This window comes from Argentina silus (genome assembly GCF_951799395.1).
Source record: "Argentina silus genome assembly, chromosome: 6".
NCBI classification, from domain to species: domain Eukaryota; kingdom Metazoa; phylum Chordata; class Actinopteri; order Argentiniformes; family Argentinidae; genus Argentina; species Argentina silus.
The window spans coordinates 12,880,317-12,998,955 of NC_139660.1; the positions used below are offsets into that span (position 1 = coordinate 12,880,317).

The 118,639-nt window shown below is 40.1% G+C and overlaps 12 protein-coding genes across 15 annotated transcripts; 6 read left to right on the forward strand and 6 right to left on the reverse strand.

Annotated features, from left to right (window-relative positions):
• Positions 1-2,400: 2,400 nt before the first annotated feature.
• Positions 2,401-6,799, reverse strand: arrdc2 (arrestin domain containing 2). The gene is made up of 8 exons (XM_083671981.1): positions 6,402-6,799; positions 5,603-5,672; positions 5,271-5,418; positions 5,052-5,154; positions 4,688-4,944; positions 4,341-4,503; positions 4,067-4,221; positions 2,401-3,932 (listed from the first exon to the last, which is right to left on the reverse strand). The coding sequence occupies exons 1-8, from the start codon at positions 6,673-6,675 to the stop codon at positions 3,879-3,881; spliced, it is 1,224 nt and encodes a 407-aa protein (XP_083528107.1). The 5' UTR covers positions 6,676-6,799; the 3' UTR covers positions 2,401-3,878.
• A 1,418-nt stretch (positions 6,800-8,217) lies between these two features.
• On the reverse strand, positions 8,218-13,140 carry LOC310805811 (stabilizer of axonemal microtubules 5; the record flags this gene model as incomplete). Its single annotated transcript, XM_083671617.1, has 8 exons — positions 8,218-8,358; positions 8,998-9,086; positions 9,450-9,639; positions 10,177-10,295; positions 10,632-10,732; positions 10,880-10,974; positions 11,598-11,704; positions 12,606-13,140. The coding sequence occupies 8 exons, from the start codon at positions 13,138-13,140 to the stop codon at positions 8,218-8,220; spliced, it is 1,377 nt and encodes a 458-aa protein (XP_083527743.1).
• Positions 13,141-14,394: 1,254 nt separating this feature from the next.
• On the forward strand, positions 14,395-15,846 carry LOC310805600 (ubiquitin-ribosomal protein eL40 fusion protein). Its single transcript, XM_083671354.1, has 5 exons — positions 14,395-14,420; positions 14,865-14,976; positions 15,148-15,234; positions 15,354-15,456; positions 15,657-15,846. Exons 2-5 carry the CDS (start codon positions 14,874-14,876, stop codon positions 15,748-15,750), a joined length of 387 nt encoding a protein of 128 aa, XP_083527480.1. The 5' UTR covers positions 14,395-14,420; positions 14,865-14,873; the 3' UTR covers positions 15,751-15,846.
• A 953-nt stretch (positions 15,847-16,799) lies between these two features.
• Positions 16,800-38,594, reverse strand: LOC310806472 (homer protein homolog 3-like). The gene is made up of 10 exons (XM_083672576.1): positions 38,548-38,594; positions 37,438-37,487; positions 31,076-31,232; positions 30,029-30,160; positions 29,666-29,773; positions 24,553-24,710; positions 22,810-22,966; positions 20,229-20,339; positions 19,275-19,355; positions 16,800-19,138 (listed from the first exon to the last, which is right to left on the reverse strand). Exons 2-10 carry the CDS (start codon positions 37,458-37,460, stop codon positions 18,953-18,955), a joined length of 1,113 nt encoding a protein of 370 aa, XP_083528702.1. The 5' UTR covers positions 37,461-37,487; positions 38,548-38,594; the 3' UTR covers positions 16,800-18,952.
• Positions 38,595-41,491: 2,897 nt separating this feature from the next.
• On the forward strand, positions 41,492-46,951 carry ddx49 (DEAD (Asp-Glu-Ala-Asp) box polypeptide 49). The gene is made up of 13 exons (XM_083671635.1): positions 41,492-41,729; positions 41,950-42,073; positions 42,278-42,363; positions 42,452-42,573; positions 42,724-42,911; positions 43,124-43,264; positions 43,724-43,799; positions 44,400-44,476; positions 44,597-44,694; positions 44,782-44,856; positions 45,383-45,471; positions 45,604-45,675; positions 46,648-46,951. Exons 1-13 carry the CDS (start codon positions 41,615-41,617, stop codon positions 46,819-46,821), a joined length of 1,437 nt encoding a protein of 478 aa, XP_083527761.1. The 5' UTR covers positions 41,492-41,614; the 3' UTR covers positions 46,822-46,951.
• A 3,049-nt stretch (positions 46,952-50,000) lies between these two features.
• On the reverse strand, positions 50,001-62,415 carry LOC310805823 (regulator of nonsense transcripts 1). 4 transcript variants are annotated; one of them, XM_083671634.1, is made up of 24 exons: positions 62,060-62,415; positions 61,377-61,519; positions 61,048-61,137; positions 60,790-60,957; positions 59,985-60,165; positions 58,768-58,929; positions 58,270-58,354; positions 57,933-58,031; positions 56,691-56,799; positions 56,406-56,565; positions 56,059-56,177; positions 55,803-55,967; positions 55,311-55,425; positions 54,952-55,095; positions 54,470-54,683; positions 54,157-54,274; positions 53,758-53,914; positions 53,478-53,620; positions 52,852-53,026; positions 52,504-52,585; positions 51,277-51,438; positions 50,703-50,926; positions 50,258-50,380; positions 50,001-50,142 (listed from the first exon to the last, which is right to left on the reverse strand). In XM_083671634.1, the coding sequence occupies exons 1-23, from the start codon at positions 62,228-62,230 to the stop codon at positions 50,261-50,263; spliced, it is 3,306 nt and encodes a 1,101-aa protein (XP_083527760.1). In that variant the 5' UTR covers positions 62,231-62,415; the 3' UTR covers positions 50,001-50,142; positions 50,258-50,260. The 4 variants fall into 4 exon arrangements, with proteins under 4 accessions (XP_083527760.1, XP_083527758.1, XP_083527759.1 ...); XM_083671632.1 differs by having other exon boundaries at positions 56,691-56,814; XM_083671633.1 differs by having other exon boundaries at positions 58,267-58,354.
• A 1,905-nt stretch (positions 62,416-64,320) lies between these two features.
• LOC310806432 (pyroglutamyl-peptidase 1-like) lies at positions 64,321-68,613 on the reverse strand. Its single transcript, XM_083672526.1, has 5 exons — positions 68,492-68,613; positions 67,482-67,534; positions 66,346-66,462; positions 65,990-66,222; positions 64,321-65,739 (listed from the first exon to the last, which is right to left on the reverse strand). The coding sequence occupies exons 1-5, from the start codon at positions 68,523-68,525 to the stop codon at positions 65,547-65,549; spliced, it is 630 nt and encodes a 209-aa protein (XP_083528652.1). The 5' UTR covers positions 68,526-68,613; the 3' UTR covers positions 64,321-65,546.
• A 143-nt stretch (positions 68,614-68,756) lies between these two features.
• lsm4 (LSM4 homolog, U6 small nuclear RNA and mRNA degradation associated) lies at positions 68,757-71,943 on the forward strand. The gene is made up of 5 exons (XM_083671088.1): positions 68,757-68,881; positions 69,373-69,414; positions 70,195-70,293; positions 70,500-70,683; positions 70,947-71,943. The coding sequence occupies exons 1-5, from the start codon at positions 68,879-68,881 to the stop codon at positions 71,051-71,053; spliced, it is 435 nt and encodes a 144-aa protein (XP_083527214.1). The 5' UTR covers positions 68,757-68,878; the 3' UTR covers positions 71,054-71,943.
• A 7,139-nt stretch (positions 71,944-79,082) lies between these two features.
• LOC310806476 (transcription factor JunD-like) lies at positions 79,083-80,645 on the forward strand. Its single transcript, XM_083672581.1, has one exon. The coding sequence runs from the start codon at positions 79,334-79,336 to the stop codon at positions 80,150-80,152; it is 819 nt and encodes a 272-aa protein (XP_083528707.1). The 5' UTR covers positions 79,083-79,333; the 3' UTR covers positions 80,153-80,645.
• A 4,868-nt stretch (positions 80,646-85,513) lies between these two features.
• Positions 85,514-90,280, reverse strand: rab3ab (RAB3A, member RAS oncogene family, b; the record flags this gene model as incomplete). Its single annotated transcript, XM_083671181.1, has 4 exons — positions 85,514-85,938; positions 86,211-86,335; positions 86,862-86,980; positions 90,056-90,280. 4 exons carry the CDS (start codon positions 90,278-90,280, stop codon positions 85,748-85,750), a joined length of 660 nt encoding a protein of 219 aa, XP_083527307.1. The 3' UTR covers positions 85,514-85,747.
• Positions 90,281-101,417: 11,137 nt separating this feature from the next.
• On the forward strand, positions 101,418-105,863 carry mpv17l2 (MPV17 mitochondrial inner membrane protein like 2). The gene is made up of 5 exons (XM_083672594.1): positions 101,418-101,930; positions 102,193-102,354; positions 103,230-103,306; positions 103,506-103,634; positions 104,603-105,863. Exons 1-5 carry the CDS (start codon positions 101,744-101,746, stop codon positions 104,705-104,707), a joined length of 660 nt encoding a protein of 219 aa, XP_083528720.1. The 5' UTR covers positions 101,418-101,743; the 3' UTR covers positions 104,708-105,863.
• Positions 105,864-107,327: 1,464 nt separating this feature from the next.
• Positions 107,328-109,934, forward strand: cist1 (colon, intestine and stomach enriched 1). Its single transcript, XM_083671069.1, has 4 exons — positions 107,328-107,403; positions 108,148-108,492; positions 108,717-108,880; positions 109,370-109,934. The coding sequence occupies exons 1-4, from the start codon at positions 107,337-107,339 to the stop codon at positions 109,412-109,414; spliced, it is 621 nt and encodes a 206-aa protein (XP_083527195.1). The 5' UTR covers positions 107,328-107,336; the 3' UTR covers positions 109,415-109,934.
• The last annotated feature ends 8,705 nt before the right edge of the window (positions 109,935-118,639 follow it).

Here is a 118,639-nt window from a genome sequence, read left to right on the forward strand (position 1 = left end):
TCAGGAGACAAATGTTTGGCGGCATATCATTCTGAGATGTTGTTGTGATGATTTGGACAGGAGCCAATTTGGATTACGAAAGTTAAAAATAAAAACAGGACAAGCAACTTCCTCCCGGCAACCTTGACAGCCTTGCTGGGAGACGTCTCCCCTGGACTACGTGCCAGTCTGCTAAGCCTCCTGATTGTGCCTGCTGGCTTCCTGTTACATTCAAAGTGTATAGAGAGAGCAGGGGGGAGCAATAATAGCTTGACAACATTTACATTTTTCAACGCTTCTTTTTTGCAACACAATGACAAACTGGATGTCCAGGGATAATATTGGGGAGTTCATTCATTCTTAACCGCAGACAGTGGATGTGCTATACAGTGTTTGACATGTTTATGCATTCATGTGTTGCTATTATAACTTTCATATGGGAAAAGAAGGCCTCATCTGACCTAATACAAAAGGGGCCTTTTGCCCATTAGCTATGGGCCCAATCTGAGCCTGCTAGGAAAAAGCATCCTCTCTTATCAGTAAGAACATCATCTGTTCCTCTGACATCAACCCCAAGACAGACATACACCACAAAGAGATTTGGCCTAACACTGTCACTCACTTCTTGATACTTCCCTATTCTTTTAAACTCCCCACTTCAAATCACAGCCTCCCTTGCAAAAACATGTTCTTGTCTTCTTTGCTTATTTTCATGTCTCGTGCACATTAGTCAGAGGCACGAGATGGCCTTATATGCCACTCCTTCTGTAATTCAACGCCTGTTTTTTATAGGATGCTTTCTATGGTAGATATACAAGAGTATCCATCTTGATATTAGTTCATCTTGAGCTGTGGACCTAGCCAAATGGTAGCACGTTAGCTGGTTTGGGTATCATACCGGACCCAACAAGGTCACCTGAGTTATGATGTGCCAGATGATGAGGTGGCTCAAGCCGAGCCTGAGGGGTGCTGTTAGCGGCAGGAACCTTGACCATGAGGTTGGGCCAGTCTGTCTGCTATACTGTTATCAGCCAAGGTGTTATGCTATACAATGTCTGGACAGCATATCTGGTCAGCAGTAGTTCTGATACACAACATGATCACGCAGCTAACACACAACTATGACTAACCAACAGCCGTAAAACAAAACCAGTCAACACCAAAAGAAGAAATCTCAGGTCTGAGTCAGTCTTTACAGTAAGTCAGTAAATATCCCCTTATTTTGTTCTGTTAAACACCCAATACAGATGACTTTATTGTGTTGAGAATTAGTCAACATAAAAAACACAAGGCAGGCTTGTTTCCTACGATCATTCCCCAAAATTACACCGGGAGGAATTTGCATCGCAACAGACATGGTTCAGGAGAGAGAATCCCCCTGCTCTTCACACACCGGGCACACAGACACTCAGTAAGGGATGGAGTCAATGCATTTGTTTGCTGTACGTGCCATGAAACCACCTTACAATTTGTAACTACACAAAATGTGCAATTTGTTGCTACACTGTATGTGGCATGCCACCACCTCACCTGTCAGGACCTGCCTTAAGGTTTTGTGAGGCATTAAGGGCCGGTTTCACAGACCTAAGCCTAGTCTTGGACTAATTCACACTTTCAATGCCAAATTGCCACTGAGGTCTGTGAAATCAGCCCTAAATGTTCTATTTTGGTAATTTCTTGCTGATGTTGGTGATTTGAACCTATACAGTATGACAACTCTTATGAATGTGTAATCTGTTATGGTTGAATGGCATAAATTGTGATTGTCAAATCATACCACTCTTACTACACATAGTAGGACTAATGGCAGTTAAGGAACTTACTGCACAGTATAATGTAAACACCACACAGCCACCTCCAAAAAGTCGATACAAACTTTTTTGGTCTAAAGGCCATTATTAAAACAACAAGTGCGTATAATATTGATGAATTGTAAGGTAAAGTATTGACAGACAGCATCTTCCACACTGAGAACCATTCACTTATTATTCAGGTATACTATACAGTATGTGAAGCTGTATATAACACATGGGCATTTACATACTCGGTAGTAGTAAAAATATATTTTTAAATAGTTTTGAGAATTCAGATGCACATTTATCCTGTACTTGTATGTTCAAAATATTTTTGCAAGACTCAAAGTTCTGTAAGATTATCTGGCAAAGACTGCCAGAATAGTCAGAAAAGCAAAATCATGCATTTGTACAATGTAAAAATACACACCACTACCACTTCACAGATTGTAATTAATGTTTTCATGTGCTGACTCTGAGTAAGGGAAGTGTTATGCCTTGGGAAGTCCTCTATTTTTGAGTATACATTTAAATAGTTATACATGATGTATCATAACAATATTTGTCTTTCCAGATACATCATGATATCGCAGAAATTAGAACCATTCAGAAAGCACAAAGCCAAATGTCCATTTCATCTTTTGTTTTTTATTTGAAAAAAAATATTACAAAAACTGGCAAGTTCTGTGAATCAATAATGGCATTTGTATAAAATACATTAAGTTTCAAATGTGCATTGCGCACAACATCAAAGTTGCATTGCTGACCTGAAGTTGCTACTCTTTTGACTATTTGGAAATGAGGAAAGATCCTCGGTCATCATTTTTGGAATGTTCTTTTGTACACTTTAAAGTGGCATCTCCAACTTAAGGCTTAATGTAACACTGAGCAAATGTTCCATGGAGGTTCAGACTGCTCTAAAACATCAAGGCATAGCCAGGCATCTGGGTTAAATGCACAAACGATATGGCTCAGATATTTCCTCCTTCTCCTCTTATATAGCAGCTCCTAAAGCTAGCCTAATCATTTGAGCCTTCTGCAGCTTCAAACACAAACTTCTCATCCTTTTATCACTGTTATGAAGGGTCATAACAACCAGTGCCATCTGCCATTTTCTGAGACAAGATCATGTCCATTAACATTTGTGTGTACAACGTCTTTGTGCTGTAGGCCTTGCATTAACACACTACCAACTTTTCTCTTGAATTCATCCACATGCAAATAATTCAACTATTTTCCATCCATTAACTTTCAGAATACATTGAACATCTCCCCTCTACAGAGGACTGCTACTGCATCATAAAGTTTGATGCAAAATGTCATATAATTTGCAGATATTATAGGCTTATGGTTTTCCCTTTTGCATATTGTTACCCATATTGTACCTGTAGTAACATGTAACATTCACTAAATATCTAAACCTGCTGACTCGATTATTCGGCTTCCAACCATGACATCTCAGATATGCGTTTACTTGAATATCTACTTGACTAATAGTAGAAATAGTCATGGACCATGTCTGAGTCATAATACATAATGTAGGTTCTGACATCTATGTTACCAGGCAAGGGGGAGTTGGGTATTACAGATGACAGTTGCAGGTTTCTCTTCACACCGTACCAGCTGATAATTTGCGAGCTGATGAACACTGAACATATCACAACGCATTCTTTAAGGCTTAAATATCATCTGCAACTCCAACTCTCCCTCTTACAAACATCAAGTGATCCTTCCCCCAATATTTCCCAAACTTCTTAAAACGCAAACATTTCTTGTGTGGGAATCATTGATTGGGGGCATTGCGGCTCAGCATCCTCATGCGGAGCCTGAATCACTTGGGGAACAGGAACCATGGGAGAAGTTATTTCCTTTTGCTTGAACGTAACATGTCCCTCTTTCTTTTTAAAAGGACTTCCCCCCACATCAACAGGTCCTGTTAGCTCCTTCACCTCTTCCAACCTTTCAATGGCGCTCTAATCCCCCTCCACAACAGGAGCCACGTCTTGGGACTGGGTGCCAGTTTCGGAGAGAGTAATCCAGGAGAAGACAAATCTCTTGCTTCGTTTAAGTCAGGTCGTCGAGTGACGCTCAGGTGGGGCTCATGTTTCAACATGTCATGCAACGAGGTCTCATGTTGAGGGGTTGAGGGTTCGGGTCGACCTGTGGGCATGAGAGAAAAAAAGGTATAAGCTTAAAAAATAAAAGGTACAGTGGACCTTAGACTCAAGTATTTGATGAGAGATTTCAGTTTCAGCGCAATCCAACTGAGGGCAGGGCTGAGGATGCTAGCTCACCTCGCTGTACATTGGAGGAGGTCGGAAGCGGAACTCTTGGACAAAGGCCATGAGGGGGCGCTCCAGGATTCCACTAAGGTCCTCCTCGGGCCTATGGGCCATTAGATTCTGCTCAGCCTCCTCGTCAGACACCACAGCACTGTAGTCAGGAGGAGCTGTAAGAGATTAGACACATTAGTCATCCGTTTCTCCTTAGGTCACACATTTCCATAGGTCTCAGTATCGACGCCTGGATGACACCGCTGAGCCATGCTACAGTGAGACAGAGACTTACGCTCAGGCTGCTCGGGGATGGCCATGCGGAGCCACTCCAGGTTCACACTGTACTGGCTACTGACACTGGAAGTGCGACTGCCGAAGGGATGGAGGGGGATGGTGCCCATGACCAGGGGCAGCTCCAGGGAGAGCTTGGAGGTCCCAGGGACATCTACACATACCTGGAGGGATGGGGGGGAGAGGGCTTTTAAAATTACAGTAACACAGTCTTACTTAGGCACTAATATTTGACCTCTGCTTAGATTATCATGCAAAATATTCGTAATACTCATGAAAGTACATGTAATGAAGTGCTATTAATGCTTTAAGAGTGTATAGTGCATACTGACTGGAGAGTGGACTCACCCTGAGCATGTATTCAACTTTGATGATCCGGCACTGCAGAATTGAGGGCCCTACGGGTGGGATCTTAATGGCACGTCCATGCCATATCTCTCTGCGGCTGGCGCCCACCACATCCCCACACAGCGTGGCAACCACCGCCCGCTTCTGCTTCATGGTTCCCCGGGCAATGAATGTCTGTGTCTGCGTGATGTAGGCCTTGGGCACCACTGAGCGTGAGGTGGAGTTGTCAAACTCCGCAAAGACAGGAATCACCTCACCTGGAAGATAAAGAAGAGAGGCTGTGAGATTATGTATTTTCATAGTTATGTAGAGTAACAAGATCTTCAATTTAAAGGGTTCTTACGAATAAATGGTTGGTTCTTACCTGGTGTGTAACCTTTGCGATCGATCTTAGCAGTTATGGACACTTGTCCAAAGTTGCGGTACCACACCCGTGCCATCTTGTCTTTAGTGCCAGCCTGGGGGGCCTGAAATAAAACATGTTTAATGCATGAGTGACTTGGGATCTCAAGATATTGTATACTTGAAAGCCATACTACAGCCAGAATAGTGTACACATTATAGCCATTCTCTCTATGCTTACCAGTAAGGCTGGTGTGTTTATGTCAATGGGCTCGATGACTGTGAACTCCTTCTTGATCTTCTTCACTGTAGTCCAGGGCCGATGCAGCTTCACCTTCACCCAGTAGCGGATGCTTCCATGCTTGCCTTCAAATGATGTCACCAGTGTTCTGATTGACCAAAACACATTGACAGTTAGTTGAAACTCAGTTTCTCAGTAATACATGTAGGCAAAATAGGCCAATATCAATAGCTCCATGTTGTAAGTTTCACTTTAATTAACATGACAATACACACCCCTCTCACCCTCTAGCCCAGTAATCAAGACATTAGATTTGAAAAAAGGATACTTACTCTTCAGGCAACTGGAAACTGAATGGAAATGCATGTCTTCCAGCAGAAAGGATGGTTAGCTCTCCGTTATCTGAGGAAGAATGAATAGGACAAAAATTTATCATTTGATGAAAGTTGTAATTCATTCATTGCCTAATGAATTCATGATTTTGTTGTGTTTCAATGTACGAAGATAAGATAATACTTAAATTAATCACCACAGGGGAAATTAGATTGCACCAGCCTAATAGAAATATATATAGTCATATATATAAAATGACTGTACTAATAACCAATACAAATGAAAGAGAAACTATGGTCTATATTGCTATTATCAATGCAGTTTCCTTTGTCACCACAAATACAAGAGCACAATCACATGGCCTTCTCTGCTTGCACTAAGGGGTGGTTCCCTTTCATTGTGCTGAGAACGTTTTTGTCAAACAACAGAACCTAAAAATGGCTGTGGCATAAGCAGATTTCCTATAGTGTTTTTCTCACAATATGTCATATAGTTTGGGTCTGGCTTCAGATTTAGAGTAGGCCTACATAGTAATTTCTGTGCACAAAACTGTCAAATCCTTTGACAGGGTCAAGTGTTTTGTTTATAATAACTTTCTCCAAGTGAAATCAAATGAAAACTTCGATAACCTTAATTTGAGAAGACCCTGAGTTAACTTTTGCCTCGGATAAATTGGTGAAGTGAAAAAATATATATATTTTCCTCGAGTAAAAATTCATAGAGTACTTGTTTTTTCCAGTCGCAAAGCATGAAACGAGACCTGATGGTTTTCATTCACGAATGGAGTGAATGACTAACCTGCTTGCAGAAGCACTTCTCTCCGGTTGAGATATTCCACTTCGTCGCTGTAGTTTTGAGTGTAAGCAGTACTGGATCCTGCCGAACGAGACTCAGTCCAATGCACTTTAGCAAAACCTTCGGCGTGCAACTTCAACGACTCCACTTTGCTTTCCCTTGTAAGCTCCAAAACAACTTTCCCAGACACCACATCCCCACTGCTGAAGACGGGAGGGGAGTCGATTTCAGGAGAGTCAAAGACGATGTAAAACTTTTTCAATTTGTCGAAAATCATCTTGACACTTGTTAGTTCCAAAGTCGGTACTTCTCTAATAATTTTCTTGCTCCGTGTTCAAGTTGTGAAAGAACTCTGAGAGTTTCAGTAGTCTCTTGATATCCTTCTCGCAACACTTGCAAAACACAGCTGTAGGACTGAACACTGCCACAGCTCCTTTTGCACGATGTGAAAGGGGCGGGCGCTCCGAATTTGTTATGCAAGGCCCATGTTAATAAACATCTTCCCTGGGTGTGGATAGAGAACGGGGAAAACAGTGCCTGGTGATTGATGGTTACAGGTTCTTAGACGAAAACAGGCTTACTGAGCATGCCCCAGAACTACAAAGGTCCTCCTAGTAAAACTTTTTGAGTAACAAAATAGTTACACACTGTGCTATTGTGCAAAGGTATTTATTTCATTTTTTTGTTTTACTTTCTATACATTTGTTGCAGTGCATGCATCGGTTGTACCATAATGAAACTTTGTGTTAGACTTCGTTTCACTGTTTTTGACTGCATGGCAAACATTATGATGATGATGATGATGTTAAAGACAATAGTAGCCGTACAGTTCAATTATAACTTAAAAACCTATTTGCATACATGCATGTCACTTGAAACCCATTAAATGCATGCACAAGTGTATGCATATCTTTGGAACATTTTGTTAAAGTTCCCCTTGATTGCAATATCAGGGCTAAAATCGTGTCTCAAAAAACAAAGTTGTTTACTTCTTTGTTTCCTGAAAGTATGCGAGGGTGCAGCACCGCCTCCATGTGGTGTGCACGCGACACTTGCAACGCCCCAAATTGCTGTCTGCAATTACACCCTATTGGCCAAGGCTGCCCTTAGTCATGGAACAACCGCCGCCTGGTGGCAACGGTAGGCTACTGTCAAATTAACTTCAATAGGCCCTGACCTTCGACTTCTCCCTGTTCTGATGAGATGTTTTTTTAAATGAAAAATGAATAAATAACAATACAAGTTCACATTAGTCAGGATACAAAACACTGACCTATCTTGGTAAACTGCCAGTCTTTGGTGCATTCAGTCAGCTAGCATCCTCCTCTATGCAGTCCTATGGACAGATAGAGCCAGAGACTTTTTTTATTTAACTAGGAAAATCCCATTGCAAGGCATACATATGGCTTTGATATTTCTCACTCAAGCCTGGTCTGCAAACATCTGGGTCTTTTTTTTTTTTTTTATCTTAGTTTGATGAGATTAGTTTCTTCCACAGTTCCTCTACACACATGCAAATCACAGGGGTGACGTGACAGAGAGAGACACCAAAAGGTGCCCTGATTCCTTCATTTCAACATTTATTTTATCATGTGTGGATAGTAAATGCATAACAGTCAACATATGAGGCCAGCAGTTGCTCCATAGTGTCTAGGTAAGAACTGCTCCTTTAACCTAAGCCTACACACTTTAACAGAAAGATACTGTATCTGGTACAAAAGTCACATTTTGACACATTTCCCCAACATATCATGAAACACCTTCTAAATGATACTAAATGTTGTATTTATTGAGTTAGAATAAGACAACTGATATGTCTTTAAAAAGGCATGTGGCTGACATGTTGTCGAGGGGGGTTGTCCAAGCAGTTCCTGGAGAGAGGTTTCGGTCCAAAAGCCTCCTTATGGGATGTGCTGAAGTGTTGTTGATTGTAGGGAGCAGTAATGTGGCTGGCTTTGATCTATGGACAGGCAGGACAGACAGACAGACAGACAGACAGACAGACAGACAGACAGACAGACAGACAGACAGACAGACAGACAGACAGACAGACAGACAGACAGACAGACAGACAGACAGACAGACAGACAGACAGACAGACAGACAGACAGACAGACAGAGAAGCCTGATTGAGACAGGCTAGAGACAGACTTGCTGATGCGTGCACATGAAAGAGTCAAAGAGCTTGTGTGTACATTAACCGGTGTCTTAGTTTCAACTAGTTCTCTATACTGAGATGTCTGCATTATCTCAGTGCTGACAGAAGCAGCCCACATCTGAGAAGCATTTTAAAAAGAAGACATCTCATATGCTATGTGTGTTTAAATTAACATGGAAATGCTCTACTAATATGGATAGTGAAATGTTTTGCAAAAAAGCCCTCTATTCTGACTTCTGACTGAAGAATTGACATATGACACTCTAAGCTTGAGGGACAAAATGAAACTTTTTACATGTTGAATAACTTGCAACACTGCTTTCTGGTGTTCATTGACAGGCAATTAGAGAGATGCAATTGGCCTCCATTGATGTTGGTTTTCAATGGTACAGAACTTCTGTACACAAACCAACAATAATGCAGAGTGTGTAAATCCTCTACCTGGTGAAGCTGTCTTGGGCTAAGGTCCTGTCTCTTGCTGTTCAGTGGGAGGTAGTCCCTTTGAACTGTAGTCAAGGCTGTTCCAGGCTCTGAGAATCATAACAACGTCATAACGGAACACCTCCATGACCACAGTATGTTTGGAGCACACACAATTTTATATCTAATGGTTTTATTTGGTATCTGTATCTGCTCCAGATCTGTATGTGCTTTAGCCTACTCCAATGACTATCATTCGCATGCCAAAAATGTTAGCACATCTAGACCCAATCAATGTTAGCAAGGGATATGCAAGCAATGGAAGCAAGATTGAAGCAATGTTACATCACACCAAGAATCATGTCATACTCTGATTATGTTACAAGGAACATAGCAGTAGGATAATCTCAAGTCCATTGTAGGCTATGGACGAAAGATTATCTTAGTGCTACAAAGCTCTCTCTGTCTCTCACCTTGGCCAGCCAGCACATGGCCAGGCAGGTGGGTGAATGGTCTGGCTTGGTCCCGATCCCTCCTGGGGTAGTGCTCCTGGGCAGCCGTGTTGTAGAACAAGCCTCCCAGACTGGGTCTGCCCAGCTCCACGTTGCTCCTGGTCCTCATGTTGGCCCCACTCACGTGCACTGGCCGCTCCCTGTGGTTTCCCTGGTGGGAGGTGGGAAGGGGGCGGGGGGGTGTGGGGGGGGGGGGGGGGGGGTCCAAATAGGTTGGTAAGGGTATGGAAGTCCCAAAAAAGTAGGGTAAAAATGGCACCAAAACTGTTGGGCCACTGAAGGTATGACGCAAAAATATCACACACTTATTTTAAGTTCAAAAGACCATTGACCAGTATGGTTTCAACCAATATCTGTAATGTTTTGCATTATATTCTAGCTACATAGAATATAATAGGTAGGCTTGTGCAGCAAGAAACCCTAACCCTAACCTTAGCCCACAGAGGTTATGGCCATTTTCCTTTCTCTCTTTTATTTTCTTTCTCTCTATTGCCCTCTCTTTCTGCAACATTCTTGGAGGCTGGTGGAGGTAGCATGGAATGGAATGAGGAATGGTATCAAACACATTCCATTCCATGTATATTTGATACCATTCCTCCCCGTCTTCCAATTTCTGCCTCTACCAGCCTTCCCTGGTAGACTTTACTGAAATCCCATAGATAGGTCAATTCACAGGTTTCAGTTTCACCTCAGAAAAGAAAAAGCCGTTGGTGGTAGCCATCATACTCTCACGGTTATGTCCAAGATCAGTGTCCCCTCTGGGGACAGAGCTGAGGGTCTTTATCCTCTGTACCAGGAGCACTGGGGCTGGGGAACATGCCCATTAAAGGGAATTAGCCAAGCAGGAGAACTGGCACACTGGGGAGCATTTGGAAATTAAACAATACAGCATTCTATATGGGCTGCCTCAATTGCACTTGTTACAAATTGCAGTCTAATAAAAGCATGCTCAATCAAAATGTGTTTCACAAAGGTGTTGAAATATAGACCTATAAATAATTCAGTATTGCAATAAATAGCTTGTTAACTTAAGCTTGCCTTAAGGGATTGTCAGTCAGTTGTAGACCATAATATAGTACACAATTGAGCTTTTCTCAACAGATTCTGAGTATGTATGAATAACCTTGGTTTAGGCCTACACACCTGACTTAGCCTCACAAAACGCATCCGACATTGTAGTTGTCCATTTGTTTTCAGAGAAATCCCCAAGATTGACCTTCAAACGTTCCTTCACATTGACTGGACTGTGTCAATTAAATATTAGACAGATACAAATAACTGAATGTTATGATTTGGTCAAGGACTTCCTACTATGACAGGAAAATGTGGCATGTTTACAAGATGCTGAGGTGATCATTTTGACACACATACTGTAAAGTCGCATAACCTACCTATGGATGCCGGGGTGGCTGAAAGACACATCATGGGTGGTTTCTGTTTCCAGTACCTTCTTTGGGTCTCCCATGGTTACAGAGGAGTGGAAATGCTGTTACACAGCAGACAAAGAATAAACAAACAAATAACAAATAAGTGTACAGTAAACATGTCCCCCACAAATTATATTATTTCAAAACAGTCAATTGGCCTAAAGTTGCGCTCTGAGGTGCGCTCTCCTCTTTGCATGCTACTATGGCATTTAGCCGTCACAAGATGAATCGGTGTCACCTCGAAACTCCTACACAATCTCTATGGCAAGATGCATCTTTCACCATAGTTTTAGCAACATTGGGCCAATCAGTGTAATTTTGATAATGCTGCATCTGTATTGCACGACGCATCAATCACGCAAATTTCGTCAAAATTGTCCCAGTGGTGTGGGAGATAAAGCGTGTGACATATGAACGGACAGAGACCGATCCATAGTCCCCTCCTCTATTTCATCGTGGAGGACAACAAACAAAGACACTTTCAGTAAACACTGAGGCCAAAACACTTACATTTCGTCTAATTTCGACAGTGTCTTATCAAAGACCAGTTTAGGCCTTAATGGCAACAATCAACGTAGGAAAAAATCATACAGACCTATAATAACAGAAAACAAAAACATTTCAGAATACACACATGAATGTCAATGTGAATGTAAAATGGCCATAGTGGATACTAGGCTACCTTCTCCATGGGTTGAGAAGGGTTGCTCCACTGGCCTTGGTACACCTCGATGTGATGGGAGCCAAAGTGGTGAGCATCCCTGTCCCCTTTGATGGTGGGTTCTCCTCCTGACTCACATGAACATTGGCAACTTCACAATCTGACCTCAATATATTTCTCACAGGCAACTACATTTATGAAGAACAAGTGTACAGTAAACATGTTGTCCACCACAAATGATGTAGCGCCTCTCCATAAAGAGTGATGGGAGATGCCTGTGAATGAAGCAAGATGTTTATTCATAAACGTTTTACTCTTCCACAACGAACATTGCCTACTGCATTAGGCTACTAAATCTCCACTTTGCCCCTATTATGACCTATGTAATGATAAATTGCGTCACCTCAAAACTCTATAACAATCTATATGGCAAGACGCATCTTTCACCAGTTTCGTCAAAATGTGGCCAATACGTGTGATTTTGTAAATATAAATCTATTTGTATGGCAAGACGTATCATTCACCCAAATTCTATCCCAATTGTCCCAGTGGTGTCGGAGGTGTCATGTGACATCCGAAACGGACAGAATTTTGTGACATACGAACGGACAGAGACCGAATCATAGTCCCCTCCCCGATTTTATCGTGGGGGACAATAATCATTTGACCTAGAAACAAGATTCTCTCAGTGGTGTTTCGTGTAGCCTTGCAGTACTCTTAAAATTCCAAGGTTACACATTACAGTGAAAACAAAGCATCTGTTTTAAAGATTGTGGATGGTTCACTGAAGCGCACACCCTGGCAGAAAAGTTAATTCAAAACTAGTGTATGAGTTGTGAACCTGGTGAACCCCTCCTTCAGAGCTATTACTGTACATTTGACAACCTGAGACCACATGTGACTAGATAGATTGCCTAGATGTGCATGCGTAAATCAATATAATTTCACAAACCCAAAAGCTGAGAATGACATCAAAGATATGCACCACCATATGGGACTGTCATAAAGACATAACAAAGCCAAACTGACCTAGATGTTTGACCTTAGCTTTTACAATGGGAGAGACATTGTATGGAGTGAACATAGCCTTATGCGTGGTTTCTGGCAGCTTTTCCTCCTGCTGGTTCTTCTTGATGGCCATGACGGGTCGGATGAGGCCAGGGGCAGTGTGGGTTGAGGACAGGTGCTGGAAGCCATCCATCTGGGTGGTGAAGAAGTTGACAAGCCTGGGGTCCGTATGCATCTTGAAGTTGGTGCAAAGCTTGGTCCAAGCAGGGGTGCGACTGATCTCTATCCTGGGGTGGTAGGAGTAGGACTTGACTGCTTCCGTTAGATAATCTTTGATCCAGCCAAGGTCCTTGTGTTCAACCTGGGCAGGGGTAGGGCGAGGAATGGCGCCCCTCTTGGGAAAGGTGGCGTAGGAGGTGAAGTCCTTCTGGAAGGTGGTCTTAAAAGTCTGGTCAGGTCCATCGCTATTATCACTACTCCAAAATGGGATGTGTGAAGACCGGAGAAAGTCCTTTCCAGTGAGCGGAGCTTGAATTAGTGTGCTTACAGCAGCCATTGAGTAGCACCTTTCTTACTACTCTCTTTGTTGTGTCCCTGTTTACATTACTTTATCTCTGCTGTCAGGGCTAACAACCTCCCTTATTCAGATGTATGGAAAAAAGTGCCCACTGCAGTGGCCTCACCATGGAAACTGTGAGAACATGCAAAAGAGGGTGATGTCACAATGCTGTTGCCTATGACATGAAATATGAGCAAAACAAACCATCACCATGGAACAGTAGAATGGAACAGTAGCCTAACATCTCACAAACAAATGAAAACATATTTTAACATAGTACCTACTAAAGTACCACCTCCTATTTCCTATCAACCATTCAGTACGACAGAACACACATCCCCATTTTCACCCATTCAATTGATTCAAACCATTCCTATTCCATTTCTATTGTTCTGAACCATTAGGATTATTTGTGCTTTTGTGTGTGTTTGAGGTCAGTTGCAAAGGGAAAGCAATGTAATGTAAGGGAGACAATGAAAGTCACTTACCCATTCCATAGTCAAGAGCATCACTTGAATAGTTGTAGCAGACATGAGTCCCTGCCTCAAGTGTTTTTTATGTATAATTTAACAGGTTTGTGGATGACTTTACTATATCAATTTACATTCTCACATTGCACAGTATAGCAATGCAACACATGGCTTGTTGTTTTGAAACATTTGTCACCATGGTTCCAAAATATCTGGCATGGGGTTGCTTAGGCAGCTCCATAACTGCGTTGATATATAAACTATATTCTATCCTCATACATATGTTTTATTCAGGTGTGATACAGCTAATCAGAGATATGACATACAGAGATTATGGAATCAAGATCAAGAAATCAAGAAGTATTTGTAGCTGTACTGTGTGACAGCCATTGGGCAAAGATTGTTATTAGGAACATGTATGCACTGCTCACACCTGACAGGTAAGGTAGTGACCTCATAAGGGGAGTTATAGTCACGCAGTTGAACACTTACAACAGCAGATGGCAGTAAAATTAAATTACCTGCTAGCACCCGGTCAAAGTAAGTGGCTGGTTTTGAGTTGGCTGTGAATGGCTTTGAATTTACTGTGAATTATTCAGTGAGTGAAAAATTAAGAGTAATTTACTTGATACATTATAGGTTTATTTAATATGTTTGCCTAGATTCTAAACTTAAGTAGCATATGCCTACTTGGTTAGTTTCGTCTACTTTAAACGGCAATCTCCTTGCTGAGGCAGAGGAGGACGTGATGTAATATAACTTCCGCCTCTTTCAGCCCCTTTTCGTTTAGCCTCAGCTAACGGCCGGGTGGGTACACGTTTTTGTCCATAACATTTTCAGTGAAATCGTCTAAAATAGATATTTATAATGTCATAGAAACACTAGAGTCTGTCCGCTACCACATTGAGTACCATGAAACCTTTTGGATGTAACATTAGAGACGAGGAAAAACTAAATATGATAGTTGAAACACAAGTTCCAGCGCATGTGGCAGATCAAGAGCAGGCCTTGCTGAGTGAAGTGGTTTTAGCTAACTGATAGCCAGCTAGCTACAGCCACTGCTTGCTTGTAGTTGAGTGCCAATTTTGATATGTTTAAAGACAAAAACAATTTGCTGAAAGAAAAGATTAAATAGTATTGTAGCTAGTTATGTTAATACGCGCATGTCTCAGATCAACTTCCTTGTAACGTTATTCAATTCAATGCATGGTTAGCTGACTTGCTAGCTAATGTGTCAATTTCTCTTTACAGCCCGCAAAGATGCAGATCTTCGTGAAGACGTTGACGGGGAAGACTATCACCCTTGAGGTGGAGCCCAGTGACACTATTGAAAATGTCAAGGCAAAGATTCAGGATAAGGAAGGCAAGTTGGCAAGATATATTATTTTCAATGTCTATGACGTAGGAATGGAATCATAGCAGTAGTACACTTTAGAGTATGCCCTGTGGACTTTTCAGTTTAGAACTCATGAAGGCACGCAGTTGTCATGTCAGGAGTTAAATTTATATATCTAACATACTTTTTGTAATTTAGGCATTCCTCCTGATCAGCAGCGTCTGATCTTCGCTGGCAAACAGCTTGAGGATGGGCGCACACTGTCAGACTACAATATCCAGAAAGGTAAGGGAACACACTACAATCAAATTGTGTCTGTCATGGCAATGGTTGTGCTTGATGAACCCCATGAGAAATCTTTGCATGCTCTGCACTAACCTTCAACTGATGCTGTCCCCTGTCAGAGTCCACTCTGCATCTTGTGCTACGTCTGCGTGGAGGCATCATCGAGCCATCTCTGAGACAGCTTGCCCAGAAGTACAATTGTGACAAGATGATCTGCCGCAAGTAAGCAACTGAATACATTGACATTAGAGGAAATCGGAATGAGGACTGCCCTCATTACTATTTTTCAAAATTTGGAGGCCTTGTTTTTGTATTGTTAATTGTGATGGTATTGATTAACTGTCAGTCCCCTCAATTGCACTAAGTTCCAACATAGACACTCCAAATTGGACAGTTTTAATTGATCCTGTTTTATGTTGCAGGTGCTACGCACGTCTCCATCCTCGTGCTGTCAACTGCCGCAAGAAGAAGTGTGGACACACCAACAACCTGCGCCCCAAGAAGAAGCTGAAGTAAATGGTTGGATTGGTGCTTTCCGTGGGCGAGATTCAAAACTATTGTAATCTGTTCAATAAATGGTAAAAAAATAAAAAAGCCTTTGGCTGACATTGATTTTGTTTGTCCTAATGTGCCAGGTTATCAAAGCCATATTCTGTAAGAGGTGCATAATTCCACCAATGTGAGCCACTGTTAGTTTATGTAATCTGTACCAACAAAAATGGAGCAAGTGCATCCTATGCATTTTCACAGGCAAATCAGTCCTGACATCTTGGTTCTCAAGCAGTGACATTTCACATGAGCAGTTTTTAAAAACATAATTTAATGCTATACATTTGTTTACATGTCTCCTAGGCTGAGTAAATCATTAACAATGGATTGTAATAGACCCTAAATGTTTCCGGTTATGATAAGGTATGATGGTTGTGCTGGTACTTACAAGTTATGCTCATTCAAATCAATGGGGTATATTTCATAATTTGAAATTACTGCAAATCTTAGACTGGCTTTAAATCAGAGGGTAGGCCTCCACAGAATTGAACAATAAGTATGTTTTAATCAGCTCAGAGGGTCATAGAAAAGTTCAAATACTAAATGTATGTGAGGCACTTGAACTCAGACCCTGTCAACTCACTCTTCTATTCCAAGTCATGTGAGAAGGGAATATTTTCTTCATTCACCATATCCTGATGAAAGCACATTCAATGCAGTGAACAGGATTTTCGTAACAGGAATGGAAAAACGGGTTTGAGAGTATAAAACTAAATCGGACATGTTGCCCAAATTAAAAAGATTTATTACTGATAATCAAATATCCAGAAACCCAAACTATGGGGAACTAATGAGAAAATTAAATGTAACGCAACACATGAATTTTAAAGATGTATCCGAATGCAGTTGTTAATTGGTTACTCTATTTCACAAGATATTGCTGGTGACATTTGGAAGAGAGAACTGGCTAATTAAAGGATCATTCTTATTTTTTTTAAACTATATTAACCATTTCTCAGTAATGATAAGACCACCATTTTCACATTAGAAAGTTTTAATGATTAAGAACCGTATACAAATACTTGAACTTGACAGTTCCACAATATTGTCTGATCCCACACAACACGAGTCCTATATGAGTTCCTATGAAGAAAGATATGTAAAATCAGGCAAGTTTGTACAGTCCAGTGCTACTAAGGCCCTGTTGAAATACTTGAAAATGCCTTCAAGATGTTTTCACTCATCCAGTATGAAAGATATAGAAATCTTGCTCTCGTAAATTCAATTGATGATTACTTCAAGGAAAGACAGAAGGCTGTATTTTTTTTGTATAGGTATTTGAATTGACCTCTAATACTGACTTGGATTAGTTGAGAAAGCAAGTTGCTGAGGTATTTTAAGTATTAGTGGTTAGTTACTCAGATGTGTCACATAAGCCACATAGGGCTATTATAACACTACAGATCTTACACTATTTTTACTGAATTGTTACACAAGAATTCAAGACAACTGTAATTGCAAATATTTCCATGATCTAAAATGACTACCTGATAGAAGTGGAGTCCAGTTTCATACAGAATATGAGTGTGCTTCTTCCAGTCATGTGGTTAAGAAAAGTAAGTGCATCTTTGGTACTGCATTTGTATTTTGACTCCAGTTATATGCATGATCACCTTTAATGACACCAACTATGTCTTGCTCTTCTAAAGGCTGGAGATGGGCAGGTAAAATGTAAAACCGCAACATGGATCTGACCATACACACCCTCAAAACAAAGAGAATATAGACATGACATATACAATGGGTGGCACTTAAATATTATCCTCATGTCATTACTTGACAGTCCATCACACTGTTAGGTAGTACAAATACAATTTGATGTAATATAAATGTGATGCCAAAGGCAAATCATAACATTGTTAAACAGAAATGCATTTTTTTGTCAAAATGAGCAAGAATAGGCTTTGGTGATTACATTATCTAAAAAGTACTTGTCATTTATTCCTGCAAGGTATTGCTAATTCAACAATAATTGCACCTTATTTGCCTAGATCAGAAGCAAAGGGTCTCTATTTTCATTGGTGAAAGTTCAGACACCAATTTCGCTAGGCATTGACACGTTAAAAAATCGTACCTGTTCACTAATAATAATAATAATAATACTGCTTGTGCTTTTACTTCTATTCATTAAAGGTTGCACTAGGGCAGATTCCTTACTCAAGGTCCGCATGCGTAACTCAGACATTCACGTAAATTGATGTCAATGGGGAATTTGTGTGATGATTCGAGTTACGCATGTTGATCTCTAGTTAGGATTCCACCCATACGCACATTTCTTGGCAAGTCGCTGTGCTGAGCTCATGCAGTTTTTTTTTCATTATGTACCCTTAGTGATAAGTCTTCTGCAACTCAAGATGCACCTTCCTCTTGGAAAACTCATTGTTATGGCATCTGTTAGTGTAATACAATACAAAAAAATCATAAAAGTATTTGACAATTGATAAAATTAAGTAAACAATAATCTATGCGGTGCTGTTTGTAAAGTAGATTCATCCTTTTTGACAGGCCAGTTATCCCCAGATTTAAATAAATCTGACAAGATTAATTAATCTGTCCTCTTTTCTTGTAGATTTTATTTATTTATTTATTTATTTTAACCAGATTTATAAATCTAGTCAGATTTATACATATTGTTCAACTTTACAAATGGCACCTCATAATAATCAGGTTCCTACATTGTTGCGTAGGTCCGGATTTAATAAAAAAAATATGTTTTAAATTCAAGGTAACCTAGTCAGGTTGACCGAATCAAACAGAACATATACATGAACATGGTGTAAAGATTGGCTAAGTTCTCTTTGTGAGGTATGAATAAAAAAACAACACTGTAATGCTCTCACCCATCACCTACAAAACAATGATTGAACTGTCTTTTTTGTGTACCGCTGTGGAAGGTGAATCCAAGGTGTCACTCATTCACTGCAAAAATGTGCTTGAACTAACGTTGTTGCTCTGGGCAAGCTTCACTCCCTTTCTTGTCCATCCCCCTCAAAAATTCTTTCACTAGGTGCATCTCAATAGCGTAAGGTGACTTCCTGTCCTTGTCTCCTTTGCTTCATCTGCACTGACATTACCTTAGTGTTTTCAAAATCAGTTAAAGATTAAGGAAAGGAGACAAAGGGAGGAAGCCACTTAAAACAATTGAGATGCATCCCTTGTGTTGTGGAGGCTATTTGTCGATTAGCTGGGACAGGCTCTGTCGCAGGTCATTCAAGTCGTAGATCTTAATGTCCAGGATGTCGATGACCCGCTGGACCTCACTCTCAGTTTGCTCCTGCTCCTCCTGGGAGGAGGCCAGGCTCTGTTCAGCACTCTGGACCCGCTGCTCCAGTTCTGTGTTCCGCGTCTCCAGATCCTAAAACCGACGGATGAAAAAGGTCTAAGTGACATGGACGACTGCAAATCATGTATATTTCTGATGACTGATAGTCTGTATGATGATATATAGTTTTATCTCTGCATTTTATTTTTGCACACCCCTGGAACCGTACCTGAAGTCTCTTAACAGCTTCCTCTCTCTCCCTCTCCAACTCATGGAAATCAGATTTCTTGCTCTGTAGATTGTGGATTTCCTAAAAAGAACAAACATACCAGAGTAATATGTTCTTCAGGACACTCTATTCATACTATATTTATTATTTTCTCTTCTCTTTTCTCCAAAGAACATCTATTTATTTTAAAGAATATGCAGTGTAATCTCTTACACTGTAGCTGTAGTTTGTTTTGACTGAGTTTAGGACATTTTATGGGTAACCTTGATGTTACTGAAAATTGCTCTCAAGGGCTCAGGAGTGACCTTGTGAGTCACACCTGACTGAAGTGTTACTTGTTTAGGCTGTGAGCTGTGGAGATTTCAGATTCTTATAGTGAAGTGGGAGGATTTACATCTGAAGGACAGTATCCAATCCACTGTAGGCCCTGTATATAGATCACTGGATGTCACAGGAAGTTCAAACACCAGAGAGACAATAATTGGCCATTTCATTGGCAGTTGACTCTTTTGTAGACCTCTTTAAATGGAGGAATGAGAGAATGAATAAATATCACACTGTCATGAACAAACAGACCTATCTATCTCCATTCTAGATCCATTTATCTCCAGAATCCTTTGGGTTTTCACAATATTGCACAATCATGCTATGAATATACAGTAGAAGCAAGTTTGTCAAATATTCTCTCCAATCTACATGTAAAAGGTTGAGTGACAGTCATTTCATAATGTCAGGATTAAATCCATCTAATACAAATATACAGAAAGTAATTTCCTCTGAACTGAAGGTGCATTACACAGTATGCAAAATACCTCTTCAAGGGCATTCACTATTCAGGTAGGAAGTGCTCTGAAAACACAGCTGGGAAACAACCACTTTTTATTAAATTTTAGTCAAGATGCTGAGTTTACTGTAAAACTATCCCTGGTTGAATGACTGAACCCCTGGTCTTACCTCATCTTTAGCTTTAAGCAAGGCTTCCAGCTCCTCCAAGGATTGGTTCAACTCATCCCTGCCAGAGTCACTGGGACCAGGCCGCCCACTCTGAGCCTCCAGCTCTGCCACCTGCAAATACCCACAGCCAGGAACATTGGTTACAAAGTCAGATACATGAACACACTCACATGCACAAACACTCCTCTGTCACTCACCAAATATTAGAAACCCTCATTCACCCAATCAAAAAAAACAAACACTATATGATTAAATAATATAATACAGCACAATACTGATTGCAACAAAAAACTAACTATTCTAATTCCTTGGGTACACATAAAGCGGAGGTGGTTCGTGACCAGACACGTGTGATGAGTAACCTTGTCTGAAACGTGAAGAAATGTGTATGCTCACCAGGCTAATTCTTAGGTTTTAGCTTAAGAAATGTGTGCGTGGGAGGCCCGTGTTCGAACCCTGGTCGATCACACTTCTGCCGTGACCCAGAAAGTCAAAGGGGCTGAGTAATTTTTCTGGAGACTTGAAGACATGCGTTAGCTCCCTAAGCTAATGCTGAGGCTTTAGCTACAGTGCATTCGGAAAGTATTCAGACCCCTTAACTTTTTCCACATTTTGTTATGTTACAGCCTTATTCTAAAATGGATCTCTTATCAATCTACAGACAATACCATATGATATTTCAGTTTTTTATTTTTAATAAACTATCAAACATTTCTAAAAACCTGGTTTGGCTTTGTCATTATGGGGTATTATGTGTAGATTGATGAGGAAAAATGCAATCCGAATGCAATGTAAGTGAGCTTTCGCATTTCATTCACAAGGAACACCTGAGTTTGAATCTCAGTCAGTCAAACACACAAAAACTATAGATAAACAGTGGCTCATGCCTGATGGCCAACAATGAAAAACTGTTTTTAATGCCAAGTCTTAAAGGTGACTATCACCCATTGCAACCTTTTTTTAATTCCTGGAGGGATTTGACATTAAAGTATAGGGATTTAGACACTTTCACTTAACCTACTTTCATGTGTTCAGCATATAAATTGTGACTCATAATGTTTGGAATACCACGCTAATGTATTGAGTGACAGTTCTTTCAAGTGAGGACAAATCATTCACCCCTCTTCACTTAACAGCAAACAACAACATGGTTAAAATCTTAGAACAATAACAAAACAATGTGTTATTCAAACCTAACAAAAAATGTGCATAGAATTGTGCCCAGACGCCAGAATTATCATGTCTCCTTTTGTATCTCCTTCTCATCTTCAGAAGGAATTTCAAAGTGGTGCTTTAAGATTCCATGGCATGCTACCCATCCAGGCTTAGGAAAGCTGCTGTAGGGGATCAGGCACTCCCATATGACCCAACTTTATCCTATCAAATCCATACATGTATGTGACAGCCATCCCCCTAGGGATTCATGCAGCTACTGTATTGCTAGTGCAACTGCCCTTCTAACCGCCAAAAAGAGCAGACAACACAAACCAATTGGTGAGTTGAAGAAGCTCTAACCCCAAATGTAATAATGGAGCTTTTTAAATTCCAATTCCATGTCCAAGTTATCATGAAATTGACTGGGTGAAGGGTAGATTGGGGGGAAATGAACTGAAAAGGCTTGTAAAGCTATTGTTAGCAATAGCAGATAACTTACCAATTGTGTTCCTAAAACAGTGTGCTCACCCCATATGTGTAGAGGACTGTAGTTCATTTTGCAACTCTGCTATTGTCAGAAATGCAAGGCAAGATCTGAGAGACCAGTTCAGGGACCAGTGCCTCTCTGCAGTGTCAGAAATACCCCTAAAATAAACCACAAGAGCTCTTCAGTACAACGAAAAGTGTCTGGATCTTTGAGAGCCTGGAGAGGGGCTTATTTTGAACAGTGGCATGGAGAAAATCCTAGCCAATGGCTTTCCTGCTCTTTCTCTGGTGATTTGTCTTTTCCTTCCAAACTAGGGCAGGGGGGAAATATAGGGTGTCCTGTCCTGAAACTGCCTCCTGTCCCGCCAAGCCCTGGAGACATGGTCTACTTCCAACCACCTGGTTGAGAGAAGGGGAATAACCTTCGGTTGGATTGAGATGGATGATGTTCCCCTCAGTGCCTGGGAGCTAAAATAAGACTGTTGACAGCCATTTGTTGCAGTGGTACTTTAATCTGCCACATGAAAGAACCTCATTAAGCTTGACCAAGGGCACATTTCTCTTTTTCAAACCAAGTTAAATTTATGCAAAAGAATTTCACCCTCAAATGATCAAGGCATGTCAACAGTGATTTCCTTAGGAAAAAATATTGTATCAAACCAGCAGCATCTGCAGGTCTGAAAGTTCTCTCTTTAATAACAAACTCTATGAAGATTTTTTTTTTGTGTTTACTTAGATATAATGCATTCTTCAATAGTGAACCATTGGTCATGTTGCTGGCTGTTTTTAACTATATTCACCATCTGTGGTTCAAGGAGATGTCATCATATGTGTCCTCAGAATTATTAAATAATTATGTACAACCTTAAAACATTAATTCTTGAATGCAGACAGCCAGGATATCACTAATGGTCATTAACTACTGTATATCAGCTCTTACTTGATCTCGGAGTCTCTCTGTCTCCTCCTGATACTCGGCCAGCTGTTTCTTCCACTGGTCCACACTGGTGTTGGCCTCGTGCAGCGCTGCCACAAGTTTAGCATTGCTGTCCTGCAGGGTGAACAGCTCCGCTTCCAGGTTAATCTCGCATATTGACCTGGAGAAAAAACAATGAGATGTCATAAAACAATTGTCTCAAACCAGTCAGAAGACAATGTGCACCATTAGACCAATCACAAGCACCATTCTACAGAGGATCTTTGGATATTTTTCAAATAAGAGAAAGGCAATCAGTAAAGTACCCGTCCCACAAAAATATAAGAACACTAGAACTGACATGTCGGCTCTAAGTTCTAAGGTAAAATGCAACAACACCCTCCATACTGTATTAAACCACCTGTGTAAGACGACTATCACCATAGCAACAGGCACACACAAAAACATGAAAACCCTCATTATATGCAATAATAGGACCATCTTAAGAGGGGCAAATTAAATTGGATGTAATAAGTGTGTTTTTGTGTACTTGGGCAGGGTGGAGGGCAGGCTCTGTGCTATCCTCATTAATGACAATGTTTTTAACTACATATGACTCAGCCTCATACAGTCAGTGTCCACCTGTCAGTGGGTTCAAACCTCCCACTCACACAGCCTCCACAATAGGAGAATAAACTAGAGCTTTGGGCCATGACTTGATTTGGCTATTACATTTCCATGCAGGAATTAAATCAAACTTGCCATAGAAAAGTGTGTGCAGTGTCTTTGCTTACTAACTGATGATTACAGTCACACACTTCTTGAGTCTACCTAATAGTATTAGTTTTGTACACTATTCATTTTTGTTATTTAGTTTGACCATGGGAGAAGGAGCCACTGCGTAAATACCATTATGCAGGTTTGATTTAATTTAGCCCATAGCATATCTACAGAACATGACTTGTCTAATGGTTCACAGCACACTAATCTGCTCATCTCTTGTCATGCACTCACTTCTCTAATGTTGTGGTGAGTTAAATTGTGTTAGACAGTCGCCTGGTCACTTCATCCCATTGTATGACCACAAAAGTGAGCGCTGGATGCATCTGCTGTTCCGTTCACTTAGGCATTGTATCCTGTTCTTTAAAACGGTTGTACAGTACATTAGGCCTATCTGCCTATCTGTCGCATTTAAGCCTTTACTCGCTCTCAAGCCAGTGAACTTCGGTAAATTAGCGCGAGCGGTGCCCCAGAAATCAGGTGATGGGGAATGCACACATTCTGTCAGAAGACACTGTGCTTCGTGACTAGGCAACCCAACAGTTGCATGACAGACAGTGGGAGACAATAAAATGCCACACGAAATGTCACTTTGGTGTATGCTAATTTTGAGATTTAGACTTTTAGGTGAATAAAAGCTAGCAGCAAGTGATGTCACAGAATAGGATTCTTTATCTCTGGTCCTGGGGAAGTGCTACAGGCTTTTGTGCCAGCCCACTAACACTCCTATTTAAAAAAACAACTGTTCATTGTCTTGAGTCAGGACTACAATTAGTTGAATAAGGCATGTTAGTGTTGGGCTAGAACAAAAGCCTTCACAAGTTTCTCAGCAGGACCGGAGTTAGAGAATCATGTCACAGATAATAAACCCTGTAGAGAGAGAACAACTTTCATATTTTATTTGATTCCATCTATTCATTATGACATGGAAATTTGGAACATTTGAGTGTGTGTGAGTATTACTTGAGTACTATTCTATAATATTACCCTTCAGAGAGCATCTTTTTAATGCGTTCCTTCTCTGACGTCAGCTCCATGTCAGCGCTCTTGCTGCGGAACAGCTTGTCCTCCCCTGGGCCGTTGACAGTCAGCAGTGGTGGGGAGTGGCGGTCCTCTGATAGCTCCTGGATGACCACAAGGGACAGCTCAGAGACAGGACGGACATCAAATAAATGGGGCATCTTTCAACTCTGATCCAAGTCCTCTTACTTGACTGGAATCAAGGTGAACTTCACTACAATTATGCGTCATGTAGTTGGAGATCTGGAGAGCAACGGGGTGTGCAGGCTTTGGTACTAGCCCAGCACCAACACACCTGATTAGACTAATCAAGGTCCTGTTGAGCAGCTGATTAGTAGAATGGAATGTGTTAGAGCTGGGCTGGGACAAAAGCCTGCATACCCTGTAGTTCAAGTTCAGTTCAAACGAGGCATCAGGAAAATGTCTTTTTGAACAAACGGAAATTGTCAATGCAATAGCAGCAATGGCACAGAGATTCTTGTCTTGTCTTGACAAGTTGCTTCACTTGTTAGGAGAATTGCAAGACCATGAATACTGCAATGGGAATGGAGCAAAACCCTGTGTTTCTATTAAATTCTAATCATTTATTGTGATCTGAATGGGGGCGAGATGACTATGCCTTTCACAGAGCGTATTTCATTTGTCATAACTACTTGCCTGTGCAATGCATGACTGATTCAATGAAATGGTATTGTGAAAATGCTGTGACAGAAATCATACAGCTCATCCATAGAGTAACAAGACACCACAAGAACAATAATGCAGGCCTACTGTTTCTGTTTACTTGACACAGACAAATGGATGTAACCTAGCTGTTTTGCTAGCTCAAAAAGACAGCCTTAAGATAAAAACTGTGTTGCTATACATCCAGACCAGTGGAGGCTGGTGGAGGTAGAAATCGGAGGACAGTCTCATTGTAATGTATGGAATGAGGAATGGTATCAAACATTACACACATGAAACACACCTCGAGCCCGTCCTCCGATTTCTACTTCGACCAGCCTCCACTGATCCAGACGAATCATCAAAACAAAAGGGCAGGGAGCAGGAGCACAACTCTGTATGCCAACAGCAGTAATGTTCTTCCTCAGCTTCCATATCAGCGGCACAGGTTCACAAGTTGAACATCCAACCATGTGTAGAACACAGCTAGTAAACACATTACTTTGTGGAGCATGGAGAAGCATATGGTATTAATTTTAACATGTCAAAGTTAGCTACTATTCCACCTTTTATTTGCTTGCCAGTGTATACTGGAAGGCAGTTCTGTGTACATGAACAAAGCAGAGTTAACATGAGCACAGCTTTGTTGTTCTGCAGATTTCACATTTTGTAACAGAGGAGTTAAAGGCGATATGACTAACATAGACTATAGAACTGAGAGACAGGCTCAATTCTACTCTGTCTTACAGACATTCTTTGATGTCCCTTTTTTGTTGGCAAAAATGAGCTACAGCTAAATTGGACAGAGGTTTGTTAAACCACGATTCTCAACATAGGGAGTGGAAGTTCCAAAATCCAGCTCTCTAAAAAAACCACATCTCTTTTCTTCCCCCTCTGTGGCCAGATAGAAAACCAAACTTGAGCTTGACAAGCACAGAGTGCATCTCTGAAGCATTACACCCCTTGCACTCAGAAAAGTGTGTATTATTCATTCCTTCTCAGAGTCAGCCCATGTGTATTCCCCCAAGAAAGTTGTTCTATTTCTACAGCCCGGGCGCTTTCTTCCCATCCTTACAGTATGATATGGAGGATGCATTGATAATTTCTTTTTTTTAAAAAGAGTAATGCCAGCATTGAAAAGAGGAGTGTTAGGTCCAAAAGGAAAGAGCAAGAGAAATCAAAGCTAAGAAAGCTAAAACTCCACACCAAAGTCAATGGCTAGGGAGCACAGAAACCCTGAATTATTTATAATGTGGATCATGTTTAAGTTATAATGGGATTACACATTTCCAACATTTTCCCCCAGTCATTGACTAATGCATTCCAATTGGAGTGAGTAGGAATATAAGATAGTGATGCATCCCTTTAAAACCGACATACTGCGCATGTATATGCATGGCTAATTCAAGGAAATTCAAAAGAGACCTCTCATGTGGAATCTTTCCCTTTAAGTATTTGAGTATTTGCCCATACAGAGAGCCTGTTCCAAGATCTGCTCTTTTCCTACTATAACAGTGCAACCTCCCTGCACAATTTTCTCTTTTTCTCGAGTCTGAAACTGAAATACATTAAATAAGGGTTGTCTCACACACTTTACTGGACACTTTCAAAGTGAAAGAAAATTCTACAATAAGACCTGATTGCATACATTTTCACCCCCTTTGTTGGGGCACTGCTAAATTAGCTTAAATGTAAAAATGTCTTCAACAAAATCTGAAAATGCAAGGGGTTGAATACTTTCTCTGCACTATTGAGCAGAATGGCTCAGCTAACACTAGGGGGTATTCTAGGACAAGAGGTCCTGAACTCCCGATGCCCATAAACATGTTGTAGTGTAAGCCATGTGGAGATGGTAGGGATAATGCCTTTGGAATGAAGGTGTGGTGGGTTCTCCTACAGCAGAGGTGTAATACACATGGCACTTACTTGAGAAAGCTGGGAGAGGAGTAATCCCAGAACACATCAACCGCAGCGTGGCACACGGCACCCATATGGTGGGGAGAGAAAAGAGAATGAGTAAGAAGAGCGAGTGTATTGTCATGAAAACACAGCAGATCAAAAATATACAATCCATCAGCAATATTTCAGTGTTAAGGATGGTTTTCTGCCCTCAGTGCACTGAAGAAACAGAAGTAGTCAGTGTCATCACTTTAAGATACCATAAATGTAGCACAGAGGTATGACCCGGGGATTCAAACTTCATTAGATTATATTTTCTCTCTAGGTAGCTCTCAGAGTTACGGCAGCGCATCACCGCAGCCAAATTACATAAACGCTGTTTACTTATTTATCAATGACTTTGTCAGACCTGTGTTCCTGGCTTTATAGCTTTCCTATTCGTACACCCTTGGTTTCATGAGACCCTGAAACCACATTATTATGAATTGATAAGGCCTTGCATCAGAGGCATATTTAGGTCTCTGATGGATGCACATCGGTTTTATTTGTGACTTTTTAAACTTTGAGGTCATATCAAATATAGATGACTTGCACTGCCCTTATATGTGCCATGTATGGTACTTAATCACAGGGAAGATAGCAGCTCCTTTCAAGGTGAAGCTACACCCATATCACACCGTGGGTGCATCTCAGGAGTCTAAAGTGGCTCCTCCACTAATGCTCTCTGGTATAAATAAAACTGGGCGCTGAGCAACACAGGACCTTTAGGTTATTGTGTTGCACACCTTAGTGCAGCGGTAGTGACACCAATGAGTGGTACTGTACTGTACTGTACTGTACTCCTGGGGCCAGCTACACCGCTTGAGAGGAACAGGTGGGTTGTGCCCTTCCAAGCCATTATTGACCTGGGGTTATGTATGTAAGACAGGGCTGTTCAATTCCATCTCTCAATGGCCAAAGTACTGCTGGTTTTCTGGTCTCTGGTATTTCATTGATCAATTTATGTCATTGATTGGCCAGATATGAGACATATCGATATGACAGATATGAGACTCAGCATAAAATGGTATAATTTTTTCAACAGCCGCCTGCCTGCCTGCCTGCCTGCCTGCCTGCCTGCCTGCCTGCCTGCCAGCCAGCCAGCCAGCCAGCCAGCCAGCCAGCCATATCCAGGTGCTCTGTGTGTGTTAGGATGAGTGGTGTACTATCCAGATGGAGAGAGGAATGGGTCAGTCAACTGTACAAAGAAATGTTCTGCATGACAGCCAGTTTCCTTGGTGACCCCATGCAATGACATGACACATTCCCACAAGAGCCAAACAATTGTTTCTGCTTGGTGCCTTTCAGACACAGGGCCATAGTTAGTGGATTTGAAAAAATGTGATCCCAGCAAAATAAACCCAACAGTTAAATATAATACAGTTGACATGAAACAGTTTTATCTAGTAAAGATAACAATACAATACTTCCATGCACTATAAAATAAATCATAGAAATGTTATCAATATACAAACAATTGTTAATAGTGAATCATAAAACGTCATATCAACAAAAACAATGTCTTTAAAAAATGTCACTTGTTTATCTAAATGTGCTAAACAGCAAGATTATTATACAGTTACAAAGACTCAGGCAGGCAGCAGAACGGAGAACCACATCCCTGTGACTAGCTCCATTCTAAGAAAGAAATGACTGCCCTACTCTTGGTAGCCACTTGTGTTCAATGGCTTCTTGTTGGTGCTTTTGCTGCACACACAACCTCTCTGCCCTCATTCAAAGCATGATACAATAACCAAATTGTCCCAGCACTTATTAAACAATGGATTGCAATTACTTCGCAGAAATATCCATTAAAGTTAATTGGAAGAGAGATTGATTTAACAATAAGCTGTATAACAATGCGTTCCAAAATGCAATCAGTTTGCATTTACATTGTTTGCTTTCTGTATAAATTGCATGGCCCCATCGCAGACTCCTACACCATCTCAAGCTGCCATTATTGATACGACAAATGGTTTAAAAGTATTCGAAAAGTAAATGAGCCTTTGGGGGAGTGGGGAACTGTACTGCAGGGGGACTCATCTCTGACTTTCAATTTCACACTGTCCCTCAACTGACAATTCTATCCAGAAATCACCAATCGGCCATTTCAACAGTGCCCTGGCCTAGACAAGCCTTAAAAAACTGCTCCTTTTAGAGATTCCTCTCTCTCTCTCTCTCTCTCTCTGTATGTAGGCATTACAGTCACTTAATTTACCTTGAAACAAGCTTTTTTTAATTTCCCCATTTTTCATGCATGAAATCCTTTAACAACATTAACCAACTGGGAAAATAATAGAATGGTCAAACAGAGCATTCATCTAATCCCCATAGCATATTCCATGTGTTTAAAATAGATGTATGTATGGCCACATGCTCCTAAAGGTATCACTGTTAAGCCTTATGCTTATCTGTACTACCTCTCTCCCTCCCAGCTTAGCTCGCAGGGTAAAAGAGCAGCTGCAGTATCGTAACTCACCTGTGGGGCGGCAATGTTCAGTGCAGGGTTGGTCAATTCAAATTTCTCTTGGGATTTCTCGCGTGCAAGACGTGCTGCCTCCTTCACCTCTTTGAACTGGTCAGAAAACTACAGACAGAAAAGTGAGAAATGAATGCACTTTTGTACCCACACACTTCATACCATTCTGTGGCATTCATTTTTGGGTATTCTATGGTGTGAACTGTGTGCTCTATCAGGTTCTGAATATGTATAAAATGTTTTTTGTCTCATGTGTAACTCAAAAAGAATCCAGTTCAACCATTTGTTGTATGACAATAAAGTTTTCTGATTCTGCTAAAGTTGGTCCTCTGTGAACTTTCAGTAACACTGGCTGTGACTTACCTGCTGAAGCTGTTGCTCCGTGCCAAAGCCTAAGCCATACACAGTGTTGGCACGACTGTCAGCCCACTGGCCAAACTTCTGTGATGTTTTAGTGAAGGTCATGTTGGGTGTGATGGTGCTATTAATGATGGCCTGTGGTGACAAAGACATTTGATTAAAATGAGCAGTTTTAATGTAATCAGCAACAGCAAGCACCATAAGGCAACACCTTTCAAACATTACTGAATTATTATTTAGTTTTACAGGGGGGTTTACATGGAGCATACAGTTATAATGTGTTCATAATGCATTCATAGATTTGTATCAAGCATGTACGACTGCACTATAATGTATTAAATGATCTCATAGAGTTATTATCAGCCATTTTCCATCAGCTGAAAAAAAGCCTTATAGACAGACATCTTGTGATATATCATAAAGACATCATAAGGCATTGTACATGCCAATAATGAGTTATAACGCACTATACCAGTATGCTAGGTGTTATGCAGATTATCAGGTACTGATATAGAATTCACAATAAAAAAACATCACCGAGTCAGACAAAAAATGATATGTAATGTTCAAAATTGTATATCAAATATCAAATACTTCCTGTTTTTAACCTTTCACTTAGCGAGGGCATGAGACACGCTTTGAATTCTCATCATATAATCAAAGAAAGTTAAAAAAAACATCCACTTGCTCAAGTACATCTGATCATCTCAGCAAAAAGAGTAACAGTGTGGGTTTTAAACACTGCCATTGAGGGCACTATTTTATGTAGGACAGGGCAGGACTATAATGTTGCATCCTTTTCTTTGGGAAGCTCATTAGCAGAAAGCTGGCCAGCTCAACAATAATGAAAGACTAGCAGGAAGCAGGGGCACTGCTTACCCTTCACAACACTAGACACCAGCTAACTACCGCTCACAGACTTGACACAGGTCTTACTAATGGTGCTCGTCAACTGAGAGTCTGGTGTTCCATTACTCTTTGTGAACGACGAGGACAATGAAGATACTGTGAGAAGCAGAAACCAGTGGGAGTGTGTTTCTCAGCTCTCACCTTAGTGCCCCCGACACTGATGATGCGGTATACACTCCTGTTGGCATCGTAGAAAAAAGAGACAGTGACAGCATGCTTGCTGGCAGGGAGCCAGTTCCTCTTTGTGGCCGGGTCAATCTGGAAGACATGCGCTCTGGCACTGAAGATGGGCTGCTCCCTTAAGAGGCAAAACACAGGGGGGTGTTTAACATTGCTGCTTTGTTGTCACTCAGTCCCTTCAACAACAACAACAACAAGGAGAAATGAAGGACATAATATATATGTTTGGTTTTGGGTACATTAATCCATTGGTGCCACAAACTATGTTAGCCCTAAATTGGGAGAAGTTCTCAGATTCCTTTTTATTCCTGTAGATGGTTATCTCCGAAATGAGTGGACAGAGCAAACATACCATTCAGGATTTTGAAGGGCAAACTACCATACAATGGTTTGGAAAACAAGGCGATTATGACAAGAAAATAATCTGCAAAGGCCCTTACTGCTCAGATACTGTATTCCCATTTTCAAAATGTATGGTATTTTGTTTGTTTTTGTAAAGCCTGTGGATGTTGTAGTGGAATTAGGACATGCCATCTGTGAAATGAACCTATGTCTATGGATTATTAGTTTAGTTGGAGATTTCCTACAGCAACAAATAATGATATTTCTCTGAAGAAAAGAGAAAGTTAAAACGCCAGATACATCCATTAAAATTAGATGCTGGGGAGATTCAAATGCATTTAAGTGAACATAGTTACACAACTAATAGTGTTTATATCGTACAATATGTATGCAATGTACTGTTCTCACTGCTATTCAATTAGATATTGACATTAATTAGCACAGCATACAGTATGTAGCGTAAGGAATCTTTGTAATATGTACATTGCATACAGAATGATAGAACCCTTGCTAGTATTTGTTAAATGTCTACCTTCATCACACTTGCATGCAAACCAACCAGCACCACATGTGTTAAAGTTGGGCTTACTGTTCTCAAAAGATAATGAGGCTATACACCACAGCCAAAGCCATGGAGGTGGAACATAAATATTAGCATGATACAGAGTGTGCTCAGGGTGTGCAAAAACAAACATTAAACCAATAAACCTGTCATGATGAACTTTAGCTGGGGTGTAACTGTTATGGAAAATACATTGATAGAACTGTTTTCAGGTTATACACTTTCATATGACTGATACAACTTGTGTAAATACTGTGATTACATTTTCTCTTGCCACACCTCTAAAGTTCTATAGCCATTGTTCTGAGAACCACTGTATAATTTACCATATGAACAGCGGTGATTTCGGAGGGAGTGGTGAGGGAGCGCAGTAATGGGGGAACAGACATATCTTGCAGATAGGTGTGAAATGTTGAATGCCGATTGATCAGTAAGAAAGCGCCGATTGATCAGTAAGAGAGTCTCCCCATTGTTCATTCTCTCCCGCCCTCTCTCACGTAAACACAAGCCCATCAGCCGATAGCCTTGGCGGCACCTACCATTATGTTTAAACTGTATAAAAGACAACCCTGATAATCGTCTCTTCAGACTTGTGCTGAACGGACCCCCGGATCTACGCTGGGCTGCTGTTACGCTCTTGTCTCTTGTTTGCTAGCAATACATACCGGACTCAAATATTGTGGCTACTCAGGACTTGTTTCTTGATTCTTACCTCCGAAGAGCTGAAGTACAGAGTGGTAAATCCTAGCTGCATGGGGCCCCTTGCTCCCAGACTTACTGGAGCCATGCCACACAAGATATAGGAGTAGAGACCCCCCGGACGTTTATCTGACTCTATAAAGGGTCTAATCTGCCTACACTGTTAACCATGGTCACTACACAGCTCCTGGCATCAAGCTTCATAATCAGAGGTACCCCATGGGCTTGTCCCCAATGGACACATTTTGTACACTAATGGTTTCAAATATCGTACATAATCAGTTAAAAACGTTTGGAAGCTTTTTTTCTTCTAAGGCATTTGTAAAATGAAGGTCTCATCTCACTACATGTTCAGATATCTAAATGGTTCTGACAAAAATCCATTAAAATCTAATCAAAGATTACCAACAAACCAATCTGATTACAGTCAAGATTCCAAACCATATCTTATTCATTCCTGGCAAGAAGGAATGACTGTTTGACTGATCATCATCTGTCAAACTGTCAAAACATTGATTAATTCCCCAATGTCACACCTCACACCGTAATTGATGTTAGTGCAGTTGAGAAATGCCAACTGGACTTGAATCCTTCAGCTCATCATGTATCAGTCAAATTGCAGGTTAAGATGATACACATAGATTAACATGGATTAAATTCTGACTGAAGATTAGTCCAACAGCATTGATACACCACACAGTATGTATCCCATTAAAGAAGAGGTTCTGCAGGAGCCCAGCAGAGCTTGGTTTTAAAGAGGCCACGTCTCATGCTGTGACACTAGAGAAGCCTCTTGACTATTCTGTTGAGTGCCATGTGAGAGTGGGGAGAGAGAGAACAGGGCCTTGAGCCCTGGCTAGGAGGGAATGGGTAGGGAGCCTAAAGCAAGGCCTCGGCAGGGAAGGGCAAATAGCCGTGGAGCGAAGGAGGGGGAGGAAGGGTGACACACATTGAGGGACTGTGACTAGCCAGCTGGCACATTCAACCCTGCAGGGTCAAGGAAGACCCTGGGGGAAAAGAGAGAGCCAACCACACACTATACTGAACCCTGCACCCAACGCTCCTCCAACGTTCTACAACGCCCTACTGGCTTTCAAGCTGCCATCTCAAACCAACCTTACAGTGTTGTTGCATAGGTATCCTAGAGTTACGGATATGCAATGACATTCTGAATGCAACATCGCCCTTCTCTCCACGAGGTCTAAAATCAGGGGGTTGTCCGAAAAGATTATTGTAACTCTATTTAAGGTCATATTCATCGCACCTCCCCTCCCCCTCAACAGACGTTCATACACACAATACTAACCCATGCATGAAATGCATGACAAAACGGTATCGATATAATTAATTAATGAAAACCAATGTATAGCTACTGTACAGTATACAGTAGCTCCAGGTAACACATTACAGGAGACTGCTAGCATTGATGATATAGGGTATAGGCTGTGATATGAGAGAGGACAGTAAGGAGTTGGACTGGCTATCAAGTTGAGTGGGACTAGCTTGCACTAGCTAGCAGACAACTGGATAGGGGGCTACTGGAAAAGGCTGACATCACTACTTATCTATATTTCATCACCTTTCCCATTGTATATGCACGCCCATATCCTATAAATTCAGGGCAAAAATGAATTAAACATGGGTGTATTTTGAATTTTGCCACTAATTGTACCTGGTCTGTCATTTTATGGGAATCAGGGCGTTTTTAGGCAAATGGAGAAGGTCCAAAATGATTTAGGTTAAGCGCTGGCATTGGTCCAGACATCAGACCAGCCATCAGTTTTGAGCCAGTGGTTTTACCTCAAGAGCATCCAACAATGGAAGATCAAATTAGATTAATGGACAACCTTCTCATTGAAAATGAGGCAGGGATGACAGAGCATTGTGATTGAACTCTCCATCAATGACCTTAATCCACAGACCTACAATCTCCTGCTACAGAAACGTCCAGTTTAGAGGAATGCTCCCACTGTTAGTGAGCCTGTGCAAAAACCTTATTCTGTATGGTGCACCTGCACCTAATTTTGCACCTTCAATAATTGTGATGACATCAATTCCTTTTATTGAGCTTGTAATCAGATTAAAAGGTAGATTAAAATCATCAAATTGACCGGTCTTGCTAATCATGAAAAAAAGGTAGCGATCATATCATATAAGCATAAAATATCAGCCCGGTGTGTGGGTTCACCGAGAGTCATTGAGTGTCATCACTGGCTAATCCCTCTCAGTTGTCTCTTCATCTCATGCTTAAGCTCCCACAGTTAATTCTTCCCCAAAAGCCACTGATCTGTAAAATGGCCCCCTATGTGGATCAGCTGTCCTTTCCAGCTGCCTGAAGATACCATGACTTAGCTTTAGAAATGCTTCAAACTACCAATAGGGAAGCTCCCTCTATGGCTGCAATGGCTCAGAAATACTTGCCACCTTAGACATTGCTTGCTACTGTAGTTCAATTGATTTATACTATATCCCAGGTGGAAAGTAAACATATCTCTGCATGTAACAAAGGATCCATTTCCATATGAAAAATACATGACAGTCTTTGTACCAATAGTTTTGTGTTATACACAAAAGAATATCCTTGAAAAGATCTTATGAGCGGGACAATCAAGACACTAATTTCACTCATCATTTTGTACCACATATCCATGCAAGTGTAAGTGTTTCTTGTTTTTCTGGCAAAGCTCGGCCACCTGAGTTTGACCTTTGCCCTAAGGCAAAATAATTGTGCCATCCCTGCTGTGAGCATTAGGGGGATAATTCATAAGGGACTAATCTGAAATATTCCAAACATATGACTTTTCATAGAGAATATATACTATATATATATATAATACTATTTTATCCAAGGGAACTATTTTGACTGTATTGTGCTTCTCCTTTAAGGGGTTTCAATCCTTTGACCCCCGAGAGTCGAATAAGCCCAGCGTCTACATTCCTGAGCCAGCGAAAGTGTCCGGCCAAGTTCAGCAACATGACACTGCACAACTAAATACCAAAATAGCACAGTCATAACTAAACGCTAACTCATCGCTACTCAACTACAAGTCCACATTTCAGCATCTCAACTCAACATACTATATCCAATAGAGCTTGCATTTAGGGAAGGTAATTATCAGTCATCTTTGGGATATGATGTCATGCCAGGAAGTCACAGCAACTTTTACCAAAGATATTTTGGAGTAAGATGTGAACAACAGTAGGCATGTGTTAGACGTCGGTGCATGTGCACCGTCATGATATGCATCTAGGATTGAATAGTCTGTTTTGAAATTATCCCTGGTCCCGCTCTGCCCCGCTCTTGTCCTATTGACATCATATCCCAGAGTCTACCTTTAAAAAGACTTGATCAAATTCTTGCCAAAAACAATTATTGTTTATATTACATGAACAATTATTTTCTCTTGGGTTACTTCAGCATACTGGACTAGGCACACTGGGCACTTAATTCAAGGTCAGTACTCTTTAAGGTCAGTATCTGTCTGACAAATAAATTGAGGAAGAGCATAAATTCCATACCACTGAAATAGCCAGCAGCCATAATACCTTGAACCCTTTTTGCCTTGGTCAATCCTTGGATGGGGACTGCTGAAAGTGGTGTTGGGAGGGCCAGCAGAGGGGCATTCCTCTCTCTGGTCTAAGAGGACCGCAATGTCCCAGAGCAGTGATTGTGGCACTGGCCTGTGTAGGGTCCCATCCTTTTAATTGAGTTAAACCAAATATTGAGACTCTGGGGTGGTTTACTGGACACAGATTAATCCTAGTACTGCAATAAATCACACTTTCAATAGAAAATATCCATTGAAGACCCAATTTCGTCTAGGATTAGGTTTAATCTATGTCCGGGAAACCGGCCCCGTGGCTCTGTTCAGATGGCACTTATCACAACAGTAGGCATGTTACTATCATGGCCACCTAACTACTGTACCCCAGTTCCTAATTGGCATGATTCACTTCTGAGCTTTCGTGGCATCACCAAATGAGTGCTACACATTAGTAATGATGAAGTGAGTTCTCCTCCATACAATGTACAGTGTTTTGGGTGTCTAGAAAAGTACTATTGAAATAAATTATTGATTATTATTATTATTATTATTATTATTATTAATAATAATAATAATAATAATAATAGCAAATTTCCCTAAGACAGCCATTAAGAAGCTCCTTGTAAAAGCGGAATTCTCCTTGGCTAGTAGGTGGCTGCAAGTGAGACTACGGTACTTCATGGCATACTGTATACAGCAGATAAAGTAGACATTTCTTCCCACTCATTCCAAGCTTGAGCAATAAAGCACTTTACCCATAAAAAAACTCATCTTTTGTGAAAACTGGATTTGGCACACTGCTTCTGACACAATCTAAGAGTTGCCTGTAGATGCATGAAAGCTGCAGAGTCACCAGAGAAGGTTTATAGATGGTATGGTTGACATAGTATGATTAGCATTATGAGGACAAAGTCAGGAAAACCGCTGAATATGCAGTTAAGAATAACACCAAATCTGCAGATTCTGACATTCATCAAAAATCCAATGTGTACTTCAATACATCGGTGATCTAATCCCAATGTTTATCACCGGCATATAATATGATAATAGCATACTCTGGACATGACAAAATGGGGAACTGGGGGGATGACTTTTGTCGATGAGGGGCACATTTTTGTGGACAGGGCAAATGGATGATGAGCAATCACAACATGTACAGCATGTATCAATAATACCTTTCTCTGTGTAGTGGATACATTATTACTGCTCAGGGAAGGCTTCTTTGCTGTGTAGAAAAAGATAAGTGGTAAGAAGGTAAAAAGTGAAACTTTGTTTGACAAGAGGAACATTTCAAGGATGTTGAAGGTTTGTTTCAGAGCTAAATCCAACCACATGGGGTTACTTTTCTTTTCCAAAGTGGTGTGTTGCAGTCTGGGAATTTAATACTGCACATAGTTTCTTTGATGCAGGGGGCATCTTTAACCAGCAAGACTTGGCCTGGTTGGTCTGGTTGCATGTACACTAAAGCACACATTTGTCCCCAAAGGCTCCTTCTTAAATATAATTAGTTTACCTTGAGCAAAGCTTGATTGTCAAATTAAGTGGTACCTCCAAAAAGCATAAAGATTGGTACCAAGATAAACATGCAAATTAATCTGAAAAAGAAACAAGAGAATCAAGTTCTGAAATGGCTGGGGTTGTTTCACACTAACAGCATTATAATCACAACATAGCTTTCAATGTATGCAGACAGCACACTGTTCACTTTGTTTCTTTGTTTATATCTGTCTGTGCAGCCTATGCATGCAAGTGGACGTAACAGTGACACTGGTACAATGCATTGATAATTAAAGATGTACAATTTAACAATCAAGGTGAACTTGTCATTACTGCAGGCTGGGACATCATCATTTTCATATCAAGAATGGTGACATTGAAATGAGGTCAGGTTGTCTTTGCAGTTGCAGTTGCCTATGCAGATCAAACATATCATGGAAAACACTTTTTTCTTCGACATAACATCTATACTTCAACAGTGGAATTAAGTGTAAACAGTGTTTACATGAATGCAACAACAGTTTTGGACAAAGCCTTTATAGAAAGTAATTGAAGAAAATGGTGTTGGATCAATGCATGAATGTAATGTGGCCAATATTGGGGCGAGAGATTTTGGTCAAACATCACAGACCAAATTAGACCAGAAAGACCATATCAAAATACACCACAACGAGAGACATTACCGTAGCACTTTTGAACTCATCCAAAACTTCACTTTTTGTCCTTAAATTACGATTACAGTACAAGCGCAACTTGTCAGATTTGAGGATTCGGAAGGCAGCACTCACCCCATATTGTTCAAAAGATTTCGGTGTCCTTGTTAGGTATAAATTCCTGTTTTATCTCAAGATACAGCCAAATGTCTTTCCTTCCTTCGGTTCTCTTTCTTTCGTTTCCGAATGAATAATGGTTAACCAATCGCCTCGAATGTCAAATGTTTAAAAATTATGCATTACATTTATGAAGCACCGATATCTTTCAAAGGAAATTAATTCACTTGAGATCATATCAGTTCCCTATTGTAGTAGTTCTGTCCGTTACAATGTAGCTTTCCTTTGTCCGTAGCAAATCCCGTCTCTTTCGCTCTCTTTCTAATTTTCTAATTACACTTCACCTTTTTATTCAACCACCCTCAATGAATGTGAGGAAACTAAAGAAAAATCAACAAAGTGGTAATGTGTTCTACTCGTGACGACTGTCAGCTCACGGTAATGAAATCCATCTGCAATCTGCACTTTGTTGTTCCCTTTTGCTCTCTGCCTTCTGCCAATTCTGATCTGGTATCCCATTGAAGACGCCTTTCCCTGCTAAATTTGAATCCTCTCTAACACCACCTGCTGGTAACTATTTCGCCAATAGAATGACAATGTCTAACCCACTGTATGCCATTTGAAAATGTGAAATATAATATTGTAATAGCCTGCAGGCCGACTTGAAAGTACCCTTTCCGTAAGTAATGAGGTTTGATTGGAATGATGGCATTGGGATGCATTTCAAACGATTGCCTGAGATCAGACATGAATTAATTGGTGTACAACCACATATGCTGCTTGATCTATGCTTTTGCTGACCTCAGTACTATAATTCCAAAGTGAGGAAAATAACAGCTATTATTAACACGGCCAGAATATGTTTTTTTTCTTTCTTTAAAAATATATTGTACTGAGTGTAGCTAGTCTAGTCATTGAAAAAGTAAAATGTATCTAATGATGGATTTCATGTTTTATTTCCTTGATAATTTTGAATTTGTTTAATATAAAATAGATGATTTTAACTGCAATCACTTTCAATTGTGAAATGGAGGGTTCAAAATATGATTGAAAAATATAACATTTAATCTACTTAATTATATTTGTTGTGTATTGGTCTTGGAGTTAACTTCCCAAAGGGATGGCACAAAACATCAATATGTAGAAATACGTCAGAGGGGGACAACATATAAAGCAATGCAGAATGTAGAGCTTCTGTATTTTAGCTCATGTGCACTAATCATGTTGTGCACTGGCCTGTTACAGAGAAATATTCAGATGAGTGATTTTCTGTGCTGTGCAGAAGTCAGCGGGGAATACATCCATTTGTAACACAAAACTGCTCCATGTACAGTACAACAAAAATGAAACCTCACCTGGTCAAGGGCAATTTACAGGCGAGAAGGCTATATCTTTGTGCACTGCATGCATAATTCTCAGCCCTTACCGTAAAGACACAAATCATATGTGGCAGGCAGGCTGGATCATACAGAGACACTGATGGCTCCTTCAAAGAAATGTCTCTTGAGTCCAGCATCTCTGACCTGACCTCAATGTGCAATACAAGGCCACAAGCTGAAATAGTCCAGCAGCAATACTGTGCTGCTTCTATTGGAAAAATACATGGCAACCTCTTCATTCTGTATTACAGCTAGTGGAACATTATATAGTTTCATCGATTGCTGATGCTAAAGGTGGAAAAGATTCCATACATAATTGTACCATACTAAATAAAGGCTGTCAGTGAGAATATACTTGAATTGATACAGCTAAAGTAAAGGCACTGGATGAAAGTACACCATTGCAGGCAAATCAAACACTCATATATTGTCTCTTATAATGCCATTAAACGATTATACATTTTTAGTGCAAGCTCTACATTTAGAAAGATTCAGGAACTATGTGAGACATCACAGCACAATTTAAAAATATATGGCACTAGGAAATCAAGAGAGGGTGGTCTACTGAGAGAGGTGGGATTGGCTGACATCCATATAAATCTATATAAATTATGATAAAAAATATCATAGCATGTACACCAAGTATGTATTATTATTTTATTTTTTAACCATTAAAGGAATTGGGTAAAATACAAGACTATATCTCAGATAGACAGTATCTCATGACTATATAGAGAGGAAGAGCACTGGTGCATAGAGAAAACCAAACACCAAAAGATGAGATAAAAGGTTAAACATATTAATTTCAACAATGAAAAACTATAGTGCAAGTATAAAACAAACCACCCATAAACAAACATTGCTTGGTAGAATAACTTCTTAGAATTAAAAGAATGGCTCACCCAAGTGCAATCAATTCTGAAACACCTGTTCAAGCTACATAGAACATCAAAAAAGGAGTTTGAAATAATACACAATTCACCAAGAACTTTGTTTTATCCATTAAAGGGGCAATCTGGGATTCAAACAACAAAAAAGCAGTCACCCCGCAACCTTTTTGTTTGAACAACTGAGGAATATGGTTTGAGAAATGTAACCACTGTCAAATTGATGTACCAATTCCAGATTGCCCCTTTAAATTACATAATTGCATGTACTGCATGGTGGTTTAGTAGGCCTATCTCTATAACTTGTTGACACAAGAGCATCTAATGCTCTTTTATTATAGTCTACCCAAATCTGAGGCTGCACTGTACAACATCATTCTTGCACACAGCAATATACGTCAATTTCAAGATGTGTTTCCGCCCTGAGTCAATTTATGCACATGCTCAGGTGAATGGCCAATGAATAATGAATTAACATTTGTATTCAGAATTTCTGAAAACTGGTATTTTGATGCAATATCTGATATCTGAAAATAGTGATAGTTGGCCCTAAATAACAAGAAGCTGAAGATGTACAGTTAGCCTATATGGAAAACCTTATATTCAGGCATTTTGGTACAGTCAAGTCAAAGAATGGACCAGTCGCGTCATGTGTATGCGACAGACAGAGTGCTAGTTCAATGACGTCAACAAAAGGCATCAGTTATGAATCACCACGAGGACTCTCTTGTATTTCAGAGAATAATATAGACGATTTTTGGACATACACCACACAGTAAATTATATATTCAGTAACAGGAAACGTTAGTAAAACGTAAAATGTCGGATTTCTCCTCTCTCGGGCTGTCAGATTGGCTGATTCAACAATGTAAACAAATGGGGATCAGTAGACCAACTCCAGTCCAAGAAAACTGTATGCCACCAATTCTGGAAGGTAGGTAGCCAGCTAGCTCTTCTTGAACCCAATTTGTTGTGTAATGGATTTTACCCCATAGACTGTTGCTCAATATACGGCAAATTATTATTATTATTTTCTTTTTTTTTTATTTTTTTATATAAAGTGAAGGGGTCTGAATACTTTCCGAAGGCACTGTAGATTCACTACTGATGCCTTGGTCTTTGATGTGATATCATTTTGCCACTCTGTCCTCCAGGTCAGGATTGTATGGGCTGTGCCAAGACTGGCAGTGGAAAGACTGCTGCTTTTGTTCTACCAGTGCTTCAGAAATTGTCGGAGGACCCATATGGTATCTTCTGCTTGGTGCTCACACCTACAAGGTCAGTCAATCTCCAATCCTCACAGACAGCTAGCTAACTACTTGTGTCTGGTAAACAAATGGAAATCTAAAGTTGTTATATCTCAAGTCCCCCCCAGAGTTTGTTCACAAAAGCACAGTGACAACTTAATAAGTAAGCCATTCATAAAGTCTTCTATTTATAATTTGAACAACAAATGTATATGAACAGTAATTGTCTGTGCAGGGAATTGGCTTACCAGATAGCTGAACAGTTCAGAGTCCTGGGAAAACCAATGGGCTTGCGGGACTGCATCATTGTTGGTGGAATGGGTAATGTACACAAACACAGTTACTCCCATGTCATTCTTTCACTCATTTGTTCAACATGATCTAATGTTTTGGTAATGTTTTTTAACAGATATGATTGCACAGGCCTTGGAGCTATCGAATAAGCCCCACATTGTTGTAGCCACCCCAGGAAGACTAGCAGATCACATCCGGAGCTCCAACACCTTCAGCCTCAAGAAGATCCAGTTTCTTGTGAGTATTTTTCTGTGAAAAATGTGTATTTGAGGATTTCTCACCTCAATTCTTTTAGTGTCATTGTTATTTGCATGCATTCTAATGTATAAAAACAGTCTTCAAATGTAAATCAGTAGATTTTGAGCCGAATCAGTGTGTCTGTGTTAGATATTGGACGAGGCTGACCGGTTACTTGAGCAGGGCTGCACAGACTTCACCAAGGACCTGGAAGTGATCCTGGGGGCAGTGCCAGCCAAACGCCAGACACTGCTCTTCAGCGCCACCCTCACAGACACACTGCAGGAGCTAAAGACCATCGCCATGAACGAGCCCTTTTTCTGGGAGAGCAAGTCTGAGTAAGCAAACTGCTAATGATTACATTACATGGCACAGATTATGATACAGCGGCTGTCTCCGATTGCTCATACTGCCTACTGTTTGTACTGCATGTCATTTGGAGTCTGCTCTATGCAGTTAGTGACACATTTCAACACACTACATCTCATGCGTACTGAAAGATCATCATCTGTAGTTCAGGTTTGTGTGACACTTCTATTCTCTCTCTCAGGGTCCGCACTGTAGACGAGTTGGACCAAAGGTACATTCTAACACCAGAGAAGGTGAAAGATGCTTACCTAGTGCACCTGATCCAGAAGTTCCAAGATGAGCATGACGACTGGTCCATCATTATCTTCACCAACACCTGCAAGTAAGAACCCCTTCTAGGCCAAAGGCTTCTTCTTCTCCTAAAGGCTTAAGATAGAGCACTATTATGGCTTTGAGCTAGGTAGCGGTTATTCTTGGGCTCATTATTTACAAAATGTATACAACATTATAACCATATAATGTGAACGTACAAGCATTTATGTAAATAATAAACCCCAAAATGGCCGCTGCCTAGTTCTAGCCAGAGGCAACACGATAGGAGAGGGTGGCCTTCGGACTATTCACTCAAAAATGTGGACATTATGATGATGACAAAAGATTCATACAAACATTTAGCTGTGTCAGGAGATTTAGACCATCAGTATAAGGGATACAAATTAGTTACATGTCAAAGATATAACAGTTGTCACAGTTAGACATTGCAATAAATGCTTCTGACAAAATTAATTGGTATGACTTAAAATATTGAAATGCTTGACGATGCACTGCATTCTTCCGACAGGAGTTGCCAGATTCTCACAATGATGCTGCGTGAATTTAGATTCCCTACAATCTCCTTGCACTCAATGATGAAACAGGTAAACTTTTTATGGGGTAATAGCACTCAGTTTTCTCAAAGTAAAGTGCTACCAGCTAGAGTCATTGCTGGGTAAATAGGTGTAAGAAAATAAAAGGCCAGTTACAACTTCTGTGTTTAAGGAGTCTTTTACTTGTATATCAGGCAGCAGAGCAAGTTCATACTCTGGGTCCAGCTGTGTGGTATGAACCAAGAACTGAGTTTTACAGTTTGATCTACCACCCAGTCTGAAGCAGTAGACAAAGCATTAACATCTTCATGTCGTATCAACCAGTATGTTATTTGGTTTGATAGTTCTTGTCAAACTTAACTTTATCACAGGATGTTGTGAAAACCAGTTCCAAATGGTTGGCCTGATTAGCATGTCTCCTAATAGTCTAAATCTTACAATAGGACATGTTGTAACAATCTGTACCCTACATGATGACATTTGCCACGTGAATGTAATACTAAGTAGTTATGGAAATGTGTACAATTTACTAAAGTTAAAGCCCTGGAATTGCAAATCCTACTACTTAGCATATCTACACCATGAGGATTAGAGAGGCTGTATAAGGTCCCAGGAAGGAATTAAATTACATGGTTCTTATCTTTCTCCTAGAAACAACGTTTTGCCAACCTTGCAATGTTCAAGTCCAGTGTCTTCAAAATCTTAGTTGCAACTGATGTCGCTGCCAGGTAAAATGTTGACTTACCCGGTAATGGCTTCCTTGGACTTCAGTTTGAAAAATGACAGTCCAAAACTTACCCTTCAGTAACTATTTTCTAAAATGTGTGGTTTCATTTTAACATTGTCAGGGGTCTAGATATTCCAACGGTACAGGTTGTCATCAACCACAACACTCCAGGTCTTCCAAAGATCTATATCCACCGAGTAGGCAGAACTGCCAGAGCAGGTAATATTACATTTTGGGTTGTGTCTGTTATCACAGGCTACTATTGTATGCCAACAGTCTTAACCACTTTTCTTTGTTCCTCTGCAGGGAGGCATGGTGTCTCAATCACACTGGTGACACAGTACGACATCCACTTGGTCCATTCCATCGAGGGGCTTATCCGTTAGTATATATGTGTTTCCTACCATAATTACTTTTGAAGTTCATATTGGGAAGTGGTTCAGGATTCCTGGTAGCAATCACAGCTAACTCTACAGTGCACCAACAAGCACTTTAATTCAGTTATGCTAAACAGTATGGAATTAATTGCTGTATTAGCAATTGCTTGTGGTGGCTATCCATTGCCTGGTGTCATTTCTATGTGATGCTATTCCCTCAACTGATGTGTGAAATGTCATTAGCCCAGCTGGCTGGTTCACTGAACAATCTATGCTAGTTTTCATGCACATTTCCAAACGAAATAAATGCTGCACCTTCAGCCACAAAAGTCCTTAGGTAGTTTCAAAGAAATATAACTAACAGCTGGAGAAAAAAATTGAAAATTATAGACTGATTTGTTTGTTTTGAGGGTGAAACTCAGTCGAGACATGTGGCAGCATATTTTAGCCGGGCTACTTTTAATCTATCCCATGAGTGTTTAGGCTCGGAAAACTGTATCAATTTGGTATTGTTATTATTTCTTGTTTAGAAGCTAAGCTGAAGGAGTACCCTGTAGAGGAGAAAGAGGTTTTGAAGATCCTCACTCAAGTCAACGTGGCCAGACGGGAGTGTGAAATTGTATGAATACTTATTTCATTTATATGCAGATAATTCCCACTTGAACATGTGGTTGTTTAGCATATCCTTTGAAGATCTTATTTATATATTACAGCTGTGACATGAGTGTTTCTCACTATTCCTTGTTTGTAGAAACTAGAGGCAACAGACTTTGATGACAAAAAGGAGACCAATAAGAGAAAACAGATGATATTGGAGGGGAAAGTAAGTACAGCACATGATCCAAACTATAAAAATCACATGAAATCAAATTGTTATATTCTCTCAAGAGAGGCAGGAAGCAACACTCAGAGACTGCAAATTATTAATACAAATAAATTTATAAAAAAATAAAATAAAAAAAAAGCTTTTTTGTCAAAGTAATGGCAGTGATAGCAGCATGAGGTGAATAAAATGCTTCCCCTTGCATGGTTTTAGTGTGTGTGTGTGTATATATATATATATATATATATATATATATATATATATATATATATATATATATATATACCAGTCAAAAGTTTGGACACACCTTCTCATTCAATGTTTTTTCTTTATTTTTTTATTATTTTCTACATTGTAGATTAATATTGAAGACATCAAAGGAACACATATGGAATTATGTAGTAAACAAAAAAGTGTTAAACCAGAATGTTTTAGAATTTAGATTCTTCCAAGTAGCCACCTTTTGCTTTGATGACAGCTTTGCACACTCTTGGCATTCTATCAATTAGCTTCATGAGGTAGTCACCTGGAATGGTTTTCTTGTTTTGTTTTTGTTTGAGACCATCAGTTGTGTTATGCCGAGGTAGGGTTGCTACACAGTTCTCTACAGTGAATATACAGTGAATAGCCCTATTCGACTACTGTTCTAATCCATATTATGGCAAGAACTACTCAACTACGTAAAGAGAAACGACAGTCCATCATTACTTTAAGACATGAAGGTCTTCAGTATTAATCTACAATGTAGAAAGTAATAAAAATAAAGAAAAACCATTGAATGAGGTGTGTCCAAACGTTTTGTGTGTGAGTGTGTAAGTAAGTAAGTATGTATGTATAACGTAATGGGTTAGATTTATATTGCACTTTTTGTTTGGCTAATAATTATTAATTGGCTAAAGTAGAGGTAGTCGTGTAGCACCCAGGCTAGCTTTTCAGCTGAATTATGGCATTATTGTGATTCTCCTATCAAAGGACCCTGACCTGGAGCAGAAGAGAAAGGCTGAGCTTGAGAAGATTAGGAGTGAGAAGAAGAAATTCAAGAAGAGGATTCAAGAAACAATCCAGAAGAAGCAACAGGGGATGCTGAAAAAGAAAGTGATGAAGAAAAAACACATTCAGAAGAAAAAGTCAGAGAAGTCCACATAATACCATACTGTACATATATTAATCATGTATATATGAGCAAGTTGATACCTATTGTGCAATATTATGGTGTAAAATGTATAGCTTTGTGTACATTTACAAATAAATGACAATACAAATGTATTTTGCTCTTAAAAAAATCACTTGCTCAAATTGTGACATGGAAGCAACCTTTATTGATATTTTCAGTTTTACAAGAATTGAATCACGAGGTGAGTTTCTTGATTAATCTTCACGGCAAATAAGACACTCCTCATTCCTGGTGTGTTCACACCATACGGTAAAAAGATGTCAAATCCATGAGGTTTATACTTTCTTCATTGAAATATTCATTGGTTTATAGGGGGGTGCAATCAGAAAGTATGAGTGAAAAATGATTTAGTCCACAAAGATGAATATGCCAGTTATTAATTGATTCCTGCAGTATATGTTGTACTGGCATTTTACAATGCCCTCTTAAGCTAGACTCCCTAAGATTTGGCTCATTTCAGCATCTACAAATGTCTCTTGAATTAAAATATCTCTGTACATAAGGAGGGTAGCATTGCAAACTTATTTTCATATCTAATATATGACAGGATTGTACCAAAGAGCAGAGAAAGTTATGGAGTCTAGCTTAATCTGTAGTTTGCAGCTCTGTGGGGGCCACGTAACAGAGGTTCATGACAGCATGGCTACCATAATTCCTTTCAATGTAAGGACAATAATTTGCTGAAAGGAAATATAAAGGCTATGTTCACAGCAGGAAGTTGTGTCATACACAGTAAAACATGTTGGAGGATTGGTGAAAAGGGCTGAAATTAAATGTAAAACAAATTCATTGCACAGGAAAAAATGAAAACACAAAGAAAATCCACAATGTTGATCAAACACACTATTTGAGTAAGTTTCAACCATGCCTATTGTATTTGAAAGCATGATTGTCATACAATGTGTGTTTTGGGTTTGCTGAAATTAAGTGATGACCTAAGTAACAAAAACTAATGGGCCCCAGAAAAAAAAGGTGGTGGTATGCTAAAATGAATACATTCTGATGTGGTGCTCTAAGCATCCAAATAACAATTACTAAAACTGATAGACAAGAATAATTCCCCAAAAAACACTCATGGACAGTTGATTTGAGGACCAATTTAAAACTTGGGACAAAAGAAGTAGAAAAAAACATTCCATCCCAAATAGCTACAGAAACCATGTAGACTGGTAAAATACATGTTGCAGTCTATAAGCCTAAAGAAATAATGGCACAAACAGAAGCAAATCGTTCCACAGAGGGAAATAAGAAGTACTTAAGGGTTGATATCAATTACTTCACAATTCACAAAGGGGAGGGAAGAAAGCGTTGGGGGGGGTTGGGAGCCAAAGGAATCTGAAGCAAACATCTACAATGGATCAAACGACAGGAAAGCCTAAATTAAAAACATTTACAAAATAAAAGTTCACAAAAGTTCCCTTCTGGTTTGCCTGGTTTCCTCAAGAGAAGGAAGGTGGCTTACATTGGTCTGTCCTTTCAGAAACCATAAAAAAACGTACAATTTTGACTCAGGGTCCAATATTGAGAATAGCCCACTGGTTGCTGTAAGCAGTATTATCTGAGGTTGGTATATATGCTGGCATTGGTTGGTTTCACCTACATTCATATTTGTAAAAGCTTTAACACCTGCTTGCTCATAATTGAGGGTATAGGCACTGATTCAGATACTCTTTCAGATACATCCTTTCATGCGAGAAATCCCTTTTGATCACCTTGTATGAAATCAGTACCAGTGCTATTTTCACTGGTGTGAAATTATAGTTTCAAATACCTTGGGTTTCAAAACTAGCCTAAATACTACTAATGTAGCCAAATACGTTTCAGACCTGTAGAATGTGAATTCACTCCACAGATCAAATAAAAATAAGTCTGATTCTGGTATTCTATCCATGAAGGGCATATTCAATCCATACTGCATATCCTTCTCACAGCCACCTTCCTTTTCCACTCCTTACCTGTTCTGTATTTTACACACCTACCTCTGGCTCTAACTAATGACACAAAATCACATGTAGGCTATACAAGTTATATCCATTTTCCTTTCAGATCTCTCTTCACTTTAAGTGGGGATTTGCATCATGCACCTCCTCTCCTATCCTCTCCTCTCCCCCAGTAAAGCCTCCCTTCAAAGCAGTTGCCAATCTAAGCATACAAAGAGTTTAAAACGACAACAATTCTTAGCCCAATAGCACAATGGGCCATCTCACCATCACCCTTGCTTTCAAAAGATCAAAAAGCTTTTGCTGCAGCTTCAAAAAACATTGAGGTAATATTCTTCAATGCTGGTCATTTTTGATACAATATTTTTTTGCCTTTTGTGCTCTGCGAAAGGTACCTCAAAAAAATTGTCTCATGATTACGGATCTTTTCTGATCCACAGCTCACGTCTTGAGAAACTTTCCTCTGAAATCCCCATGCCACTCCACCATAGACTTCTACTCAACCACCTTTCTTTTTGAAGACCTGTTGAAAGAGCCAATGGTTCCAAAGGCAATCAAAGGCATTTCAATTCAAAGTTATTTAATATCAGAAACCTTTTCAACTCAAAGTTGAACGACAGCATGAAGTGTTGTCTGTTCCTTGGAGGCTGTTAGGGTCACTTGACGAGATTTGAGTCCTAGAGATGACCGTCACCACTCTTCTTCTTCCACATGAATCAAATCAAACAAGTCTGGATATCATAGGTTTGACAACCGATCAACTTTGAGGTGAAGATTTCAAATGTTGCCTGCTTAAAAGCATTCCACAACCCCCCTTTTTTTCCCTCTGCTTTCAGGAATGAGCACCCCAAATAGCTTGAGAGCTTGTCCTTCCCATTCACTGCTCAAAGAGCAAGGGCTCAGCCAACTGATCATTCTCTCAGAGGCACATGGATGGAGGAGAGGGGAGGTGGTGGGGATGGGGTTGTGGAGGGAGGGTGTGGGTGGGAGTCTTTCATTGGGAGTTGTGCCTCATTTCATTTCGCTTTCCATGTGAGACCAAGGTCTCCGTCGTCACTGCTGCAGCTCGACCACCTGCCGCCGCCGGCTTCTCCTCTTTCACATCCCCATGTGCCGGCAGTGGTCACTCACTCCCACTCGCTCTCTCGGTCTCTCTCTCTCTACCTGGCCTTCCATTCTTTCTCGCGCTTTTTCTCTCGTGATTGGTTGGTTTTCTCTCTCCTGTTGCTCTCCCACAGTGGTGCTTCAGTTGTAGCAGAGGAAAACAGGTATCCATTTTTTGTTTTTATTATTACCCGGATTAAAATGCTGACGAACTAAGCTCAGCTCAAGCCTAGCTCTTCTTCCAACAACCTGGGGAAATAAATAAATGTATATAAATATATATGACACTCAAACTGGTGTACGGAAATGCAATGTTCTTCAGCACTCAATGATCGAATAGATATCTAGAAGGCAGAACACTTACACTCTAGTACTGTGACAGTCCAGTCACTCCACCATGTTGGTATGCACGTTCACCCTGGTAAGTCGAGTCTTGGGACAGAGCCACGTCTATCTGGGACTTAAACTCGTCGCCTAAGTAACTGTCCTTTTGAAACAAAATAAGAAAAAAACCATCAGATTACATCCAAGATAAAAATAATTTTATCTTTTAATGATTTTCCCCTCCAGTCCAAAACCAACCCCTACCCAAAGACACCTCTCCTGAATCTGAAAGGTTTGGAGGGTTTAAGCCATATGAACCCCCATACAGCATATATGAGAGTTAAGTGAGGCTATAATCATACTACTTACACCCATCCCATCTATTCAAATCGAGGAGAGGTATCTAGAAGTAAAATTATTTCGTATTAGGCAATAGAGAAGAAAGGGCTATGGTTTGACTTTGTAGCAAGGGTTGGTGTTGTTACCTGGGACAGTTCAGGCTGGGAGAGGCCAGGCTGGCTCATCTGCGAGGGCTGGCTCATGGAGTTGTAGCCCTGGGTGAGAGGCCCCTGGGAGAACGGCTGGGAAGCCCCATCCTGGCTAGCCTGGCTGCTAGGCCCATTGCCCTGCCCGCTGCCATGGTTCCCCATGCCGCGGCCTCTCTGCCTTCCGCCACCGCGCCCGGCTTTGCCCTTCAGTGCGCCACGACCTGTAGTGGCAAAGGGGGCAAGACTATCAGATCTCCTCTCAAATGAAAACTGTGTCATATATTCTATATTATTGAAGATTGATAACATGGTCTAACTAAGCATATCCCCCAGCCCTTTCTGACATAACAAAACAGTATCACACACAAAAAACATAATAAAAGCAGCATTATGCTTCACAATATAGGGAATACTTATAATATAGTAATATAAGTAAACAGGGCAAAGTAGTGACAACACTTGTATCACATGTAGATCACACCCAGTGCAAATGTATAACTGTTTTGCTTACTTGGAGACAGCCAATATTATAAACAGCCATTGAAACAGCTAATGTATTTTTTGTGCTCACCCGCAGCAGGGCCATTGGTCTGGCCCAAATAGCCTGGCGGAGGCATGGGGGGCATAACCAAGTTGAAGGGAATAGGGATGTTCATGGCGGCCAGGTGGCTGGGCCCAGCCCCGATCATACCTATCTGGTCATGGGTTTGGAAGTACATGTTGGATGGACGCCCTGCGGATTCAGAAAAACATGTCACATTGTTGTAGAGCTGGGGTGGACCAAATGCAACCTCTCAGGGCAAAATAAAAATAAAAAAAAGAACACATTTATTAGTAAAACTAACTAACCACTGCAGTTCACATTATTACAATACTCCATATTACAGTAGCCGTCTCCCGTAGCCATACCTCCAAATCACATTATTCTCACACCTCCTTTGGAGGTCTGGAGAATTTTAGATTAACCAACCTGGTTTAGATTGAACTGGACGGAGGAATGGGAGAATGTGCTTCCAATTCCATTGGATTTTACATTCCAAGGACCCTCCCCCCGCATGCCTGAAGAATGGTTGCTTGTTCTAATGTGCGTCGTCTTTTCTGACTATTTTGCTGTTGTTGCCTATGCTTGCTTGCAACACTGAAGACAATGGAAAACCTGAAGGAAAAAGCTGAATGCTACGCTCCAAAAAAGCAAGGTATTTGACTTGACTTACAGTAGCCTATACTCAGCCTACACTCAATGTCTAATTTCCAGAGCTCAATATCACAGTGTTACAGTAGCCTACTCAAACAAATGCCTTATTTTCAAGATGGGTACATCTGTGGGCATCTGAAGGTTTGAACTAAAAAAAAATAGAATTAATAATTCATTAGCCAATATACTTCTAAGTCCATTACAAGAATTTTCTTTATATTACAGACCTTATCAAGTATAATAAATAGCTGTAAGTAGGAGTCAAACTTTTTTTTGACTTTTTTTTTTCCATGTCCTCCAATCAGGGGAGGGGGTGATGGGGATTGAAGAGACATTATGCAAGCAATACTTTCTTATAGAATTTACGTGGGCCGTATCTTTGACACCCCTGTTGTGTCTGTCATACAAGAAAGTTAATGTCCATATATTGTTCATTTAAGGAAAGAGAGGGGAGGTAAAGAACATGACAACAGGAGGCCTGGGGATTCAATTCCCAGCCTGATGGGGCAATGTCTGGATCACAGGTCATAACCCATGTACGCACACAAAAATAGGAAATTCTGACACTACTTTGTAATTAAAAAGGGAGGCTCTTCCACATACCTGCACTGCTGCGGTCATAGGCAGACCCAGGGATGAGGGCCTCACGGGCGTCATACATGGCGGTGCTCATGAAACGTCCTCCCTAGGAAACAACCATCATCAGTTAGTAAGCCAATCACAGTTCCCTCAGTCGTGTTGTACCAGGGATATCTGAGGGGACTGGACTCTAGTCTTGCTCTGATTACAGATTAGTGAGGGCATTATCAGATCACAGCTGATTAGACCATAAATAATCCTGGCAATGTCAAAGTTATGAGTTCGACAAGAGGCTCATTTTCCTTTTACACAGGCAGGGGAAACCTATAATTCTGATGGAACACTAAACTGAGGAGGAATATTGGAACTCACAGGATTGATGGTGTTGACCAGCTTGCGCGGCTTGCTGAACTGCATGAGGCTCTCTCTCAGGTTGTTGAGGGGACCCTCCACCAGCACCTTCTGCTCCTTGTAGTAGTTGAGCAGGTGGTTCCACAGGGGCTGCTTGGACAGAGCCTTGGGGTTGCCAACAATGATCACTCCGTACCTGCAAACAAAATACACACATCATACATAAGCATGGTAAAGGTGTGATAACTTCAAGACATGAGGATCTTAAGAGCACCTTAAGAATAGTGTTGTAGGCATCTTATGTGCCACACCAATGCCAATCATCGAAGCCAATGCCAATGAATTCATCAATGGCCTATGTTCCGTTAGGAGTACAAACTAAAGCTTAAATAAGTAAGTTATGCCCATCACAACTGCTCAACCATCACAGCCTTTACAATTATCAGTTTGGATACGCTTTTCATGAGTTGCCCTTATTTATGTGTAATAACACTGGATCAATATGTTGTGACTTGTAACAATCTAGTAAAGTATTACATTTTAGTTGTTGCAAAAGCGGAATAGGGACTGTTTTTATTTGATGTAATTACAAAGATAAAACCTGTATTGCAAATGAAGACAGTAATAATCAAGGTATTGGACAGTACTTTGCTCTCGTTAGTGCTACATTGAGACGTCGTGGATCGTTGAGGAAGCCGATGCCCTGGTGTTCGTTGGCGCGCACGCAGGACAGGATGATGAAGTCTTTCTCCCTGCCCTGGAAAGCGTCTACGCTGGCGATCTCAACTTCCTGGAGCAAGAGAGGACAGAAATGTTTTGTGGTTTCGGTATGAAAAATTATATACAATTAAGTTTGGTATTGATTGCTTGCCTTAATTTCACACAATACAACTTTTTAGAGCAATATGTTCTGCTCTATTGCTTTACCTGATAGAGCTTGGTGTGGAGGGAGCCACTGAACTGCATGTACTGCACTAGGTAAGACCTCTGACCTTCGTAGGGGGTGATAATGCCTATCTGGTCAGGCTTGGCTCCAGCCTTCAGTAACCTTGTGGTGATCTTCTCCACATTTGCTGCCTCAGTTCTGGAGAGAACCAACATTCCAAGTCATAAACAAAATAAAATAATGAGATGTCATTCATTACAAAACTGAATTAACAAATAAATGAATGAATAAACCCTTTAATGCCCTTGAAGAGAATTTATTTTAATACTAAGTCTGAGCACAGCCGTTATGAAACACGGTACAATTGAACATTTTAATGACAATACAACACTTAAGTACTGTCTGTGTCTCTACTATACTGGGGTTGAATGTTGTCGTACCTGTTCAGATAGGATGTTCCAGAGCTAGCGATTTCCTCCTGTCCTTGAGTCACGTAGAAGTACATGGGCTTGTCTGGTTGCGGCCACTGGAAGTCAAATCCTTTCTTGATACGGTCCGCTGTGGAGGAGAAACAAGGAATCTTCAATATTTCACTTCACACCCTGCTGCTGGACTGACATATTGCTTGAAATGACCCATATTGGAGGCTATTATCAACTGCCACAACTAGTACAATAGAAAGCTTATTGAAGTGAATTGATTTGGGTAAAAAACCCATTTCATTTTTGTTAAAGAGCCTCCGTTCTAACTCACCAGCCGTGACTCCGTTCTGCAGGGAGCCCTCGTAGAAGATGTTGGAGGGGAAGGCGCTGAGGGCCGGGTGCATACGGTACTGCACCTGCAGGCGGATGGGCCGGATGCCTAGTACCACCAGACGCTCAAACAGAGACTGGGACAGGCCGGCTTTAGCTGCCTTCTTACACATCACCACTGGACCCAGCTGGCAATGGTCTCCAACCAGGATGAGCTGAGGAGGGGAGAAGAGGTGTGTTTTAACAATGGAGTGACGATCACGATTAGTTACCAATACATTCCTTACATGTATTAGTATTTTCTTAAATTTTGTGGAGTTCTAGATATCTGAAGATGTTTTGTTTTAATGCATGTAAATGACAAGATGTGCATGCAAAAACCACTGGGGGAATTCAATCAACATTTACCAAGTAATAGTACATTTGTATGAAGAACAATACAATTACATTGCCAATCCCACATTGTGATGCATGTGTGTGTACCTGCTTGGCCCCTAGGACCACAGGGACCATACACTCTGGCTCAGTGGCTTGGGTGCTCTCATCAATCAGAATGGAGCGGAACTGCATCTTTGCCAGGCGGGGGTCTCCTGCCCCCACACAGGTACAGCAGATCACATCAGCATTCTGTGCAGGGAAAGAGAGTAGGGGGGGGGGGGGGAGAGAGATTGACAGGAAGGGTTTAGTGTTCTTAGAACACGTAGATGGTGAGATCAGTGTCATGAAAAAGGTGAACACACTCGGTCTAGCAGCTGGCTCTGCATCTACCGTCCACACAATGCCAATTTCTACTGTCATCCATTTCCCCTCTACAGTTTTCCCAATTTTCCCAGTTTTCCCACCATTAGCAGCTCTCTCTCTGCAGTGCGCTTCAGGGCCCGGTAGCGCTTCTCATCTGCGGACGACAGCTCCCCGGTCTCATCCTTCAGCTGCTGCAGCTTCTGCAGTTCAGGCATACTGGAGAGGGGCATGAGACACAGAGCAGTGAGTACTCTGAAACCAATTGAATTCAAGTGAAACTGTCACTAGATACAACATCAAGAAGCTAGGAGATATGCATCACAACAGTGTCAATGTGAAATGTTCTGAGCATTATGGCACCCCATTTCAAGTGCAGGGACTTCAAAGAGAAAGTGCCTTCATACAGGACTCACAGCACAGTATATCAAATCAGTAAACCATTTCCAGTATGATCGATAGTGTAAGTGGGAGAGGATGGGACACGAGGCAGGGTAAATCCATTCCATTGAAGATGATAAGTGTTGTACGGTTTGCTGTGACAACATAGCCAATTCACAATGCTAGTAGAAACTGCATTTCCCAGCATGCCCTACCTGTCCATGTTGCTGATTTGGTTGTGCAGCGCCAGGAAGGACACTGGTGAGTCAATGGCCTCTCGGCTCTTGGCGCACAGTCTCACCACCTTCAGCCCAGTCTGGTGGATCTTCTCAGTCAGCTGGTCTACCGCAATGTTGCTGGGAGCGCACACTAGCACTGGTCTGCAGGAACCACAATGCGAAGGGTTATAACTAAAATTGATTTACATCAATTGATCATTCAATTAAAATCAACATTTTTCTTCTGTCTTACCCATTGCCCTGTCTAGCGAGGTGGTACACAATGGTAGCAGAGGTGACTGTTTTCCCTGTGCCGGGAGGGCCCTGGATGAGACTGAGGGGTCTCTGCAGCACAGTCTTCACTGCATACACCTATTTCAACAATATCAAAGCAAAACTATATTAAATATTCACCACTTTTCAAAGATTAAGTATGAAACTAGCAAAACTAGTCATGAAACTTTTCTGTGTAACTTAAATTCCATCATAAGAGGAAGTAAACTTAATTCAATGTGTTTCAAGTCTCAAATTCTTCAAACGGTTGTACTTTGCTTTGAAATGTTATTTATTTCCCTCCAGTGAGGTGTTTGGGGAGCAGACCTGAGAGTGATTGAGGTCGGGCAGGCCCTGGGCAGTGAAGCGCTTGGGCAGCTGACACTTGATGATGACGTCCTCCACCTCGTGGCCCAACAACTTGTGATAGATGTAGCCTGATACTGACGTCTCGTCTACAGCAAAGGTCTTCAGGGCACTCTGCATTCTGTAACCACGTGGGGACAAAATATTAAGTGGAACATCCCTTTTAAATTGCAATAAAGTTTGAGCCATCACATTTGATCTTAAATAATTCAAGTGATGTATTTCAAGGGGATAGACTTAGAATACCTGTCAAAGGAAGTGGACTTCCATACAAAATCCACTTGGAAGTTGTGGGGTATCTCCACAGGTGCTCCGACGCTGCTCCGCAATTCTATTGCAATCTCATCTCCATAGTCTTTCACAAAGGGTGCTAAGGAAATAAGTACAGCAAAATAGCCTTTCCTCGTGGAATGAATGATAGACAAAAAGAGACAGAAACCTTTTTTTCCCTCGCTCAATCGAGGCCAATAGTCAGGAAGGAAGAAAAGGACTACAGAAGGACTGTAGTTTCTAAAGCAGCGTACATTAAAGCTAGACTCCGTAACTTTCTTGGATTTTTACATGCTTACCTAGTACTTTGGTACAATCCTATCAGAAATGTGATAATAATAATAAGTTAGATATTAAAACATTTCCATTATCGTCAATAAAATAGCCTGTATGGCGATTGTCAGAAAAGTGGCCAGGGCTGCCACTCGTGCTCTTTAGATGTCATAATAGCTACACTATAATATAATTGAGGAAATCCATTTTGCTCCAACACACACAAGCCTACTGTAGATGTATTTGATTCTGCTTCTATGAAGCCAAACAGGCTAATTTTGGTGGAGGGAAAGAGAGGGCGTTTTGAAAGATAAAGAAATGGATTAAAACAACCAGAGCCATGAAATAGAGGTTCACACAAGGTATATAACCTCTTCTGATAGCCGAAATAAAGGAGTCATGGTGAAAAAGCTTGTCTCCATTGTTTCAAGGAATGCCCAGAGTGCGCTTGTAAAGGTAGTTCATAATTTTTCATGTTCATAGCATTTCAAACTCAGAAATGATTGTTTCATCCAACTGAGGTTAGGTAAAAAGCAATATTAGTGTTCTTATGTACAGAAATGTTTTCTTCAAGAGACATTTGTACATGCTAGAATTAGTCAAATGCTACAGAGTCTAGCTTTAAAAGAAGACGGTTCAGCATGGGGGGGACATGAAAGTTAACTCACCGCAAGGCTTTGAACGTTTCAACCCATTAATGTGGCTTGCTCAACTCCCTGATTTCTGTTGGTTAATTGGCAACCAATAAAAACCTACTGAGCTTTTGTGATATGAAGTGAAACTCAAATTGGCTGGTTAATTGACGCAAAATGAAAGTGAATCTATGACTTTCCTTTGAGCCTGTCTTGGAAACAGAAATAGAGAGAGGTGGTTCCTATCCTGCTAAAAAGGGACCACTTAGAGAGGGTGGTACAAGAACCGCATAGCAGGTAGGGCAAAGGATACTGTCAGGGACTTTGATGACGTGGCCAATTCCTTTCCAGAGTGGGGCCAGGTCTCCTTTGTAGCGGAGACAGATCTCATCTCCCTGCATCAGCCGCATGTCTGTGACACCCCACCACAAAGACACAAGTCAGAAAACACACTGATCAAATTCAGGCCAACAAATATGAATAATGGCTAAAAATGTGGCTAAAAATACAATACCGTACAGTAGACAGACACAACACAAACAAAAACAAATACACACACCACCGGGGATGAAGGTATGGGATGCAGGGGTTCTCTATGCACAACAGAACCACTGCTAGAGAGATAAAGAGTAAGTTGAAAGAATTACCACCTGAGTCCGTCTTGGGCAGTGAGAAATAAGCAATCCGCTTTTTATTCAGCCCCAGGTCCCACCTGACTGTTATATTATCTTGGGTCTGCGGAGTATTTCAGATGAGAACAAAGGCAACACAATTAGGACAAATGAGTCATACTGCTAGTTAACATAAAAGAAAACTTGACTTACCACCACCCCCCCCTACTGTGCTCAAGTATAATTTCCTTTTCTTGCTGATTTAACTTATTTGAATGGGTTATAGCAAGGCTTCAATGCAATGATTTCATCCAGGAAAATCATGTCAGATAAGTGAACCTGGGACCTTCCAAATTGTCTGAATAGAGTAACAGTACATATCTATGTTCAAGAGTATGGGGTTGCACAGACATGGTACTCCTTGACCAGGAAGTCCTTTCAAAAGAGACTCCATTGTATTAGGCTTAGTCTGAGTAAATGCCACTAACCCTGTATGTTAAAAGGGATAAAGTATGTTGAAGGGATTTGAGCCCCTACCTGGGACTCTTTAAGCTTTTTATCGTAGTCGGCCTCCAACTTGACTAGGGGACCAAAGATGTTCTGGTACTGGTATGCGTCCTCGTAGCGCAGCAGCACGTGCTGAGGCTCCTCGTCAACGCCAGGCTTCTCCAGGTCCTCAAGAGTGGCCGTGGGGTTGTCCTAAAGGGGGACACAGATCTAAGCTCTCATTCATGTCCACATAATATCCCCTTACTGTTCCCCATAAAGTTATTTAAGGGGTTCGGGTGTTAATTCATTGGGACCTCCAATTTCTGAAATATGACATTTGAATTTAGAAATGTATGAGCAAGTTGCAATTGTGTGGAGTCAGTTTTTTGGGGGGATAAAAGCTTTGTACATATTTACTATAACTGTCATGATAATGTTACACATTTCAGTATTAATTTGCGTTTTGTACATATTTGTTGCTAATAACATTACAAGACTGATCCCCATCTAAACTTGAAATGGTTATCGCCACCGTTGCATTGAATTCATTAACTAGGACTGCAACTATTTTTGTAGTTGATTATTCTGTCAAATATTTTTTGGAATATTCTATAAAATCATGACTCAGTTGGTGGGTATGCACACAGAACACAATGATAAATACTACATTGAGATATTCTGTTTTTACATTGTAAATATGCCTAAAGCAATTCTTTGTTTTGCCTGTTCTCAATATCACCTAATACTGAAAAAGGTCTCACACGCTCAATTTCAGTTATTATGACATTATGGTTTATAAAATGTATTTTGGAGTGCATATGACTATATAAGAGTATGATAATGCAAGCCAAAAATGCAGCAACTGTTGCGGGGAAAACCATCCAACCTAACTTTATGAATGTGCGGGAGAGTAATGTGATGGAATTTCAAACATCAACAAGTGTTACTTGCAATAACATCATAATGACAAACTGTAAATTTGTTAGCAGAAATATATTGCGTTATAGAAAGTGTTACCTCTACCTGCTGAGTGGTTGTAGTTTATCTATCACCTTGTTGTGTGTTTACAATACCTAATGCCCCTTTCACACTAACAGCTTTTTGGTCTGTGTGAAACAGCTTTTTCAGAGCAGTCAGGAAATCATCATTGTCGTTACTTTCGATAATCAATATGTAGCTACATTGTGCGTCAGAGGGGTATGAGGTCATGATAGTACATGTTACATCTGTATCCTCTTATTTCCCGTTAGTCATTCATTCAGTACCTTCCAGAGCTCCTCCAGCTTGTTGATTTGCTGGGCAGTGATCTGGCGGGCCCTCAGCTGCTCCTGCTCTGAGGGGATCTTCACCAGCCAGGACAGGAAGCAGCGGTCCTGGATCAGGGGCTGCCACTGGGAGCTGTCCCAGTTGATGTCCTTCAGGCTGCTCTGGCTGGCACATGGCTGTCTGTGGTGATCAGCAGAAGAGGTAATAGTATTGTGTATACAGTCAAAATGTCTGAGGTAGGAAGCATAGTGTTGTCGTTTGTTAGTGCCATCTTCGTCTCACTAACTACACCGCACGACACCAATTCTATTGACAAATAGGGACAAGTTTTCAAACAGGGGAATGAATGCACACTGCTTACCCGGAAATGTTGAGAACATATTCAGCTAACTCCATGATTTCATTTAGTGCAATGCGTGCAAGTCGTATTGTAAACATCATAGACTTATGGCAGGGGTCGCATTAGCTTTCAAAAGTGTTAATTTTTTAAATGCAGACCCTGCATATCCGCGTTTTGGTAGATTTCATCTGAGTTCAAATTAGACTAATAGACATTCAGCAAGCTATTGTAAATTAAAAAGAAGAAGTAGAAACTTGAAATTGAATGTCGTGGTCAATACACCTGCATTTTCAGAATGCATCACAATTTTTTGTTCACTTTCTTAATTGTATTTCTGTGTGAAAAATGCAGGATTCTGCATTAACATGACTTCTGCTTACAGCAGGGCAGAACAGGAGGGGCATCGCTAACACAAATCAGCAGGATACAAATGCATCACTTCTATCGTCTCTGTTAGTACATACCTGCACAGCAGCACCACCACAGAGTCGGCTTTGGCAGGGATGAAGCCCAGGAGGAAGACGTTGCGACAGCCACAGTTGTAGCACTCCAGCACGGTCTCCCCCAGCGGACCATCTTTGTGTAAAGTCACCTCCTTGCATTTGGCTCTCACAAGGTGGTTCACAATGTGGCTGAATCAGAGCATGACAATCAATGTCATATTACACACAACTTGGCAAACAGGTTAATTTATGAGATGAGATGATGAGCTTGGTACATACCTTCCAGATGTATTGCCACGTCCATTGCAGAACCATTTCTTGCTGGTGTTGCAGTACACCACACATGCAGGGTCATGAATACCGCAGTAACTAAAAATACAATAGTGAAAGGTTCACAATCCCTTTACTCAGTTTATCTACTTAGAATTTGAAGTGGGAGTATACAAAGCAATAACAGAGACAGACTTCTGTAAATTAGGCAACAGTACTTTCTTCACAAACTCAAATATGTGTGATGCTGTGTTGTCTTTGGCCATGATAGTCTAGCAATACAAAACATTTTGGGATAAAGGTAAGATGGATCATGTCACTGCTGTGCTCTCTCCTACCTGCATGCATGCAGTGGAAGGTCTTTGGTGTAATAGGTGTCTTCTTCATCCTCCTCAAAGTTGAGCTCAGCAAGGAGTTGGCTCGTCTTGGCAACAGAGTCATCGACCCCTCCGTTATGGAGAGCTTCATCAGGGCCATTCACCTGCAGATTAGGAGCACTAATTAGCACGGCAACCAAGCCAAAAACAAGAAAGCGTTGCCATGACACTATGGAAGTTAGCTTGTATCAATAAAGCCATCTCAAAGCTAACTTTAACTGAACTATTTTTCCTTTAACAGATCATGTGCAGTTGACGAGTAAATGTCTAGTATGAAAACTACACTCGTGGGTAGCTAATACCTTGGAGGGTAGCTAATCAGTAAAGTGCTCATTTTGTGATACACAGTCAGACTCCATGTGTTCAAGCAGCAATTCATAAAAAAGCTCAGCCCATGTAAGTTTAGTGAGGATCAGTAAGCCAATACCCTAACTAACTTCAGCTAAATTAGCTACCTAACTGTTGTTAGCATAATAACTTAGCTAGCTGCTAGTAGTAGTAGCAGCAGGCGTTGGGTTGTGTGCGCGCAGTTGTTGGTGGCGGGCAAGCAAAACGTTTTACAGCTAGGCTAGTTAGCTAGTCATCCTCCACCGCACCGTATATCAATGTTTGGCTCGCTAAATGTTTACATTACGAATACAAACCTGATTGTCCAACTGACTCTGGGTTTGGCCTTGAGTTTGCGTCTGGCTAGGGAGAGTAAAGTCGGTAAACTCGTACTCCGAGCCCTGGGTGTCTGCTCCGAGTAGCTCCGCTTCCTCGGTGTCCAGGAAGGTGAGCGTTTGAGAGCTCGGCCCGTACGCCTCCACACTCATCTCGACTGAAGTTGCGCTGACTGAACGGATTCCGTGCAGTAATTTATATGATCAATAACCTCGGTGATATGTGTTTCAATATGGATATTTTCAGTAACAGCTTCGAGCCTGATTTGAACCCAAACAAAATTCGAACCGCACCACAAAATAAACCGAAAACACAGCTCGAGAGCCTCAACTCCAACACCAACAGTGACGAACTTCCTAGCGCCACAAAACGTGAGTGCGTAGTGCACAAAAAGTGACGTTTACACACAATGGGCAAATAAAGTAGCCACATATTTGCATCAAATGAAAGAGTGTGGCATGGATGTTTTAATTTAATAATTATATAAATATATTATATAAAGACATTCACAAGAGACATTTTGATATCATTATTTTCTTTCATTTATTAAAATATGAAGGGGACAAGTAATCCGTTTCATAATCAATTTCACTTTTGGGTTACAAAATCATGATTCAGCTCAAAGCCAAATAGCTCTGGGAAAATATTCATTTACAGGGAAATTGTATATAAATCTTAAAGTCATAATCATATGGTATACATACCATAACATTTAGAAAGGGGGGCACTTATGAGGTAGGTACACATTTTGGGAGACAAATGTTTTAGTCTTATGTAGTAAAATGTAGTATATTTCTAAAAACCGACACAGTAGAAATTACACTTTCCTTTCCACAACACTTTATTTCAACAAGGCACAGGTCAGCAGATAGTACCACAGGGAATTGGTCACCTCATGTAAAAAACCCACTTTATTAAAGGACATAAAAGGCTTTCACATCAGTGAGTAGGCTTTTTTGGGCAACTCAAGAGCATGCTGTTTCACACCTTCATTTATAATTTGTAAGCTCTCTCACAATGATATTCCCTTATGGCTCATATGAAATAACATGAGGGTTTTTCAAAGCTGCAAATATTTTAATTAATTATTTAAAAGCTATATATAGATAGAACATAAGAAACATTTGAAAACAGAGGCTTCTTATAACCTATAAGCAATAACCTGGGTAGTTAGGTTAAAGTTTAAGGTAAGGTAAACAACTACAAATTGTTCATAACTCAATGGAAAGACCAGTTAACAATGTTAGCCACAAAAAAATTATCATATATATTATACAACCCAATTATTTTTGTAAGAAGCAAAATAGTAAGTAAATGCTGTACAATTTGATCTAGATCAGCTGCATGTTATTATGTGGTTGTACCACTAGAGTGTGGCATAGCTTTGGGGCTGAAATAAAGGTACAACACAGAAGGGTGGAGTAACATTAACTTAAACAGTAAAGCTATTACATTTTGAGTCTAGAATTAGACTGGAGAATAATTGATACAAGTATTCAGATAAATTGTGTGTGAGTTGTTAACATCTTCAACAGGGAATATCTACAATGTCCAGAATATAGCCTGCCAAGTAAATATGCTACCAATGACATCAATTCAATTGAGGAAATTTGGCACCGTTGAAAATGTTCAGCTGACCAAAAATTTTAACTCATAATGACAATGACCAATACACCAGGGTGCACCCGAGCTTCTTGGGTGCAATGTGTGCGCAAAGCACTCCCAGTCCCCTTGTCATTGGAACCCCTCTGTCCTGACTCTCTCTCTCTGAGCTTGCCTACATGTCACATGCTCAATCAATGTGCAAAGCAGTTAATTGGCCTGAGTTCCAATGAAAGACGATGCTGTGAAATCAAAGTGGATTGAGACCTAATTACTGCTAAAATGGACCAGCAAGAAAATAGTAGTCCTCATTCAAACAGAAGGGCAGTGTTTTTTTAACCTCTTGGTTCACTTAGAGGACTGATTTTGGTTCTTTTAAAGAGGACTACATGTGAAAATACACTGAAACTACATAACAACAACAAAACATAACAAAAGAAAACACATTCATAAACCTGAACTGAAACATTGTCAAAATCTGGTCAAGTGAGTAAAGTATAAGTGTCACAGAAGTATACAAGAACAGGGCCCAATTCTGACTTGGCTGTCTACCGACCTACTTCATCAAATTAAATCTTCTGGGATAAGCAGCAGTATCTGATCTGATTTAAGTGGATAGAATAAAGCAATACCAACAAAGTTAATTTCCTAAATTTAATGACAAAAGACTGTAAAATAACATTGCCAAACAGCCCCCCAGAGATCCCATTTCAGAAGATCTCATTGGCACAAATATTCGTATTAGAAAAACTCCAGTCAGAATTGGCCAACAGACTTGAAAATATGAGCTAGAACCAACCCGTTCCCTGATATAAATAACCTTAGTAAAAGAAGGCAAAATTACAACTTCTTATAAAGAAAAAAAGACCCAGAAACAATAAGTCATCAATGTAAAACAGCAAAATCTGACGTTTGCAAGTAAGAAATACTATTTAAAGGAATTGCTTACTAAAAAAACAAAAAAATGCTGCTTATAACAGACAGGAGGGACAACACGCAAACATAATTTGCAGATCACTTGACATTAAATTCCTGTGCTATAGAAAATGTTTCAGCTAAACGAAACATTCCTATACAACATCTAAAATCCAGCTAATATGCCTCAAGACAGCACCATTTGTTTACATTGATACATCCAGTAAGTACTAATGACCCATGTGGCATCGCTAAGTTGATGCCTAAGACTTCAATGGGAAATGCTGGTGACTTAAGTTACTCAAGAGGATGAAGAATAACCAGAGGCAAAACTAGCCCTTAGAAGAAAAGAAAAAAAGGAAAAGGGGCATCAAGGGTAGACACTAATAAATAATGTGGTACTTGTCAAGTAAGAAGCCCCAAAGGTGACCTCTATTACTATTTCACTGACCCTAACCACAGTAAGTTGACGCAGAAACAGGCTAGTCCATATGCTAGCCCTGTTTCTGAGATAACAGTGTTTGTATGTAACTGTTTGTAAAACACTCAACAGACTGAAGAAGAATAGCACCACATGTACAGTAAGTGGTTCACATTCCTGTACCTCCAGTTAAACTTCCCAGAACACATATGCAACAGGTCCTCTTGTTCAGAACAAATGTCTTAGCCTTGTCGAAAGCTAAAGTTACCACTGGAACTGGATCAGCTTTTCTCATCCCAATCCTATCCTTAACCACTGATAGTGAGAAACAGTAACTGACCCAGGACCAGCACTAGGGACAATACCAACTTCAGACCGCAGAGAAGTCAACTGGAAGGGTCTGTATGGTTGAAGTTTTTAACATATACGCACCAGTAGAGGTAATAAAACAAAATATTGTTTGGCTACTTGTGGTTAAGTGCAATTTCTCTTGTGTTAGGGGGGAGAGGCTTTTGGTATCTACAGGTCACTTAGTGCACATGCTGGCAGTGGTGCTTCTCTTTCGCTTGGTCCAAAAGATCCAGCATCTCTTGTACGACGGCTCGCAGGGCACGGCCCAGGTCCTCCCCACTGTAGGGTTTCCCTATGGGGGGCACGTGAACGAACGCAGACCGCCCGTGGCTCAGGTACAGAGAGGTGTAGTAGGTAAAGTCACAAAGGTATCTGTCAGAAGAGACACATGACTGGAGATAAGAATGAAGAAGTTCCATGGGATGCAAGAGGAAGGAATGGATTACATAATGTCTCAAAGCAAGCAGAGAAAACATAATGCTTAATATTTGGGCAATACCTGAAATAATGTAAACATTTCACATAAAAATGTTCTCACAAATCAGCACAGTTTAAATTCAAAATACCATTACTGTCAAATGACCAACATAAATACAACCATACAGGAGGATGTTTGGCCTACCTGCCAGCATCTTTGGAGACAGACACTGCCACTCCCAGGCCCGAAGCTGTCACTCTCTTGCAGACGGATTCCATGTCAATGACAGAGTCAATGCAGTCAGGACCTCCCTCAACGCAACACTGAGAATCAGGACAGAAGCTGCTGTTGTCCAGACCCTTGTAGCCATGGTTACGGCCACACTTCTCCAAGGTAACAGTGGTGGCCATACCCGACACTCCAACATGAACGACAAGCTGTTTCCACACACAGAACCCCCCAGACATAAAAAAAAAATTGGTTTGTCACGCTTATCTTCCAGAGCAGGGTATGAAAAGGAGGAATTTTAAAAATGAATAAAATAGAACATGTTTTCTTACCTGTGGATGATACTGCTTCCATAGTGATGGAACTAAACTCTTGACAGTCTGGTACTCCACTGGCACTTCGTACACATGCAGGTCTATGTCATTGCCCAACCATAGCTTCTTCATTTCCTTTCAGCACAAACAACAGCAGACAGAATCACTCAATAAAAACAATGCTGTCATCTTTCAATCTAGGTCTATTCAATCCATCTAAAAATCAACAAAATTGAAAGTTGGCAAAAAAAAAGACAGTTCAACCATCAAAATACAAAAGAAAGACAGAGGGAAACGATGGATATATCTGGATTCTGGAAGAGACACAAATGTAGTACTGATTAAGTGTGATTATCACAGCCGGCTGCCTGATCCCCTACACAAGACAACTGGCCGCAGACTCCTGGCCCTATAAATATTGAAGAGAGGCTTGTTTGACCACATCCCTGACCCTGCCACAAAGCAGCCTTTTGTTTGCTTTTAATATCCTTATCAAGTCTGTCTAGACACCCTGACAACCATTGTCCCCCCAGCCAATATGCCACTACCACTTCTGTCCTACTCAACCCAACTATGCTTCTAATGTGTAGCTAAAGGCAGCCCTATGACTAAGACTGATGTAAGAGCTATTTTGCTGAGGGAGATGTAACCTAGTTGTGCTATGACAACTAAATCTGTTTTCTACCAAATAAGCATTTCAACAAGGTAATTTGTTATGGTCAGGGAAATCAACTCATGCTTATAAAGAGGTCTCTGTTTTCCAGGCATCTTATATTGACTCCAGTGAATTGCTACACTTACCTAAATGTAATTTGGCTACACTTACCTAAATGTAATTTGGCATACTGTTTGTGGGAGATATACAAGGAAATATGTACAACTAAATAAGCGTACTCAATTAGTACCATGGAACTTACCCACAATTTGTATTATTGTTTAACTTCAAATTAAACAATCATAAGACACGGAAACGCCTCCATGAGGACAAAGCAGCAGGAAATGGAAATATATTCCTAGTTCTGTACAACAATTTTATATTGTTAAACACTGAAAAACAATGCAGCCAGGAGGTGATGATTTACAGAAACATTTTGCGTGTTTCAATAATGGCCATTCTGACCAAGCCATAATAAAATATGGAAAGGAATCCATACCTGTACTGCAACCCAGCTGGCATTGATAGTGTGTTCCCCAAATGGCCCAAACCCTGCAAAAACATGGCAGGATTTTCAAAAGTTTTGCAGAGGAAGTTTGACTTTGAGGAAGGTTGTTTGGAAGTTGTATATGTGTATAAGTGCCTAAAATACCACCCAAATAGGACCACTCAAAATATGCAAAACACCCCAAAAAGATAGGCTAGTTATTTGGATATTTTCTATTTAAAAAATAAATAAAAAGGAGAGTGATTAGTAAGTGTGATCAGATTTATTTTTTTTGCATCCCTGTGGAATTAATAGGCCGCTCCATCCCCTTGGGGACCTAGGGATCTGTATGTCTGACGGGGAGGTGAAAAGGGGAGAGTGAAGGTTCGGCAGCTGCCTGCCAGCTCTCTTTTGTGAGGCTCCCTGTTCCCAGGCAATCTACACATCTTTTATCCGGCTAACCCCAGACTTCAACAGGCCTTTGTGTCTGGGAGACCAGAGAACAAGAAGGCTCTCATATTTATAAAGTTTCAAAACTCAGTTTAATGACTGCTAAAAGAAAATGTGTGTAGACAATGAAGTTTGAACTTTGTCATATGACTTTAGTTCTTTATCTTTTTAAAAGAAAAAACAAAAGAAGACATAAATTAGTCTGTCTGTGTAGCAATCTGCATAGTACATACAGGAGCGTAAAAACAACTGCAAATCTGAAACACTTCAATTTAGTCTGTTGATGTCACCATTGCAGAGGCCTACCATTCAATTAGACAATTTATACTAGGATTTTTTTGTACACTACAGAAATATATGATCCCCATATTGCAAACATTTTCCTAACAATGCTGGCTAGCAATGCATGAAGTAAGCAAGAAACAACTTGAAACTTTCAAGAAACAACTTGAAACTTGGACAGCAGTCATCTTCATTGCAGCATATTTACATAACTTTTCAACATGACACTCCGTGGTTAGGCTTTGTTGACAGAGACAAACTAATCGAGCTAGAATAGGAAACTCACAGACCTGTAACAACAACAGTCCGCTTACTATTGTCCATCTTCTTCTTCCCAGTTCTGGAAAATGTTTTTGATTACTGTAATATGTAATATTTTAAGGAACGGCTTCCCTGTATGGGTTTTTGCTGTCCTTTCCTTTCACAGCTGATCAGTCAACAGCTTCTTCTTCAAGCTGCCTTTTCCTGTCCCTCACATCTACCGAACTTGTTTTATACAGAGGGAAGAACGATTGGCCAGACTTTAAACGTCATACGTAATATGACCTATCATTGGCGGAAATCATGCAAGCATGTTCAGTTGACAAAGTTAGTTAGCATTTGAAGAAGCAACTAGCATTATCTGACAACTGTTAAAACATAATATCAACGGATAGATTGTTATATATTCTGTTATAATGGTAAGTATATATTTCATTGGAGTTGGAATATGAAACGTTAATAATTATATTGTGAATATCGTGGAATTGTGGAAGCATTAGCATAAAGTGTTAGCTTCTGCTAACGACGTAACGAAACATGATGAACGTCAACAGTGTGTGACATGATGTGTTAGCTACTGGCTATTCATCTATTGAGTTTTTAGGAAACCACTTTTTTATTTATTTTTTTCCCATGATGTAATTCCACAAGTGTTTCGCATTCAAATTCAATTTGATTTAGCTTCTAGCTAGCTAGTTAGCCAAATGCATGTCAATATTCTTACAATGAAGTAGCTAGCTAGTTAGCTAGTAGCGTGTGGGGAGCTCAGTACTAGTAGCAAGCAAAAGATACAACGACGTAGCTATGTGTCACTACGGGGCTGAGGCTGGCAAGAGGACGCTTAATTTGTGTCATTGCTAGCTATCTGTGCCGGCTAATGACTTTTGTATCTTGTAACTTACATTAACAGCTACCCCTGTCTTTGCTGAAGACCGCACAGAACCACCCTATGGTAAGGACTGTTATAATATGTTTTAAATGGGATGAACAAAGGTATAACATGATTGACAATCATGAAGTAATAAGTAATCATAATTGTTCAGTAATAACATTAATATTCATGGTATCCTCAATAACCGTAATTAGTCATCATGAAACTGCTTTGGAGGACCAAGTGTCATAAGTGAAAGCCACTATCATTGGTATTTTACAATAATTTTCATTAGATTACTCTTAAAAACATAGGAAAACAATCTGGACAAGGAAACACTATCTGTCCAAGACTCTTAATTTTGATGAGGGGAAAGCATGCACTTGCATTAGCTGGCACCCAGAATAAACCACTGTTTGTAGTGTTGTGAAGGAGAGTACAACACAACAAACACGTAGGATATTTTGAAGCAGGTTTCTATTCAGTAATAGAGTGTGGCAGCGTATTTTTCTGTTTTCGTTGATGTATTTGTGTGAAACCTGAGTGGGAAGCAGTCGGGTTGCACATGCAGCTAGCCCTGAATAGGGAATATTGCATATACTCTAGGCCATTCAATTATCTATGCATTTGGCCCATACACAATCACAAAGTCTGCTCTTGAGCTAATATTCTTCCATGACTCACCAATCTGGAGAGCTTCTTGGAATGCTAGCATCCTCAACTCTATATTGTATGATATTTTATGTGCAATTTTCTCTGGGGCATGTTCAAGGCTAGGGTGCAGCTAGCTTTCGTTTTTAATATAAGATTTACTGTGATGCATGAATCCACACAGCTTTGACTTGCTCCTTTGCTCCTCAGCTGGTGGAGTTGAAGAATGGAGAGACTTACAACGGCCACTTGGTCAGTTGTGACAACTGGATGAATATAAACCTGAGAGAAGTCATCTGCACCTCTAGGGTAATGCTGTCAACAACCCTTCACTTAAATAAGATATGGATGATGTTCTTATCCTCAAAGTATCAACTATGAGAAGGATATCCATGTGTAGCCACAAGGTGGCACCATTAACAATGAAACAATAATCTTCAAGATCAAACTGCAGTTATATCTTGGACTGACTGAAATTCTCTCCCATCCCAACCTCATTCATTACCATTGCATAGGATGGAGATAAGTTTTGGAGGATGCCAGAATGCTACATCAGGGGAAGCACCATCAAGTACTTGCGTATCCCAGATGAGATCATCGACATGGTGAAGGAGGAGGTGGTGTCAAAGGGCCGCGGGCGCGGTGGCATGCAGCAGAACAAACAGCAGGGCAAGGGCCGAGGGGGGGGAGCAGGCAGAGGTAAGACGGAACCTCTGGTGTGTGTGTGCGTGTGTGGGGGGCTTGTTTTCTCATAGGTTTTGATGTGTTCAACAACATAAGTGAAAACATGTAGCTTTTATGAAAACATTGAAATAAAAGAAATACATGCAAATAAAATATATATGATGAATATGACATTCAATAGGCATTCAGCCTATGACATTCAGAAATATGTAAAGATGGATTTGGATGATGTCTTCTTGAAGCTTAATGTGTATGATATCCCTGCCGGTGCTGTGTAGGTGTGTTTGGTGGTCGTGGCCGAGGTATGCCAGGGGTGGGCCGAGGACAGCAGCAGCAGGAGAAGAAGCCTGGTGGGAAACCTCAGAGTGTCAAGAACCAGCACTGAGGAGAGAGAGGGACAGACTGATCAGAGTAAGAATAGAATGTAGTTTTCAGTGACAAGATATTTAGTAGCTGCTTTTCCAATATTGTGCCATTTACAGGAGAGCTAGTGCTAGAGAATGTTTGAAACCAAGTGACCCAACAAGTGATTACCTCCTGTGATGCCAGAGAAGTAGACGATGCAGTCTGACGATAATACTAGTCATTTAAAGGAAGTCATCGCTTGTTGGGTCTCTGTTTATCACATCCTCTGGCGCTAGCTCACACTGTCACACTCTGAGCGCAATAGTGGAAGAGCAGCGAGTGAAGGTCAACACACAGTGGCTAGTAGACTGGTTGCCATCATTTTCGCAGTTCCATCTTGCGAGTGGTGTGTGTGAGATTGACCTTCAGTTATTGTAAGTTCAGACTGAGAACTATGAGTAGCCCTTGCAAGTCTGTAAATGCAGGGTTTTTAGTTTTCCCAACTTGAGGTTTTTGTTCGATAAAGGGGACGTTTTTGTCCTGAAGAAACACAGCTGTGCCCCAATTAGAAAATGCATTTTTAAATTCGTACTGATTGTTTTTTTGGGAGGTAGGGGGGAGGGTTCTATTAATTCCCAGAGCCATTTGCATTTGACTGATTATATGACATTGTTTTCAGTGTAATGTCGACTATCAACAGGAAGTACCTACTTATTATTGACAAACTTTTCATGTCCTTAAAATTAGTAGACTTTAGCAGATGGGTACATATGATGATGATGCATGAAAATATCTGCTTCTCTGAAAAACGTCTTAGTCCTAAATGGGTTTTTCAATGTGTTTTTGGTTTGTGGATTTTATTTGCATTTTGAAACACAATGTTGTAATTTGTTTACAAGTGAACATGAGAATAAAGATTTTTTTGTTAAAGAGATTGTACATGTATGAACAGGGGAAAAAAGTCAGATCTAGGCCTGCTTGGATTTGGTTTACATTTAGAACTAGAAAAATTATTGGTAGTGTAAAAAGTTGAAGGATGGTTTGGACGATATCGATTTGTTGGGTAGTTGAAAGATAGTGAGTTATGTGATGGGAAGAAGGGATGATGGCTAGTGGAAAGAAAGTGGGATGGGCAGTTGGATACAAGTTGATCAGAGGTAGCCAGCTAGGTTAGATAGAATGTTAGACGGTCATAGATAGATAGGATGAGCCTGGGGTAGTTCAGTGGAGTTGGTTAAGTGGTTGAGGATTGTTAAGGTAAAAGAGTATATGGTGGTTTTATTGGGGTAGAACTGGTTGCCAAGAGAGTGTATTGTTTTGTAATTATTCTAAGAATGTGTTCTGTAGGTCTCCTGCTGTTTTTATTCAAGAGTTCTGAAAGTTCCATGGCAGTTGCAGTAACAATGTGGCTCTCAGAATGTTATCTTAAATCAACATTCCACCATGTTAAACAGAACAGATTTTTTGAAGTTACAAAAAGCTTAATAGAGCTAAAAAAGGTATTAGAAAGCTTTTCAGGGTCGATAATATAGAGTTTTCTGCACATTTTACAGCTGGATTGGTGTGATAGCTTGTAAGATGGGTGTAAGAGCAGTGATGGTTAAAAAATGTAATCTTTTTGTTTCCATAGACCTCCATGTTAAAATTTGCACTTTCATGTTTGAATTGATTCAAAAGTATAATGATTATATAAATATATTTATATAATGAAATATAAATGTAAGCAACGTGAGTTAAGCCATGCTGAAGCAAGCCCACTAATAAGTATCAGCAAGATAAACAGTTGGTTGAAGCAAGCCCTCTAATAATAATAAGTGAAAGTAAAATAAGTAATTGGGAGTATCAAGAGTTGGACTTGCTGATGCAAGCCCACTAATTAAATATATTATTGCAAGACCAATGTACTAGTACATATGGGGAGACGACTGCATTTATATATTGGGTTTCTGTTCTTGTGTAACCATTGTTATAAAAGCAGTCAATAACTAGAGTAGCATAGCATTGCTGGTGAAAACCCTAACACTCAAGAATCTTAGTCTTAAGATCATTTCTTTAGGCAATAATGCAATCCAAATTAACATAGTACTATAAATCATAGCCTTTGTTGTATGAGAGCCTGACTGATTTATGATCGTATGGGTGCGTTTGTTATAGGAATGTTATTACTGTGGTGTTGCAAGCAAGTCTTCATAAGGACACTCCCTGTCAGCTAGGTTGCTATTTGAAACAGAAGGAAATGGATGATCATCACAATTTGATTCAGTAACCACATGAATTGAGCTTTGTATACAAAATAACTCAAACTAAACCATCTTTTGCATGGAATGCCAGCTGCAAATTGAATTAGATTTCCTTTGCTGGAAAATATGAGGAAGTAGTTTCTCTATTACCTGTGAAATATATTTAGAGGCAACGTATATCTCTAATGGTGATACCAAACTCCTTGTGTGTTAGTTTTGTGTCCCATAAATGTTAGGAGACCAGACCAAGGCACCATGGCCTGCTTTTGGAAAAAACAACCACTCTCATACAGCCCTACGACCCTAGATGTGAAGTTATATGAAGTTATGTAGCACATAGATGGCCAAATTAGCAGAATGTTGTTCTCCTCTCAATACTTGGCGTGCTGCCATGAATAATGCTTGCCTGCCTTTTCCTGCCTGCAGCAAATGTGTTTTGTTTTTAACAGCACTTTCGGGACGCTGTGAAAGATTCCATTAACAGAAGTTCCTAGCTAATGGGCTTCTTTTCCGGCTCTGAAGGCTTTTCTTGTATTTGCAGAGGCCTTGATTGTGAAGCCAAGATGTGAGGGTTGTTGATGTTACTCCAAATAAAAAATCATGGTTATAGAATTACTATATATGATTGGATGTCCCTGTAAGTAACCCATAACCACATTACATTTTAGGGAATTACTTAGAAAAAAATGTTTACTATCAAGAGACGTGCGCGTGTGTGTGCGCGCTCGCGCATCTGTATGATGTCTGATGATGGTGATGAGGGTCCTGTTTGAACATAGGCCAATATATTGAAGAGGATAGAAATGCAATTGTGTTCTTGTATGCTGACAATGACCTCTAAATTGCCCTTGAGGGGATTGAAAAAGTTGCTGTTGCATTCAATAAAACATGCCAGAACAAGGAAAGTACATAGTGCCCAAGGAGTTTAGGCATGGACAGTTTTTACAGCCAGCTTTCCCCTGCTGAATTTATTTTGACATACAGTTGGAATACAGTTTCCCATTAAGATATTTCCATGCTGTATCAAATGTGTGGGTGTACTTAGCAAATGAAAACACCTCTTAGATCAACAAGATTCTGCATGTTACTTGAATTGCTAGTGCTGACTGTATTACCAAATGATCTACTCTTGTCATGTTGGAATGGATTATCTGTCCAATTTCAGTTTAATATGGGAGACATCATTTAACCATAAATGCAAAACATCAGATGGAATTGCTGAGGGGAAAAAATATATATATATATTTGTTCTGCAGTCATTGCTTAAGGGGCGTGCAAATCAGATCTACGGTAATTGCTGAGCTGAAATGTTAACTGTGATAACTGGCTTTGACTGGGAAGGGGGGCAGAGGGGGTGATCTCGGAAATGGTCTTTGTGTCCTCCTCCTCCGCCTCCTCCTCTTCATCCTCCGCTCTCTGTATCTCTTCCACCCACGCACTGTTCACCCACCCCACTGCATCAGCGCACCCAATCGCCGCCTCTCTCCCTCTCTATGGCTCTCACCTGCGTCATTCTGCATGTCAGTGTTGCCATGGTGATGGCCGAGATGCCCCCCCTTACCCGACGCTGGTTGCTGCTGATGCAGGCAGGCTGTGGACGTCATCACTTCCCTTGGGAAACAGGGCTATTTTTACTGTAGGGCACAAATATACCAGCCTCCCTATGTATTTATGGAAACCGCATCTCCAATGTAATGCAGGCTGCCAGGAAATATCTTCTTGTTTTTAACCATTTCTCTCACAATTCACTTTAAAGAGAAGCTTTTCCCTTAGCTCGTCTTACTCTATTAAATTTCAGTGCAATTGGGGGAATAAGATTATTCCACTGCTGCTGGTTTGAAAGTAAGGATTTCTTGTGTGAGTAGTTGCCTGGGTTTGTCCTGTCAGTTGATTTAACATGGTCACTCCTGGCCATGATGTTAAAGGTTTTTTTGTTGTAGTTAACCATTGCTGAATGAACTGATCCGAGGCAACATAGGCCTACAGCATGTTCTCATGTAAGGACATCTGTCAAAATCTGATATTTTTTCTGGCCCTCTTGAGACTGTCAGATCTGATTCAATTTAGTTCATGCTTCATGGCATTCCCAACCCTTTCTTACACAAACATGAGTGTGAAACAGTTGACATGTTTGTGTGGCTATGGGAGACCTTCAATAGTTTTATTTTTTTGCATCTCATATCTTTTATCAGATTGGGTATCAAGTGATGGCTTATTCATCATGACTGAATATGAGAAGGGCTTGTTGAAAAATACATTGTTTTTGGCACAGAGGACACGTCAACTGAACCACAGAATTCCTTCCAGGCATAGTTCACTGCAATGATTTAGGGTTCCTTTGACATTCAGGAAAGACTCATCGAGATGATTATTTTGAATATCATTCTATTTCTCTGTAGTCACACACACCTCCCCATACTATCCACCAAAAACTACAGATTGTTTAGATTGTTTGTGTTACAGTTCTCTTTTTCCTTATTTATATTAGTCAGGCCAAATTTACCATAGTAGCTGTTTTCCACTACATTATCATGGGTGACATGATAGCTGTATTGTTGACAGCAAATTGATATTGTTCCACAAATGTCATTTTCCAGACATCACTAATTAACATTTCTCTGTTGCCTTGTATAGGGTGAGATAGAAATCAGCAGATAAACTATGGTAATGTCTTATTTTCTTAACAGAGTAGGTTTTGTAGTGTTTTTTCTTTTAATCTGGTGCTCAGACGGAGGTATACCAAATGTATGCTAAATGTCCAGTCTTTCCCATTGTGTATTGTATAATCTCCTCATCAGCATCAATACCACAACACAAAACCACTGCAGAGATACAGTATGTGGGCCTAGTAAGGGTTTGTGGCATTGAGTGTGTGTGTGTGTGTGTGTGTGTGTGGTGGTAGGCCCTTTCATTTATGAAAGTACTCTTCAACCTTTCGACACACAGGGATTCCCCCATAGCCATGCGTGTGGAATGTCACCTACACGTTGAAACTACGTCATGGGTCCAATAGGAGTCCACACCACAAAAGAGGTGGAAGGTTGAGTACGATGAAACTGCTACCTCAGCTCATTCACTCATACCAAAACAGCAAACAGGGCAGACAACACATTCACATCACATTCACCAATGTGGATGTACAGTAGATCATACAGTGCCTATAGAAAGTCATCATACCCTGTGAAATCTTTACCATTTGTCACATTAGACCCTGGAAATTAAAATAAATCAAATCATACTTTTTTGAGCTATATGTACACATTATAACCCTCATCATCAAAGTGAAAATAAAAATGTAAACAATTCTGGACAATTATTAAAAATTAATTAGTGAAATACCTGGTTTGGTTAAGTGATCAGCCCCTTAGAGTATACCATTATAAACTTGCTCAGGCTAATAAAGGCTTGAGGATTCCACTACTAGAAGTGCATGGTTCTGCAAAGAATCCACCATGGTTGGAAAAGTACTTTTAAAAGGCCTCCGGGATAAAGTTGTAGGAAGGCACAAGTTAGGTGAAGGCTACAAAAAGATTTAGAAGGCTTTAGCTATCCCTCTGAGTACCGTTCAGAGCATCATTAAGAAGTGGAAGGCGTATGGCACCACCAACACCTTACCTAGATCAGGCCGTCCGTCCAAACTGGATGACCGAGCCAGGAGGAAATTGATCAGAGAAGCTACCAAGAGGCCAAAGGCAACTTTGAAGGACTTACAAGTCTTTATGGCTGGGACTGGTCTGTCTGTGCATGTGACAACAATCTCACAAAAAAACCTTTTTTTTTTTAATGGGTTTTGATTTCCGGCTGTACGACAAATATAGTAACTATTTCAAAGGGGTATGATGACTTTCTATAGGCACTGTACACATTGATACCTAGCATTTATAAAACATCTTAAATGGAGTAATTAGAGAAATTGCCATCCTAGGTTTGCTTTTTGAGGGGTGTTCACTGTTCCATAAACTATTAACCGCTACAATATAGCACACATATACAATTTGATTTGATTCAATTGGATTAAGAAAGACACACTTGACGATTACTTTTTACCAACCCTAAACCGCTCCAATCTAGGACATGAATCTCAGATACAACATCTTCAAATAACACGTTGCTCAACACAAACACACACTAGACCTATTCATTACTTTGGGCCTGACTAAGTTTAAGGTGTGCATTAGTGTGCATTAGTGATGCCAAGCATTCCTGATTTGTTATCACACTGTGCCTTGACTTGCAGCAATGGAAGATCTGATCTTTCAGTCTGTGGACTATGTCCTTGAATTTTCTATGCTGTATAAAATTTGAAGAGCTGTTTCAGTCTTTTTTTCCCCAACAGCTTGCTTTTCTCATTGTACCACCCCCACATTCTTCTCTTCTCTGATATTCAGCTTTTCTTACAGAAATATCTCGCCCCCCCCCCTCCCTCCCTCCCTCCCTCCCTCCTTTTTCACCCCTTACTTCCGCCTCTGAGAGATGCATCGCTGTTCTGACATCACAGGGGCAGACGTGGTCCACCCCCACCATGCCTGGCAGAGATGGGCCTACCTGTGACGCACTCTCCTCCTCTGTGTAACCCTTACTGTGCCAGAGTACTGTTACGACAAGGAGAGCTAGATTTGACTTAAATTAATGGATGTTTTGACATTGCAGAACATGTGTAGCTTAATTTACAGTTTTGTGAATGTGATTGAAGCTAATAAGAGCAGAGACAATAAGTCAAAATGCTTTTGATGAAAAAATATTTGATGCATGACATTACCCGTTTGATTGGTCTTGTATTTAAGATTGCTTTGTCAAGAGATATGGCATTTACATTTGCATTGATCATCCTTGAATGTATCACTGATGATAGAAATATGTCTAAGCAGACGCTTTCATCCAAAGCGACTAACAGCACAATGTACAATATACAAACATACATGTTTGTATATGGTCCCAGCTAGAATCAAACCCACAATCTAAGTGTTTGAGTATCAGGAAAAGTAAGAATCTGGTATACTGAGGGTTAGGGTCATCTAGAATCAGGAAAGCCCCTGTACCAACCTCACAATTGATATGTTTGAAGAATTATGGAAATGATTACAGCCAATGAGTGGTAGGGCTGAGGATGATGTTTTCCTCTAAACATCCATAGGCATATGTCTATGGAAGAATACATTGTTTGATGCTGTTTTACATTAAGTTACAATTTGTAACTAGGATCTATCAGGTTTGTAACAGTACCCTAACACAATAAACAGTTGTCTCTCTCGTTAGAAGTAACATGCTTTCTCTGTCTTTCATTACTCAATCAGTAACTGAACATATTTCAAAGGGCACTCTTTGATGGCTATGAGTAAGTCAGTGTGAAGTAGAATATGCTGATTTGAAAGCTCATTATAAAAACATCTTTCATCCCCCAATTACATTTCCCCTATTACAAATTTGCTCTCCCCATATACCCTTTTCTTCTCTGACTTTTGCAGTAGGCTACGTTTTTGATTAAGTGACAATGATGATATGAGGTAGGCATACTGTGCAAAAATATGTGTCATATACTACTCTAAAGTTACTTGTTTTACTGTACAAAAGCAAAGCGAAGAAAACAAGACTTCACCCACCCCCACCCTTCAATCCAAGGTTCGCTATGACATCAAACCACAATGCACCGCACTGTTTGCAGTTTACCCGCCTTCTCCATGGCAATAGGGCTAGTACGTCCCCTTATTCAAATAAAAGACGGGGAAACGTCATTTCTGTCCAATCTGCGGGCTCTGAAATGACATAATGGAACATAGGAGGATAGAAAAGGTAGCGACAGCATGCGAGCGCTCCCATAGAATAGAAACTTCCACTACTCTCACATCACAAGACAAGACTGTCTAGCGATTGTCTCCTATTAATTAAAGGAAAACAACAATATTTAAAGGAAGGGGCGGTGCCACCGATTACAACAATAATTTGGAGAGGAAGAAGAACGACTTCAAAGCACATTCGAATTACGCATCTGACTGAGGGGTTATGGGTACCACTATCTCTGTCGTGAAAGTATGCTGAATTTTACAGCGGTTGTCATCTAAAATAATACATTTTACTGAAATATGATGAAGAAGGACATGAGTTTAAACCTGGCAGATGCCACCAACCTGAAGCCACATCTTCGCGACGCTGAGAGCATTCTCAACTCCCCGGACCTTGGACTGCTGAAACTGGCCTCTCCGGAGCTCGAGAGACTTATCATCCAGTCCAATGGAATGGTAACGACAACACCGACTTCTCAGTTTCTCTATCCCAAATCGGTGAGCGACGAACAGGAGTTTGCTGAGGGATTCGTAAAGGCCCTCGAGGACTTGCACAAACAGAACCAGCTGAACGGGGGGACGTGCCCTCAAACGAACAGCTTGGATCTAAGCACCAACGTTGCCCCTGTCACCATACATCCGGATCTACCAGTCTACACGAACTTGAACAGTTATGGTAATGGGCCTTTGGGTACCACTGTTAATTATTCCACGGACACGGTCCCATACCCGCCACCTCCGACTCATCATTTGGGGGTCACGCAGCAACAAGCGCATTCCCGGCTGCAGTCATTGAAGGATGAGCCGCAGACTGTCCCCGACGTACAGAGTTTCGGCGACAGTCCACCACTATCGCCAATCAATATGGACACACAGGAGCGCATCAAAGCCGAAAGGAAAAAGCTGCGGAATAGGATTGCTGCGTCCAAATGCAGAAAAAGGAAACTGGAGAGGATATCAAGGCTCGAGGACAAAGTGAAGTCCCTGAAAACTCAAAATACTGACTTAGCCTCAACTGCAAGTGTTCTCCGGGAGCAAGTAGCCCAGCTAAAACAGAAGGTTTTGAATCATGTAAACAGCGGGTGCCAGTTGTTGCCACATCAAGTTCAAGTGTACTAGTTCGAGGAGAAGACATTTGTTGACCAGAATATAAGCTTCATAGACTTTTCTCTTGGTTCTCACAGTCCAACTTCAATGACTGAAAATACTTTACTAATGTACATTTTTGTAAAATGTTTACAGATTCTTTCTCATGGGTGTACATAAGACAGCACCATTACTGGACCAAACCAGTTTATCATCATTCTATTACTGTATCATAGCTTTATACTGAAGATTTAAAAAAGTATTTGCATGTTATTGACAAACTCGAATGTTATACCTAACAGGGTGTCATTGGGCGCGCATCCTAAACGTTTTTACGCTTTTAAACGTTTACAAGCACTTATGAACAGATAACATTACATTTTATATTCAATGTTCCACAGTGTCTTATTTCTGTGTTTTTCTTATATTAATGTGAAGCTGTCATCACTTTTTGTTGCACTGAATATTTTCTTTCACATTCCTACATTTTTACTTGTTATCAAATAAACTTTGCTTAATAACACAATGCACTGCTGTTGTTCTATCTCTTTTCAGTCTTTTGATTTATTATGATGCAGCAGAGCACAGGCAGTTTTGATCTATAAACTATAACTCTTCATTATTAAATTAGAAGTTGAGTTTGCACAACAAATCTATGATTGGGTGGGGTACACTTCAGTAGACATATTGCTCAACAGATGTTTGTGAGGCCCAACAAATCTAAACTTGGCTTCAACCCAAGATTAAAATGTAACACAGTCCTTCTTTAGCCTTCATCATGAATCACTCTTTTTTCTTAGCATGGATTTGCATTTTGCAGCATACAAGCTTTTATTGCCAAGAAAACAGGCAGGGGACACTTTAAGGCCTAAACAGATAACACTTAAACATAAATATGGCATAAAGGTTTGGTCAAGCTATTAAGCTGTTCATAATTAGATGAACAGTCAAGTGATGAGGCCTATTTGTAGATACTCACAGAATGAAAAAAGGCTCATGATGTGTTTTTAGATTCCTGCCTAAATCAAGAGATGGGTAATGCTTCAGTGAAGTTGAAGCATTATGCAATATTGGATACACCATACAGAATGGTACGGTCTATCCTTTGCTCACAGGAAGTTTGTGGGAAATGTCTGCCAGCTTATTATTGTTTTTATCAACATGGTGTCCTGTGCCCTCTCCTGGTGTAATATGAAATTGCATATTTACAGTAATAATAATAATAATATAATAATTATAGTTATGGGTATGTTTGTCACTGGCAGGGACTGGGGAGTTTGTCAGGATCAAGAGAAAATTATGAAATTTGCTGAGTTGGTAGTGACATCCTAATCTAGTGACATCCTAATCTAATTGATTCCTATGCAAATCAGAGACCCTAGAAAAACAAAGATATTAATTCCAAAATTACATGAACTATTATCCTTGCATTAAGATGGACTCAATTCAACCTATTGAGTGATTTGTTAATGACATTTTTGCATTTTAGCTCATTTCAAGAGTGTCACAGCAAAGGGTCTGAATACTTGTGTACATGAGGTATTTCTGTATTTAAATTTTAATAAATTTACTGAAATTTAAAAATAAATAAATAAACAATGTTTTCGCATTGTCATTCTGGGGTATTGATGTGGATTGATGGCAAATTCTTTTAATTTAATCCATTTTAAATTGAGTCTATAACACAATAAAATGTGGAAAAAGTTAATATTTTCCGAAGGCACTGTACAGCACAGCGCTGGAGGAATGAGGGAGAGATCTGTTTGTTTTCTATCTGTTCTTTCAATTTCATTATTTCACCATAGGTAGTATACAGCAAAAACAGCCAAACACATACACTCAACAAACACTTTATTAGGAACACCTGTACACCTGGTGGAGGTGGTGTAATGGTGTGGGGAATGTTTTTTTGGCACACTTTGGGCCCGTTAATACCAATCAATCATCGCTTGAATGCCACAGCCTATTTGAGTATTGTTACTGACCATGTGCATCCCTTCATGGCCACAATTTACCCATCTTCTAATGGCTACTTCCAGCATGATAATGCACCATGTCACAAAGCAAAAGTCGTCTCAAACTGGTTTCATGAACATGACAATGAGTTTAGTGTTCTTCAGTGGCCTTTCCAGTCACCGCATCTGAATCCAATAGAACACCTTTGGGATATGGTAGAACGGGAGATTCACAGCTTGAAAGTGCACCTGACAAATCTGCAGGAATTGTGCGATGCAATCATGTCATCATGGACCAGAATCTCAAAGGAATGTTTCCAACATCTTGTGGAATCAATGCCACGAAGAATTGAGGCTGTTTTGAGAGCAAAGGGAGGCCCTACCCAGTATTAGTATAGTGTTCCAAATAAAGTGTTGGGTGAGTGTATAAGATAATGAGTAGCAGATGGTCCCAGCTTGTTCTAAATACAGTATCAGAAACAGGGATAACAAAAGGTGTGATGTCCCAAGCGGTAGGTACTGTGTAGAGAATTGGACGCAAACAAGATGCTCTCTACAGTATATACAGTACTGTGTGCGTGTGTGTGTGTGTGTGTGTGTGTGTGTGTTTTGTCTTAACAATTGAGTTGAATGTGAGATTACTTACATTAGTTAACAGTATAGGTATTGTGAAATATAAATCAACAAATGCAGTATTGTAACAGCACAAACTTTTATTTTTGTCATTTTATTTAATCCCACAACATGTACAGCAGATTTTGGTAATGTTCACAATTCAACATTTTGACACCATTTTCTCTTATTGTTATTACATATACTACTGCATAATAGTTGTTTTATTTCAACAATAGAAATAAACAACATTAAAATCAATGTAAACCAAGTCAACAGTACTTTGCAGAACAGTGTTTGGTGGATGCACAATAGGAAGAAGAATCAATGACTAAATAAATCAGAAAAAAACAAGCAATACTTGGGTCTTTTTTCAAAAATTGCAATACCCTCCAGACAGTACACACCATTGAGGACAGCTTATTAATATGAGGTTGCCATTGTAGTTAAAAGCACAGTAATTAAATAAAAACATCAGAACAAACACATTCATACTTTTCAAAATTTGTATTTATTTCTAAAACTTCAGTGCTTCAAATTCTATCAAGATTTGACAGCAAATGTTTGCTAATCCCCGTTTACCAAAAGCTTTCAAAAAACCCAAACTACAGTATAGATGTCAATGAGCTGTCTTGTCAAGTTTCCAACAGCAACAACTTAGTTCGATGTAAGATTTATAATGTTACCGAAGAAATCAGTCTCATTTTACATATTTTTTGGATGTTCTGATACTACCTAGAAATAGCAGCAATTAGACACCAACCAACCTGACCCATTTAGCAAAGAACCTGAGGTACGAAACCTTCAAAAAGAACAGTCAATCAAATATCACCAACTGTATCATAATTTAACCCAAATAACTAGTCAAGAAACCCATCTATCCCCACTTTCTCTTCCCTTAGACATCCTAAAATAAGTAATATTAAGAAACACAATAAATAAAAGTTATTATTTGCGAGCTAAAAGCAGACCTTTTACTGTCAGCAACCTCTACTATGCTTGAAATGGTGTTTGTTCTCCGTATTGCTTTGTAATTACAGTAATTGACACATTCATTCACAAGCAGGCCTAGAAGAAATGCAGATAAAATACGGCTCTTGAAGTCTGTTTTTTTTCCTTATTTTTTTGCAAGCCTGGAGTCAATACAACACAATCCACACATAAAACATATGACTAAAACATATTTACAGTTTGTTTCATAGAAAGGAAGACTGCATTGGATAGGAGAATAGTTTACAGAGGGGCAATCTCTGGATACCACTGGGATGGGAGGACTCTCACAACCATGAAAGGGTAGAAAATGATTTAGAAAATGTATGTCAGATTGCAGTGTAGGCTATTAAAGTTTGTGACTATTATCATTGTTACTATTGTCATCATTAGGCTATATTATCATCATCAATCTGCATTGAAACTTTGGTGCAAACCTGTCCCTTTGATCTTCTCATTGGGGCCACCCTGAAAACCTTCAGAACTCAATGATCATACTTCTTGTTTACAGTTTTATCTATTTGTCTAATTGTATTTTTAAACTCAACCACTCTCTAGTATAACACTGAAGTCAAACTGATTCATAAGCCATAGACAGTCATAGACATTTAGCCAAGGGAGATAGGGCTAGCTGTCCATCATGAAAAAATAAATACAAGAGAAGGGAAGAGCCTAGGATATAGCAACAGAAGCAACAGAGATAAGAGTGTCCTAGGGCTTGATACGACTCCCTCACTAAACTTAATATCAACTCTGGGACAAGGGCATTCATATATTTTGTGTCAAGCAGTTTATAAATGGATTTGACATGTCTCTATTTATAGATGTATTATTATATATATAATATAATATATAAATATATATATATATAATAATATATATATATAATATATAATTTATTATTATACAGTATTTGTGATTGTGATGATACTGTGATTCCTATGTGACTATTGTGATCTATGTCATGTCATCTCACTTATAATAACCATCTTGGTTATTTCAAGTCATAAGGAACAGAGTATTGCCTATCTGATATAACATGCACATTGCAACTGCAATTCATTCACTCTCACAAAATTAAAAGTAGCAACTACTGAAATTGATGTAAACAGTGCATGATGCTTATATACGTGGCTTCAGCCTCCTCCGAGTCCTATGCAAACTAACTTTAGTCTTAAACCGCTGTTTGTGAGTGTATTTCAAAACTTGAGGGATACTAGGAGCAAAGATTGTGGGAAGAGAAAAAATTCAATATGTTATCCAGAGAAAACCTTCAACATTGACCTCTTATATTTGATACTGTATATCTTCATCTATGTATATATAGATATTTTTTTTTAATCTATTTCCAGAAATGTATACCTGTAGATATCATATATTGCACATTATTTACATACACATTTAAAACAAAAACAAATAAAGAAGAGCTAACTGTCTCTTTTGTTTTTATCCATTTATGTATATTTTGTATGTATTCTTTTTTAAACGTACGAAAAGCTTCTAAAAAAGAAAGGAGTACCAGTATACAAAAAGTAAGGTAAAGATAAAATAAAAAGGCTTATCAGACTGAGAGATGGAATGAGAATGAGAGATGGTGTTAAAACCAAATACATTGGCTGATATACAGTAAATCAAATATATGTTATAAGACACCAGCACAGATTGTATATGAGACATATTAAATATGTACTGTATGTACTAGGCATCATATGTATCAACCCTCTCTTTAGAAATAATCAACCTGTTTATGACAACATATACTTTGAAATGGCATTCCCAGTCCCTAACAAAGGCTGACATAAAACAATTTTTAGAAGCGCATTAGTCTGACTGAAAACAAGGTAAACAACATAAGGATTTGGAACAGATTCTGGATAGATACCCTCAAATCCATATTTTTAAGACCACAGTGAGGAATAGAGTGGACCAGAGGACATAAAAGGACTATGGAACAGAACTGAGAGTGACCGTTGCCCATTCATCCCTATTGGGTGATGATGGGTTGATTCGATAAAAGGAGGGGTGCGTAATTAGGGGACCTGAGGGCGGGGTTCAGGGGGGTCAGTCAACTCTAGCATGCACAGTCCTGGCTAGGGGCAGCGGGCTGCTCGGTGAGCTGGGGCCCCTGCTTGGCCCCCGTTATGGCAGGGTCGGCGGCGTCCAGGCTCTCTGACATCTTTTCACAGATGGTGTCCACCAGCCTCTCGAACGTCTGCTTCACATTGATGTTGTCCTTGGCGCTGCACTCGAAGAATTCAAAACCTAAGGACAAGCCCATCAGATCTCTCAAAAGTATTATATAGCAGAGGTAGTTTGCTGAGCTAGCCTCCTGTAATATGAGTCATTTCCATGAGGCCTAAAGTTAGCTAGCAGATGCCTAGGCTTTAGCTCAACCAGCTAACAAGGTCTTGTAGCAACCCTACAACCCTGGGTTTAAAGTGGGACTTCTACCACTTTCCTATGCTGCTTATTTTAATGTTGCTTAACTCCAATGTAGGCGACCTGGAACGCAAGTATTTTATGTGACAACTTACCTAGGTGATCAGAGAGCTGCCTGCCCCTCTCTCCTGCCACCACCCTCTCGTCCTCCATGTCACATTTGTTGCCCACCAGCAGGACCTGGGCATTGTCCCAGGAGTAGGTCTTGATCTGGGTTGACCTGAGGCATCCAGACACACAAGCAGACCCAACACAGTCAGAGGGAGAGAAATTCTGTGTCCCAAAGCATTAATCGTTTTCCCTGAAGTGTGCGCATGTGCACTCCCCTGGATTAATTTAATTTAGCATGGGCTTGAGCAAGTCTATTACACTCGCCCATTCCTTTTAAATCCATGTCAGGAAAAAAGGATAAGAATTAGGATGCAGTAAATGGGTCCATTACAGAGCTAACAACACAAAATAGCATCAAAATGGCACCCATGACAATTCTACATTTCAAACTATGTTTGCAGAACTCTGTAGAGTATGTATGTATGTATGTATTTATTGCTATGGTGGTCCAGAGGTCTTCATTATGACAATCAACAAACCACAACATGCCTCACAAGTCAAACTAGCCCGAACTATACTCTCACAGTAAGACCTGTGTTGTATCAAGGAACACGGTTTTATCTTTTCCTGCCTGCATTGTATAATACTACTGTTTACTATTCGGTCACATGATCAAATCCTGCACAATCACATACCAGTCCTGGACAGCATTGAAGGATTCCTCATTGGTGATGTCATACATGAGGATGAAGCCCATGGCTCCACGATAGTAGGCGGTGGTGATAGTCCTGTACCTCTCTTGCCCTGCTGTATCCTAGAAACGTCACACACACACACACAAACAGGTTGCATTACACTGAGTGTCACTGTCAAATTGACACATTGTCCCACGCACACTAATGACCTAGCACGAGAACCCTCTTGGTGATATAAAACATTCAAAGAGCAGACTGTTTCTGCTGGCAACAGATGACAGCACATCAGTAACTTTTAGAGGTCCTGTCTTGTTTCTGCTGTGACAAAATGTTGCCTCTCCTCCTTGGTTGGCAAGCCGACACGGAGCAGACGGGTTGAGTTACAACCTAAGCTCTAATGAATGCTCAGGGAATTAAGTTTTGCCTCCCTGACACCCAATACTGCTCCTCTGTGAGCTAGAGAGCAACATCACTATCGAGGACAAGCTTGTGCGCAGTAACACAGCAGGAAAAAAAAAAGAGGCACTTACAGATGAGTAAACTGTCAATCATTCTCTCCTCTTTTTTTTATCTATTCCCACATGCCCAAGCAGCTGCTTCCATGTTGGGTGCACAAAAAAACAAAAACAAATGTCATAAGAACGTGCAACATGGATTATTCCATGACAAAACACTTCAGTGAAGCTCATTCGGGCAATAAATCACTTCCAAGAGTTGAAGGTATTGAGTTCAATAAGGCATAATATGATATGCATTTTTTTTTTGTCTTTGCTTTGGGCAACCGGAAGTTATATAGAGCCCCCCTGTGGTGGCTGTGATTATTGTAGAGAGAAAATAAAGGTCAAGGTCTAAGTTACTCCTCATCTACAAAAGTAACCTGTGAAAATGTTTTCCCTTTTCTCCATGAAAATATACCCCATTCCAAGAGCATCTTGTATATACTGTACATTCTACCCAATTTGAGTGCATGAAGCACCTTTTTTTGTCTTAAACATCAATTTATATTCTCATCACAGATAGCAGTAGTGTTAGGCTCTGGCCTGTATGTATTACATAGGCTAGAGTCTTTACAGTGTATTATATGTCAAATAATAATATTTTGTATAATATGCATTATGTATCTGTATGTCAATTTCGTTAGCTGTGTGTGTGTGTGTGTGTGTGTGTGTGTGTGTGTGTGTGTGTGTGTGTGTGTGTGTGTGTGTGTGTGTGTGTGTAGTGTGAAATGAATGTGCATGTTTGAATACAGTCTGTACTCACAGCATTTAATTTTTTACTACACTTGAGTCTGCTATTAAAGCTGAGTATATGCTGTACGGTGAAGTGGGGGGATGGAGAGTGTGTGTGTGTGGTGTGTGTGTGTGTGTGTGTGTGTGTGTGTGTGTGTGTGTGTGTGTGTGTGTGCACGCGTACATGAAGGGGGTGGGGGGTTATCCACTCAAGGGAAATGTGTAGTAGTGGGGGAGGGTACACACCAAGTCATCCACATCTGTGTTCTGATTGGACAACAGCCTTTCTCACCAAAGGCTAGGCTTGACAACAGAACTAGCCTTCCCTCGTCATTGGTTGGATATAGTAATATCATCCATAACATGATACCATAACAATAACACCACAACATCCTACCTACAAATAAATACAATTGAACTAGCTAAAATGCAATACACAAACTGTATAACAATATACAGAGGGTACATTTTGCATTTACCTAGCTAAACAAAAAGCAAAAAGCTAGCACAATGAGTGTGTTGCTGTCTGAAACCACTTGCTCAGCAAGCCTATTCTCTGTAAATTGATATGGCCATAGACGTCACTTAGCACAATGAATGCAAGAATTGGGTACGTGGCAAGTCTAATTTGGAGCACAGAGGTCTATCCAATTTTAATAATTCAAGAGCATTTGTACACATTTTTCATACCCAACCTACAAGAACATTTAAATGTGAATTTCAGAGGGTAAAATACCTCTAGGACCTCCTCCTGTCAGGTGTGATCACTTAGGCCTAACCATTAACTCTACAAAGTACACACCCCACAAACATGGCAACATTAGTCAAGTGTTTTTTTGTGACAAAAGTCCTGTGGAATAGAAATAATTGGGTACATTTTTAGTCTTGCAATGCAACGAGTAAGGTGTGTTGTCCAGGGAGGAGCAAGATCAATTTAACAGTAGCCTAGACATGAATGATGAACATTGCGGGATGTGTGCATGATGCTCATTCCCAATTCATGACCTGTAGGCTTGTGCTGGTATCATAATTCTCAGATCGGTAAACCTTCCGCCAAAATACCTGCGACACCAGTAATACCTTAAAGAAAAAAAGAAAAAATCTAGTATTCTGTCATGTGCTTGGCAGTTCTGAAAGAGCCTACATAAGACTAGCCTCTACATTGCTAATGTTCACTAGGTTAGGATTATTCTGCCCATTTCATCTTTAAATTATTGGCTAAAGAGCATGGGCCAAGACCAGTGTGGTAAGCTTTGCCATTTATTTGCATATGTTTTATGCGCAAAACCCTAAACTGAGCAAAAAACTGAATGGAAATTCATCAAGACCTCTTATTTCTATTGGGTAAAAGAAAAGTTATGCGACTAGGTACTTTCAGTGGAAGTGACATCATTACGTACAAGTTTTATTAGATCAAATGTCAAATTAATGGAAACACACTTTGCCCGCTGAATTGGGCATGTGCTTTTTATGTGAAACATAGCTACTGTCTCAACAATGGTGAGGTTTCCATCAAGCCTTTTTATGTGACAAAAGTCCTGTTGAATAGAAATAATTCACAGCAGAAACACCAACTTAACTTTTGTAAAGATCAACAGAAAGTTCTAACGTTCTGTGGATTTTTCAAATGTTGGTAAGATAAATTATGCGGACAAATTATGTGGACGAATTCCATTGACAAATGGATGGAAACATAGCTACTGAGACAATGTTGCTATAATGTTGTCAATGGGTTGTAGTGGTTGTGTGTTTGCTCGGAGACAATGTAGCTTGTCAAGTTGTAACAACGTTAAACAGTAGTTTAGTTATCATTAGGTTGTCTCAACGTTGTCAAGTTGCTACGCCAATATTTGTGTGGTGCTTTTGTGTTTGCTGGGGTAGTTTAACCAATCAGTGGGAAAACAATAAATGAGCTTTGAACACAAAGATGAGCCATATTAGAAAAGCATTTTCCATAAGTCTTACCCAGATCTGAAGCTTGATTCTCTTGTCGTTCCTGTAGATGGTCTTCACCTTGAAGTCAATGCCCACCGTGCTGACAAAAGCCGGCGTGAAGGAGTCATCGGCGTAGCGGAACAAAAAACTGGTTTTGCCAACACTGCTGTTGCCAATGATTAGTATCTTGAACATGTAGTCAAAGTTCTGGTCTGAGGACTCCTTCTGTCCATAGGTAGCTGTTGCCGAAGCCATCTAAAGTAAGAAGGGGAGTTATTTTAGCAACTGACTAAACTGATCCTTGTTTATTTAAAAAAAGGTGGAAACTTACAACTAACACCAGAAAATAGCCCAGAATCTAAAGGAATATTACACCTCAATAGCCTACTTTCACTATATCAAGCTATTTCTACTGCTCAAAGTCATCAGATCAACAATATACTGTATAATATTGTATTGAGTTGCAACAAACGTGAATTCAATTTGAAATGTACTCAACTAATCATTTCTTGGTGGGATTGTACTAGAGTGACAACCTATGTCAAAACAAGTGATTCATTCTGAATAACAAAAATGTGAATCTCTGATTCACTGAATAGTTCTTCTAAACCACTAAATTGCTTAAAACATTGTGGATTGCACATTACTAGACCCAACCGCACATTACATTACATTAGATTCATTAATGTTATATTCATTTAAATAATAGGCGTGCTTTGTGCATCTTTGCATTCACGTTTGAGCACTGTTACGAGCAGGTCAGTGAAACGCTGCTGGTTCAGCCAGGTTCAAAAAGGTTTATCTTACAATGGAGACACTCGCTCTTAGCCAGTCAGGCCACAACACGGCTGAAACATGTCCAGAGGAGACAAAGCTAAAGAAATAAAAAAGTAAGTTGACGCTAAACAGTCACACCATCTTTGAAAAGCCCATTAACTTTTTACATTACTTATCATTCTACTGTAAAATCAAGTTGATCAGCTACATAGTCATAACACTCAAAAACATCAAGGCAGTTTTTCTGTAAATGGCCTGGCACTTCAAAAAGAAAGTCCAGGATAAGCAGAAGTTAGTATCTTATTCAGACCAGTGCTTTAGCACCATAAAAGCCTGCTTAAGACCCAGCCAAACTTAACTCTGTTGGGGATTTTCTTTTTAAAGGAGCAGCTTCATCCATCACTAAATGCAATTCATCAGTGTTCGCCAAGACCAAGTGGTTTAATCGATGAGACACTACTAAGCTCTGAAACATCGATAAACCAGAGGCACAAGACATGGGCATTGCAGACACCATTTCAAAATAACCCTTAAACTGCCAACAGGTGTCTCTTTGAGGAAATGTCCATTGACAGAGCTCTTGCAAAACCTTGCTCATCAAGTAGGGCATTTTTAACCCTCCCACATTTTCAACAATGTCTTTTCAATAATAAAAAGCTCAAGATGTGATATAAAGGTAAAGTTGTGAATTAACACTAAGGTAAAGTTGTGAATTAACACTAAGAACAATACAACTATTTCATACTTTATTCACCTAAGAGCTAGACACCGCAGTCGAGTGGACAAAAACTTCAATGACTAATACCTTTGGACAGGGCAACCTCCAGATTACCAGATTAACCAGAAATACATGACATAGTATGAAGAAACAAAACTCCAGGCCACAGCTTCATATTACTTGTCAGCCATAGAGATCTGATATTCCATACTGGCTGATAAAATCTTCTAAAGGAAGGGTTTGGAGGGTTCATGGATGACTTTAGACCATTTTTTTGTATTCCTCATGTCTTAATCATTATCATGTCCAAATCGGATTTGGGGTTTGAATTCTATTGAATATTATATAAATTCCACAAAATGAAAATGGCCAATTTGCGTAGAATTAATTAGCTTATTTATCAGGGATGAAACTATATTTCTACAAAATAATAATGTGTTTCTAACTACAGAAACCATTTCTGAACAATCTGAGATGTTGGGTGTCACGGTTTGTTGATTTGACATAGAATGACCCAGCAGCATTATGTCACATGTAACAGAAATGAGCTAAAGTGAATGTGACAGGGCCAAAGTTAATGCTGTGTCCAGTGTTCAAACTGACAGGTCACTCACGGTCATGACATTGTCACCAGTTGTGGAACTGCATAGTTGGACAATCATTGATAATATGTGGACTATTCTTTAGAAACAAAAACTTGTGGCGGTGATCATATCCACTCTTTAGGGTGCAGTGACTTCAGCCCATCAGGATTCAAGGTCCCTAAGGCTTGATCTATATATAGAGAGCTATCTCGCCTCGGCCATGTTGGAACACTAGAACTCCCAGAGATAAGCACAAAGGCACACCATAATAGGTGCTCTGACTGATCATTTTACAAGAAACACAGAGATGCGCTCTCAATAATGGAACAACGTCCACCATTGTTTTTTTTGTGAGCCTTTATTGGTTTGTTGCACAAGGACAATTAACTGGCAGTTAATAATGCGATATTGGGATCCACCTATTCTAGAAGAATGACTCCACATCCATCAGATGTGTCATTGTCCAAACTTGATACAAGATGCAGGACAGGGCAGCAAGCCAAAAACTAAAATAACTGTCTGCAGAATCAGGTGTAGCACAAAGTGCATCTTTGACTTTGCATTTCAGAAATGCCATTACAACAATTGGATAATAAAATTAAGTTTAAGAATTTAAAGTTTTGTTTTAATCAGTCATGTGGCTGCATATGGATTCTGTTGTTACACTCGACACTTAACTAACAAGGAAGAGTGCAATTGAGGTCAGTGGGGCGACTCTGACATGATGCAACCCCTATGCAACCCCATCAATACTTTAAACACAAAATACATAATAAATAAGCCATAGATAGTCAGTTTTGTCAGTTAATCTATCCCAACCTTGGTGTAGGCTAATACTTCACAAATGGCTTTTTGTTGTCTTGTTGAAATTAAATATCAGGAAAACATTTAAATTCACAAATTAGCCTGTTTCTAGACAGGACGGCTAAGAGGTTGCAAGTTTGCACCGATGGCAGATCGTCTTGTGGGACCTCTGACTTATTGCATCATCATCAGTTCTGTTGGAGGTATGTGAGTTTCAATCATCATTGAGTATACCTAGACTAATTTGATAGAAAATCTAGAGTACAGCTTGAAGCTTACCTGTCAAGAGATTAGTCTAAAATAATTAACAAATGTGCTTTAAAGGATTCCTGCCCAGTGCAACAATATGGTCCTTTCTTGCAATGTCATGATAGAATGTGATGGTTAGTTATCCTAGACAGCCAGACTTATGGCCCGTAAGATAACTAATCATCCGCCTTGGTCACAACACAAGACATAGACATTCTGAAACTCCCAAGTCAATTTCAAATGAAGAAATACAGACTCAAACATCAGAGAGACGAGTTGCTGTGGCATCAACCTCTGTGGCTTGTCTAATGTCTATTCAACCTAACGGACTGAAGTCTTACAACAACGGTGTGATATCACCTGCCATTAAGCAGTTACGGTGCACAGTGAGTCAGGCACTTTTGATCAGTCTTTTGGATGGCTTCCCGCTGGCATACAGCTAATCCCATTTTTTTAGTCCAGGATGATCCCAGATAGTCATAGAGCCAGACCTAATCCAAACACCCTGGCATTAGCCAGGCTAATAAGAACCACATCGATAATCTGTCGAGAGAGCAAGAGTACCTTAACTCAATCTGGACTGAAAAACAAAATGATATAAGAAAACTATGAGGAGAAGAGGCAAAAGAGCCAGTATAGAGCCAAAAGAGGAAAACATGCTTCACTGTCCCATTACTTACACAGGGGCACTGTATATGGAACATGTTTTATGCCACAATTCAAAAATAAAACGGACGTCTTGAATGTTGAACCCATCTAATAACAAATGGTCATTTCGAACTTGAAACAGAACACATCTGATACTCAGAGCAAACACTGGAAATCAAAGTCTCAATCCCTCCCATCACAACCCTCACCTGCCTGGGAAAGATGATCAAGCCTTGATATCACAGATGTGATGGGAGGGGTTAGGCTTTGAGTGACAGTGAGTATCAAATGGATTGAACACATCAAATAGGAAATCAAATAGACTCACTTGATAACTAAATATTGCATGTACATAATGCAACCCTTTAGACGGTTAATCCCATTCGCACTCTTCAACCTATGGTATTGTTACCGTACCTTTAAGTAGTCTATCATATCCCACCAAATTACGAACCGTTCCCTCCCCTCCCGCTTCTTCAGAGAGAAAGTGGATGCAGATGAAGATACATTTATACATTTCGTTTAGTCAGTTATTTTTTAAGTTATTCATGCAGTTCATTGTTATTAGTGCGTGCATCTAACTGTGAGTATATGTTTATGTTTAGCCGCTGATAATTTGTTACCTTGTATTTATAGGACCGTAAATAGGACCGCTGCTAATGTTATTTCATTGTTAGCCAGTATGTTAGTTCACACGTGAATGTTTATATGCTTCAGCATTTTATGCAGCTATATCCCTTTACTTTCGTAAGGTCCTTAATCTACCTGGAGGTTATAATTGTCTTACTACTATTCTGTGGTTGCTGCAACTGTGGTGACCTGCTTGCTATTCGTGCCTACTGGCTGTATTGGCTATGTTAGAACTGTTGTTTACTAGGGTCCTCCTGTCTCCTGTTTCCATTCAGGGAGAGGATGTGAAGGTGGTCCAGAGCTACAAGTACCTGGGGTGCACCTGGACAATAAACTGGACTGGACTGATAACACAGATGTCCTGTACAAGAGGGGCCAGAGCCAGCTTTATTTCCTGAGGAGGCTCAGGTCCTTTGACATGTGCAGGACTCTGCTGAACATGTTATACCAATCAGTGGTGGCCAGCGCAGTGCTGTATATGGTGGTATGCTGGGGGGGGGCAGCATCAAGGAAGGTGACACCAAGAAGATGAACAAGCTTAGGCTATTAGGAAAGGACCAAACTCCTGGCCATCATGGACAATCCCTCCCATCCCCTACATGACACTGGCAGAGCAGAGAAGCTCAGAGAAGCTTTTCTGCCTGCCACAATAAGGCTGTAGAACTCCTCCTCCGGCTGGCTCGATCGGGGTGATCAGTCATGCTGGGGGATGTTAAATCATACTGGACTGTTCTTACTGTATAGAATGTTTCAGATGTCTTTTATTTTATTATTCGATTGTCACTTTATTGTGATGTGAGCTGTTGCAACGCCTTCATTTCCCCTCGAGATCAATAAAGTACCTATCTATCTATCTATCTAATTCCGATTGTTCATTACTATGTCATTTCTGGCTCTATAGAACCACAACAATAATAACAAGTGTAGTGTACAACAAAAATAACAACGCTCGTCTAGTCTAGAAGGTTATGGCTGCCTAGAAGGTCGGTTAACTAGCTTTCATATATGTTTTGACTTGAGTCGTAAGAGTATGTGTGTTGGATGTAGTGTAACCTGGGGAGGCCACCGGCTAATACAAACGCATTTCAAAAAAAGTAGTCTTACACAAGACGGAGACTCTTATTTTGATGAGGGGAAAGCATGCGCTTGCATTATTAGCCGGCACAATACACCACCGCCACAGGATAAAGTATTTAAAACAATTTGTTATTTCCACTATTACCAACGTCAACGTATATGATTCAAACTGAGAATACTTCCTGTTTTGCCTTTTGCCTGCAACTTGTTGCTCAATTGAGCGGAACAATGAAATACCTAGTCCATTCTACTCAAACGCACAATGAGAGATAATGTTCTATAAAAAACAATATCATATTTTTCTACGGAATCCCCGATAACTACATCATGTTTTACATTTTGCGTGGAGACGTTTTGAAAGCCGTTTTCTGTGCTTTTGATAGCGTACAAGTGATCCCATTCATGTGTACTTGTATGGCTAAATGGTAGCCCAGGAGACAGCCAAGAAGCTCCAGAATGGAAATATGACCGAAGAAAGTCTCTGGATGAGCCCACAACTCTCCATGTAAGTTGAAAAAGGTCTAACATCGAACAACCTGAACTATCCCTTTAAGAGCACAGGTTACGCCTACTTAGCCATGATAATACATTATGTTGCAGTATTATATCAACGAATTAAAATACTATTTAAATTCAAGCAAAAACATTCAACTGTCCACAGAGGGTCAAATGTACTGTCAACACAATAGGTTGAATTGAGAAATTGAGAAATCATACTTTGCATCAGGTAGGTACACCCATTTCCAGGATAGCTTCTTGCATAAAAGGATGTGTTACATTTCTCGTTAAAACATGTATCTTTACTTCTTGGCTGGCTGAAAAATCTTAGGAGGGGACCAAACGTTCTTTTGAAAGACGACGGAGTAAAATAGCTTTAAAATTCTGCTTGCATGATATCTGATGTCAATGTACGATCAGGCTTCATGGGCAGGAGACAAGGAATGCACAGTGAAGCTACTTACATCATGATGTTGATTATCAAATCATAGGACATCAATTTACCGGTTGATATTCCTAATAATACCACGTCACTAACCAGAGCATTATATGGTCCCAAAAATCCTGTTACAGGCTTGCCTAAATCGTCACTTCTTTTCCCTCCAATCAAGTGTCTTATTTTCTAGGAAGAAAAATGCACATCCGATGGAGCTAAATATAGCACCCCCTCTCCTCTTTTTAGAGTAGGAGATATCGCAGGCCCTGTCTGCATCTCCATGCAAGCCTGCAATTAAGAGAGTGGGAGTTGCTTTTGGTTTCATGGGATGGGGGAAACAAAAACTGCTGCAGTATGGTCTAATGGATATTGTAGGCTGGCATAACTGGCAAGAGCAGCCACTATTATACCATTAACATTGAAGATGCCTTGTCACCTTTTCTGGAGGTAGGACTTCTGTCCAGCAATACTGCAGGGTGTAATCTATTAGAAGTATTGTAAATATCCTCCCCATAGATACTGTAGGTACATTCATATGAGAATGCCTCTATAGTGCATTTCTGGTATATATGTCGTCCTTCTGAAACATTGAATATGTCACTCCATGCATGCTTCTGTATTATATATTTAAGTAGAAGATTAAAATTTTAAGTATGTAGATTAAGATTTACTTTTGGTCTTAACCTACAAAATGCTAACCCTAACCGAAATGTTTTTAAAACACTGATTGATAGCACTCCAATAAAAGTTTAATCCAGTCCATTAAACGAAGTAGCCAAGCCAACTAGGCTATATAGACTTTAATAAAAAATAATTAAAAAAAAAAAAAGGTGAAATTACAATGCAGATATACGCTCAGATATACGTTTATATTCAGTGACTTTCAGTGAGTGGGGTAAAAACGGGGTGTGTATCCTCGACTGTCCTAAAATAACATATTCAATAGGCTACACACTGACACTATACACACACGCGCGCGCACACACACACACACACACACACACACACACACTCCCTTATTGTGATGCGCCAAATCCGTCGTTTTATGGAGAATCCAAGACTTTCAAATTCAGTAAATATGCCGATATTCCTTTATCGTCGCCTTATCTTGAGTGTAGAGCGGAGCGACCCGCGGGCAATCACACGGCAATGCATTTTCCATATGGTAGGCCTGACATCAATTCACGTTGTCAAGTGATTTATCTGCTACTTCGAAGATCCAGGTATCGCCGATGAACTGTTTTATAACTGCTATTCTCTGCAGGTCATTCGTTCTCTATATTTTCTCTCTAAACCAAGCATCTTATGTCAAATGAAGGTTATTATTTCTCCTTCTTCTATTCTATCGGCGAGTAAAACACAAAATGTAAAGCCCACAACTGTATACCTATGACATGAAAGACATTTTAAAAATAACATAAATAGCCTATCTTACCTTGAAATGCTTTTTTTCCGGCTCCTATTACACCAGTGCAGCACCGCGTCTATAGCACCTGCAGAAACACTAACGTCATATGACTGACAAGTGACGACAGTTGTGGGCGGGCAGTTATCGTTACTTTGGTTGATTGATATTTCAACACACTAATCCGGAACCACGCCATCACAGCAGCGTCTGAAATATTCAAGATGCGTTAAACCCAGCCCTATTAAACATTTATCATCCCAGCTTGAGTTTCTCTATAATTTATTAGCTTATAGTGTCAGGAAATGTATCAATCGAATGACCAAGCATGTTGCAGCTTAGAGGTATTATTATCTCTCCATCAATGTTATTTTAACGTTGTAAATCATAAGGTAAAAATAGTAGAATTGATGTAGAGATCATGTTGCTTAGCCTACAACATGATGCAATACAAAGTGATGCAATGACATGCAGATACATATTGTTCACCCAACTTACAACCTAATGTATATAAAACTGTATAATATAAACTGTCCTGGCGCCCCGCTGGTGGAATGAGCTTCCCACTACTGTCAGGACTGCAGAGACACTTCCGATCTTCCGCCGTAGATTGAAAACCCATCTCTTCAAGCTACATTTTAACAGTCCCTCCTAAAGACCACTTCACCCTCACTACCCCCCCTATACTAACCCTAACCCTAGAGACCTCTTCACCCCTACTACCCCCCTGTACTAACCCTAACTCTAAAGACCACTTCACCCTCACTACCCCCCCTATACTAACCCTAACCCCAACCCCGAGACCTCTTCACCCCTGCACAAGTTCTCTCCTGCTAATAAAATATATATTTTTTAAATAATAAAAAATAAAAAAATGCCTACTGGCATTACGACTGCCAATGGCCCCTGGTGTGAGCATTGATTACTTTGTCTTATGATGACTGTTGGATAGATGATTCACTTACTTAAACAAATGTATTGTTGTAAGTCGCTTTGGATAAAGGCGTCTGCTAAATGCCATAAATGTAAAAATAAAGAAATATAGATCTAATGACATCCATACCTTAGCCTGCAGTAGAACTTTCTACAGGCAGTGTGAGTAGAACACATGCGTGCACTTTTTTTCAAGATGGGCAAATGAACCTAGCATGTCAAATTTTGTCCTCTGACAACCCCATGCCAGCCCATCTCCTTCCGACGCAGGAGTTACTCATATTCCTTAATCCATTAATTCATGGACAGTGATGGAAGAGGAGTAGGTAATTCCCACCCACCTCTTTTTGCCTGTAATTCTATGAATGTTTGATTTTAATAATGTATCTTGTTAAAAGCCACTGAGGTGGTGCATCTTTACTTCCACCTCTAGTTATACCAGATTTGTTAAAAGTTATGGCACATTCTGTTCATGTGTAAGGTTACAAAAGTTCCCGAAAAGAGACACACTACATCATATGTGTTGTTCCATATCTCATTTAGTGAAAAATGCTTCAGCAAGAGGACATGAGGCAATGGTGTATTATCATAATTTCAGGCTAAACTGATTCACCATTTATGAGCTTAAACAACTAGACTAAATTAACTTAAAAGGGCATTTTCAATCCAATCGATATCGCTATGAATCAAGATGACAGCGACCATTAACACCATTTCCTGGATTCACTCAAGGAATGTAGATTCACTGCGCCAATTACATCTCTCATAGGAATCCAATGGGTGTTCAGTAGGCTGTGGCTGTGGTGGTGGAAAGAAATGTAACCTCCATACAGTAGGTGGCAGTAGCAATACAGTGAGTGCTAACCTTTCTTTGTCGACTATCACCACTACGTTAGCTAGCTTGGCTCTTACAGTGCTCTCTCTCTGCTAGTACGACTAGTACAACAGAGATAGGAGGAGCCAGAGGGTTTACTCGGCATCCATTCCCATCTGCAATATGTGGAATAAGGACTGGACTAGATTTTCAATGCTGGGAAACAATAGGAGGGCTGTGAACTTTTTTTATTTTTTATTATTATTATTATTATTTTTTATTTTTTTACTAATTGTCTATATTGATTTGAGCTAAACATGTGTAATGGCCAGGGTTTTAACATGATAAGTGGCCTGCTTGGCTCAAAGCAAGGTATGGCATAGCTTGCACCACCTCAAACTTCTGCAGCCCACAATGCCACTTAGGAAACAGTTAGGAAGCACAGCCACGTCTTCCATTTAAAAATGGCTGTATTTGAGAGGATACATTTTGAGCAGTTGCTGACCAGCTCTGATCAGTGCTTTTCAATACCTGTTGCATAATGGGGATAACATCTGTACAACTTTCTCAAACATTTCGGCTGCTTGAGATTTACGAGTCAAAAGATTGAGGCTCACACAGTTTTTAGAGCAAGGAGCTGTGGAGACCCGCAGTTGCTTCTCACAGACTGCATGAAGCAGCAAGTGCCTTCATTGTGGGAGTGACTAATAATTAATGTTTTCCTGGTTTCCTTGCACTTTCCTGGTTCCCTGGCACTTTCCTGGTTCCATTCATACTGTATTTAGCAGTCCTCTAACGGTTACCTGCGGTGTTCCGCAAGGCTCTGTCCTTAGACCCTTACTTTTTTCAGTGTACATGCTCCCATTGAGTGATATAATCTGAAAAATATGGCATAAGTTTTCATTGTTATGCTGACGACACCTAGATATACATCTTTATGAAGCCTGAAGATCTTTCAATAGTCTCTCGTTTAAAGGCCTGTGTTGTGGAGATAAAACATTGGATTCACTCCTTATTCCAAAAGCACACCTCATATCAATCAGACACCTCATATCAGTTCTAACATTAAAAGTAGACGGCTGCAGTGTTGTACCAAATGATAATGTCAACGATCTTGTGTCATCCTTGGCCCTGAACTCACATTCAATGCACACATCAAAAACACATCCAGAGCTGCCTTCTTTCACTTTTGCAACATTGCTAAGGTCAGGAATTTTGTATCGTTTTATGATGCAAGAAACTGATTCACACCTTCATAACATCACAACTTAACTACTGTAATGCGTTACTATCTGGCTCCTCCAACACAGCCATAAATCTGCAACTGATCCAGAAAGCAGCCGCCAGACTTCTGACTAGAACCAGAAAATATGTTATCACATCACCCCTATTTTATCATCTCATTTGCGCCTCACTCTAAAAAAAGTTTGAGCCTCCATTTCGGGACTCTCGTTCATCTCAAGCAGCTGACATTTTTGAGCAAATCGGACAGATTGTATCGCCATCATGCAAAAGGTATTGAAAGGCACTGATCGGCAACAAAAATTGATCCTCTCAAACACAGCCAATATTTAGGGAGAGCGACTGCTACGCACATGCGCAGTCTGACAAGATCCTTTGCCCTCGTGAATAATTCTGATACGGATGAGTAAAACCATTTGTAACAATTTAAAATATCTTCCCCCTTACTTGCACTTGTCCAGCTACTTTCACAAATAAAATAAAGTGTATATTACGAAATATGAAACCTATCACTGACAAAACTCTCTGCGCATGCCTGTAGTGGCCATCTTCTAATCCTTGCTTGAAGTTAGCGACGGCCTGTAGCCATGTGTTGTTGACAGTTAACGTTTTATATAGGTATTTTAAAAATTCTGTCTGTCTGCCAGTGTTTTTTTGGTGAGCCATACCTTGCCATATTATTAATTGTGTAGGCTCGCGACATTATCCACTTATAAACCGATATAACTTACAGCTAGCTAGCCAACATGACACGATGAAGTCGCTAGGTTGCTTGAGCAGTGAGGCAGACTTTGTACCTGTCTAGCTGGAAGTCATCATTTTTGCATGCAAGCATTTTTTGTTTGCTGGACACGAGCATCCGTTTTTTTGCGTTGCAGATGACTGGTCGGCTGCACATCAAATATGATTCTCCGGGGTAAAGACTTTCTTGTTCGGATCTCATTCTATTGGAAACCTCTGTTCCAAGGGAGGTTTCTCATATTGACAAACACACTAAGTGGTGGTGGTATGCTGTCCCTTGGAGATATCCTACAGCAAACTAGGGAGAAACACAACGATCCAGAGAAAATTCGGGACTGGAGACGCACAGGTGAGCTGTTACAGTTGAAACTCTGATTGGAGGTGGTACTGTAGGCTAGCTACTCCTGTACATTGACATCATGTACATTTGCCAAAGTCACCTCTACAGGTTTCTGCAGCGGGTATATCCTTGTAGAGTCTAGACCTAGGTATCAGTGGAGGCGACATTGAGTACATGTAGCATGACATTAGTGGGTCTACAGGCAAATGGTTTCAACTGTGTTATTACAGTGTTGTTGGGGCAGTAACGATAATGTGTTTTTTCGCACTAGGGCGAATGTTTGCTGTGGGTTGCTCCATGGGACCTGTCCTCCACTACTGGTATTCGTGGCTGGATAAAATCTTCGTCGGCAAAGCCTTGCAGACTGTAGGCAAGAAAGTCTTGGTAGACCAGCTGATTGCATCAACAACCCTTGGAGCTTGGTACTTTGTAGGTGAGAAATCCAACTATTTTTGCTTCCATTCACTATCTATGATTCAGTTCGAGAAATGTGTTTAGATAATTGCCAACACAACATTATTATATCCACCAGTCAATTTTGTTGACCCACGCACCCACTTTCACCCTGGGGCCTCTGAGGTGAAGTGTAATGTGAATATGCCAGTGTGTGTGGAATCAAAGGTTAATTGCATGAAGAAACTGGTGAGATAAGAAAACGGGTTGTCTACGTCAATACTAGAACTTTAAGTGGATCAAAGGTTGCCTCTGGCGACACATGGTAAGCCATGGTGAAATGTCATTGGGTGGTTTTGATTGTTGTACTTACAATTGTGGACACTGCAGCCCTGCTTCCATCCTCTTAAAGTGACATTTTAGTCGAGATCAGAGAGAGTTTCATCAGTCAACTTTGTGTGATGTCCAGACAAAAAAAATCAAAATGAACCAAATCCATTATCTTTAATTCGGTTGAGCTTGTTTATTTCAGCTCACACAGTGCATTGCTGTCTAATTCCCGTGGCTTTGCTCAACATAACAGTAAGAGGGATGTAGATGTCAGGGCGCTTTGTGTTTTGAGAATGAAATGTCTAGTAGAAAGGGGTGGGACATCCCTCCCAATGTGTTTAGACGTGCTACAAGACTATTCCACACAGTATTCAGGGAGCCGCTGGTATGGCCTCTAGAATGACTGGATGTTTTCATAAACGTTTTTTCTGACCATATATACAGGGGCTCGAATGAGCGCACAGGTACATTTAACGTGTGTAGATATACATTTTTGGTTGGTGTGATTGGCTTATTGGTATACATCAGCGTTTCTTTGTTCAATATATTGTTACAAATCTGACCCAATACCCTCATTATTCGTAGGCATGGGAGTATTGGAGGGACACCCTTTATCCAAAGGATGGCTAGAATTCAAAGACAAGTTCTGGGAGTTCTATAGGGTAAGTACTGATATTTCAGGTTAAGGTCTTATATGATGCATGCCTTGCTGAATTATTGGCCAAGTACTTTATATTTTATTCTGATGCATCTGCTTGACAATAGTCTAGGATATAGGAGGGTTCACTCTCTGGTGACTGATATTTGTTGTGATATTAGAAATTCTAGTGTCAGTTAAGATCTTTTTATTTCTTCCCATAGGCAGATTGGTGTGTCTGGCCTGCCGCACAGATGATCAACTTTTATTACCTTGCACCCAAATACCGGGTCGTGTATGTGAACACCATTACCCTGGGTTGGGACACCTATCTTTCTTACCTTAAACACAGAGTAAGTTGTACTGCTGCTGTACAACTGCTTGTTGTACTGCTTCAGTGCTATGTTTGGAATAGTAAGAAATTACTCCCTCAACATTTCTGTCTAATACAATACCAATGAAATGCAATTAAGTTTGGTGTCCATCACTCTCTGACATTCTTTGTTGTAGCATTATGAGTTTTGAGTCACTCTTCAACAAACTATGTGTTAACCTTTTGTCTGTACTGTATCCTCAATTCCTTGTCTTCAACTCCTGAAGTCAATGCCCTATTTAGGGATTGATATTTCGACTGAGTCGAAATATCAAACAACTCCATGCTCCCCACACCCTCCCCCGCTCGATTGTCTGTCACTCAACTGATGAAATGGACATATCCTACGCGCGTGCTTCTAAGATCAATCTGTGCAGAGCTAGTGAGTGAGAACGAAGACTGCTCATTCATAGGCGGAGGGAACGAGAATTGTATTATTTACAGTTGTTTTATCAATAAAACATGTTGTCCAGCCAGGCTTTTGGGGTTTGGGGGCTGACATCCCAGGAGATGCTGAGGTTGAAGCTGTTGTTGAAGCTGGTCGTTTGTTTGCAGCGACCGACATTGCTTTTCTGATTCTTCAGGATTTTAAGGGGCAGCCAAGGCCACTCTCCTCATAATCCCAGGCCAATTGTATACAAACCTGTGTCGCCCCTAGACACTCTATTTAGAAAGCATTTTTCTGGACCAAAACAGTGTTCATCAATGAAATATTTCTTTCAATATATTTCTCATTCCCTGATTGTTACCGATTAAACATACATTTAGAACTATTAAAAAGGCCTGAATGTTACATCCTTCGCCACAGTGCTGTTTTATACTGGTTTGGTAAATATGAGATCATTCACTAGAGTCTGTATTTTCATTACTTTACTTCACTAAAAGTCTATATTCTCATCTTAATCCATTTCTGTATGTAGTAATTCAATGGCATTGTTCTGTTGATAGGATGATGGACAGCCAGAAGAGTTGGTTTCAGACAGCGGAGTTATGGACATAAAGAAGGAAGTTGGGCCCATACCACCATCTGAACAGCTGGAGGAGAAGGTTTAGCCCTACAGAATCTCCTTCTAAACTCAAAATGAGTTAAGGATCTCTATGTTTCGTTCTTGGAACAGATAGCTCTTGCACTCTTGGGTTTCTAGATGCACAATATCCTGTGTGTATATTGATTTATATGTGCATTTGATGTATTGCAAAACTCCATTTACTTCAGGGATCAAATGCTGTTATGTGGCCTATAAAGCTGGCTACAAAATAGTGGACATTTGAAGTCAAGCAGATTTATTTAGTCGTAATCATAGAGCGTTTATTCTTATTACCATAATCAACTGTTAATTGTCTTTTAAGATATTAATCCTGCCTCATGTGGTCCACTATTGTGTAATTGTATTATTGTGCCAAATATTCTGAAGGTCCTCCTTTTGAAGGAATTGTTTTTTGGGGGGGGGGGAATTATTGAGTGATATACATTTATCTGTATAGTGGAAATGTATCATGACTCCAGTGTTGACTGTTTTACATTGCTTTTATTATTGTAATGCTGTCATTTCCAGCTGCTTGACAGCATTATAAAATACTTGAAACCTTATGACTTGAGTGTAGTATTTTGAAATAATTTACAGAGTCAACAAAGTAATATTTGGTGTATTTATTTGCACAATATGATATGCTGGTTATTATTTATAGAGACATTTAGGAATGGAAACTATAGATTAACAACAATCAATGTGTAAAATAGTGTCAAGTATTAAGTAATGATACAAATACTGTGTAAGTCCTAACCCAAACTTTGTATTTCATGCATGTAAGTTCATGCAATAAATCAGTTCAAACTGCAGTTTTTGTTGTATCATTTTGATGCACAATGTCTATTTTTGTGAAAATATCAGATGTATAGAAATTGATGTGTAGTCACTTGATTGTGAGTCCTCTTGCATGTACCTTTGTTGCTTATGCTTGGCATACACTACAAGATTTTGCCAGGTTTTCGCTGTCCCAGACACATTTTCATGATCGGGGTGAAATCCTTAGAACTTAGGCTATGCCCTTTGTCAATTTCCAATTTAGACTCTGTTGTAATAACATGTTAATAAAGTGAAACTAATCAATGAGAGGGGACTGCAAATGATTATGTTTGACAGTGAATATCTCATTCATTCATTCAAGTCAATGCATCTGTCTGTCAACAAGGTATATTGGAGAAGAAAATTATTGTGTGTGTAACAGTATCATGGATCTTGGACAGAAGGGAATCCTTCAGGTTGAATGCTAATTTTGTTACTCTCTAACATTAAAATGTCTTATATTCATTAAAAATATATAATAATATAACTGATATTGAGCATGTTTCCACTATTCACAATAATCTGTTAGCATGGGCTGACTGCAGAAAGGCCAAAGGGATTCACAGACATGCTTACTAATAGATCAAAAATCTTTTATAGAATTAAGATCATAGTATATTACCACAGACTGACTTTTTCCATATCAAATTCAAAGTTTTGTATCCTCTCTTATTAAAAAAAGAAAAGAATGATTCCAAATATCAGACAGAGGAAGTGTTAGCCATCTCTACGTCAATTAAAGGTATTATCTCTGTATTATTTCTTCCTAAAAACTGAATCCTCCTTTTCTCCCCTTATGACTGTGGGTGAAAGATTTACAGTAGGTATGCACTTTGATGATGAGTCTGTAACAGCATTCATTTTCCATCAACAAGCACTAAAATCAAAGTAGCTAGTTATAAATCTCTTCATAGATTTTCATTTTACACCTTAGACTACATCATATGTCTTCTGATTTGTCCCCCAATTTTCAAAGATGTAAGTTTGAAGTGGGAACTCAGGAATTATGAAAAAGTTTAAAGATTTTTGGTGCTCAATTCATACTGCTACTAATTACTGTGATTTTGTATATGGATTTGGATTTAGACCCCCGCCTATATCTTCTGTTGATCATAATGTTGATCATAATGTCTTATTTTGCATTTTTCTGTGGACACACTTAATTGCTCACACATGAGACTGATACTCAATCTGTGTTGGTAGGTTTGAGTGTGGGAGCTGAACCAGGCAGCAACCCAGACCCTCCACTGTCGGTGACAACACACCCTCCTATTCACGTCTTGTACGTTTTTGTATGTGTAATTGTATTTTGTGTTTTTGAAAAGAGTGACGAAAAGACAAAATAAGTGTTTGCCAATGATCCTCACTCCTGGTCCTGCAGGCTTTTGTCCCAGCTCAGCAGTGACACCTAAATCAGCCAATCAAGGTCTTGATGATCAGTTGATAAGTTGAATCAGGTGTAATATGACTCTTCAGGACCAGAATGGAGTATAACTTCTTAAAGGATATATCTCTGTTGTTGCATTATTGTGTTCGAGAGTAAGTCATAGTGAATTGCTTTGTGGGGGAATCATCCCACTATTGGATGTATATTCTAAGTCTATCCTCCAGTCTACAAAACCATTCACCTTCCTCAGCTCTATGAGTTGGTGAACATGTGCCAGGCCTTTTTATTATTGAGTAAATATGCCTGTTCAAACAGTGACTAACCAGCTTCAGGCGTTGGATATGCACAGTATGAAAGGAGTACACCTCCCTGGCTATTCAGGAACATCCTGCTTTCAAGGATGTAATATGTGTGCAGTTGACCATCAGTTCTCAACCAACAGTACAACATGGCAGGAGTCAGGAGCCTCACTACATGTGTATTCGTATCATTTGTTTTAGTAACTACCTCTCAGGGTAAGTCAATATTTAATATTTTTCTATGTAAAACGTTCATTTTCTAAACTGTGTACATTTGCACAGGCATCATCCCTCTATTGCTCAGGCATCTTTGGTTCTCAAAAGATCTTCCAAATGTACAGTTTACATTTCTTTCCATGTATTAATACAGTTAAATCCCACAGACAGTAAAATGTCATAAGAACAACAAAAAGTTAAATAATAGTTTACATTATCGCATCTAGGCAGTATTATAGACAGTTGCATCTGGAAATTGAGGTTGAGGGACATGGGGTGTGCCTCTAAGCAAATATTTGATCAAGTTGAACTTAGTTGAACCTGTTGTCTGGTAGAAGGATGGTGAATAATAAGAGCAAGTGCCTGAGTTTTTTACACACATATGTACAGTACATCAAATAGGTTGTGTTAGTGATCTGTCACTCACTACCATTGGCAGAACAAAAAGGAACACTGAAGTGAAGGAAGAAACTAGATTAACTTAAGAGTAAATTGTATTTTCTTTTTGATACCCCTGATACACCTGCAACCTTGTATAATTACCCAGTTGTGTTACATCAGTCAACCGGTCCCACTCCCTTAGGGCAAGTGTTTTATCCCGAACAAACAGTCTCAAAACATAAGACTAAGATGCAGATTTGATATCAGGAATCACCGTTAGAGAGTACACCAAAATATTAGCACAGGTTAAATCACAACAAAAGTCTTTGTTCAGGATGTTGATAGACATTTCTTTTCACACAGAGAATCACAGTGGAACCACAACATCAAGCTTGACACCGACACGAACACCGACGCTTGACACCGTCACAACAACCACAATGTCCACCACTGTGAAAGCTCCCACGAAGACTACCACCAAAAATAGCCCATTGTCATTTTCATCACCTACAATGGAGTCTGCCCATTCCTCACAGGCATCTGATACATCACCAGCAGCCAATGCCAGCACTACCATACATACCACTACAGGTTTTACAACCACCACAAACCAGTCCTTAAATGGGACAACTCCCCGTAATTCCTCATCCCCAACCTTCCCAACATCTTCAGCAGTGTCCGGTGTCACCACCATTAGCTCAAGCACAGGTGTGTATTCCAGATAAAAATCTGTTGACCAAATACAACCATTCCTGTTTCGACAGTCTTTTAGTGGTAAGATGAACTGTTACTAAAGGACACATGTCTAAGGTGTTTAAGAGGACAACAATGATCAGGTTTATTTTGAAGGCCATGCATTGAAATATTCAGTTGAGCTTTGAGATTCAAACATTTTGTCACTATTTTTCATCTTTGTGTTATTCATTGTTCAGCTCTTCAGTATGATTGGGATAAAGGTGACATATCAAGGAATCCTGGCCTAGTGGCAGTCCTCTGCATATTCTTCATAATTCTGGGTCTTCTGGTGATAGTGGTAATAGCTAAGGCTGTTAGTTCCAGGAGAGCAAAGTTTCAGAGGCTTGAAGATGTGCCAATGGTGAGTTTATTTTCTCAATTCAGGCAGACTACACCAGATATAACATGCTTAGTGAGAATACTTTTTCCTGCTCAGTTTATATTACAACATGTTGATTAGGGTTAGGGTGTAATGTGAACAGATAAGGTGTCATGGTGAGCAAAACCGCATGGATTTAAACAAAATACATTATCTCCAATGGCAGTGGCCATGTCTATATATAGTTATTTTGAACCCCTTTGGTGCATTTTCCACAATGCCTCTGCACATTTGTTGGTTGCTTGGCCATTATGTATGAGCCAAGCACATGCATATAGCCCTGTAAATAGTCTATTAGCATAGCCAGAGATGGTCTTGTTTAGGGGGCAAGCATGTGCTTTCAGGACATGCTGCTGCGTTTTTTCACAACCATATTCAGGTCAGAGGTGTTGACTGGATTGTTTTTTTTTCAAATGCATTGAATACAAATGCAAAAATAATTCTAACTATTTTGTTTCCTGCCTTATCTAGGGCAAGATGAATGAAGAATCTCCTTTTGCCCATTATTCAAAATGATTCTGAGGGATTTGACAAGACCAAGCTGAAGCTGACTCCCTAAAGCTTGAAGATAATTGATTATACAGTAGATCTTTCTATCAGGGTTCAGACTGTGTGTTCAGTTTTTTTCATCAATATATCCTTTGGCTGGGCTGCTGGTGTTGTATTTATGGCCACAAAGCAACTCTGTAATACAGTATCTACTTTAAGATTGGTCAACACTAGGTGAACTTTAGTTCAAACAAATTGATAGATCAATACAATCTGATAATGGAAGATGCACAGACAAGGTACAATTTGAAATAGAAACACCAAGTTTCTACCTGTAGAAACTCAACATTTTTGTAGACTGTAAACAAGACAAATAATTATATTGTTCTGAGTAAATAATACATTTCCTTGAAATATGTCCCTTCTCTTCATATGATAATAGGACATACTTGCATTCTAATCGCATTCAAAACAACACAATCATTTCAGCTTTTATAATTAGGCTTAGACTATGTTTTGGCAATGCAATTTCACCAATAAACATGACTGAACCACAATTGCTGTTAAGAAAGAAAATACTGGAAGGAAAAGCATGAGCATCAACCTTCCATCCATGTCCATGCTTCAATACATTTCTGGAAGGAGACGATCATATTGGGCTCGTCTTCACGCACACATTCACTTCACTAGCCTTCCTCAGTGAACTTCTATTGTACTTTCTATTCGGCTGAACGGCGGGTCCTGCACGGGCTGCACGCGTATATTGTTTACATCCACTACAATTTCCTGTCATGTGACCCTATCAACGTCATTCACAACGAAAGCATGGTACAGAGTTTGAAGTCTAAACTTAAAGCAATAAAATGTTCCATGATAAATGCAACGTTCTTCAACGTAGAGACAGACTCTTCGTGACTGTTTTCACGGAAAAACTCAAGAACTCGACCGAGTAAAAAGGTAAGTGAAACTTCTCAAAGCCTGCGGCGCGAGACGAGACTTCAAATTGAAATAACCAGGATTGTGAATAGCTATTATCTCTGTGGAAAGCAGGACGTGATTGACCTTCTAATTATCGACGCAAAAAGAATAATTTTGTGCTGAGGGTTTATTAGCCGACTATCACATTTAGAGATACAGTATGTTTCATTAACAGATCTGAGTAAAGATTAGGTTATTGCATCTTAGTGCAATATAGGCTTAAAGTGAAATATTTCCATAATGCACAGTGTAGCCTACATATGACTTTATTTCTGCATGAGAGACATATTCATAATTTTTACATTGAAATGTGTCTCAAGCAGAAATGTAGGCTATACACTGCCAGTATAAGCAATAATAAATAGGGTATCAAATCTGGTTACAAATTTGTTGAAACACGTTTTTAAAATATTAGATCTTCTGTTTCCTTCCTTTCCTAATTTATGCCATTAGGTTTGCCTTGTATGTCTGCACCTTCTATTAGCATGTTATGGTAGTCTGTTCAGAAGCCCAGACTCAGAGGCATATAATGCGAGTTGATACAATAGTTAAAACATGAAGAATTATAGTTTGCTAATGATTTTGTGTGAGGACTGTTTAGATTCAGTGTACTGAACATTCAAACACTTTTATATATGTAACAGCTCTAAATTGCTGCTCGGAAGTCAAACATTACCATAGGAATTTGGAATGTGTTTTCCCCAAAATATGTATACGTGCCCTCCCCCCATCGCTCTTTATCTTCCCCTCTTCCTGTTCCCCTCTTTTTCATATTATCCTGTTTTCTCTTCTCACTCACTCACTCACTCACTCACTCACTCACTCACTCACTCACACACACACACACACACACACACTCTCTTCTCATGATTGAGTATACACGGAAGACCTTCAGCCTCAGTAATGAGTATGCAGTTTATGAACAACAATATGTTCTTGTGCATTATATGCAGTCATCACACATGGATAGTTTTCGGAAGTCAGTGACAAAAAAAATCAGTGATTAAAAAGTCACTTTTTAATGGGGAAAAATCTAAAAATGCAATTTTTTTTACCTTTTGTGTCCTCTAGATGGGGTGATACGACAATACTTTCAACATTCCTCTGCTTATCCTCAAACAAAAGATGCAATCTGAGTTTGACTGTGTACTTAGTAAATATTTGCTGAACCGCTGCACAAATATGCAGTGTTTATAGTTTGGCAGCCTGAGTGACTTAATGTTTACTGAAGAGAAAACCTTTTTTTGATTTCACCTAATTTGAGAAATCATCTGAAACATTCCTTGGCAATTGATGTCACAAACACAACCTCAGGCTTTGATTTGATGCAGCGTTGTATAATGTTAGAATGTGTGTAACTAAATTAGCATAATGATTGCACTATTTTACACAACAAGCAGACTAGAGGCTACTCAAGGTGGCATTGTATAAGGACGGCACTGTTTGCATAACACCATTTCAGTACTTGCCTTACTAGGGTGTTGTGGCTCTCACCTAATCATAGAATTTTTGCACACTGCCCAAGCTTTATAATACACATGTCTTGTTTATGGCTTATCTAATTTCTTGATCTGGTTGGCTTGGTTACCTTTATGCTCTAACATGTTTGTATTCTGTCCTATAAATCCTATATCAAACTCTGTAACCCTTTACAAATAATGAACTTTTGCAAAATATCCCAACTTTATTTCCATTAAAGGCACATTCCTTAAATATTCTAGGTCATAAGTATAGACTTACAGCAATAAAATAAATGTTAAGGCACAATATGGGATTGGTTATTCTGTTCAATGATCATTTGAATTCATGATATATACCCATTGATTCTTAAAGAATATGATGTATGAATGTACTAAAAAGATATAGCGGGCTAGCCATTTGTCTGAAAAATAAATGATCATGGAAAACAAACATTTTCTACGAACATTTTAAGAAATCACATTTCCAGTTCTTCAAAAGCAATTTTACAGGTGTGAGGTTTATGTTAATATCGTTTTGAAAATGTGAGAACCCTACATCTACCCATCTTGAGCAATCACACATACAGTACATTGCATAATACTAGGCTATGCGCAGATTATTTGAATGGTCCTGCTGACAATTTTTTTTTACCTTTTAGTGTTCTTATCAACTTTTAAATTGTTAAGTTAGCCTTGTTAGGATTTAACAAGCATATCTTCTATTACATAGCCATGTGCGTCACTACATAGAAAATTTCAAAAGAGGTGTTGGGTTGTTTCGTTTTATGACAACTGATTGTAGATGGCATGTGTAGATGGCATGCGCCATGGCAGGCGCTGTTGTTAAAAAGGTGAGTGGTTAATAATTGAGAGTCGACTTTTGAAGTCGGTATTGAAGACTGTATTATCTTTTTTGTAGGCTGAGATAAACCTTCAAGATAGATGTCTCTTGATAAGTTGATTTGATGCATTGATTCAGGGTTTGACGTTTTGATTCATATTCCAAAGAGCAATGCACATTTTGAGATTCTTGGTGGTAAATAATATACTTGAGTTAAGTTATGGATGCAGGCAAATACGGGTGTGGAAACTAGCTTGGCTGCAGGTTCAAACTGAAATTAAATAAAAGGAAAAGAAGAAAAGTGATGACAAGGCATTTTACCGTAATTTTCTGTTTGCCTCCCTCTTTTCAGCTGTGGTCTTACCATACTGGTGAAGGAGTCACAGTGGGCTGTCTCTACGTCAATGTCTCGTCTGTCGACAGAGGTAATTAAGATCCAGGCCCACAAGCGCACACACACACACACACACACACACACACACACACCCTTCCTGCCTCCAGTCTTATCACACCAAGAGGCTCGTTTGCGATAAGTCTTCCATACACCCCAAGCCATTAATCTGACACAATTGTGCTTTTGTTTTGTTTGTGTCATTCATTGCCAATCCTCTATGTGTTAATGTTTTACTATCTCCGTCAAAAGTCCTGCTCAAGTATGTGTGTGATTGTTGGTGAACTTGAGTGTCTCTCTGTCATAAAGTCTTATCTGAGTCTCTGGGCATTCCTTGGTCATGACGGCTGCTGCAGTCCAAAACCACACCGACAGACAACCAGCCCTTATGAGTGATCCTTGCAGGACAGGCATGAAATATATTAGTCACTCTGTCAGATGGTAGATCTTAGAAGAATATCTCATAATTGAGCTTTTGAGGAATGTTCATCACTGAATAAATTCAGATACAAAACAATACATAGTCTATTTATACAGTACATGAATAATATAATATTTAATTAACTAATTGTTGTGTGTTCATAAATGCAGAGTATATGATTTCCATAAGTAAATAAATATTTGTGATGGTATATTCAACACTGATGAGCCACTGATTTCCATTCGCTCTAATAGAAACAATTATTTTGATTATGACATTTAGTCAAAAGGCCTCCCACTGATATCCCTGGGCAATACAGTACACACACACACACACACACACACACACACACACACACACACACACAAGAACACACGCACACACAGATTATATTCTAGGATTTATGCAAATCATACCATTATGTCCCGAACCTGTAGTATTTTACCCTCAGGATATAGTAGTCATTGTAGAAACACATGCTGATGTAGAGACACTATCAACTCTCTGTTACCCCGACCTAGAATACATGATGTTAAAATGCAGACCCTTCTATCTAGCACAGAAATCCTCATCTGTTATCATTACTGCAGTCTACATCCCAGCTCAAGCCAACACTACAATTGTGATCAAAGAACTGTACGGAATAGTTAACAAACAGGAAACGGCACATCCAGAGGCTGCTTTCATTGTGGCTGGAGACTCCTAGGTTCCACCAGGACATCTCCTGCCCCATTCACGAGATAACAACACACTGGACCATTTTTACACTCCATTTTGAGAGTGCTACAAAGCCCTCCCCCGGACCCCTATTCTGTAAATCTGACCACGCCTCCATCCTGTTATTACCAATCTACAGACAGAGACCAAAACAAACGTCACCAGTGACGCGAGATGTTCATCGTTGGAGCGACCAATCAGACTGGCCACATCCTCAGAGCATGCGCTGACCAGCTAGCAGATGTCTTCACAGACATATTCAACCTCTCCCTGTCCCAGTCTGTAATCCCCACCTGTTTTAAGGTGACCACAATCATTCCAGTGCCCAAAAAGACCAAGGTAACCTGTAGAGATGGTAGTAGACTTCAGGAGAAGCCCAGCCCCAACCACCCCCCTCATCATGTGTGACTACCCAGTTAACATTGTGGAGTCATTCAGATTCCTGGGGACAATAATTTCAAGGGTGGGCAGAGAACATCACTTCCACCATCAAGAAGGCCCAGCAGAGGATGTTCTTCCTGCGGCAGCTGAAGAAATTCAACATGTCGCAGAAAATTATGGTTGAGTTCTACACGGCCATCAGTGTAAGCAGACAAAGGCAGATTGCAGCGGATCATTGGGTCAGCCGAGAAGGTCATCGGCAGCAACCTGCCATCTCTCCTGGACCTGTTCCACTCCAGGACCAGTAAGAGAGCAGGAAAGATCATCGCTGATCCTTCCCATCCTGGTAACAACCTCTTCCAGAGACTTCGATCCGGCAAAAGGTCCCGGTCAATCAAGACTAAAACCTCGCACCACCTGAACAGTTTCTTCCCCATGGCAGTGGGGCTCACAACCAAGCCCCCTGCCTCTCACTGACCCCCCCCCCCCCCCCACCCTGTCACACAAACAATGTACTGACAGTGTAATTTATAATTATTTTAAATTATTGTAATTTATAGTGTACATGCCCTACAACCATTTCACAGCCTCTAGCCTCATTGCCATTTAGTCTCACACAGTCTACAAGATGTATTGTTCTGCTGCTCTTTTTTGTAAAATTGTTATTGCTATTTTGTACATTTCTTGTCAATATTTGCTATTTGTTTTTTATGTCCATGCACCAACCTCACCAAGTCAATTTCCTGTATGTGCAAATATACTAACCCAAATAAAAGAATTCTGATTCTGATTCTGATTCTTAATGACTATAGCCCTGTTGCACTCACGTCTGTCATCATGAAGTGCTTTGAGAGGCTGGTTAAGACCTGCATCAACTCCACACTGTGTGTGTGTGTGTGTGTGTGTGTGTGTGTGTGTGTGTGTGTGTGTGTGTGTGTGTGTGTGTGTGTGTGTGTGTGCAGTGTAGGACAGATGGGAACACAGTCAGTCCTCGGTGCCACTTGCTGGGAAGCTCTTTCCTGTAGGCCTGACCCTAAGTCTCTCTGCCGTCACAAAGCCATAGTATATCAGAGAGACCTCACTATCTGTCTGTAGCTACTTTAGAGCCAAGCCCCTCACTGTGCAAAGAACAAACAGCATACTGTAAGAATCTGCTGTCCTTTGGTAGCCTACTGTACTTCTCTCAACAATGATGTTATGAAAATGTGACAGCACTGTGTACATGTGTTAGGAGTTTGAGGTTGAAGTGTACAGTTTTAATAGTCAAATACGAATGAATAAGTCCAAGAGCTTATTCAAAGTTTTCACATTGCTTTTCAATTCACAGATAAGGTGAATACAGCACAAATGGACTCAGAAGTAGGAATGTTAGAAAGTAAGAAGGTTATTTGAAAGACCTTGGTTCTTGGTTTCCAATCTCAAGAACCTTGAAGACAAAGGCAGTAATCTGTTTACAATTACTAAGTTTTAACTTGGTTGTTATATATTTGTTATGATTGCCATAAACATCCCTCTAATGTTACAAAGCAAAGACTTGAATATTAGGACCCTGAAGCACATCATGTTGGAAGAAGGGAATCATTGTTTTTGCAAGCATCGAAAATTATACACATTTGTGTCTTGAGCATAAGCTATTGTTCCTACCAAAGCAGGGCACTTATTTATGAAATGATTACTTAAATTGAACATTAAATCTGTCACTGGGATCTAAATCACGAAATTAAATTAAACACAATTCTGCTCTTCCATTCAGCGTGTGCACTCAAGTCTGTGCCAATGGCACTTACTAATCAAATGTTGTTAATGAAGCTCTGTGTTCTCAATATGCTCTCTCCCTCCTTACACAACAATAACAATTCACTTGAATGAAAGAAAACTCAAAATGCTAAAAAAAATCTATGCTGTTCTTTCCACAGTAATCAAACATATCCCTTTGCAGCTGTGCTGTCCGAAGCTAAATTACCTCAGGCAGCTATGCGTTGACTGTTCAGATAAATCCCCAGGAGCATGTAGTGGAAATATAGTCAGACAGACCACTTCAGCCAAATTCATTGGGGCATCGTCTAGTCCCTTTCATGCATGGACAAGGATTTCACAAGTAAGACTAGAGCACACAGCTTGTTGGGTTATTTCCCAGACAGTAAATCCCATCTGACAGAATGAAAGAGGATTGGCAACCAATCTGGCTGGGTGACAGGGGACTTCTTCTGTATCAAGTCAACCCCCTTGCACCACTTGTGTAGATCTTAAAGTTGGATTGGTTGTGCGATCTGGTAGGCAAGATAGGGGGGGTGGGGGATTTGGGATTCAGATGTTGGCTCTCACTTCTCATACACTTCACTTCTCTCATACACTTCTGTTTTCTGACAGTATAGACAGCATGGACGCCATGTACAGGAATGGAAGTCCACACAGCAAAGATTGCCTCAAATACAGTCAGATATTTTAGTAAAAAAGTGAAATACATGCACCAAGCTGCAACCTCTGACCATCCATTATCCCACTTGATTGTCATCATGTGAATTTACAAAAAACATTGATCACACTAACAAAGAGAAAGTCCTGTCCCTGACAGTGATGTCCTGCTATTCCCACAGAGCCGACGGGAGTCTCTCCCCACGGCCAGCCACAGCTATGCGGTGCGGCGGCGTTTCTCTGGGTCTGTTCTCCTGCCCCCATTGTCGCGGCGCCACTCCTCCACCCAGGACCACAGGAGACTGCTGGACCTGGAGGCCATCTACAGGAACGCCCTGGATGGCGTAGAGGCCCACAGCTTGGAGACCATCAACGACTCACAGTCAGTCACATAGTGTACTGTGCATTCTCTCTCTTGGTTTATGTTTCTCTCTGTCTTGTTCTCTCGCACCCACACACCCATGTAGTCAGTCAGTCAGTCAGTCAGTCGGTCGATCACCCACTCACTCAACTCACACATTTGTCCACATGATTGGATAATTTCTTGCTTTAGCTCTATCACCAGTTGGCATCTCTCAGAGGCGAAGAGCCTAGAGACCATCATTAACAACAAGTTAGTGGATGAGCTCATGACTTACTCTCTCAAATCTCATCCAGCTTGTTACTTATCTCTTTCTCATCTTTCACACTTGTCTCTAACTGTGTCTTGATTTTGATCTTGTGCACTTGCTGTCTCTCCCCCTCTTTGTGTTTTGTGCTGTCTCCCCAATCAGAGTCTGTCTCTCATCTTTCTCTTTCCCCATTCTCTCTTTGTTCCTCTCTTCCATGTCCTGAAGTCAGAAATGGGATTGGGATGTTACTCTTACTCTTTGTGTATATTCACCCAAAGTTGAGTGAGGTGACGTAAGATTTGTTAACTTGATCTAAGTTTGATTTTGCACTGTAAGACCACGTTCAAATGGATAAACCCCAAACTGCTCATGTAAATGTATGTATTTTACAGTCAGATTTCTGTGTACAATCATTTGATAAATGAGGGCCGTCTGTCTGTCTGTCTGCCTGTCTTTGTCTGTGAGAGAGACAATATGTGGTCACATGTTCACCTCACACCTGCCCTCTCTTCTCTATGTTACACATGCACCTCCATTGGCTGTGCTGAATCCCATATCTTCTAAGCCCACAGGGGGTTAAATAAAGCCTTTCTATCTGGTGGGCTGTCACCATCTCTCTCTCTCTCTCTCTCTCTCTCTCTCTCTCTCTCTCTCTCTCTCCCTCCCCTCTCCCTCTCCCTCTCAGCTGCAGGCCAAGGCAGGGTCACCTTCTTTATTGTGTCTTTGTTTGTGTATCCACACATTTCATCATCCCTGAGCTCTCCATGTCGCCTCTCTGTCTCCACTGGCACACAGCGTCTGTGTCTTGAGTCTGGTAACTCTGGTTGTCCTCATCATCACAAGCAGAAGCCAGATTAGGAGAAAAAGGCAGACGGGAAGATGACAGGATGTTTTTTCTTCAGGTGTTAATAACACCCCTCTTCCCTCTCAGATGAATGCTAATTACTAGGCAAGTGGTAGAAAGGTCAGAGAAACAAGGGGAGGGGAAGAAGGGTATTGAGTGGTACTCTCTCTCTCTCTCCCCCCATTTGTCCTGT

Bases quoted from the DNA above. Each gene is read 5' to 3' on its own strand.
- arrdc2 (XM_083671981.1), bottom strand. From the start codon at position 6,675: ATGATTTTCGACAAATTGAAAAAGTTTTACATCGTCTTTGACTCTCCT. The intron at 5,419-5,602 runs GTAAGTATCCTT...TTGGTCAATCAG, and splicing joins AGTTTCCAGTTGCCTGAAGA to AACACTGGTGACATCATTTG. The intron at 5,155-5,270 runs GTAAGCATAGAG...GTTTTATTTCAG, and splicing joins TAAACACACCAGCCTTACTG to GCCCCCCAGGCTGGCACTAA.
- LOC310805600 (XM_083671354.1), top strand. From the start codon at position 14,874: ATGCAGATCTTCGTGAAGACGTTGACGGGGAAGACTATCACCCTTGAG. The intron at 15,235-15,353 runs GTAAGGGAACAC...GTCCCCTGTCAG, and splicing joins AGACTACAATATCCAGAAAG to AGTCCACTCTGCATCTTGTG. The intron at 15,457-15,656 runs GTAAGCAACTGA...TTTATGTTGCAG, and splicing joins GACAAGATGATCTGCCGCAA to GTGCTACGCACGTCTCCATC.
- LOC310806472 (XM_083672576.1), bottom strand. From the start codon at position 37,460: ATGTATCCACTACACAGAGAAAG. The intron at 24,711-29,665 runs GTGAGTTACGAT...CCTGTCTCTGAG, and splicing joins TGAACATTGCCGCCCCACAG to CTGTCCCTTGTGGTCATCCA. The intron at 20,340-22,809 runs GTAAGAGCTGAT...GGGTATTTGCAG, and splicing joins CAGAGAGACTCCGAGATCAA to GTGGCAGAGCTGGAGGCTCA.
- ddx49 (XM_083671635.1), top strand. From the start codon at position 41,615: ATGTCGGATTTCTCCTCTCTCGGGCTGTCAGATTGGCTGATTCAACAA. The intron at 42,912-43,123 runs GTAAGCAAACTG...TCTCTCTCTCAG, and splicing joins TTCTGGGAGAGCAAGTCTGA to GGTCCGCACTGTAGACGAGT. The intron at 45,472-45,603 runs GTATGAATACTT...CCTTGTTTGTAG, and splicing joins CCAGACGGGAGTGTGAAATT to AAACTAGAGGCAACAGACTT.
- LOC310805823 (XM_083671631.1), bottom strand. From the start codon at position 62,230: ATGAGTGTGGAGGCGTACGGGCCGAGCTCTCAAACGCTCACCTTCCTG. The intron at 60,958-61,047 runs GTATGTACCAAG...GCTCTGATTCAG, and splicing joins CGTGGCAATACATCTGGAAG to CCACATTGTGAACCACCTTG. The intron at 55,426-55,802 runs GTAGGGCATGCT...GCCCCTCTCCAG, and splicing joins CAAATCAGCAACATGGACAG to TATGCCTGAACTGCAGAAGC.
- LOC310806432 (XM_083672526.1), bottom strand. From the start codon at position 68,525: ATGGACAATAGTAAGCGGACTGTTGTTGTTACAG. The intron at 66,463-67,481 runs GTATGGATTCCT...TTGTGCTGAAAG, and splicing joins CCAGCTGGGTTGCAGTACAG to GAAATGAAGAAGCTATGGTT. The intron at 66,223-66,345 runs GTAAGAAAACAT...GTGTGGAAACAG, and splicing joins GGAAGCAGTATCATCCACAG to CTTGTCGTTCATGTTGGAGT.
- lsm4 (XM_083671088.1), top strand. The intron at 69,415-70,194 runs GTAAGGACTGTT...TTTGCTCCTCAG, and splicing joins CCGCACAGAACCACCCTATG to CTGGTGGAGTTGAAGAATGG. The intron at 70,684-70,946 runs GTAAGACGGAAC...GGTGCTGTGTAG, and splicing joins AGGGGGGGGAGCAGGCAGAG to GTGTGTTTGGTGGTCGTGGC.
- LOC310806476 (XM_083672581.1), top strand. From the start codon at position 79,334: ATGATGAAGAAGGACATGAGTTTAAACCTGGCAGATGCCACCAACCTG.
- mpv17l2 (XM_083672594.1), top strand. From the start codon at position 101,744: ATGATTCTCCGGGGTAAAGACTTTCTTGTTCGGATCTCATTCTATTGG. The intron at 103,307-103,505 runs GTAAGTACTGAT...TTCTTCCCATAG, and splicing joins AGTTCTGGGAGTTCTATAGG to GCAGATTGGTGTGTCTGGCC. The intron at 103,635-104,602 runs GTAAGTTGTACT...TTCTGTTGATAG, and splicing joins TTTCTTACCTTAAACACAGA to GATGATGGACAGCCAGAAGA.
- cist1 (XM_083671069.1), top strand. From the start codon at position 107,337: ATGGCAGGAGTCAGGAGCCTCACTACATGTGTATTCGTATCATTTGTT. The intron at 108,493-108,716 runs GTGTGTATTCCA...TTCATTGTTCAG, and splicing joins CACCATTAGCTCAAGCACAG to CTCTTCAGTATGATTGGGAT. The intron at 108,881-109,369 runs GTGAGTTTATTT...TGCCTTATCTAG, and splicing joins GGCTTGAAGATGTGCCAATG to GGCAAGATGAATGAAGAATC.